Source organism: Medicago truncatula, chromosome 7 (genome assembly GCF_003473485.1).
Source record: "Medicago truncatula cultivar Jemalong A17 chromosome 7, MtrunA17r5.0-ANR, whole genome shotgun sequence".
In the NCBI taxonomy this organism is placed as follows: Eukaryota; Viridiplantae; Streptophyta; class Magnoliopsida; order Fabales; family Fabaceae; genus Medicago; species Medicago truncatula.
The window spans coordinates 54718190-54856529 of record NC_053048.1 but is presented as its reverse complement, the minus strand read 5'-3'; the positions used below and the strand labels follow the sequence as shown (position 1 = coordinate 54856529).

Sequence of the window (138340 nt, the reverse complement as noted above, 5' to 3'; positions counted from 1 at the left end):
AGAGCAATGGGACAATAGATAACTATGTCAAGATCAAACTTATCCTGATTCAAGACAAGACTAATTAACCATGATTTTTAAGTCAACCAACCAAGAATAATATACACTGGTAATAAATGTGGTGTATGATCTTATTTCCAAGAGTTAGCAGCTGTGCCATCAAACTGGTGACATGACACTGGCCTTTGATTTGTAAAGGTATTCAACACGTCATATTGATCCTTCAATTTTACATCATTAACATCAAATTCATCCTTAAAATGACAATAACTCAGTTTTTGAAGGATAAAATTGATGTCATTATGATTACTAATTTGACTTTGCTAATATATGGAAGACTGATATGATGTTGTATATATCTTAAGAGGACCAATAAGTTTACTCTACGGTTGAGAGAATATATAACACTAACGAAATATAATATTGCAAAGGACACATTGATAGGTGAATTGCAATATATATAAAAGATTTAAAAATACTGTAGTTAGTGCCTGTGCTGTTAAAATCAATCTTATGATAAATCTCAAATTCATATATACACATTAAGAAACTTCGGGTAGATTTTGTCAATCGAACATTGCAAAAAATAGGGGTTTACACAGACTCCACTACGCTACAGTGTTATAGCGCTGCTATAGCCACTAGTTGACAATTCCTTGTACTAAATCGCGAAAATATGGCATTTTGCTACACTATAGCCCCACTATAGCTGCTATTTGACTACAGAGTTAACTAGTTATCCTAGTGCAAAAGTATAGCGTACTTAAATGGCAACTAAACAGCTGCCCATGTATTAAAAATGTAATACTCATGAGTCATCAGTCATGTAACCAAGACATGGTTTTGAATCGTGAATCATGAACATAAATCGCAACTCTTCACCGCATAGGAAAATGAGGATTAAAATGGCATTTTATTATAAGAAAACTCACATAAAGAATGCATAGAAAAAAAAATCCAGTGTTCCTAAGAAAAATACACTGCATGACGCGCATCATATTATTCACATGGTTTCTGAACAATTGATTTAGCCAAGGGCTGAATTGATTTATACCTGACTGTTGTAAAGAAGAGATGGGATATAACCACTTGCAGACTCGACTATGTTCAAAGCGAATGTGTAAGCCTGCAAAAAATGTACCAGAAACTATTAATCTTTATCCGGAACATAAATAATTTTGAGGAGCAATAATATGTATGAGAATAATTTTGAGGAGCAATAATATGTATGAGAGAAATGCAACACTCTCTTTCAAGCACTCTCTCTAACACTCACTCTTCTATTGGGTGAAACCCATGTGGATCTCACCACTTTATGTGGGATCCATTTCCAATGTGTGGTACCCACATGGATTTCACCCAATATAAGAGTGAGTGTTAGAGAGAGTGCTAGAAAGAGAGTGTAACACATGGATTTCGTCCAATAAGAGAGTGGGTGTTAGAGAGTGTCCATAGCACTCCTCTATGCATGATAAGAAGAAAATACAAAACTTCAGGCGTATTAGACTAAATTGAATACTGAGAGACAAACAAAATAACTGAATAGCATACTGAAAAAACATTTTCAACTAAAAACTAAAAATGCATAATATAAATTAGTTTGTGCATCATTAATCTGATGATGTAGATCTACGAAGTCCAGTCTCTCCCAAATGCAATAACTTGACAAATTTGGTCCTACAATCCCAGTGGAAGTCCAGCACAGTACAAAAGTCTAATTTCTGTAAATCAGCCACCACAAATTTCTTCTTTAAAAATTGTCTTCAGATAATAGTTCCAAAAAGATTAAGAGAAAATTATCCAAATGCATCTTTGCGGAACATCACGATGAAAAATAATTTGGTTTCAACTAAAGTAAAACGTGAAAGCAAGATGAACTGTCGAACCGATCCACCTTTTTTTGTTTGTTTAAAAAGACAATCTCACACACACATACATACACTATATCAGCTTCCATGTTAATTATTGTAGATTACAGAGGCCCATAAACTGGGATATCAAAGAAGTGATCCTTGAATCACACCAAAAGATCAGATGAATCATCATACCAAGGATGAAACAGCTATACATCCAAAAACCAAGGCCAGTGACCGGAGCAGTCTCTTTCCCATGCGCAGTCCTTCTCCTGGATCTTCACCATCTTCCTGTAGCAACCATTATCATGATTAATGAACTATACAATTCTATTGATAATTCAACATGGTTAAAAAGCAGAAAATTCAAAGATTTTAATGAATAGGCCGTCTTAGAGTATGAAACTCACATTAATTGTGGAGCTTTTTGGAGATTCAAAGGATTTTAACTTCTCAAAAAGCCTATAAACGAAAGCAAAGGCTAAAAACTGCAAAGGTTTATATTCAGCACTTTGAGTGACTGCGATCCAAGCTGTCTGCAGAAAGACAATTCTGAGCATTAGCATATTCCAAAATAATTAAATAAAATCAACCACTCATTTACTACTCACAAAAACAGCAGATATTGCCAAGTTGATGCGCATATCATTTTCACTTGATTTAGCAAACCTGAAATTGCATCGAAGTACAAATAATGTCAAAAAATCCAACCCAAGTGGCTGATAATAGAATGACACTGCTTAGTGATATCAAGAAAAATTTTAACTAGAAGAAAATGTAGAACATGATAACTTGACAGTGGAAAGGAATGTCAGATATACATAACACACAGGAAAAATGAGATTTTCCTACCAAACTGTAGGTGAAAATAAATTAATCTAAATACAAATTACTCATGGCATGTCTATTTCATAAGGGAGAGATACTGTGATCTTCTCTAAGCAGTAATAAAAGAGTAATTGGATGTATAAAAGACATCCTAATTAACACAATTCATGGAGACAATTCCCAAGCACACTGCAGCAACGTAGAACAATATACAGCAACAAAACTATCATGTCATGAACTATGACAAGCAATAACAAACCTTGGTCCCCAAGGTATAACTGGCTGCTTGTCGGCATACTTTATGTCCTTTGAAACCTGCAAATTATGATAAAGTTTTGAGAAGCAAATAAACAAAATATTAGCGTGAAATATTGTGGGGATATAGGAAGAGGACACAATATAGCATAGATGATGTGGGTGAATTAATTTGACGCAAAAAATGCTATGTAGCTAGACTTTGTGTATAACAACAATTCTATGACTAAGAATAATGATAAATCATAATTTTGGAAGTTATTTCGTCGTAATGAAAAGTGTTAACTGTTAAGGATTCAAGATCATAAGACATTAATTCGTCCGAAATTCTTCATATGCATAATTTATAGGCAGCTTACATTCATTTTGAGCTGAAAAAAAAAAAAAAAAAAAAAGTCAAAAGAGACGTTCTGTAAAAATTATTGCTGCTTCATCAAAGGAAGTCCAATGAATGTAGAATACATACAGAATTAAATTAACAAAGCAGCTTCAATCTCCAAAACAAACTAAACAAGAAGCATCTCTGTGCCCTCATGTTCTGTGTGCAATTTCAAATGCTCACGAAAAAGAAAGACTCCCCTAGTTTACCTTAAAAGATCCAAAAGTCACACCCTTTTTCCGATTACTCAATTGAGCCATCATAACTTTGTCATATGCCTTTTCAAGCTGGATCATGCATTCACAATACACAAGATCCCATGTGTTAGTACATTAAATTTAAGAAAAACATATAACAATATGGATTACTAACAACCTCATAAAAAACGAAATAATTAAAAGCAGTATGGGACACATTTGTAGAAAGTCACTTAATTTGGTCTAGAGAGTATGCAATTCAAAATAGAGGATAATATTCATCGAGCGAAAAATAATTTGTAATTCTACCCTTTGTGGTTTTGTTTTTGTCTCTTGTACATGATGGTAATAATATTCATATATCATCATCAAGTTACACATCTCATACAATAAGAATAAATAAACCATCAAGTTAGTCCCTAAACTATGACTATCTCTTCTTCAATTTAGTCCCTAAACTATGTAAATATAATAAGTAGTCTCTAAGGTAAATAAAATCCATCAATCTAATCCTTGCTATTAAGATGTTAGAGACTAAATTGACCGATTTGATATACTTTAAGGACCGACTATTTATATAGTTTAGGGATTAAAGTGATAGTTTGTTCGTAAAATAAAAAATAACACTGGCAGTTTCCAAAATAATTTTTTTAGAGAAGAGTCAGTTAGTTAACATACTCTGGAAGCAGTTTGTTCATCACCCTTAATCTCAGCTTCCTTCCTTTTCTTAGTATATGCTGCTTTGATCGTGTCAAATTTCTCAATAGGGCTTACACCTAAAATCTATATAATAATAATAATAATAAGAACAATAATAAAGAATTTTATAAGATAAGATAATGAATATTGAGTAGCTACCTCATAAGGATTGAAGTCATCGTTAGGATTAGTGCTTCCTGCAGCAGATGCAGAAGAAGAAGCAGAGATAATTATTGGGTTAATCCATGATGTTTTCTTGGGAAACCTGAAAATTGAATAAAACCCAGTAAGAAAGCAGTGTTTTTTTAGAAGAAGAAGAAGAAGAAGAAGGAGTGAGTGTTACCTGAGAGAGGTTGAAAATTGGGAACGGAAATGGTTGGATGAATTATTGTTGTTGTTGAATTTAGGGCAATGAAGTATGTTTGAGATTGTCAAAGCCATTCAATTCAATTCAATTCAATTCAATGAGTTTAGGTTTAACTTCTTCTTCTATCTATCTATCTTCTTCACAAAAAAGAACTGCAATTTCCCACTCCAACCAAACACTTCTTCTTCGTAAATTCTCAAAATTTTAAACATACATTTTTCTTTATTCATTTTCTTATATTATTATATTTAATAAAATTAATTTAGTTCAATTTTATTTTTTCAATGGATAAACATTCAAAGGGTTCAGGGTATATCGGTATTGCGGCCCTGTTTAGGGTGGGAGACCTTAACAGGTCTCCTACCGTGAGCAAGCTAGTGAAACTTTTTATTTGTGAAAGAAATTAGTGAAACTTCTATTAGCCGTTGGATTATGATTCCCTATGAATCTTATTATATGTGTGTCTACACCTAATACTTTCTTTTTTTTCATTATCATTTTCTCTCTCCCATAACACTTTCGTGTTCTTTCTTTTTCTCTCAAACAACTCAGATATGCAGAACCAACAACAAAGGAGCTTGCATCATTGATGGTGCAGTGACAAGTTTAAGGTCCATAGAGATAAAAGGAAAACAAGTTATACTGATGAACCAAATAAACCCATAACCATTTCGATATCCTCGTGTTGGATGATAGAAACTCAAAGAGGTGCGGAGAGGGTCGCTCCTAACAGCGAAAGTTTGTACCATAAAGTGTGAGAAGAAGAATGAACCCTTTAATGGTTGAAAATTTTGATTTTTTGTTGTAATTTGTATGGGTTGTGTTCTTTGTTGCATATGTAATCTTTTCATTTGAATGTTATGAAAAGTGTGAATCCTGTTTCATTTATTCCTCAATATACATCAACGATTTGTTCTTTTACCTTTAATGATTAGTAAAGTGTCAATCTTATTATTTAATGGGTTTCTCTGAATTTATTTTCTCAATAGATATGAAAATTTGAAACCATTCTTTTTAAGTTCATGCAAAATTTGAGGATTAATTTATTGAGACATATAAACAATTATTTGAATATAGGAACATAGAGTGGTGAATGAACAAATAGGTTTCTACATGATTGAGAAATCTGCACATAATAGTGTTGAAAGCTTGCTATTGTAAAAGAAAGAAAGAAAAAAGTGCAGGGGAATGAGATTGAAGAGGGAAAGGATTGGAAGCTTAGCCGTGGGAGAATAAGACAAAAAGGAAATAATCAAGTGTGGTTGGTTTATAGTATGATCTAATGAGCTTGATCAATCTAGCAGTTCTAAAAGGTTATTTTGCTCCAAAAAAAAAAAAAAAAAAGAGGTTATGCACCGTAGGAGACCTATTAAGGTCTCCCACCCTAGACACCGCCTCGGTATTGCCCTATACATTGAGTATATTGTCGGTTTGTTCCTTTAAATTGTAAATGTCTAGTATTTACGGTACACTTTTGAAATTTGTAAATAAATAGATTTTGTTTAAATGCTAAAATTATATTAAATTAAACAATCAACTTTACCTTCTTTGTACAAGGAGTACTAGAAGGAAAAGTACCAATTCGAACATATAGAAGGGAAAAAAAGTTTCCAAGAAACCAAAAAAATTGAAATTATATTGCTCCTCCCAAGCACAAAATAAAATTGAACCGCTATATGTGATAATCAAAGGTGAAAATGACATGTTTCGTCTTCAATCATCTATGACTAATATTGTATTCAAAAGATAAAAATGACTAAATTATCCATAAATATGGGCTCTTTTGCGTATTTGTGTTTGAATTTTTAACGACCATTCACATTTTGTTTGTCTAAAAACAGTAAAAACCTAAAACTGTGGAAATTGATGAGTAGAGGTTAAATACGTAAAGGACGAAAATATGACAACAGATGTTCGCGTGGCCTAATGGATAAGGCGCTCGCCTCCGGAGCGGGAGATTGTGGGTTCGAGTCCCATCGTGAACGTTTTTTATCAATCTAAAATATTTCAGCTTTGTTTTCGGTTTTTATTTGATTAGTAGTATTTGCAACAATTATTTTTGGTGTCCGTTTTTTGCATTGACTTTTAGTTTCATCCCTCAATTTTATATATATTATATTTTTTAGTCAAAGTTTTCAAAATATATCACATTACAAATTAAATGGATTAGAGCGCTGACGATATATTTTTTAATACATAATTTTTAAAAATATATATTTTATCAATTAAAATTTATGAGATAGAACGATGAGTCTACGCTAAAACCATGAAGTTGTGATAAGAAATTGAAGATTTCTGGCTACAAATTGTCCTTGTTTTTTAAATTAACGTGAAGTGCATTGAACTCGCACCAAGTATGATAATCCTTGTGATCTAGAGAAGGAGAAACGAGAATCAAAACTGAACTTTCATTTAAACCTATTTGATATATTGATGCAGGCTTGGGACATGAGAATCTGATCTCTTAATATCTCAGGTTCGAATCGTTTCGATGCTAGCAATTTATATGTTAGACTAGTCTATAAGGTGTTTGCTCTATCTTCAATTGAGCTTCCCGGCAGTAAACAATATGGTTCATCCTCTCCAAATTAATCAGTCAATATTGAATTTTATAGTACAAAATAAATACTAGAAGCTTTCTTTTGAGTGATGCCATGCGGGTCCATTTATCCTTTAGCTAGTTTAAGCTTTTGTTTTCTTTCCTTGATTCTTTCATTGTCTGTTATGTTATGTTTTGTTTCCCTTGGCATCATTTATACCCAAAAACGTGATTATGTCAGAATGAAAGGGCATGCATGATTTTAGAAAACATTTTCTAAACACAAATTTACACGCATTATTCTCAAGAAAAAACAATTTCAACAATTATCCATATATCAAAAAGCACCTTAATATATCAATATTGTGTTTTTTAATGAGTTGATTTAATACTTTACATTAATAAATTGACAGTAGTGTCGACCCAATAATTTTTAATAGTAAATGAGACCTAAAACAAAATTGAATATATGAGGTCTTTTTTGTTGGAACATGAAAAAAAATTCTTAAAAAATCTAATGAAAATTATATTTTTGTTGGTATTTGGTGGGCTTAAAACGATAGCTTTAGTGGTCTTATTCTTAAACTGATCCTGACTAAAAAGGCTCCTTCTACCGTACACCCATATATTTGTATGTAACAATACTCCAAACTAAAATGGCCAATAGTTTTTTGACAACATGGAACAAATAAGTTTGACTGAATTATAGAATTAGCACCACCAAACCTATGAGTTTTACACTTTGGAGCTTTTATTTTATGATATAATTAATTTTACTTTGATTTAACAGAAAACAAATTTAAATCGTTACTTCTTCTTCTTCATGGCAGTTCTTCTTCTTCATCTCTTTCGCTACAACCCTTGCTTATACGTGGGAAACTACAAGAACTAATTTGACAGACTTTAATTAAACTTTACTGCTATTTTTTATAGCAAAAAAGGGGATAGCTATCAAAAACACTCACCACACTACAAAAAAGGGAACATCAAGAAAAACAACACAAAACAAGATAGATTGATAGCTAATTAGAAGTAATAGGTAGGTAATTGGATTGATAAGAAAGATGACATCTTTAGCAAAGGATTATGGATTATGTTTATGAAACAACATTTCAAATGTCAAGTATAAGAAAAAACATAAAATTGTACCAGTAAAATACAAGAAAAAAGGTCACGTATAAGAAAGCCATCATCAATTTTTTCAATTAAAATTCAGTAAGCAAAATTAATGGTGAGAAAGAAATGAAGGAACAGTATATAGATTATGTTTTTGTTCCCGGAAAGAAAAAGAGAAGGTTACGTTTGAGAAGATGAATGTTGGAGAGAAAATTGCGATGACAATTAATGATTTGGTTTTGTTTTGATTAAAAAATTAATTAATTAATTTTCTGAAATATGAAATAGTAATTTGTACAATTTTTGGGGGTTAAATTGAATAGAAAAGTGTACAAAAACTCTTTCCCTCAAGTCAATCTTTAATAATGTTAACATGGATCATTTAATTGAAATGACACTATTCTATTGGTTAAACATTTGAGAGTACCATAAAAATTGGGTGTGTGTTCACATGGGAAAGCTTAATCCTTTCCCACCATGGGAAAGTTGGATTCAATGATTAGATTAAGTGAAGAACATATTCTTAACATGCTCTCTCAACACTAGATTTTTCTTCACACTATTTTCCAACAATTTAAAAATTCTGAAAATTAATTTTCAGAAATTAAAAAAATATAAAAAAATTCAGATAATTTTTTAAAAAAATTTTGTAATTCATTTATTGAATGTTAGAATTTTTTTTTTTTGAAAAAACATATTTATTTCAATAAAATTAAAATTTTGGAAACTAAGATAAGTTTTTATTTTTCTAAAAAGAAGATATTTTTTTAATTTCATAATAAAATAAGATATTACGAAAAATAAAATAAAAATCCTAAAAAAAAAATTGAAATTAAAGTTTTTTATTTTTCTAAGAAAATAAAATTCTGGAAAATAAGGTTTTTGAAAATATTTTGAAATAAAATTCTGAACAATTTTTTTTTCATTTTTTCAAAAAAAAAAAAAACTAACATCCAATAAATAAATTACAGAATTTAAAAAAAAAATTATCTGAATTTTTTTATATTTTTTCGATTTTTTTAATTTCTGAAAATTAATTTTCAGAATTTTTAAATTGTTGGAAGATAGTGTGAAGAAAAATCTAGTGTTGAGAGAGCATGTTAAGAATATGTTCTTCACTTAATCTAATCATTGAATCCAACTTTTCCATGGTGGGAAAGGATTAACCTTTCCCACATGAAATGCCACCTAAAAATTGCCGACTGAAAAAAAATGCCATCCTTAATAAATTGACCGAAAAATATACCGAATGATTCACCTTTATTTTTATTATGCCAATTCGCACCACCAAAATGGATCTCAAATTCTGTACACAAACCTGAAACCAAGAATAATTAACTTATATAAAGAGAAATAGAAATCTCCTAAATTTCCACTTCCTCATGATGGTTGACCTGATTTAATGAATACATCGTACCAAAATTCAATTTCTTCACTAATCTGACTTGAACCATGATGGTCCATATTTTCTCCTAAAGTATCACAAGAGGTTGCATTGTAAAATCCTGACCCTACAGTGTTTGGATCCTTGCTTGAGACTAAACCATAATTGGAAATAACTCTTTTTTCACCGACACTACTATAACCATCACTTGCTTGTGCCTCATCCAAAGTATATGAATAAGAGGTATTGACATTGTACACTTCACTTTTTTGCACCTTTTTCTTCAAATGTGTATGCCAAAAGTTCTTCACTTCATTATCTGTTCGTCCTGGTAATCTTGCTGCAATTGCAGACCATCTGAGCATAAAGGATCGCTAATAAATTAATTTTCATCTTGTATCAATTAGAGGACTAAATTGATCAATCACATTTTATGGTATGCTACATGTAGATATATGATATTTAGTCCAAAAAAAGATGTAGAACTTATATATCTCTATAACTAGTTCTAAATTCTTCGGTATAAAATACCATTTAGAAGCCAAAACAGTCAATTTTGCATAATTAATCACAATCACGGTGTGCTAGTGTGATTTTAAAAAAGAATCACTTTGAAATTCAAACAAGTGCTACAATAATTTTGTCAAACCTGCCGTTAATGCTAAAAATACATACAAAAGACAAGTACGGAATTGGAAAAGATAATAGAGTCTATAACATCTACTCACTTATTACCAAGAACTTCATGTAGCTTTAGGATTGAATCTTCTTCTTCTTTGCTAAATTTACCTCGTTTGATATCTGGTCTCAAGTAGTTTATCCAACGAAGTCTACAACTCTTACCACACCTTAACAAACCTAAACAATCATATCATATACATTAACAAACCTAAAGAACCATTCCATATAATTTAACATACATTAGCTAAGAATGTTAATTCGTGCTCACCGGCTTGTTTAGGAAGAGCACGCCAATTTCCATGACCATATGTTTGAATATGAGAAATCAATATTTGATCTTCTTCAGCACTCCATGGTCCTTTCCTCATTCCCATCCTTTCACAACAAGGGTTTTTTGCCATAGTTTCCACTACACAATGATGTGTTTCTACTTCTCTTTGTACAAATTTGGTGGATCAAGCTCTTTCCATGTAGTTTCTGCTTCTTTATTACTTACGTACTATAGTGGTGAATATATATAGATCATGTGGTCCAATAAACAGTTCGCTTTTCATATCAAAACAAAAATATTATGAGACAATGATACTATTTTATTTTTGTGGGGTTTTCAATTTTTTATCGGATTTAATACATATACATCATCAATGTAATTATTTTTGAACCATTAAATTATGTCGATCAATCATAATCGTTAAATTATTAAAAATATTTCGACTTTAATTGTAATTATTTTTAAAGTCACACATATCATTAATTGTAATTTATCAATAGTGTAAAAATCTTGACAATCATTATGTAATTTATCAATAGTATTCATTTTTTACAAGTCCAAAGCACGCACAAACGCACAGTTGAAAATTTAATATAATGGTGATCACAAGATTCATATTATATGGAAATGGCCCACCTTAAGATACTGCTCCCATAATTTTTAAAACGTTTTGTCACAAAAGTACTAGCATTGCTTTGTGGACTTCAACTGACCTTCTAGGTTGCTTCTCTTGAAAACATAAAGTAATGATAATTTGAGTATAGAGTCAAAAGAAGTATGCGCCATGGAAGAAAAATGGACTGATTCATGTCTCAATTACTACACTGTTCTTGCCGCAACTTTCCATTACATTTATCCTCGTCAAATGCTAGAATCTTGTTCAATCTTTAATGGTTTTCCGCTGACCCATGGATTATACAATATACATATTTTATGGTACCGTTTGTGTCATGAGGAGAGTCTGAGGATTAATCCCCTTCAAACAGGATGTCACTATTTTCGTAAAGACTTTCATCAAATAGAGTCGATCTCTTTAGTAACTATCGACTCTCCTATCATTGTTGGGACATTAAAAGAGTTGGAAGCTATCATCACATTAAACTATCTAATAAGAGAACTTGACACTACCTCTATATTAAAAATCTCAAAATATTTATATGAATCTTGAGTCAACACTTATTTTCTCTCAAAAACATTTGTTTGTTTGTCAATTCAATATGAAAATAGTGAATGGATTTTAGTGGAAAAAAGAAAGAAACATCTCAAATTTTCTATTTTTGTTAATCATTTATTGAAATGATATTGCTATTTACGATGAAAGATTATCCTACAAATGATTTACGAACGACCGATATTTTAAAATAACATTTATTTTATGTGTATTTTTATAGTGTCCTATTAATTGTAAAATTTAAACTGTTCGAATATTAAACCTCAAAAACAAAGGCAAAAGGTCAATTTTCTTTATAAACATAAACAACCAAATGTTTATCGTATTGATGATATTCATTTCATTATATACTTCTCTTTGCCTTTGTTTTTTCTAATATCCTTTTCTTTTTTCTCTCTTAATCTCACCCAATCTCAAGTAGCCACGTTTTAGAGTGTGTCAGCATATTAATATGTCATAGTCATACAAATGAAAGTGATGCTTGCAATGCAATACATACATTTTTGTTTTTGTTTTGGATAGGCAAAATGCAATACTACTAGCTAGGTCAAACCATCATAACAAAGGTTGACTTTTATTTGCATATGCTTTTCTATGATCATGCCTTCAAAGGTTATATATACTATAATTGATTAATGAACTACTAACATACTTATGCATATCCCAATTTCTAAAACATTGAACTTAGACCAAAACTGGATTTTGCAGTGGTGAGATGGGTAGCAGCGCTGTCACCGTTTGTCTGTTTTGGCTGGATCGACGGTGGTTTGCTCGTTTGATCTAGGTTTTGCTTTTGGTTGCTTGATGTTTGTCTGTACTGTTTGGTTTTGTGTTTCAGATTGGAGACTGCGGCGGTGGTAGTTTTGGCCTTTTTGTGGTGATTCGTAAACCCGATAGCGTGTGGTTCTTTTAACCCGAAAGGGTTGTTTGGGTTCTTTGAAATCGGTTGAATTGGTGCTCATGTGCTTGACTCTCATGTTCCAGGTCTGTTGAGATCTGCAGGCCTCAAGTCTTCAGGGTTACCTTCTTCGGTACTGTCTCTAATCCATCTCAGTCATTGTGACTGTTATTGGACTGTTAAGCTCGAAAGAGTTATTATACCTGCTGCTTCAGGGGGTTGCTAATACGTGGATCTGGATAACATGTTGTCGGTCGATCCATTCGCCAATTCAAAACCTTTTTTGATCCTATGGTTGTCCACTCTTCACATTTTTTTGTAATGTTTTGTGCTCGTACGCGGGCATTGGGTTGCGTTCGTGAGGAGGGTTCTTTAGGGTAGGAAAAAAACTTAGACCAAAACTACATAACTCAAAAGAATTCACATAAATCAGGAAAATTTTTGCACTTGATAGGTACTTTTTTTTTTTTTTTAACAAATCAAAATAGAATAAAGGCTTAATACATGTTTTGGTCCCTTAACTTATTTTTGAATTACATTTTGGTCCCTTAACTTTAAACTGTCTCAATTTGATCCCATAACTTTACCTCCGTTTACCTAAGTTGTCCATTCTGTTAAAAAAACTAACCGAAGGGACCACTTAGGTAAACAGAGGTAAAATTATGGGACCAAATTGAGACGGTTTAAAGTTAAGGGATCAAAATAAAATTCAAAAATAAGTTGAGGGACCAAAGTATGTATTAAGCCTAATAAATTTTTTTAATATCTATACCTATAATTTTAATCTAAATCAAAATAATTTCAATTCAAAACAAAATTTAACATTAATAATAATAATAATAAAAATAATAATGAAATTAAGATATACAAAAGAAATATATTCCAAAATCTATATAACAAGAATCTAAATTAAATTATTGAGTAGAATAATTATTGATCAGACTTTCCTACCTATTAATCAAACTTCAAATTATCACTACTTCTTTCTCCCAAAATCGGATGGTATATTATATTATAACACTTTTTTTTCTAATGAGTCAAATGTATAAAAAAATATATTGGAAGGTATATTAACTTATTTTTGAATTTCATTTTGGTCCCTTAACTTTAAACTGTCTCAATTTGGTCCCATAACGTTACCTCCGTTTACCTAAGTGGTCCCTTCTGTTAAACGGAGGCAAAGTTATGGGACCAAATTGAGACGGTTTAAAGTTAAGGAACCAAAATGAAATTCAAAAATAAATTAAGGGACCAAAGCATGTATTAAGCCTAGAATAAATTGCTCAAAGGCAAGATGATTCACCCGCACAAGGTGTACTAAAAGTGATGAACCACCCAATGTCAGATACAAGCCACAAACATCTAATAAAGATGCCCCCTCCAAGGGGAAAAAACAAAAAAATTACATAACACCCATACAAAGAAATGGGTGTCTCCACCAATCACGAAATCCAAACGCAATAGGAACAAAACTCGAAGAGATCCATAAAAAGGAATTCAGCTTCACTTTGTCAACCATAATGAAAGGATCAATAACCGCATTTTTAAAAACACATTTGTTTTGCTCCTTCCAGATTACCCAAATACAAGCTAGCCAAATAACCTAAGATAAGAATAGGTAGATCGCGGTAAGCACGCCGAATGAGAAAACTGTAAGAAATGGTTGGTCTGTTACCGCACTGGGAAGCACACAAGGAACACCAATCCACTGACAAACTGAATACCAAACACTCCCAACCAAATCACATCCAACAAAGAGATGATCCGCCGTCTCAGAGGAGCCACAACCAATAACACAAAGATTGTCAATAGGTTGGAGAACATGTCGGCGCACCAAATTAGATTTAGTTGGAATTCTATCTTGAAGGAGACGCCAAGCAAACAGAGATACTTGATAATTACTAATTTGCACGAATGTATCTTTGACTAAGCTCCAACATAAAACGGTTGCTCTTTTGTTTGTGAAAATATTTTTCTATATTTAGTAATAAACATTTAAAAACAAATTTTTTTTTTTTAAAAAAAAGTGATTATTCATAACAATAAACAAGAAATAAAAAGAAAATATTTATCTAATGGCCTTGACGATTCCAAAATGTAAACCAAGTCTAAACAAACCACTGCAAAGTACACAGTTTCATCATCACTTGTTAGTGGATATGGTTTTGGCTTCCAACAGAGGAAAAACTATTTACACCATCAAAGCAAGAAGAATAGTCTTCTATACTAGGCTCCTAGCTATCGGTTTCATCACGGTCTTCATCAGAATGATCATATTTTACCTCCACATGCTCGGGAGAAACCGATGGAACACGCCTTAACAGTTGTTCTTGTTTCTCTGGTCGTTCAAGCTCTTCCCTTTCATCTAGTAATGCAATTTTTGTACTGCACAAATGGTCAAGGAGGCACTATAGTATAGTCTATACTCTATATATCATTATTCTTATAAAGTATTTACTATAGTCATATATATGATACTATTAATTCATATAATGATTTCTATATGACACAAGAAGGATATTCTTTATTTCGTCCTCTGAGACTTGCACGCTCGATTTGAATTTGCAAATAGACTAGGCGCTTCGCAATCCACTAGCAGGAAGACATAAGGCACATAATATGTCAGAAAATAAGATAGAATCACAAATGCCAAGAGTAACAAACATCGATAGTAAAATAAGTACAGAATAGCTAAAGTATGTGGCTTTATGAAACCTGAGTACTGCTAGAATCCACAAAAATAAATCGCAGTCAGTTATAAATAAGAAGCTGTTGAACAATAGTGGAAAAATAGATAGATATGAACAAGTAAAGAGCCAAGAATGAATACATGTTTTGTTATATCCTCGTGAAGACTTGTAGCCTTCTCTTGAAAATCCACCTGCCAATGCAGACAGGGAAACAAAGTAGTTCAAATTTTCCGCTATATATTTAAGTAAAAATAAAATAAAAACAATTCAACGTGTCACGATAGTCGCCGAATGACAACTTAAAACAATGACACGGTTTTACTGTCAAACTGCTACAAGAATAAGTAGTAAGAATGTTATTTTGGATCACACTAATTTTCACTATTTTCAATTGCTGTTTCAGATAAGCGTCCTTCGAAAGCTAAAACATTTTTTCTACATGTATCATACAACTTACAACAGTTATTTTCGGAAACAAGCCAGTATTCACTTTTTGCCGCAAATCCTCGCATTCTTGCTGTCAGTAAAACAAGACAATTAATATGTATTCCAGGAAAATATAGTTTCACTGCAAATTATTTAGATGTACCTCTGTGAAATCATCATCAGAGAGCTCAGAAATGGAAATAGCTTTAGGCATGAAGGAAACTTGCAAGAGTATTCCATTAGACATTTCATCATGTTGAACACCTAAAAGTTAAACAAGAGAAATGATCAATCATTTAAAGTACATACATAGAACCAAATATTGAGAAATATAAAGTAGCGTTAAAAAGCTAGCAAGATCTATATGCAATTTATTATACCTATGACTCTCACAAGATGGTATGAATTCCTTAGCTTATGATCATTGGAATCTACTCTGGCTCTAACAAAAGTTCCAATCACCCTACTCGCAAAGCTTTCAGGCTGTTTCGATAACTCGAATACCAAGCTTCGCTTTAGGTAGATAAGCTTGATATTTTTGGCATTAATCGATGCAAAACATCCAGGTTTTATACACGTATCACCTTTTTTCAACAGAGGTTTTTCTATTAAGCTTGACAATCTTCTACATGTTTCATCATCGATATGCTTGTTGTCTGTCGAACAATTTTTGTTTTGGTCGTGATTTTCCTTTCCAGCCGAATCAACAGATCTTTCCGCAATATGAAACTTGAGTAGGGGATATATCTTGTACTTTGACATGACTTTCTTTTTAAAGATTGGAAACAACTTATCGTCAGGGAAGAATTTTTTCTTGTCTTTATGATGATAAAGATTTTTCTCTGTAATGTATTCAAACATGAGAGATTTTACATCCCTTCGCATCATTGGTTCGGTTTCATATCTCCCTATGGATGCCAGGAAACTAGAGAGAGGTCCTGATGCCCATCCAACGAATTCCCCTGAACTATAGCGCTTCCGTTTGTTCGGCTTATGCATACCTGAATAACCTTCATTTCCATTGGAGTCATTTTGTTTTTCTTCTTCGCCTTCGCTGCGACTTGTATGACGCTCAAAATCTTTACCCTTTATTTTGCTGGGAAGTGCAGCAGAGACATCATCTTCAGTTAGTCCTTTTCTCACCTCAACATTTTCCTCAAATTCCTTAAAGAACATACAAAGTTTATTGGTTAACAAAAGACAATAAAGGACAAATGATTATTCAAAATGATATTTTTTGTTTGGATAAAATTGCATATCTGCATGAGCATGATTTTAAGATAAAATTACTGAAAAGTACATGTTTCAAAATCAATTGATTTTAAACATGTAAATACCAATAAAGTGAAGAAAAAAATCAATTGTTTTTATGCTCCTTTGAAGTAAAAAAAAAAAAAAGTTTTCAAGTTCAGCAAGAGCATAAAACAAGTCATAAAACAATTATGGATTTAACATTATCTCTAAGAAAAAATTTGGTAAATATTCTACAATCCAAGTAAATACACTAAACCCTAAATCCCATCCAAGTCATGGTCCAAATTTTGTTCTACAATCTATACCATCTTCAATTAAATAATACACTTACCTCATCCGAGTCATGGTCCTGGCTATCTGTTTCCCCACTTTCTTCATCAGAATCATTATGCATTACCTCCATAAGCTCGGGGGAAACTGATGGTACACGCCTTAACAACTGTTTTAGTTTCTGTGGTTGCTCAAGCTCTTCCCTTTCATTTAGTAATGCAATTTTTGTACAACACAAACAGTCAAGGAGGCACTACAATATACTAGTTCAGACTTAAGAAGAAGAAAAATGTGTATTTAATCTAAACGTGAACCAGATTCATGTACGTTTTACTATGCACGTGTATGGGTCGCGGACAAAGACATAATTTGTTGCGGGAAATGTGTACAATGCTAAAGTCATATGATACTAAGAATTCATTTTATCATTTCTATATGATACAAGAAGGATATTCTTTATTTACACGCTCGATTTGAATCTGCAAGTAAGCTAGGCGTGTCGCAATCCACTAGCAGGAACATATTCATAAAGCAAGGAAATATCAGAAAATGAGATAGATTAACAAATTCATAAAGTGGTAATCACAGAACCAAAAATAATCACAGATTACATGTAAGAACACGAATGTGTATCGTATGTAAGATTTCTGAAGATAAAGCTTGTGTTCAACTGAAATAAAGCTAAGTAATGAATTTTACTATATGTCTAAGGCTATTTTTTTTTACTCACTAGAGAATTGTGATTGACTATAATTGTTATTCTAATAAAAGGATTGGCTACAGAATTTGGTTTTATGAAATCTGAGTATTCAATTGCTAGAATCCAAAACATACATCTAACTTAAACTTGTTATAGATCAGAAAAATTTGAACATCAGTGGAAAAAATAAGATAGATATTAACATGCATAGAGTCAAGAATGAATACATGTTTCGTTATATCCTCGTGAAGACTTGTAGCCTTCTCTTGAAGATCCTCCTTCCAATGCCAGCAGGGAAAAAAGAAGTTAAAATCATCCGCTATATATTTGAGAAAAAAGAAATTCACCATATGTATCATACAACTTACAACAGTTAATTTTGGGAGCAATCCAGTTTTCACTTTTTTCCGTAAATCCTCACAATCTTGCTGTAAGTAAAACAACACAATTAATACGTATTCCAGGATAATAATATTTTCACTGCAAATTATTTACACGTACCTCTGTGAAATCTTCATCGGAGAGCTCAGAGATGGAAATAGCTTTAGGCATGAAGGAAACTTGCAAGAGTATTCCATTAGACATTTGATCATGTTGAACACCTAAAAGTTAAACAAGAGAAATGATCAATCATTTAAAGTACATACATAGAACCAAATATTGAGAAATATAAAGTAGCGTTAAAAAGCTAGCAAGATCTATATGCAATTTATTATACCTATGACTCTCACAAGATGGTATGAATTCCTTAGCTTATGATCATTGGAATCTACTCTGGCTCTAACAAAAGTTCCAACCACCCTACTCGCAAAGCTTTCAGGTTGTTTCGATAACTCGATCACCAAGCTTTGTTTTAGGTAGATAAGCTTGATATTATTGGCATTAATGGATGCAAAACATCCAGGTTTTAATGGATGCAAAACATCCAAGTTGGACAACCGGCTTTCCAGACATGTCTGATCATCGATATCCTTGTCTGCCGAACAATTTTTTTTTTCATCGTGATTTTCCTTTCTAGATGAATCATCTGAATTTTTCGCAATGTGAAACTCGAGTAGAGAATATATCTGAGACTTCAACACAGCTTTCTTTTTAAATATAGGAAACAACTTGTCATCAGGGAGGAATTTCCTCTTGTCTTTGGGATGGTAAAGATTTTTCTCCTTAATGTATTCATATATGAGAGATCTTATTCCCCATTGCATCATTGGTTCGGTTTTGTATCTCCCTATGGATGCAAGGAAGCTAGATAGAGGTCTTGATGCCCATCCGACAAATTCCATTGAACTATACCGATTCTGTTTCTTCAGCTTATGCACACCTGTATATTCTTCAATATTGTTGGTATCATTTTGTTTCTCTTCTTCACCTTCACAGTGAATTTTATGAAGCTCGAGATCTTTACCCTTTCGATAGTTGGGCAGTGCAGCTGAGACATCGTCGTCAGTGAGCCCTTCTCTTTCCTTAACAATGCCCCAGTATTCCTTGAATAGACATTCATATGTTTCTCTGTCATCCAAGGTTATTTTGTTCTGCGTAGAAGGGACAAATTTCCTTAAATATAAGTCGAATATCGTATAAAGTCCCCTCATTGGATGAGATGTGAACATAAAATGTGTTTATAAGTGGACAATTCCAACCTTACAAGCCGGTTTTGTAGGACTAATATGACACTTACTAGTACAACCAATACCAATTTGATTATATCAGTTTCGTTGTTTCAACCAAAAAAACATATGAACTTGACAATTTTGGTTCTAATCGTAGCAGAAAGATATGAACAAACACTTCTTTTGTTTTAAAAATAGTCTAACCTTTCACCATCTAGAATCCAAAATATTCAGATAAAATTGCATATTTACATGAACACGGTTATGAGATGAAATTACTGAAAAGTACATGTTTCAAAATCAATATGTAAATACTAGTGTCCTATGTAGGTAGCTCGGGCGGTGAGCTAAGTGACGTAAAATGAGTTTTAAAAAAAAAAAGGAGGTGAAACTAACATAACCACCACGTTACAAACATTCGCTTCAAAAAGTATGTAAAAACCAACAAAAGCAACAAAAAATTATTTTCATGATCTTGAAAAAGAAAAAATGTTGAAAGTGCACAAAGGATGTTTTAAAAGTCCTAAAACAATTATGGATTAAACAATCAATAAGAACAAATTTGGTAAATATTCTAAAATCAAAGTTATTATCACACCTACCCCCTCAGAATCATGGTCCAACTTTAGTTCTATAATCTTTACTATCTCTAAGCAGTCACAGCACAGTCCTTGAACACCTCTAACTAGAGTAAATTCTGAAGTAGAAACACACTTTTTGCATACAGCATTTGGACAACCAAGGCAACAAAACTTGGAGCGTTTACTGCAGTTGTAGCAACAATGCCTACCTGAAAATACAAATGCATGCAAAACATTACTTTTGATCTCTACCAGTTAACCTCATAAATAAACATTTTCATATATCAGATACATACATAATATAGAGAGAGAAAAATTAAAAACATAAAAACATGTGACAAATAGTACCATAATATAATGTTAAAAAGTAGTAATGTTTTGTTTCAACTTTCAAGTTTGCATGAGTAAATAAAATATTAATAATAAATCCAAAAATATGAAAAGGCTTACCACAAACCCAAGATTCTACAGTATCAAAAAAGGAATCATCCTTTCCAACACAATCAGAATGATAAGCTTTTCCACAGTTCCTGAAATAAATAAATACAACAACGTAGAGATTATGATCATCAAATGAGAAATAAAAAATAAAAAGATGGAGAAAGAAAATGAGTTACTCATGATCACAGATAACAAGTTGTCCACCATCTTTGCATTCAAAGCACCAATTTTCTTCTTGATCATCATCATCATCATCATCAACCGGTTCAGGTTGTTTTCTCTTGATTTTTTCTCTGTTTTGAGCCATTGTAAAATGTGCAGCAGCAAGATAGAGTGTCACGCTCACTCTAGATTCTACCGTTTTGTCTTCAAATTAATGATGATGCTATGTACTTATTATTATTTGTAGCGTGAACCCAAAAAAAATTATCTCTTTTCAATGTATGTACTAGTACTCCTTTCTTGTTTCTACCGATTTTAATCAAAAAAAATTATTTTCAACTTTACTCCTTTCTATCGATTTAATCAATTCGCACAAAAATAAATAGTTTTAAATACCCTTGTCAAATATTGGTACACTTCTTTCAATAAAATCCATCATACATGAAAAGTGAGAGATATCAAATTCAAAGTAATATTATAACCAAAAGATTCAAAGTGGTATAATTAACACTACCGATTAGAGTGTGAAGTTGAAAAAATATTACATTAAAAAGTGAGATAAGTTATTCATTTTCAAAAAAAAATAATTACAATTTGGTCATTTATTGGAAAACGAAGTAAGTAACAAAAGAGAATAAAATAAGAGCTCAAAAAATTGGGCCAAAGCGTTATTTTGCTACATTTAATAAAACTTTAATTTTTTTTTTAATGAAAAACTTTAATTTGTTTTGTTACTTAAATCAGATATCTAACCAAAGACCAGCTAATATAATGGGTTTAATTTAATCCCACCGTGCATTTATAAGAAAATCCATACAAAGATTTCTTAAACTAGCCCATTTAGTGACCCTTATTATTTAATCTAGGCACAACCTTTAAAAAAATACATATTCTAGAAATTATATATTTAAAAAAAAATAGATTACTACCTTTGAAATATCTTAATCATCACTAGTAATTGTTAACAATTTCATTATACATACTGTGAGATGGGGGGGGGGGGGGGGGGGGGGGGGGTAAAGGATGGGGTAGGCATGGTTCGTATTGGTGGCGGACGATTACTAGAGCTTATGAGGGAGTAGGGAGGGTGTGGGAAGGTGGTTAGAGGATAATATTCGGCGGGTGGTGGGTAATGGGAGGACTACTTTGTTTTGGTATGATTATTGGGTGGGGGAAGTACCTTTGAAATTAAAATTCCCCCGCTTATTTGATTTGGCAGTTTTTAAGGAGTGCTCGGTGGAGGAGATGTCGACTCTAGGGTGGATGGAAGGTGGAGGGGCGTGGGTGTGGAGACACCGTCTGTTAGCTTGGGAGGAGGAAAGTGTGAGGGAATGCTCTATTCTATTACATAACATTGTTTTGCAGGATAATGTCAGCGACACTTGGAGGTGGTTTTTAGATCATATTCATGGTTATTCAGTGTGGGAAGCCTACCGGTTTGTTACTCATTCAGGTGACATGGTGGATAGGACTCTTGTGGATGACGTATGGCATAAACATATCCCTTCAAAGGTGTCTCTCTTGGCTTGGCGACTCCTTCGCAATAGACTTCCGGCGAAAGATAATTTAGTGCGGCGGGGTGTTCTTCATGCTAATGATATCAAGTGTGGAGAGGCTGGGTGTGATAGTTCCGAAACAACATCACATTTGTTTCTTAGATGTGACACTTTATGTGAGCTTTGTTCCAAAGTTTGGAACTGGTTAAGTATCTCTTTCATTACTCTCGTTGATCTTCGACATCATTTTATGCATTTTATTGTGATGGCGGGCATGCCTAGAACTTCTCATTTATTTATGAGATAATTTGATTTGCTACGGTTTGGGTAATTTGGAAGGAAAGGAACACCCGTATATTCCAAAACACGGCCTCTACTTCTGTTACCCTTATCGAAAAAGTTAAACTAAATTTGTTACTTTGGTTAAAATCAAAGCAGACATCCTTCTGTTATAGCTATACTGATTAGTGGCAACATTTGTTACTCTGTATGGGAGTTTTGCTGTAATTTATTTACTGTTTTCTGCTGCTGCTTTTTCAATAAGGACATGTGGCTTTGTAAATATTTGCTGGTGGTCATCCTTTTGCATGCCTTGTGCAGGATATATCACCGTGTTTATTATGAAATCTCATTTTGATTTGTTAAAAAAAAAAAGATTAAAGATACATGTTATTTTATTTCATATTTAACGGCTAATTAAACCAAAATTTCTCCAAACATTTCATTTAGTATATTTGTTATCAGCTATAAATTCATCTAATATCTGTTGATTTTTTTATCAAACATAGCCTTTATCTAAAAAACTTTTCCCTACATAATAATAAAAAATTGCCAGATATATATACTTTTTTAAAATATGGCTTTATATGTACTTTTTTGAATTTAAAAGTTTCAAAAACTATCTTTTCAGGTGAGGTTTAGTATGGGAAAGGGAAGTAGTTCCCCATGATGGGAAAGTTGATCATAGTCATTTGATTAAATAAAGAGCACACTCTTATCATGTTCTCCCTACATTGAATTTTTTTCACATTATCTTCACTAACAATTCTCTCTCCTCCAACCACAACCAGCAACTCACCATCACAGTGGGGTCAATATCATCTCCATTTATAAATTTTTCCATTTGTTCTATTTAGAGAGATAAAGACACATAAAAAGTAAAAAATAATTAATGATGGTGGGACCCACTTAGTGATAGGACCCATCACTTATTTTTTGTGTCTATCTCTCTCCAAATTGCAACAAATGGAAAAATTTATAAATGGAGAGGATCTTGACCCATCACAGTGTATTCATCTTCCATTTCCAGATCTTGGACTTTGCTCAAATTAGCAGACTTGATTAATGTTTCAAAAATAGAAAACAAATCTTTAATCTTTAATAGCTTTTCTTTATTACTTCAAATTATTGCAAGAAACACACACGCAAGAAATCTTTTAATCTTTGACCTTTAACGAATCATTTAATCTTTAACAACTTTTCTTTAATGATTCACAAGAGATTTTGTAAGGAGAAAGACAAACTGAAGATAGAAAACAACACAAATGTGTTTTGAACAAATCGTTATGGGTTTAACAAGTTGTTGTTGTTGGTGTTTTATGTGTGTGATGTTCATGGTGATGATGGCTGGGTGAAACCAGAATGATGGAAGTAAATGCTTTTATTTGGTGGTGGTGGTGGTGCTGCTGGTGGTGGTGGGGGGGACATGGAAGAGATAGGGGAGGAAAATCATTTCATTCCCGTGTAGAATAGAATTCTAGATCTAAAGGATGAATAAAGTGCAGGTAGACCATGATAAGATCAATACACCTCTTTAATCTAATGGTAAAAATCAAACTTTCCCATGATGGGAAAAAACTTCACTTACCCAGGCTAAATGCCACAATCTTTTTAGGCTTTTCAATATAAAACTTATTTTTTAATTTCATTCTAAGTTCTTTAACTTGTACCTAAAGGCACAATTTAACATGACCTAAATATAAATTGCATTCAAATTTCAGTTAAATAATGTTGAAATTCAATGTGTTTAATGAGCACCTATTAAGAAATTAGACAATATATTATATATTTTTTTACAAATAAGTAAATAACATGTATTGTTCTTTGAACCCACTTGGGTTGGTATGGTAGTGTTTATTTGAGTCTGAGTGTGCTATTCTTCAAGGTTTCATGTTCGATTCTACACGGTGTCAATTTTGGCGGACTAATTTAACTTATTAAAAAAAAATACATGTATTATTGCCACTTCAAATTCAGATATCACTCAAAGGGCTTCACTAATTCATAATGAGCCCTCTAATTTGTTAAAAATACAATTGTTCATGTTCATTCATTTAATTCATAATTATTTTCGACTCACTCTCACCATATACCTGGTTTGATGCTCTTCAGCAATATAAGGGTTAAAAATAATTTTTGAAATAATATAAGATTGCTTAGCGACGATGTCGCATATTTAACGAAACATGATTGGTAAATTACACGGAGTACAAAAATTAGGGTTGAATAATTAATAAAATTATTATGAGCAACATAGAGCCAAAATTTAACATTCACTAACTTAGATTTTCTAAATAAAAAATCCATTAAATATATTTAACATAATAAAAATAACATACTTTTCTCAAAACAAATATCTCTTAATTTTTTTATATAAGATCCTATTCAAAATACCTTGTGGTGGAGAGAGGTGTTCTTCTGGATACTTCTCAACAATGTGTGGGGGTGTGGTAATCTAGAGGACAATGTTTATCTATTTCTTTTTCATTGAGATTTTTTCTGTCAACTTTGGTTTGTTGTGTACGATTGGTTAGGCTTCGTCTTGGTTATGTCGCTTAATATTTCAGTTCATTTAGCTCAGTTTGGTTCCTTCGAAGACTTTTTAAAACACAAGAAAGATATTATTCGTTTAGTGTGGTTTGCTTCACCTTGGGTTTTATGGAAAGAAAGAAATGCAAAAAGCTTCAAGAATTCACAAAATACTATTCATCAATTGCTTGACAATATTAAGGCTCAATCTAATAGTTGGTTGAAAACAAAGCACAAAAATCTTGCTTTTAACTATGATTTGTGGCGGACTAATCTTTTAAATTTATTGTAATGATATTTTATTTTTATTCTTACCGGTTTCTGTTTCTGATGTAACTTGATTATTCTTTTTACTTCTCTTTAAACGAGGTAAGTAAAGACTAAAGAGGTTTGATTATTAATATTCAATTTTAGCTTCTTAAAAAAATTACTATTAAAAAAAAATTATAGCCACCTATAGCCCAAAAAAACATTTATTTGAATCTTAAAAATCGACATGGATAAATCAAAATGATAAAAATGATTGCGAAAAAAATAACTACGAAATAGTGTTCGACAATCGGTGCGCAACTATCGAAGGTAATAAAGTAAAGTTTGACGGACGTGTCTTTGGTTATGCGGCAGTGAGAATTAATTTTGATTAAAATTGAGTTTAACTTAAAGTGATTTGCATGTAAGATAATGTTTGGATATTTTGTGTCAAAATTGATTTCGGAGGTGGAAATTACTAAAATGGGTTTGAAGATGTAGATCAACTTTCTCATTCATTTATTTTGGTAATATTTTCTCAATCATTTATTTTTTATTACTACCAAAAAGTCCATTATTTTCCTCGTCAATAACCTCTAAACAATGGCACTGTAGCATATAACAGATAGAAATCAGCGCATGATGAAAAGGGTAAAGCTGTAAAATATTATCATATGACTTCCATAAAATCGATTGTAGCCAGACGCAAAAGCTTCACCTGTAATCGATTTTGAAAGGAAGAATCACGTTTCTAACTGATTGCCAAACATCCTTTTTAAAATGCTATGAAATCCTGTTTGCAGTGAAAAACGCCGCAGAACCAAACAGGGGCGGAGTAGTTTTACCAAAAAGCTATAACCACCTATTTCCCAGAAATCCCAAAAAACATTTCACCATCGTGATTCTCTCGTTCGAACCACCCACGCCGCCGTTCACCTCCGGCGGCACACTTAATCTCCGACGTTCACACTTCTCCTCAGTTCCTGCGATTCAATTTCTTCACTGAAAAATCAAACACTGAAGAATCTCGAAAAATCGAAATCAAAATTTTAGCATCGAATTTTTTCCTTCATTGTTGCAATTGTTGAGAAGAAAATGGGAGCACCGAAGAAAAGCGCTGCTAGGGTTTCAGAGGATCACGACGAGCTTGTTCGTGTTCCGTTACAAGCGATTCTGTTAGCTGATAGTTTTACTACCAAGTTTAGACCTATCACTCTTGAACGCCCCAAAGTAATTTCTATTTTTTTTTTTGTTGATTCTTGCAATATTCGTTCATGGTTAACATGAATTCATTATTGTTTGCTTGAATTGTTGAATTTTGATGCGTTTATTCATTATTTTTGGTTGAATTTATGAATTCATTGTTTTTGTTTTGAGTTTTTGAAATGTGATATATCTATGAAGCACTGACACGAGACACTGACATTGATATGACACTGGCACGACACTGATGATAATTTGAAAAGAAAATTACATCATTCAATGTAATCATATGTGTCGGTGATCAAAAGTGTAGGTGCTACAGTGTATTTGTTAATTTAAGGTGCTATTTCCATTGGTGATTGTTGCGATGATAAATTTCACATTGGTTAATTTGAACATTTGTGTGGTAAGACTAGATGGGATAGGATTAGAAATGACAATATTAGATAGAGAGAGTTGGAGTACCAACTATAGTAGAAAAGGTGGTTGAAAATAGGCGTAGGTGGTTTGGGCATGTATAGATGTAGCTAGGAGAGTAGATCAGATGGAGGATTGTCAGATCACTAGGGGCAGATGAAGACCGAGAAAAATTATAAGAGAACCTATTAGGAAAGATTTAGAAATTAATAAGTTGGACTGAAATATGGTTTATGATAGAATATTATGGCGTAATTTGATCCATGCAGCCGATCCCGCTTAGTCGGAAAAGCCTTCTTTGTTGTTGTTGTTGTCGTTGTTCGTTTCAGCATTCATATTCATATATAAGAACAATTTCAACATTCATATATAAGAACATGGATTTACTTATTTGAGCTTATGTAATGACATAAATTTTGTGAGGCTTTATGGAAATAACTGATGACATGTTTAAAAACTGTTTTCAGCTTATTGTCATCAGTTCACCATATGAAAACAGTTTATAGCTTATATAAAAACAATTTAACTTAATTTACTTTTGATATAGAAATAGGTTATACATAAGTGGTTATCATGATAAGCGCTTATGCTATAAGCTGCAAATAAGCTGTTTATCTAAACAAGGCCTTATTTGTTTGTTAATTTAAGGTGCTTTTGCCATTGGTGAATGCTTCGATTATAAATTACTCATTAACATTAATTCATTATTTTTATTTGAATTTTGATATATTTATTTGTTTCTTGATTTAAGGTGCTTTTGCCATTGGCGAATGTTCCAATGATAAATTACACATTGACATGGCTTGAATCAGCTGGTGTAGAAGAGGTTTTTGTTTTCTGCTGTGCTCATGCGAAGCAGGTGATTAACTATTTGGAGAAATCTGAGTTTAATCAACCTAATTTTACTGTAACAACTATTGAGTCTCAAAATTGTGTCAGTGCTGGAGATGCACTGCGTGTTATATACGAGCGCAATGTGGTATGTATTTTCTTCATTTCGTTCTTCAATTTCAACTTATGTCTGAAAATTTCTAGCTATTGTAAATATGCTACATTGGTAATTCACATGTATTGTAAGACTTTAAAAGTTGATATTATAATTTGAAGTCTGTATTGAACAATGGTTGTTGTGTTCTTGGTTAGAATTGGTTTTCAGTTAAGAAACCAGGATACATAGTATGATATGGGTACAATATGACACTGATTTAAGGATTAAAGAATTTTTTTTGAAAATCAAGGAATGGCTAAGATATGCTAACAAAATACATTTGCATTACTTATTTGTTGCTCATTAATACTTTAATATTTTAATAGTTAATATATGATGATCACAAGTAATTGTGATCATCCAACAATAGGCTTAGTGACATATGTTTTTCACATCTGTATCAGAATATATTATTTCTACTATGAATGTGTTGGCTCCGCTGGGTAAAAAATCAGATTTTAGAGAGAAAGAATCAAAGAAACACATGCAGGGATTTTTCTGCAAGGGAGAATTTCCCTTTTCCAACTGAATACAGTTTTTATCATGATCAATCAAAATGAATGGATCCCAAACATGGGGGTAACAGTATTTGTAATCTCCCTTGCTGCTACTAACTACTAATTTCCAGCCTTTCCCTCTCTAACTACTAACTGCTGCATAAACTTAGTGGTCCCTATTCCTTCTAGAGAATTTTGGAATCTCTTGGCTCCTAACAGAATGTGTCACAAAAACATAATTTTTTGTCTTTAGTTAGTATTTAGTAAGATGCATTAAAGATGTATCTTATCTGGATGGCAATAATGTCTTTAGTTGATAATATGTTTCGAAGATGTACCTGAGGAGTATTGAGGGGAATATTTTTAGTAAGAATAAAAAATATTGGATACTTTCTGGGTACATATTCTAGGTACATATCAGACCCATATCGGTATTAAATGCATGTTAGGAAACAATACTTTCATTTTTGAAGTATTTGGGCTTCCAAGCTTTTAAGATGAGGTGTCTTCTTACATGTAAAGAACCCTAGCTACCTCCTAGTCTAGATAAGGTTATGGCTTTCTTAGAATTGAGTTCTCTTTTTTTGTTTTTGTAATAAACAGATTTTGGTCTTGTAAAAGATAATAAGTCATTCTCACCTCTTGTTTCATTAGTAGTAGCAGCATAGCTGTATGATGAGAATTTATGTATGCTCTGTTCTATTGGTTCTTTAGAGGAACAAGGAAGCAATCAGAACCTTACATGTGTCATAGTAAATTGTTTTTATAATTTGGTGAATTATTTAAAATAGTTAATACAGTTTACACATCATGCTGTTGTTGTTTGTGACTGTCTGAGTAGTGATTATTAATGTAGTTTCTTTTCACGTTTTTACTAATTTAGTTTTGTGTAGTAACACTATTGGATAATTTTCTATTTTGAAGATACAAGGAGACTTTGTCCTTATCAGTGGAGATACTGTAAGCAACATGTCGCTTACTCAGGCACTTTTAGAACATAAAGAAAGGAAGAAGAAAGATAGTAATGCTGTAATGACCATGGTTATTAAACGGTCCAAAACTCATCCAGCTATCCATCAGTCTCGACTTGGTACCGATGAAATTTTCATGGCTATTGATCCTAATTCCAAGCAACTTTTGTATTACGAGGATAAAGCAGACTTCTCAAAAGGCACTCTACATCTTGAAAATTCATTGCTTGCTGATAATCCTTCCCTCTCTCTGCACCATGACAAGCAGGTTGAGTCCCTTTTTTTCATATCTTTCTGCTTTGCTTTCAGGTTAACTTCATGCTAAAGAGTAATTGGTTTGCGGCTACGTACTCGTAAAAGAATTATTATTGGACCAAATGCATGTATTTATGTATTTTTAGATATTCATGACCATGAAAATAACATGCAGTTTAGTTCAGGCTCAGTTAACAATACCTGTGATGTTTTCTCCTAAAAAAAAATACCTGTGATGTTTATTGTCAGTTCAACCTCATGATTGGGCTATGCTAGGAAATAATTGTTTGATTCCCAAATGAGTCAATGATTTATTACTATCTGAAGTTTATTGTCAGTTGATTACAGAGCTAGTTACTGTTATTATTAATGCTACTTTGTTTGGTCATATCTCCCTCCTGAGAAGCTTTATGAAACTTTCTGAGGTCATTAAGTGAATGATTTCTTTTCTGCAGGATTGTTACATTGACATCTGCTCGCCGGAAGTCCTTAGCCTATTTACAGACAATTTTGACTACCAACATCTTCGGCGTCATTTTGTCAAGGGACTGCTTCTTGATGATGTAATTTCTCTTCCACATGTTGAACTGTCATGAATTATTGTTTCGTAAGTCCTTTTGAATCAGCTTATCCTTTTTAATAGATGGAAAAAGCTTATCCTTTTGCGTGAAAAAAGATCTACTTGTTTATCTCTTACAGGTAGACCTACATTTCGTCTGAGGTGCCTTGTTTGTTGAGAACATTTAAAAAATTGATTGCTCTTTCGTATTGATAAACTGTACATCAGTTTAAAAAATTGAATGCTCTTTCGTATTGATAAACTTTACATCAGTACTGAAACACTTCAACAGTTTATGGACTTGCATTGGACATTTAGATTTAGAAAATATCTTTTGTTTTTTGCACATGTCCTAAAGCTCATCATTTATTTTCCAATATATTCTTTTGTGGCACTTATTCTTGATTTTAGCATTCTGTATGCACCTCATCAACATTACCTTATATTTCTTTCAGATAATGGGATACAAAATTTTTGTTCATGAAATCCGCGCAGATTATGCTGCAAGGATTGATAATTTCCGAAGCTATGACACTGTCAGCAAGGATATAATTCATAGATGGACATATCCACTGGTACCAGATGTTATGAATTTTGGCAACACAGCTACTAAGCTTGAAAGACAGGGAATATACCGTGGCTCAGGTATGGATTAAAGTTTTGGTGTTGATTGGGTGTGTTGGTGAGAAGTTTATAACATTAAATGATAAAATGGCAAGCTTATATTGGCTCTAGTTTCCAGTTATATGTTTTCCTGTTTGCTTAATTCATGCTGTTCATTATATATAAACTTCATTTTTCTGAAAGATTTAGTCAGCAAGTAATTATTGTATTATTTCATAAAGAAAGTAATTATCGTATCACCCTTGTAGATTGCTGGGTCAAAACTAATTTTACCTATTGTGTTGTTTCCATTAATTGAAGGGTTAAATATGTTTTTGGTCCCTATAAAATTGGGAACTTCTAAGTTTAGTCCTTACTTAATTTTAATAGGTTTTTTAGTCCTTACAAAAAAAAAATTACTTCTAATTTTAGTACCTGTTACAACTTAAAACAAAGTTTGTTTAATTATCCTTAAACTCTTAAATTTTTGAACAATGTTTTTAAGACAAGTTTAGAACACTATGAAAGGTTCATCTACCAAAATTTAGATTTTTTTAACATGAAACGAATTAAATATGAATTTTTTAAAACGGCAAAAGTTAAAGATAAAATTAACAAAATCTGGACGTAGAAATCAAATTTTGCGACAATTTTTTGCAGAGGAACTTTTAGTAATGTTCTTAACACGTCTGCAAAAAATTGTTTAAAAACTCAAGAGTTTAAGCATAAATTAAACAAATTTGAATTGAGGAGGGACTAATACTGAGTGCAGATTTTTTTTTTTTTAAGGACTAAAAAAACTATTAAAATTAAGTAAGGACTGAACTTAAAAGGTCCCAATTTTATAGGGACCGAACATATTTAACCCTTAATTGAATGTATGAAGTTTTGACAAATTCTTTTCTCCCCTATCAGATATTTCGCAAGCACAATCAGCTGTTGTTGGCCCATTCTCTGTTATAGGATCTGGCACCAAAATTGGCAAGAACACGAAGATTTTAAATTCCGTCGTCGGAATAGGATGCAAAATCGGGTCAAATGTACACATAGAGGGATGCTATATATGGGACAATGTCACCATAGAAGATGGCTGTGAACTTAGGCATGCCATTGTATGTGAGGGGGTGATTATGAAATCAGGATCTGCTCTGGAACCTGGTGTTGTGCTGTCTTTTAAGGTTTGATACAATTTTAGTACGCATACTTTCCATCCTTCATGTTTCTCATATGTTTGGACTGCTTTGAAATTTTTCACACTTCACCACAATATTCAGGTGGTCACTAAATCTAAGTATCAATATCCTTTAAACTATATGCTTTAGTTGATGCTTGAGAATAATTGAAGCCTTTAATTTTTGGGTTTAGTATTTTAGTATTATTATAATATATTAACCATTATTAGTGGTCATAATTTTCTTTCTTATGCTGCTGTACATATAACAATCTAGTGATTTATTTCACGTTTGATGATCCTAAGTGTATGTAAGATGTTTGTGAAATTCTCCGTGCTTGTTTATTTCTGTTTTTTTTCTTCTCCTTAAATGGGAATATAGATACTTTTTTCCAGTTATTCTTCGTAAGATGGAAATATAGGGACTTAGTTGTCTTCCATGTTTCCAGGTTGTAGTTGGGCAGGAGTTTGTTGTTCCTCCTTATTCACAAGTATCTCTACTACAGCAGCCGGTTGAGGAAGATAGCGACGAAGAGCTTGAATATGCTGATAGTACTAGTGGTATTGCTGAATTTTCATAAAGCTTTTGACTGTGCCCTATTATTATTGAATTACATTATTAGCAATTGGAAATGAGATATTGCTGCTAGCATATGAAATATTGCCTGGCTGATAGTGAGGAAGATTTTCTTTCCTTAGAACTGAATGAATTGGTGGTATTTAATTCTTCAAACATGTATTTTGAGCTTGATTAGTTGTTTTGGTTTTAAAGAAGACTTGATTTGTTTAATTCTAATAAAATAAAAAGAGATACCCAGGTGCATACACTGAATCTTTTATAAATATTTTGGATTGGAATAAATTTATGTAATGCTTGTGAGAGAACCCTGAGTTCCTGTACATGTGTTGGCCCAATTACTGGGCCCAATCCACACAAGTACAGCTTCTAGAAGCCTGTAGAAGCTGTGGGAACACAAACATTTAGAATAATTATTGGAATCAAGGAAGAATTTCAGTTATTAAACAGAGGGAATCCTAGAGGGTGAAGCAGTCAGAAAGTTTCTTAAGAGTTGTTTAGGAGAGAAGTTCTCTCTGGTCTAGGAGCTTAACTCTGGTTTATCCTCTCAGTTTTCTGTTTTCATCTTTGTAAGAGCTTTGAGCTCATCATTTTCCAGTTAAATAATACAGAGTTACCTTCAAATTTATGGGTTCTATCAGCTTGCCTAAAGATTTTTTTCTTGCAAAGAATTGGATTATTGCATTAGTAAAAGTTCTGAAAAACAATTGCATTAGTGTTTTGGTCAAACTGTTGTTGAATGAGATGTAATTGTTTAGCTAATTCTGGTAAGTCAGCATGTTTTTGAAAGTGAAATAGTCACTATTGAAACATTTTCTAACTTTGTTGGCTTGAGTACATGGGTCAACCTCTCTTGTATGGTTTTCAAAATCCAATTTAGAGATGCTGTATAGATTCGAGTCCTTTTGAATGAACGGTCTCATACAATTTTTCTTAGTCTTCCTCTTTCTCTAGTTTTTCTGAGGAAAAAGTGTTCAGATCATCGATAAGTGCATAACATTTAAAAAATATTTATCATTTAAAAAAAGAATGGGAGTTGGAAGACATATATACCATGTATTTTGTTATTATAAACCATTTTCATTTATCAAGTTTGATATTTTTGCCTTTTCATCATTTAATTTATAAAAATATATTTTATATTTAATAAAGTCGAGGTCCTTAACTGTAACTGGTATTTGATAAAAATTTAGGTCCTAAAAAAACACATTACTTGATTTTCATGCTATCCTCCATTGAGTTGTAAGTAAATTTATTTTCATTATACTATGTGTGGATGTGGATATGTTTTTTGTATGTGGATAGGTTAAATGCATATATATAGCTTTCAGTTACCATTTTCATTTATGCAGCCATCACCAGCACAGTGGATAAGTCAGATGGAGAAACTGCTTCTGAATTATTGGATGGACATTTTACCCCTGCTTCAGAGGTTTGTTCCAGAAAGCTTCTTAATTTATGTTGTTGACCATTGTTTAGCTTTACTGCTGTCATTTTGTTTCTGTTGATATTTAATATAATTGTTACTGCCAAATAACATTTTAGAGATGTAAGTTTTCTGGTTCCGTCAACCAAATTGTAGAATTTAATTTCCTTTTACACTGGATACATGTTGTCTGTTCAAATGCAATTTTATTTTTTTTGTTGAAATCTATTCGGTTGAGTTGTCCAGCCTGAAGATACTAAGTAACTGTTTGTGTTAGAACTGTGTTCTATTCGGTCATTGTTTTCTTCATTGACGTGAGAGGGAGATGGGCTAGTTTATGACTGTTGCACTTAAACTAACAGATCTACACAGGATAGGAGTGCCTCTAGCTTTAATTTCACCTGTGCTTGTTGTAATTCAACTCTTTGTTGATTTTGTTATGTGATCCCTGTTTTTTTTCCTTTCATCATGAGTATATAGATTGAAGTTTTTTTTTTTGGTGGTGGCCTTGGTTTGAACCCCACCTTGCATATATTATGCGTTGTCCCTACCAACATAGCTAAGCTCACAAGGACATATTGATTGAAGTTTGAAGCTGATATATGGGAGATGTCTTTCTTCTGAGCACTGACAAACTTATTCGCAATATATTATCTTATCTGATTTTTCAAGTATCGTTGGTAGTGTATAAACAATATATCTGGAGATTGCTTAACTCCAACCTCATAATTTGCTGATACTTTGTGTTTCTTGGTGAACAATTCAGCTGGATCATGCAAATGATTGTAGTGGATACATGCTGTGATAGATATGTTCTGTTTAGTTACACTAAGATTTGATTGATAGAATTTTCATTTTAAAGGGAATTCATTGTTTCTTATTTTACTTTCTTTTATTAATCAGCTAGGTTTTGGTGGGGCTGGTTATGTTTGGCCAAAATGTGAAGGAGGCCATGAGGAAGAGTGGAGGCATTCAGTGGCGCCTATTACTGAAGATAAAATTTTGGAGGCAGTGAAAGCTATGGAAGATGAACTGGAGTTAATTCATGATGGCAGTATTCTTCCACCTTCTGGGGAGCTGATACCTAATCCTAATGATTCAGATGACGATGACAATGATGATTTAAGAGATGACTTTGACAAAGAGGTGAGTTTTTTGACATATAAACTTACATCGGTTGCATTTTGTGGATATTCATTTTTTAATATTCTGTCATTTGCAGGTTGAAGCAACTTTTCTGAGGGCTGTGCTTGAAAACATACAAGAAAACCATTTGACTTTAGAAGTCAATTCTTTGAAGTATGTAATATACTTATGTCTATTATTTGAAATTGAGTCTATTATTTTGATTTTCATGATCCCTCTGTATTTTGGATGTTAAACATATTTTTGAATGTGTTAAGCCTTTATAAAATACTTGAGTTTCCTTCAGTTTTCATGTCCGAACTAATAATAACATGATAAAGCTGGCAGTGCAAGCAGCTAACAGACTTATAATAACTGTCAAAGTTGACAGTTATTCTACTAACCGACTCAACGGAGTTAGGATATCCTATAGATACATATTAACTTTCTTAAAATAAACTAGATACAAACAACAGAACTATGGTACATAACAGAGCAGAAACCTAGTGCACAATAACTGTAACACAAGCACTAGTCAAAGCTTACTACATACAGTCACACATTACTCTAGTCATAGACCATCCAACCTCAACTGACCCTATCTAAATATATTAAAGAACCAGTGTTCAATTTTATCTAGAAGCTATGCCATCTTCATGGAGTGTGTTCATAACTGTTATCTTTCTGGAACTGCAATTCTTTGACTCTGGTGTTCTCGTCATATGTGTTGATTGTTTTTGTTTAATGACACTTTGAATCTGCATTCACTAGGAACTAATTTGTAGAAACATTGTTTTTATTTGTTAGGTTGTCATACAACAAGGTAGCTGCTGATTGTGCTGGAGCTTTATTTTATGCAATGATGAAGTATGCTGTAGACTTGCCCCATAGTTCAGCTGGTGAGCTTTCATCCATATTCCTGTTGTTAGAGTCTTTTTAATCTTTCCCATTTATTTTTTATCAGGCATAGAATATGGTTGGAAAACTTGGCATCTTGGGAAAAACCTATCAGATATATTTAGTAACAAATTATGCAGAATGTTCAGGTTACATGAATTAACTGGGAGTCTCCAGTGAGGAAAGTGTTGAATCAAATAGAAGATACTGGAATTGAAAGGGGTAGAGGGATACCTAATTAAATATAAAGAGAAACCACTATGAGAGTATAACTTGACTGTAACTACTGTATTATCTATAGTTTAGTCATTCAACTAAGTGCTGAACTGTGTGCCACTGGCATAAGTTTTTAGCTAAATCACTTACAGAATGCAAAAAGGTTCTTACATCCTACCTGTATCATATTCATTCGAGGATTGAGTGCAGAAATGCACTTCTAGTCTTTTCAAGTTTTATCTCATTCTTGAGTTCTCTGAAACCACTGCAATAGCGCTTGCTCTATATGGTTTTATTGAAATTTTGGTTTATGACAAGTACGTTGGTGTTAGTATCCATGGAGCTGACTCCTCCTAGTGGGGTAATGCTAAGTGGTTCATGCCCAATCTTACTTTCCAACATGTATATATGTTGGTCATATAGTTATATTTTGAACTCTCAGGGATTGCTTGATGATTTTATTATTGCCTTTGAGATTAATTTTTATTATTGCCTCTGGGATTAATTTTTCAGATGGCTTGGTTCAGAATGTTCATGTTGTACTTACTAAGTGGAAAAAGGTTCTTGCATCCTATCTGAATGATACGGACGAGCAGGTGCATTTGTTAATTCTTTCTCCTTGTTGAAGTTACTCATGTTCATTTGCGTAGTGTTCTTTAATTTGAAGAATTACCAATTGCATTATTTTTTAGTTTAATCTGGATCTTTTTTGAGATTATGCCACTCTTCTTTTATTGTGATTTCATCATCATGACATCATCCAATGTTCATTTATTAGGCTTCGGAAAAAAAAAAACTATCTTTTGCAAACAAACTCATACGTCCAATTTTTTTGCTCCAGATCGAAGTGATTCTAAAATTTGAAGAAATATGTTTGGAATCTGCGAAGGAGTTTGCTCCATTGTTCACAAAGGTATTCTTATCTTTTACTGGTTAGGTTATTGAGTTGTCCTTATTCAGTTGGTAGCATGTCAGAAAGGTTATCTAAGTATGAAGTTGCTGTATATCGTCTGTTACTATCAAAAATAATTTATATATTTCATGAATTAGGCTTCTTAATGCGTGATGTTTTTATGCACCTCAGAAAGAAAAACTATAACATGGACTCAACTTTAGACAGTGTTATATCCTCTGGTCATAGGAAAATACTTATAAGATGAATCACAACTGTTCTGTCTAAAGCCAGTGAGTTAATAATGTTGTGAAATGGATTTTAACACAATTGAAGGTCCAACAAATTTTCAAGCTCCCCTAACACAATTGAAGGTCCAACAAATTTTCACGCTCGCCTACTTGCTTTGCCGACGAAGTAGAGTTATTTTGTTATACTGAGATCTCCCATTTTCATGCTGTCTATATACAGTACTTGTAAAATGATTGGAGTCAATAGATTTATATTCTCGCACTACATTGGACTCTCTTTTCCCTCTTGTTTTGACTCCTTAACTGTTTTCAGATTTTGCACTACATGTATAACGAGGATATTATTGAAGAAGATGCTATTTTGAGTTGGGAAGATGAGAAGAAAGACGCGGATGAGGCGGATAAAGTATTTGTTAACCAAGCTCAACCATTAATTCAAGTGAGTATCTTCGTCTATTTTTACACACATACAAAACTAATATTATGTTACTTGCATCTTCTCAACTATCCCATGAGATGCATTACTTTCTTATGTGAGTCATTTATTTATTCTTGTCTGTAGTGGCTAAAAGAGGCTCCCGAAGAAGACGATGAAGACGAAGAGTAGAAAGAATTTTGAGGCTAGGACATCTATATATTTGTCGAGGTGCTGTCATCTTGGGAGCTCAAGAGGGATTCTTGTGCATTAATCTAACCTTTGAATTCAAGTGTGATTCTCTTTTCACACGGTATCCGTGTTCTTTTCAGTTAGGATTCAATTTAGGGAAACACCAGTTTTGGGTCATGTATTTTATTTAATAATTGCCTTAAATGAGAAAGGAAAAAAAGGCCAATATAAATAGGCTTTATTATTAGAAGAAAAAGAAAGATTAAGGTATGATTGTTTTCCACATCTTCGATAACCCAATCCCTTTTGCAATTCAATTTTAAGGTTAATTAAGTTTTTGGTCCCTATAAATATCTGCAGTTTTGTTTTTAGTCCCTACAAAATTTTCCGTTAGTGTTTTTAGTCCCTGTTAAATTAAAATTTGTTTAATTATGTTTAAAATTTTAAATTTTTTAATGATTTTTTACTACTTGTTTAAAACATTATAAAAGGTTCCGCCATAAAAAAAAAAGCTTAAAATTTTATTTTTAGGTCCAAATTTTCGTTAGTTTTATCTTGAATTTTCGGCATTTTAAAAAAATTATATTTAATTTATTACATGTTAAAAAATAATAATTTTTTATAAAAGAGATTATTATAATGTTCTTAACATGTCTGTTAAAAATTATTTAAAAATATAAAAGTTTAAGTATAATTAAATAAATTTCAATTTAACAGGGACTAACACATAGTTTTAGTCCTTGTAAAATTAAAATTTGCTTAATTGTTCTTAAACTTTTAAATTTGTAACATATTTTTCACATACTTACTTAGAATTATACAAAGTTCCTCCGCAAAAAAGTAACTTAAAATTATTAGGTCCAAATTTTCATTAATATATTCTCGAAAATTTGGCTTTAGAAAAATATATATTTAATTCATTACATGTTAAAAATTTTAAAAAATTTACAAAAAAGTGTCTTACAATGTTATGAACATGTATGTAAAAAATCTTTCAAAAATTTAGAAGTTTAAGCATAACTAAACAAATTTTAATTTAACAGGGACTAAAAACATTAACAGAAAATTTTGTAGGGATTAAAAAGTGTGTTTACTTTTATAGGGACTAAAAACAAAACTGCAGATATTTATAGGACCAAAAACTTAATTAACCCTCAATTTTATATGAGCCATTTTCTTGTTGCAAATCCTATATAGTGACTTGTAGCATTAGTTAAGTAGAAAATGTTATATTCACATCAAAATTTTGATATCAAATACGTCGTCATTTGATTTTTGAAATACGTATCAAATGTTTATTTTCCAAAGAAAAACGGGCCTAAACGAAACAACCTGATTTTGAAAGATGATTCAACTCCACGTATTGTGTATCTAGTCGACAAATTATTGGGCAACTATCTCTGGACTATATTTGATATCATTAATGCAAAACTTGTGTAAACAGTTTCGATCGACACAATTAAAATCTTAAAACACTTCCTCAAATCTTTTTTGCAAGAGTTACGAGTCTGTAAAAATTGATGTGTTTGATCAATAATATGTATAGAAAAACTTCGTTAACTATCACTGAAATTAAAAGAATATTTTAGCGTTTTCTAATTCTCTTCCTTAGCAATGCACATCCTAGAGTACACGTTCGACTCTGGTCATCCATCACCCCCTCCATAGGCTTTGCGCATGAACACAATGTGACTTTACTTCATTTACTTTGCTTTATTTGTTGTCCATTTATGATAGAGATAGACATAAGTGGTAGTTAGAAGGGTCTTTTTTTTAAGTGAACTCCACTAATGAGTCATACTGGTCTATCTCATGTGTCTATCGGTCATAAGTGATAACAAATTGAGCAAAAATGGAACAAAGCGAGACTCCATGACACCCCCTGACATACCTATATGGCAGTGTATGTTGTTAATTTTTCTTATAATAGAATATCATCCCCACGACTTGAAATTCTAGAGTCATCGTAGATATGAATAATTTTGCACACCACCTGGTTAAAAGGTGGAACATTGAATCATTAGCCTTATACGCAAAACCATGCATATAAATCTAAGTAGTATGAATATTTGGCCCTTCTTTTTCTGATAAAAAATATTTGACCCTTCTTGTAAAAAAGTAATGAACATTTGGCTCTTTGTGTGCACTTCATGAGAGTAGTGTCCGTCTATAGGTTCTCAACTCCTGAGATAGTCACTTCAGAATTCAGATGACTCAAATCCTATGAAAGTTGCTCTCTTTTTTACTTGGGAACTCCTTATAATACTACTATTAGTCTCTTCTTTTTACTTAGGAATTAATTTGCGCTATTAGAGAAGTTTTTTGGTGTGACTTTTCAACTTGTGATATGGTCACTTTAGATACTCAACATTTTTCTAGACAAATATTAGTGATTAATTTGTTAACGGGGGAGATAGTTTGTTAGCAATAGAAACCGATTTCCGAACCTATGTATAATTCTTCTTTATTATGGATTAACTGACCATTTCCGTTGTTTACTTTTATGTTGAGTTCTTATATACTTCCATTTCGAAAACATAATTCATCTCATTACTACAGGGATGATCCCAATTAGAAATTAAACTAGCTTTTCATTGTGAAGGCTATCTCGCATTTCATGCTTAACAAACTATGAAGTCGATGTAGGAAAATAAAAAAGGAAGTCATAGGAGAGAGACTATTAAGAGTTCCACATACTTTGGTGATAGGAAATGTATTCATTGTGGTGTCACCCTGAAATGGATTCTCTCAAGTATTTTTTTTCTATCAATAGTGAAGATAAAGTTCAAAGAGCTCACAGGTACATATAAATTGTGCACCAACGAAGTCATAAAGCTGTCATCAAAAATTGAACTCACACCTTTGTGGGGTCTGAGTTTGCTCCTTACCAACTAGACCAATCACAATTGGCGAGAAGATCATCTCTTTGCTCTCGCCCATACTGTACACATTCTTTCTTCATCTTACAAAAAGGGGAGCCTCTTCTTTAGAAGCAGCGACGGGATAGAAACACGAACCATGCCACATCATGGCGAATAAACTACTGTACAAAACTCTTCTCACTTCTCTGCTACATCATCATTTTACTGCTACTATGGTAACAGATAAATTGACTCACCAATGAATGGTAAGTTACTGCTACAATCCAATGCATTAAGCAACAACTCTTGTAAGGCTTCAAGAGACAAACTTGCTAAAGCAAATAAATTGATGGTGATGTTGATTGAGGAGGTGGAAGCAATTAAGGCTCAAACAAAGAAACTATGGTCCAACCTTTGTTTTCTACTGATCATCGCAGTTGTAAAATTGAGTTAGGGGCTTATGGGTTTACTTGACCACTATCATGTACAAGTTTCAAATTGAATTAATGAAATTATATTGTAAAATGGAGGTAGTCATTGAGCCATATTGCATCTGTTCAATTCACTGTATTTAATTAGTTTACTAAATTTTGAGCATTACAAATACTTAAGACAGTTTGCTCAAAAAAAAAAACTTAAGACAGTTAGACCGTCTTCAACTCTTGTAAATATACACAGTCACACACATATGGTATAGCAACGTAAAGCGCACACATGAAGTACAACGTTGGAATAAATGGTGTCAACTATGATATGATATTACCAAGTTCATAAAAAAGTCGCCAACCGTGAAGAAATTCATACGCATAAAGAAATTGTTACTGGCTTACCGTAGCAGATCACTAATATACCCCCAAAAGAACACTTTAGATCACTAACATACCCCAAAAAAACACTTCAGTAAATCAGTGTCCCAAAGAAGAAGTCCATCCAAAAAAATAAAAATAACATCTTTGTAGGTTGGTAAATGTTTTGACATCTTCAAGAAGATTTGATTACAGTTAATTTGGGGGTTTAGAGATTTCTTTTAATTATTTGTCTATTTGTTTCTCCGCCATTAGATTAATTCAGTGATTGAGATTATTACAGCAGAGAGTGCAGAAGGGAACACTGAATGAAGGGATCTGAATCTGATAGATAGGGAGGATATAGGGATTTAGATCCTCTCCTTCACTTTTTGTTTCCATTTCTCTCCTCACCCTCTATCTCTCTCTTAATCCCACCCTATCTCTTCGTTAAAAAATAATAAAACAATCGAGAGAGTAAGATTCAGGGAGAGATAGAGTAAAGAGAGATGTAGAGAAAAGTAAAGGAGAGTGCAATTTCAGGATATAGATGGTCCTCTCCTACCACCTCTCCATCTTTCTCATCATCTCTCTCACTCCATCTTTCATGCATTTTCACTCTACTCGTACCCTCATTATTGCTGCTGCAGGGTCTGCACAACAACAAAGGATACAGATTCCTTTCTTATATACGGTGTTGTTAAATAGTATCTATAGCGGCATTGTGCCGCTATTGTTCTACGATATGCTGTTTAGTAAAAAATGTGTGTCAAATAGCGGTTAAAATGGTGCTATAGACTATTGTGTAGTGGAATATTCACAATCATCTAATTTTCGCTATCCGCAATTGACAACATTGCTTATATACTGTACGACCCCATTATGATAATATTGGATTAATCATTTTATAACCACTCACCTCACAATGCAGCCCAAGAGTCTAATAATATGACTCAATAAGCCAAAACAACTCTCATTCGAGCAGCAATTTCATTCTTCGACTGTTATTATTATTCAACAAAAAAGAAAATAAACTGATCCAAACACGTTTAAACATCATGATACTCAAACATAATCCATATTGATATTCTATGCATCTCTTGTCCTTAGGTGGAAGATTTAACAGCTTTGACAGAAACAATTTTCTACAATTTCTAAAAAATTTGTAGAAAGCAGAAAGGCTACCTCAAAAAGAAATGTTACAATACGGAATGGAAATTCAAAACTTAGATGATTCTTCAATCTCAAACTCATTCAGCGTCTCTTCCCTCTTCATCCTCCTCTTCAATTCATCCTCATATTTTCTCAGCCTTTCATTCATTTTCTCCTGCAATCAACAACACAAAACAAACCCACATTTCAAATACTAAAAAGGTAAAATCTTTAACGTGAAAAAACAAAAGGGTTTCAGATTATTCAACTGAACCTTGTAACGAATCTCCATACGGTGCATAACATAGAAACCGAGGATGCCTCCGATGATAGTGCCAGACATGATTCGAATGTAGCCCCATCTCTGAGAAGGCGCCGTCATTGATTCAACCCTCCCACGGCGGCGGAAAAGGTTGTCCGGTGAAAGTTGACGGAAAAGGTATTGAAGAGAGGAGTGCAAAACTAATAAGGGTGGTTTGAGGGTGCCGTTTCCTGTACGCGACCCTTATGGGTCTTGCACCGTAGGAGAGCAATATTTTTTTTCTTTTTCTTTTTGGTCTCCAAATTAGTTTGTAGCCATTAGATATGTTTGGAAGGTAATGGATGGTTGTGATCTAAAGGTATCTTGACCTATCAAAATGTTATTTTTATTCTTTAATATTATTAATTTTAGAAATCTGTCAAACAAAAATAAAAAATGCAATTGAGCTTGGAGTTAAATTCTACAAGAATAATTCATATATCATAAATTAATAAATGGTCTTGTTAACAAGTGCACCAGGACACTCTTTAAGAATCCAAAATTTAGTAATTACTCCCTCCGTTCTAAATTACTATAAGCAAAAAAACAAAAATCACACTTATTAAGAAAACTAAAGCATAAGAATTTGTAGCATAGTTTTTTGTGTTTTCTTTAGAATAAGTTTCATGGGAAGATGTAAAAACAATTTTCATTGGCAACTGGTTATGGAAAAAATAAAAGAAAGAGAAAATTAAATGTAATTTGCATTTAATTTCATGAGAATAAGAAAAAGTTTGAGTTTTTCTACTTGCATCCTAGTTAATCATGGTTGCACCCCAAAATGACAAGATTACCCTTTCATAAAATTTGATTTTCAAAAAGCATATTCCTTCTTTCTTGGTTACACTCCAAAACCCCTCTTCCAAAACCATAATTCTACAATCGATCGATTGTGTTCTGCGAAGATTTTCAAAACCATACTTTCTCACGTCCATTCATGATTTCAAAGAAAATTCGAAGCAAATCAGGTTAGCAAGTGTTGTTCTTCAATCGATTGTGTTTTTTCTTCTTATGGGTTCTCAGTTCTGCGATTTTGTGTTTTCCTTGTTCTGTAAACTCAGTTTAAGTAGGTTCATGTAAACTTAGTTTAAGTAGGTTCATGTAAACTCAGTTTAAGTAGGTTCATGTAGTTTACATGAACCTACTTAAACTGAATTTAAGTTAACCTTACCAATGTAAATTAAAACCGTAATCGTACGGTGCATCAGTGCAGTTGAAGGAAAAAAATTGAAACTTGCAAATAGAAGAAAAAATTCAATTACTTATATCCAATTGAGTATGGATGAAAAATATTTTGATTCACTCTTTAATTTTCATGGAGATTGATATTGAACATCAAATTGTTTGTTCGTGAACGCTTGTGGGGTGAAAGAGGGTGAAACTCAGTGACAATGAATAAAATTAGGGTTTTAAGAAAATTTATATAAAAGGACAATTTTGGTATTATAAAAAACTTTTAAGAAAATTTGGGTGTAACCAGAAAAATATGGGGTGTAAATAGAAAAACTCAAAAAGTTTTTATTGGAAAAGATGATTTTTTTAAAAACAAGATTAAATAGAATAAAAATTTGTCTTTTTTGCTTATATTTTGGGACAAAGAAAATGAGTTTTTTTTGCTTATATTTCAAGACGGAGGGAGTATTATTTTAAAAAGTCAACTATTACAATTTCCAATGTAGTGAATACACAATTTTTTATAAAAACTTATTCCCTCCGTATTTAATAAGCAAATTTTGACTTTTAAATTCATTCAATTAATGATGTATGTAGTCGATAATATAAATCACATACATTATTAATTGAATGAACCTAAAAGTCAAAATTTGTTTATATTTAAAAGCAGAGGAAGTACTATTTAAAGTGTTTAAAAGAGTGTTTGGAGGCACGCGTTAACATTTCCCATCAATAAACTATAAATATTATTTCAGATTATTTGATGGATAGTTCAATTCACCGAAACTTAATTATAATACAAAACTTAACCCATTTTTCAAAATTATCATCTTTTTTTGTGGCCGAGGTTTGAATCCCGGATCTTGCATATATCAGCGTTGTCCATACCAACTGAGATAATCTCACATGGACTTTTAAAATTATCTAAGCTCATTAATAAGTACAAATTTCTTTAGCAATTTTTATTTTGTGAATTCAAACACAGAAAACCTATTACTATTAGTACAAATTTCCAAAAAAAAAAAATACTATATAAAAAATATTCATTGACAGTAAAGGAGAGTACAGTTGAATTTAATTAAAATGAAATTTAATTTTAAGGGTTTAATGGTAATTATGAAAAGTTCAATTTAGGACAATAGCGAAAACACTCTTTGTTAAATGCTATTCTAAATTCAATTTCGTTTTAAAAAATAATATATATGTTTAAATAATGATATATTAGTGGGTCACATATCTCCAAATCACAACCATTCAATACCTTTCAAATAGATCTTAATGGTTTACATCCATTTTACACAAAAAAAAAAAAAAAAAAATCCAAGTCTCCTACGGTAGGAGACCTAACAAGGTCATGCACCCTAGCCTAAGCCTGGTTTGAGAACTATATATACGATTCTAGGTTTCAGTTTTTTTATTTTTGTTTTAAGATAATTTATTTTTTTTGGTAGAGAAAGATAATTTATTTTACCACGCTACTAATCCTTCAAATGCGCCTAGATAATTTTGTTTGAGAATTGCTGTTGAGACATTTGGTTTATCTGAGACACACGAGTAATTTATCTAAATGCCACTTACGTTATCTGAATTATACCAAAGCGGCAACGCCACATGATTGACATAAGAGTGCAGCAAAGATAGGTATGTCGGCCCTCCAGGAAAGGGAGGGTCCACAAGTAACACCTTCGGGGCAGTAGTTGATGATGTCATCATCATCTGCTATATGCTACTGCTGTGGCATATGATCCTGGTCATACCCACCATCCGTAACATCGTGGTGTACCTGATCCTGATAATTCAGGTACTCCACCTGCTGGCTCGGGTCAACCACCTGCGACTCTTCAGGCTGTGTAGCCTGAGCAGCCTCCTGCGAACTCCCTGAACCATCCACCCTCCGACCTCTACCTCTCTTTGGGATGTGGCCGCTTTGCCTCTCGCTCCGGTAGCTTTGAGTCATTGCATGCCTACCACCAATCATCTTAGATGGATCAATAGGGTCCTGATCGGCCATATCTACACAAAAAATAATAAAATTAACATGATTTCCATAACCTAATCAAACACATTAAACATAAACTAAACATAAACATAATCAAACTCATTAAAAGTACAACAATAAACATCATTTCCATAACCTAAAATCATTCAATATAATCATCATTACAATAAAATTTATGTCCATCATTTCCATAATAACCTAAACATCATTCAATAATTAACATACACTTAATCATTTCTATACACTTAATCATTTGTGTTCATCATAATTCTCGTAACCTAAACTAACTAAAAAATCAATATACACTTAACCAGACTATAATTAACATCATTTCTATCATTTCCATAACCTAAACTAACTAAATAATCAATAAATTTGTCATTGAGACATTTTATCAAACACTTTGTGTGCAAAGTATAAAACATATTCAAATTGTGTTCATTTGTCACCATTCAAAGCCACATTATGATTTAAACAACATAGGCAACAACTACATTCATTTATCAATTCCTAAACTACACATGCAATCATCAAATTGTCAATTTTAAAATCAACCCTAACCACATGCAAACTACTCTAATTTTTTTTTAAAAAATAAACCTAAACAAACTAACATTATCATTAAAATGATTGATACACCTTACTTGTGATAATGTGCAGTTGATTTGCTTGCAATTTGTGAAAATGACTTTGGTGAAGATTGGAGAGAAATGGTGAATTTTGGAGAAGTTTTGGAAATGGTAATGTTTCTGTTTCTGCGTATGATTAAGTTCAGATTTCCTCGGCAGTTAATTACCGAGGTTTTCCTCGGCAGTTAACTGCAGCCAGATTTTTAATTTCTCGGCAGTTAACTGTCGAGGGGGCAAAATCGTATTTTACTCGTGTTTCTCAGCCTTATCAAATGTGGGAACATCAATTCTCATTTTGTTTTGGGTTAAACATGTACTTTAGTTTATACAAAATCACGAGTTTTTACCATTCGTCAAACTCATTCGGTTCTGAACTCATTTGGCTCTCTTGTGTTTAGACAATTTGGAAGAAAAGAAACAATGAGATTTTCAACAACAATGCCTTACCTTTACATCAGTTGCTCGATCAAGTTAAGTTACTTTCTTATAATTGGCTCAGGGTTAAATCGATTAACTTCGTCTACACTTACCATGAGTGATGGCAACATCCTTTATTGTGTATAGGCATCTTTACTTAATTTTCATTTTTTTTTTGTGCAACAACTTGCTTTTTTTTGGTTTTGGTGACACTCAAAAAACTCTAGTTGACCTCCTTTAACACACTTTGTGTCGGTGGTCACTTTCATTGTGTTAATATAATTTCATTTTGATTTATTAAAAAGAATTATATCATTATAAATATAAATATGTAGTCCTTATTTATAGTCATTATAAATAAAGACTACATATTTATAGTCTTTATTTATTGAATAAATCTAAAATTTAGTTTTTTATTTATGAGTGGGATTTTTTTTTGGAACAATGAGAGGGATTGGAGAGTGTATATTTTTATATATACATTTAATTCACATTAATTAATAAATATGATAATTTGTATTGTTAACACAGATCATTGAATGTATCTATAAAATTAATTAAATTAAAGAAAAGTGAAAATTGAGTGACATGCATAGACTAGCGAGGAAAAAGGAAGAAAAAATAGATACTGAGTGAGTCAAGAGCGAGTGGTGGTGTAGTAGTAGTAGTAGTCATCTTCTGTCAGCACTGAGCAGCAGCATTAATGGTCCACACCACCACCACCTTTAGATCTCATTTCATTTCAACCGTCCGATCAACAACAACCCTAACCAAGAACACAATAATCATCCATCTCTCTCTCTCACTTTGCTTTCTCCTTCTCACCAACCTCAGGTAAGCTCGGGTACTTCTTCTTTCATCACCGATCTTCAACTTATCTTTACTCATTTCAATTTTCTATTATCCCTTTTTTTCAATTTTCATTTTCAATAATCTAAATAGTTTTTTTTTTTTTTTTTTTTAATTTAATTTAGCTTTTACAATTATGTGTAAATCTTAGTGCTGTATGTGTAAATCTTTAAAGTTCAATCCTTTTCTGTTTGCAGATTTGATTTCACTGAAGCATTCATGAGTTTTAAGATTCATTTATCTACTTTCATTTTGGAATTTAGCTTCAAAATTTGGTAGAAGAATTTCGAATTCTCAAGTAATTTGGAGTAAAATCACTTCCCATTTTGTTGGTGTTGGGAAGATCTAGAAATTGCCCATTTTGAAAGGAAAGGGGAAACATTATGGGAGAGGCTTTTGCAATTTGTGTTTTGTAACTCAAGATTGACAAACCATGGAAGTAAATGGAGTTGTACATGATAACGGTGTAGGAGCTGCGAAAAGGGAAAAGAGAGAGGTAGGAGATAAATCCATGGAGGATTTGACTAAATACACACACAGTCCTGCTCACTTGGCAGTTGCAAGACGTGACCATGCTGCTCTTAGGCGCATTGTTACTGGTTTGCCTCAGCTTGCTAAGGCTGGTGAGGTTAAAAATGAAGCTGAGTCTCTTGCTGCTGAACTTCGAGCTGATGAGGTATCGTCTGTTATTGATCGTCGTGATGTTCCTGGTAGGGAGACACCACTTCACCTTGCGGTGCGTCTTAGGGATCATGTCTCTGCTGAGATATTGATGGCTGCTGGTGCGGATTGGAGTTTACAGAATGAGCATGGTTGGAGTGCTCTCCAAGAGGCGGTTTGCACTAGAGAGGAAGCTATTGCCATGATTATTGCACGCCACTATCAACCGCTAGCTTGGGCTAAATGGTGTCGTAGACTTCCCCGCATTGTTGCTTCGGCTACCCGTATTCGTGATTTTTATATGGAGATAACTTTTCATTTTGAAAGCTCTGTAATTCCATTTATTGGACGTATAGCCCCTTCTGATACTTATCGAATATGGAAGCGTGGTTCTAATCTCCGTGCTGATATGACCCTTGCTGGTTTTGATGGTTTGCGCATCCAACGGTCAGACCAAACATTTTTGTTCCTTGGAGAGGGTTATACTTCAGAGGACGGTAATTTAACTCTGCCACATGGTTCTTTGCTTGCTCTTTCTCATAAGGAGAAGGAAGTTACTAATGCCTTGGAAGGGGCTGGTACACAACCAACAGAAGCTGAAGTTGCCCATGAAGTCTCCTTGATGTCTCAGACAAATATGTACAGACCAGGTATTGATGTTACTCAGGCTGAGCTTATTCCTCATTTATCTTGGAGGCGTCAAGAGAAGACGGAGATGGTTGGGAATTGGAAAGCAAAAGTTTATGACATGCTTAATGTGATGGTGAGTGTGAAATCAAGACGAGTTCCAGGTGCTATGACAGATGAAGAGCTCTTTGCTGTGGAGGATGGAGAAAGTATGATAAATGGGGAAAACAATGAAGAGTACGATGATGTACTGACTGCCGAGGAAAGAATGCAATTAGATTCTGCACTAAGAATGGGGAACTCTGACGCTGCTTGTGAAGATGAAGAGCATGGGGTTGATGGTCAAGAAAATGGTTCATCAGCTTCCAATGAGAATTCTGAAGCCAATGGTGTGGTTAAAGAGAAGAAGAGCTGGTTTGGTTGGAACAAGAAAAGTTTGAAAAGCAACAGTGATGATCCTCCAGAGGATTTAAAAACATCAAAGAAAACTTCAAGGTTTGGCCCAGAAGGTAGCAACCAGAGATTGGCTGATCAAAAGATAGCATCCGAGTTTCTGAAGGATGATAGTGGAGACACCAAGAAGGGAAAGGATAAAAACATTAAAAAGAAGAAGAAGAAAGGAGCAGTTAGTGAGACTAAGACCGAGAGTGAGTATAAAAAGGGTTTAAGACCTGTCTTGTGGTTGACACCTGACTTCCCATTGAAAACCGACGAGCTTCTGCCTCTACTTGACATCTTAGCAAATAAGGTCAAAGCTATAAGAAGACTACGAGAGCTTTTGACAACTAAGCTTCCTCATGGAACTTTTCCTGTCAAGGTAATCCAAATACTATAACCAAAGTTCTGAACTTTTTATGCACTGTTGCTCTGCACTATATCAGCACAACAGAGTGATCATGTTACTTGTAGTTGCCTTCTATGGGCAGTGTGAGATAAATCTTTTATATTTCTTAGTAAAAATATACCTGATAAACATCTGAATTTGGCCAGTCGCTTAGGTTTCACAACTGTTATGAGATTCTGATCGCATGTCTGTTTCAATTATCTGGTCATTCTTGTATAAGTATTGACATTTGTGCATGAGTATATTTTGAATGTCTTGTATGACCGATAATCATCACATGATACTTCTGTTATTGTTGATGTTATTTTGATCATGTCATGCTGCAACGATACAAAAACTGTTTCATGTGCAAATCCAAGATTTACTGCTCTTCTTCAGATGACCTGATAAACTTGAGGGTTTTTCCAGTTTTCATCCCTACCCCCTGCCTTCTATTCATTTTGCCTAAGGAGAAATTCTGTCAGTTGACAAAGAAAATTGGGTGATTATTACACCTGGATTTGACTTATCATAGATTAGTTATGCCCCAGTTGTATGACTAAGATCATCAGTCTGGTTGGCTTATCTCAACATAAACTTCAGAGAAATCAAACTATATCTAAGTGTTGGCGCGATAATATTGAGCTTGATTACTGCATGTCTGTGTCACTCTTTGTGTTGTGGCATATTCATTATCCATTCTAGTTCTTTATAATGATCTTGATTTCTGCGTGTCTGTGTGTCACTCTTTGTGCTGTGGCATGTTCATCATCCATTCTTGTTCTTTATAAGGAGCTTGATTTCTGCATGTCTATGTGTCACTCTTTGTGCTGCGGCATGTTCATCATCCATTCTTGTTCTTTTATAACGAGCTTGATATCTACATGTTTGTGTGTCACTCTTTGTCCTCTGGAATGTTCATCATCCATTTTTGTTCTGTATAATGACATTTGATTTTGAATGGTAATAATAATCTCTTGTGCTGCACAGGTTGCTATCCCCATAGTTCCTACTATCAGGGTGCTTGTCACTTTTACAAAATTTGAGGAGCTTCAGCCAATAGAGGAGTTTTCAACACCACTTTCCAGCCCTGCACATTTTCAGGATGCCAAATCCAAGGAATCAGAGGGGTCCGCATCATGGATTTCGTGGATGAAAGGAGGCCGTGGGGGGCAGTCCAGCGACTCCGACAGTCACAGATATAAGGATGAAGCTGATCCTTTCAGCATACCTGCAGACTACAAATGGGTGGACGCCAATGAAAAGAAACGCCGAATGAAGGCAAAGAAAGCTAAAAGTAAGAAACATAAGAAGCCGCCAGTGGCTAAATCTGGAGATGGAGTGCATCGCAGCACCGAGGACATAGAAGAATAGTATTAATATTACAGTGTGGTATCTCTGGGTAAAACTGCAGCTCTGATTATTGTTGCCAGAGTCTTTTTCTTTGTGCACAGTGCCACAGCTGACTTTACATTTCAACGTTGGAGGGTTTTTCTAAGAATTTACTAGAAACTTATTGTGCAACCAATTGTTATTAGCTATTAAAAAGGTGCCTTCATTTTTTCCACTGTCATCTTGAAATTGTTGCATTGTCATGTGAAGTGAAACTGAAGAGCAAGAGTCTTGTTCATCATTTCAATTGCTTGGCGTCATTCTAATTTTCATTTGATACCAATATCTGTATCTACACCTATGTCGATGATCATCGATTTTACATTTCCTTGAGTGGTGTTCTCTTTAGTTACATTCCTTTCATTAGGATTTTGTATGTTGTTTTCAAAGGACCTGTCTGTGTTAGTAAAGTTTGTTAAAACGTGATATCCAATTATTTAATCACGAGATCTTTTTTTAAGAAGTTTAAAGGATTCAGTGTCAAAAGGATAGTTGCTTTGCATTTGCATGGTCTATAAGCTCTGAAGAAGTCAAAAGTTTAAGCTTTGGTTTTCGGTGATAAGTGGTATTCACAATGTGTGTGTGTGTGTGCGCGCGCGCGCGCGTGTTTAACCTGTAAAATTGCTTAGATTAGTAAGTTAAGGAAAAATGACTTTGTTAGGCACTCTCCTCAGGTTTTTCATGTTTTAAATCTCTTCCTGAAACTAAATTCCCTTGTTTTAGACTCCCATCGCTCATGTCCAAGACTGAACATTTAGAGCCTGACCTGATAGCAGCTGATCTTACAAACTTGACCTAACAAACTTGAAACAGGCTCTAATATCATCTTAAGATTTGGGTTCGGCCTACTCAACCCTTTTGTTTGAAACCCTTATGTTTGAAAGGTGAAAATTGTCTCCACTTATAAACCCATTCAGATCTTATCTCATTTAATGTGAAACTCTTAATAGAACCAAAGAAAAAATCAGGAAAGGGACAAGAACAAGTTGCAAATATGATGAATTTTTTACTGGCATGTACAACGGTTCTATAGATAAGAATAATTTACATCATTTTACAAAATAAGATTATAGAAATCTATTCTGTTATTATTGAAATAGTCAACATTTTCGTTGACAAAAAACCTAAGAGTGTGATAGATAATATGTGTCTGCCTACCAAAATCTGTCCTTATTGACGCTCAAGTAGCCGGACATGACCTTTCCACCAGTATTTCTCATTCCATCTATAAGGAAGCACCAAGTTGAACCCAAAGCTCCAACAAAAAAATCAGAGTCCGTAGCCATAAGAAAATTAACAAGTGGATAATTAGTGCTTCTCTCCCTTCCCAGGCTGGCTTCATACTCAGCCATCGAAACATTACTCCTATCTTGCCTTCTTACCTTTGTATAATGAAAGTTCCACCTAGAAGAATACTCTTCGGTTCTGTCTATCACTTCCTGAATCAAATGAACTCAATGATGATTAACACAGAAGAATAAGAAGGCTGAAAAATCCAAAACAAGTGCAGTAGTAGTAGCAGTACCTGCATCTCTGTAGACAACCAAATGTTATTGAGGTTTGGGAAATGACTCCTAATTCTATCAGCAAGCTGCATGTACTCTTCAAATTCAACCACTCTCATTTCACATGCTTTATCTCCCATCCTTACATGCATGCTTAGAAGAGGTCTTGGGACCCAGGGCTTGTGATTGGACCATACAAATTTATCAATATCAGACTTTGGCTTTCTACCATTCTCCTCCTGAGGCATCTCCAGAAGTCAAAATACGTGACAATATCAAAGCATGTAAAAATGGACCATAGGATTTGGATTCCTTGGTACTCATGCAATCATGGCCCGTGATTCACGGGGACACCAATCTAAACCAGATTGTGTGACCGTGTCAAATGCGTAATTGCTTGAGTGCAGGAAATCCGTATCCAACACATATATATGCTGGTGCTAATTTTGTGCTTTGATCAAGAATATTCAAGTGCACAAACATAAATAGGCCAAAAAGTGAACTTGGATTCTACGTAGCCATCTAGCTTCTCCAGCTAAATGTCGCACGTTGGATCGAGCTGCAACCTAGACCCAACAGCCAAGATTTAGTTGGACGAACCGGACAGATGCAGAGAATCCAAGCTCACAAAACATAAGTAATTTAATAAAAAATATCTAATGCTATTATCCATTTATAGATGTAAAGCACAGTCGTGTATTCTTGTCCACTTAGTCTTCTATACCAAATAGGAAAATTAGTGGAGAGTTAACCTTTGGCCATTCTCCAATAAGACTTTTCAGAACCATTTTCGCAGCCATTTTTCCAAAGGCAGCATGGCGCTCCTCATTCAATAAGTTGCATGTGTATTCAGTTGGGAACCTCATTAAGTAACGCACAGCCTGAAAATGATAATTATGGCAACATCATTAAATCACTATTCATGGATGATAGTTACAGATAAACTTGCAAACAGAAGTTATATAAATCTCTAATAAAAAAAAACATTGGTAGAATATGATGGTAAAAGTGACCAGCGAAAATCATACTCTTTTCCATCAATGATATCATGGATTAATAAACAGAAATAAGGAGTACCTGTGCTCGCCACCACCGTCGATCCATTTTTCTATGGGAAGCCACAAGACTTCCGTTTATATCGGTTGTTGGTTGCAAATAATTCCACGGATCGCCCCATATCCTGCATATCATGCATTGACACAAGAAGAAGAAGAATAGGTTTATGTTCAGGACCTTGTTAAGGAATCAATCATATATTTATGAAATGATTGTAGTTCTTGTGAAAGCTTGCCTAGGAGTTGGTCCTGCCCATATATGCTTCGACGTATAATTTTCTTTTGTCGTCAAAATTCCTTTACTCAATGCATCCTCAATTTTCACGAGTTCCAACGCACGTTGGCGACATTCTACAGAAGTTTCTGCAAAGAAGTAGCAATTCCAGCTAGATCGGGACGGCCCTGCATGAGCAACATTCCAAGTAGATGTTCACAATATTGTGTGAAATTCTGTTAAAATGGATATACAGATTCATAGAATGGCTCACAAATTTATACCACTGCAACCATCATGATCAGCCCTATTATAAAAATTAGTGACAAGGACTCTTCCTTCATTGATTGCAATAGCAAGAAGTCCACACATTCCAGCAATTTGAGCTCCAATGCCAAATCCAGGTAATCTCTCCCAGTCAGCTAAAAGGAACTTGACATTCGGGTCGCTACAGTTTGATGGATGCTGATGAACCCATATGTCGCGTTGAACTTTTCTGGTCAGAGGATAGTTTTCTTCATCAGACCCTGCAATCTGCAAATGCTTCTACAACTGTCAGTTTCTCCTCTAAATGCTGTTGTTCTCATAATAATTGTGTCAAATATGCACTTAGGTTCTCATAAATCCTTATTAAATAAAAAATCAAAATATGATAGTAGTTTCCTAAAACAAACAAGACATTAGAATAAAATGTTAAACAGTAAATTGAAATTACTAAAACAAAGATACCAAAATTACTAAATAACAAATTAAAATATTGTAATTTATCCAATCTAAGTGATATCAAAGACTCTATAATGTAGTAGATACTATCAAAAAATTATGACACATTAAATACAGTACCAATGATTAAGAAACATACCCAGGGTGGATGAGTACCCTCAGATACAGCAAGAGGGTGCATGTTCAACAATCCTTTCCTACTTGTCCATGGTGGAAAGGAATCATTTACTATACGTGTGTCGAGACGGTTATGCAGCAGTGATTTCGCTTTGCAATTTTCCAAATGTGGAGCATTAGGCAAGTTGGACTCACTAATACCAAGTTTCCATAAGCACTTACTTCTCTCAGTTGTAGGTTCAGTTAACACACAACTCCAAGCTGAGTAAAGCAAAGACACTCTTTCATCTTGATCACTCTTCAAATCAGTTAATCTTTCTATTTGTTTAGGTTTAAAGGAGCAGTGTGCTGTTGTCACAATGAAAAAAATGTCACTTGTGTTAATTTAATTACTACATTTTACACGTGTATCATAAAAAGTTGGAAAGTGGTAATTGCATGATTGTTTTTTCTACATGAAATAGTATTGATTGATTATGCAAAACAAAACAATGAGTATATAGTGTATTCAACTCTCCCTAATGTAATGCTATCTTGTAGCAAGTGCGGTCTGAGTCAAAAAGGCCAAAAATTAATTATAGTATGCTTAACGTAAAGTAAGCATTAGTGTAATTATAAGTTACTTCATGTACAAGCCTAAAATTTCATACTCATCAAGTTTGCTTCACAAATAAACATCCTTAAAGTTTCAACTGAATTTCATAATTCTTTTGAATAATTTTACAAAAACAGCAGGATTCATATTAATCAATAACAAAAGAAGAAAATAATAAAGGGGAACTGTTAACTTCTTGTTCTGTGTTGAGCAAAATTACTTTAACTACTTCACATAGCGGTTAAAAAGTTAATTGAATAGCTCATTTTCTACTACTCCATCCTTAAAGTTTATACTGAATTTGATACTCAATGTGTCTCATATTATTTATCATTTTAGAATATCAATAATGTATTGAATACTTTTTGAATAATTATTAATTGTACAACTTTTAGTTACTCATTAACTAGTATTAGTAAAAATATTTTAGTAAAAGATGTTCATTTGATCATAAACATTAGTACTATCAATAAGTAATTTTAGAAAAACAGTAGGATTCATATATATTAATAACAAAAGAAGAAATCATAAATGGGAAACTGTTAATTAAACTCTTATTATCTTCATAAATCATGCTAAAAAGTTCATTGAATTCCCAATTTTCTCATATTAACTAGGCTAGAAACTGTAACACTAAAAAAGACATTAAGTAAATGAAAATGATTAAGGAAAATAACTTACTGATGGTGGTATTGAGATCTGAGTTGAATGATAAATTAAGCATAGAAAAGTGAGCAAACTGGAAGTTACCAAGAATAGCCAAAATCAAAGAAACAATACAGAGTCCACAAAAAAGTGCAACAACACATATCTGACATGTAAAGGAATTGCTCATTTGCAGTGCTCTTTGAGAAACCACTCTCTCAAGAGGAGTAGTAGACCTTTGATTTAATGGCTCCATTTCACTCTACTTTTTCTTTATGCATGAACATGGATTAATTCATTTTAATGCTTCATTATTGCCAAAGAAAAAACTTCAAAAAATAAAATAAAAAAAAAGACATGAATATAGGATCTTGCCACCTCAAAGAAACTTGTGGGCCATGATCCCTATGATTTTTCCAACTGCAAAAAATAAATGCATCAAAGTGTGAAGTTTCTATCAGAATATACATAGAATGAGAAAAGGACATAAGACAGATGTTGATCAAACAAGAAAAGTGTGAGTGAGATGATAAAGTAACAGCCAACCAAACAAGAAAGAAAGAAATTCACGGACTTAATTTCTTCACTATTCAATATCATCAACAAACAAACAAAGAACAAGAAAAAGGCTAAACTGTTATTAGAAGCTAATCACCTCTACAAAAAATTCTTCAAAATTTGAGTCATTAATTAACCAGAAGCACTTTGTGTTAGAATAAGACACCGTTCCTTCTTGAAAAGCAACAACAAAGTGAACAGTGAGCCTTATTTTGAACCACAAAGCATTTTTGTCTCATGTAATTATTAATAGAATCTAACTTGGGTCTATAAAATCGACTTATAAGGTACTTACGTTTATGAATGGACATCTGAAACGAGATTTAAGTGGCCTGAATGGATAGACTTAAATACTATTTAAAAGTTATGTTGGGATTAATTGAACCATATTAAAATGATAATAATCTCACTTATAAACGCATATTCAAGCAATATCTAATAAAATGTTGTAGGACTCTTAACAATAATATAAATATAATTTAGTGTTATAAAAGAGGTTAAGTAGTACCTTTGAGTTAGATTTAAGGTGAGATGAAGTTATACGTAACAAAAAGAAGCAACCAATGGAGAAGAGAAAAGGATGATCACACCTACCTGCCTGCCTATGGTGGCGGTTTAATAAGTAATATGATTTCTCTTCTCTCTATCAAAATCAAAATGGTCCCCTATACTATACTATACTCTCTCTCACTCTACTTCTTCCTTCTCATAATATTAATAGCTGTCGTTCAACTTCAACTAAACTACACTCTCTCTTCCTTTTTTCCCTCAACTGTTTCTCAATTCCATTACATTAACTCAAACCCAAATTAATTACTTATTATTGTTCAATACAAACAAGACATGAATAGTCAAATATGCACGTAAATTTAATATCTCAACAATTTATTTATGATCAAAGACAATACATTAAGAATAACTAGACAAGTAAAGACAGACACTTTTTAGTTACCTTTCTTCCTCGACCGAGATTTTGATTTTAGGTCTTAGACATACATGTGTGTTGGTGATCATAAATATTAGGATGGTCATAAATTAAAACGGAAATGGACCATCAATCAAGCCCATATATCAATTACATTTTCTAATTGTTATCAATAATAATATAAAGATATTTTATTACTATAAATAAAAGGGACACGTACATTTTCCTTTTTAATTTCATCCTTTATACAAATTATTTAATTTACAACTTTATCATTTTTTATTTATTAAGTAATACTTTTTCAAATATATTTATATAAAAAGATACATTTAATTGTTTTTTCTGGCTTATCTCAAATAACTTAAAACTAAATTTCTTAAAATTATTGTATACCATTTTATAATTTCTACATAATAATAATCGATAAAAACAAAAGGACGGAATAATAATTAAATAAAATATTTGAACAATAAATGCCACATGGATGTTCTCCTTTTCTCTCGTGCTAAAAAAGTGGTAATTTACCATACCATATCTCATGTTTCCTAATTTATTTTTGTTTCCTGTTTTGAATTAATTTTTTTCTTTTCTTTCCAGAGGGAAACACGCGCAATAACCGCGAGTGAAAATAGATATACGAATCAATAGTTGACAGTTGGTGCCGACGCCAATGACAGAGCGAGTGCTAAGCTGAGAAGATATGGTTTGGTTAACTGGTTCCATATATTTATTTAGTTAGTTGTATTTAGGATTAATTAAGTTTTTAATCCCTATAAATATTCAGGTTTTTAGTCCTTACAAAATAAAATCACACTTTTTAGTCCCTATAAAATTTTCCATCAACATTTTTAGTCCTTATAAAATTTTTCATAAACATTTTTAGTCCCTATAAAATTTTTCCATCAGCATTTTTAGTCCCTAAAATGTTTAAGAAAAATGTCACAGGGACTAAAAAGTGTGATTTTATTTTGTAGGGACTAAAAATAAAATTGTAAATATTTATTGGGACTAAAAACTTAATTAACCATATATTATTCATTCAAGTGTATTACTAATTTGTTAACCGTATTGTTGGAGGTTTGGTTATCTTTGCTGTCAACAATGATATTTGTACACAACAACTCCAGTGACATCTTTGTTTTTCTTTTTTTTATTGGTCAAAAACAATAGAGAGAAAAAGGAAGAGAGAGTATAAAATTATCATGTAATTGTATAAGAGAGGAAATTATCAAAAATGTAAAAATATCATTTCTCTATCTTTATATTGGGAAATGAGTTAAAAAAGAGATAATTATAGATTTGTAGAATGAATTTGGAACAACTTTTGAGACAATTATCTTTCATATTTTATTTTAATTGTTCTTTTATTTTTTTCCCTTACATTGATAAAAATATATATATATATATATATATATGCATGGAGTTAGTCGGTCGAAAATTGGATCTCTACTGTTGAGATTTTTATGCATTCGCGCAATAAAGACATCAGTAGTTGTCTGATTTTGATTGAATGATCCAACAAAAATTGATTTTATTTTTTATTTTAAATCATGACAAATGTTAACGAATATTTCTGAGACAATTTTTAAGCACTTTAAATTGTGAATTTTTATGAAGAAATGTATGTAATGCATTGTAAATTAAAATATGACTTTTTAAAAGCCCCAAGGACACTCGTTAGTTAGACCCTGAAATTATTGAGAGCTTAAATTTGGATAATTCAATTACGATTGAATGACTACGTCAATGTGGGAAAATTCGGACCGCAAGGAATCATGATCCATGGAGTTGGAGGTGTTAAAGTTGTAAGTGGAACTTCCTTGATTCTTTTAGCGTAAATGGTCAACCGTCCCTCGAAATTCTTAAAACTTTCAAATACCCTTTGAAATTGAAAAATGGAACTCTAATTGGTGCTTGTCCAGATAAGTGGTGGCGTTGTCGTGGGTCCGGGTGTTGCCATCACATGAGTTTTTGTTAACATAAGCGATGGTGCTAACATGTATAAATTTACATATGATATAAAAACCTTTATTATATTTATCATTTCATTAGAAACTTTTTCATCCCTAACAATAACATTAAGGGAATCTAGATCCTCCATATTTTTTCATATACTTATTCAGTTATATAGTTACATCAATACTAGTTTTTTTTCTTTTTCTGTCAAACTTTTGCTAAAGGAATCATCAACAAACCCAATATTTATACATAATTGATTAAAATAAAAATAAGTGATTCCGTTTTTATTATAAAAAATAAATTGTATCTAACACTTAAACCACACTTAGTTTCGATATCGATTAAATCAATTCTAACTCTATAAAATTATGTTTGGTATTATTTAAAAAAAAAAAAATCAATTTTATTATACATATATTGTTTGTCCTCTTGAGCAGTTAGTATGGACAATGTATAAAATATGCGAGATCTGGGGTACAGTACGAATCTCGGCCACCACAAAAAAAAATACATATATTGTTTAAAAAAACAACTGCAAATACATAGTTTAATATAAATGCATAAATATTCAAAAATATAAAAAACTAAACACATAGCAAGTACAAAGACAAAAGCACACTAAAACTAGTACACATAATTCCCCACACACACTTACATTTAATCGAGCAAACATATGAATCAAATTAGTCAAATTATATATATTTTAAATTGTCATTTAACTAACAAACTTAATTTTTAACTTTAGTTCAACTCACTTGATTCATGAACCATAATCAATGGGTTAATTATCGAGTTGAATTCCAAATTTTATTCTATTTAGCTCTATTCATTGGTACCCCTATCTCAAACAATAACAATTCATTTGGATGTTCTTTGTTTTTTTTTTTCTTTCCCGTTGATAAGTGCATCGTACAACAACTTGTTCAATGTGTGCTCTACTATTATGTGTGTGATAGTAAAATAGGAAGAAATAACTCGTGGTGTTGCATCTACAACTGTTGGAACACTAGCTAAGTCTAGTGAAAAATTGAATAGAAAAACACAATGTAAGAACTAGTGTGTGACTTAAAAATGTTCCACATTAGTGAGCCACACCAACTAGTAAATGTTTATATAAAGGTGGGTGACCTCCAAGGATGTGCCCTTATAATGGATCAAATTGTAAAAGAGATAATTGTTGCTATTGTATTAATTTGAACAATCAATTCAACTCCCAATGTATAAACTAAGGAGAAATAACAACCATTTTGCAAGTAAAATAACAATAGAAAGAAAAACTTGAAGAAAGAGTACAAGGAATAAGAGAGAACTAGAGAATCAGAGAGAGAAGAAGAGTTTCATCACATATTTTCAATCCTTATTTCCTTGGCTTTTCTCATATTTATAAGGGTCCATATTCCTATTTTCCATAATGCCCCTTCTAACTCTAAGACTCATTACAGTACCCACTTTTACGAACGGGTGGGCTGACTTAATCCTTAAGTTACTCGTTTTTTGTTACGAACTCTGCCTATAAAATGAGAGCTCGCCCCACTCATTCTTTACACCGAAATTCACAATTGATGATTCATGTGCTTCTCCTCTCTTCTCCCTCCTTCGACTTGTGTTGACGAGTCTTTCTTCTGCTTCTACTCCTTTTTGTCCCTTCGGTTTCGATTAGAGATGTCAAAACGGGCCGACCCGTATGGACCGGCCCGTTTAGCCCGAATAAATATAGGGCTTGGGCCTAAAATATTGAGCCCGAATTTTAATAGGGCTTTTTAGCCCGGCCCTTAAAAGCCCGGTACCCGTTAGGGCTAGCCCGAATAGGCCGCGGGTAGCCCGCATAATAAAAAAAATCTATAAATTATATATATTTTTCAAATAATTATTTACTTAGTTGATTATCAAAGTAAAAAACAAAAGTGAAAATTCAATGAATTAACACAAATATAAATGTAATATAAAATTATATTTATTCATTTTGTTATTTATAGTTTTAAAGATCGAATATATAAATATCTATAACAATAACATATCTAATTTATTTAAAATCATTTTCCTCGTCGTTTTAGTTTACGACGTTTGTACGAAAATGATTACAATTTACTTTTGTGCTAGACATTATTTAAACATATTAAAAATATTATTTATAAAAAAATTATAGCAGTGTTTTATAGTACTTTTTTAAAATAAAAAAATATATATAATTTTTAATACGGGCCGGCCCGTGTAGGGCCGGGCTCGGGTAGTATATTTCAAGCCTGTTTTGTCAACCGGGCTTTTTGGCCCGGCCCGCTAAAGCCCGAAGCCCGCTAGGGCCGGGCCGCCCGTTTTGACAGCTCTAGTTTCGATAAGAGTGGTCTACATACCATATTGAGTAGTTTTAATCGAACAATTAAGCTATACTATGCATACTATGCAATACATAATTGATCAGTGAACCGGCGTGGTTGTTAGTCTACATTACACAAACTTGGGTAGTGCTGCGAGACGTACATCTTAAAGAGAGCGGCCTGATCGTGACTCAACTCGTTAATCTCTTCGACAATAGTTTCAGATTTTTAAATATGAAAATAACAATAGCCGATGTTGAGGCTCAATATAAGTTTTATTGAATGATAAACCCTCCGACTCGATGATATATGTATGACCTCTGATCCTATTATCCTAATGAGTTCGAAATTTAACCAAAAAAAATTGTTATAGAAAAAATTATCTCTCTCAATATTATAGGACTCGATGGGCCCAACCCCAACCAAAGTATCTGGAAATTAATATCAACGGTCAAAATTTCAAAAGTTTTGTATTTCCATAACCGTTTGGCTCTCCTCATATTCTTTCTGAATCTCATTCTAATACTTACGAGGAAGACAGACAGAGTTGTAAAACTTTACAGTTTACACAATCAATCAAATCATGAAGTGCTTTCTACTTTGTTTTTCTTCTTCCAAACGTCAAAACCACTTTTCTTCTAAACCTGCTTATGTTACCATTCAACCCACACACCATGAAACCGACCTTGAAGAATCCATCCATTGGATATCACAATCTAAGTATGTTGTTCATTTTTTCACTTCCTTATTCATTCTTTCATATTTCATTAATTATCATTTTATTTATTTAATTTCAGAATAGAAAATGAACAAGAGAAATCTCAATGTGTAAACAATACTACTGGTGATATTGAAACAAAGGAAAAAACATTGAAGGAAGAGAAAATAACAACACCTCAATGTTGTATAATTGATAACCATGTAGAAGAAGAAGAAGAGTGTTCAGATTCACTTTTTTCTGTTTCCATTACTTGTGGAAAACCAGTTTCAATAGAAGAAAATGAAGTTAACAGTAATCATGCAAAAGATGAATCAAAGAGTGAAGAGCAACCAAATGAAGCCAAAGATTTGGATGAAAAAACAAGACCGATGAATCAATCTAACCTTGATCTTTATAATGAGAAGACAGGGGAAAAAGAAGAAAGGTACTCAGAATCCTCTTTGTTTTCTCTATCAACTGATTATAATAATAATTGTAGAAAAAGAATTTCATTTTCTTCGAGTGAAGGAAACAATGATGATGATGCTTGCTCCTCAGTGTTGAATCCAATTGAGAATTTTAGCAGTCAAGGGAAGATAGCCATGAAAGTGGCCAAAGCAACAGTGTTGCATTCTGGAAAGAAAGATAAAGAAAACATGAATTGGAATCAAGCAGAGACTAGTTTGAAGGTGTTATCATCAATTTCTAGTTGGTTGGTTAAATCAGAAAATGATACACCAAAAAATGTATGTAGTAATGGTGAGGATAGGCAAATTTTAGGAGCATTGAAAGTTGAAGAGATGAAGAAGTATAGTTCTCCTCCTCCTAATAATGTGTCAATCAAATCTTCTACAAGTCTTCTTAGTCCTGAAGAAACACCTATCATTGGTAATCATTCAGAGCAGACAAGGTCTTCCAAATCCAACAAACATGGAAAGGTTGGTGAACTCAATTTTGTTACTTCCTCCATTTTACAATCCTAGTTAACTATTGGTATTAGAATATAATAATGACTTTGAAGTGATGCACACAGTATTCATGAATGAGGGTGAGCAAACTTCAACAACAATAATAAAGACCAGACTGAACCTGCATTTGAAGCCTATATGTGGTAGACAGGCACAATTTTTTTGATTCAATTGTATTATAATTTGATGCATAGATGATTCAAATAAATAATGAGTATATGTAAAAATGCCTTTTGCTTTAGTACGATAATGAAAGCTATGTCTCCATTTGTTCTATTTTTTGTTTGCAATGATAATTCACCGCTGAAGCAAAATGCAACCCACCAGCATCACTCACTAGTAGGTATGTAAATCAATTCCTTAATTATTTCCCTAAAAAAAGTTTAATGTATGTATCCAAGTTTCTGATAATTTTATAACTCAACCAAACTCCATTTTTAAGAAAACAAATGTCATAAAATAACACTGACGTAATAGTTTTCCTGTATTAAGTAAATTACAGTTATTATTAATTGTATTTATATAAAACAAAGGCAAGCCCTCTTGCCCAGTTTATCGCTTTCAAGTAGGTGCCGTCTCAAACATAGCTGCAGATTTTCGCTGACATTTCGGTTCAATTGGCAACGAATGCGGGGTTCTGTTGTAGCACAGGCCGGAGCAGCTGTGAGTAGTGGGACATTGCAAAATTGCACTAAACCAGCAGTAGGACAGATAAAATGTAACAGTGATGCGACGATCTTTTAAGAACAAGGTTGTATCAAAGTGGGGTTGTGTTTGAGAGGATCCAATGGTGAGTTTATTCGAGCCAAGATGACGTGGATACAAGGATTACCACCACCTTATGAGGCGTAAACTTGGAACTTAAGGGAAGCAATAATTTGGGTTCACAAATTAGGAATTCACGAGTGTCGATTGAACTTGATATTAATGGTGATCGTAATTCCCACTCTAAATTTGGTGCTATTTTGCTTGTAGAGATTCTTTGCAATTATACCCAAACTTTAGAATAAGTCAGAAACAAGCAAAATCCGTTGTTCATTTGCTAGCCATGGAGTCTCTCTTATAAGTTAGTTACCAAGTTTTTTACCATACCACATCTTGTGTTGAAAATTTTGAATGAAATAAGTTAAGTTAGTTTATCACTTAGTTGGATAGTCGATATTAACTTTTTGATTAACAATTGAAGTTATTTAGTTTATCCAAATTAGAGAAGTCAAATATAGATTACCGTTTTAGATAACATATACATTGGCTCAAAAAATTCATGACTCCATTATGATTCTTAACATAGCACTCAAATGGCTCACGCTGTTGAAGGGGGAAATTTTTTAATCGCGCAATATTTCATACAAAACATACATAAATACATTTGACATGTATAATTAGTGTTTTTTTTTGTCTATCATGAGAAGAATATTATGGAAAGTCTATAGGTGTGTCAGGACCATTCAACAATCAGGCATACTTATGCAAAGCTCAATCGACCAAAAAGTACATTAGGAAATTCAGAGTTGTTGATAGTTTACCCCATCTAAAAGGAGTTTTAAGAGGACATGGTGCAAGCAAATCTAATTAAGTGAATCCAACAGAGCTCATCACCAACATCCACTCCGAAAAGTAACAAGGGCAAAACTTGGCAAAATAAAACGTTCCAAACCTTTACTTATGATCATTCAATAAATAAAGACCCACTTTCCATGCAAATTCATTCGGATATCTGGGCTGAGCAACAACTCTTCAGTTTAATATCACAACAAACTCTAACATTAGAACTTGCTGATACAATCTCCAGCCTAATTTGCCTCATCTCCTTTACCATCAGCAACTTGCATGTCATCAAGCGGAGTTATGCTATTATCAGGTTGGTTTGAAGCTTCCATAATCTCATCTGGATTCCCAACATCTTGACCCTCCTCATTTCCCTCATTACTTTTTATTTCCACCGCAGCACTCATATCTACTGTAGTCTCACTATTTTCAATATAACTTTCAACGTTTTTGTCTTCTAGAACATTTGAATGCCCATCCTCTGCAACAGGTGCATCTGGCAATGTAACACCAGTACTGTCTGTCATTTGTGCTTCACTAGAATCCACATCCATGTCGATTTTGGAGCTAGAAGTAGCCTGATCTTGCATGGTAGCTATTTGCTGGTCCGCTGAGAGGGGCACCGCTTCACTATTTTCTGTACCCTGCACATTAATTTCATCAGCTGTGGCTTCAGTACTCTCAAGTACATGATTCTTAGCTTCAGTTTCTTCTTGCTGTTGTGCTTGTACCTCTTCTATTGCATGATTCTTGGCTTCGATTTCTTCCTTTTGCTGTGCTTGTACCTCTTCTTGTGCATGATTCTTGGCTTCAATTTCTTCCTTCTGTTGTGCTTGTACCCTGAAGTGCTCCATTACATTTTGGGTCCTTTCCAGCTCTGTCGTAAGATCCCCATACCTCTTCTGTAAAATTTTCTCAAGTTCCTTTTGCTTCTGAACTTCAGACCAAAGATTGTTTATCCTATGTGATGCTGCTGACTGCTCCTGCTTTTTTAAAGCTTGAAAACACTCAAATTCTGTTGCAGCCACGTCCATCTGCTTGAAAGTGGCCTCGATTTGTGGCCAAAGACCTTTTTTTGATCTCATCTGAAAATTCAATAGCCGAAGTTTAATATTCAGTCTCGATTACGGAAAAGCAATCAAATAATTATAAAGATAAGAAACAATATTTAATTTTTCAATCTGCTAAACCCATAGAAAAGGGTAACTTCATAGAATAAACCCATATAATCAAGAAAGAAGACAGAGATACAAAATAAATTTGAAGATCAAGCCTCCTTAAAAAGAAGTACTACTATTTGATAATACATACATGTGGCCACTTGCACTGTTGCAGATTTTAAGATGAGAGGGTTTGCTTAAACTTGAACAAATATTTCCTTTCTTAGTGTTACAAAGAACTGATAAAACCATTTCCTATGCCCTAACACTTTCATACTCCGTCATCACATTTCACAAAATACACCCCCTTTCTTTGTAGGATCATTGCATCATGTGAATCTCAGACAACCATCGTGAGAAATTGTAGATCTAATTTGATCATATGGTATATAGCTATCCAACATGTTATGCTAATTTTTGGGAGAAACAAAAGTTCCAGAGGCCTAATTTATTTTTTTTAAGCAGCAGAGGATTTTTATTTATATAAATATAATATGAAGGGTTCAAGGGCTGCCCCAACTCAAATACACACAAAATGCAGAGAGTCAAATCAGAATAGAAGAAACTAGATTACACCCACCAGCTTACACACTATAGAGACTACAACCTTAATAAACAATTGAGAGGATCCACCCACTATTATAAAGACCCCTTCCTCCTTTCGCCCTTGGTAGTAACCATTTCCATGAGTCCACCTTAATCTGCTCCACAAAAACTGGAGCCTCGACAACTGAGTTAGAAAAATACAATCATTCCTCGATCCAAGATAATCCATAGCACAATGCGCCAGATCAGCGTCAGTCCACTCCTTCTCTTAACTTCAGGAGTTAAAGAAACAAACACTAAAAATTGCTGAGACAATTCTCCCACAGCCTTAAGTAAACCCCATGACCACTACGACCTCAACTAAAAAATCAAGTCTGTTTTTTTTGGCAGGACATATTATTGTATAATTTTAACACTAGCCTGTGTTATACTGTACAACAATGGATACATTAAAAATTGATGTCTTTAACAAAAATAATCTTTATTAAAGAATATACTATAGATATATTACCCATATCCATGTAAGCTATAGCACTACGATGCCGCTATTTGACAACACTATTTCATGAGACTACACACCAAATTCTAATCAAGCTGATCCTCCATCCTTAAAACTTAAGCTATTGGATCAGATTAACACAAGACTACGCTTGCACCATACATTACATGAAGTCAACATATTATGTTAACTTTTTCTATCATCCATTATATGCCATGGGAATGCCAAACAAGGTCGAAAGAAACTACAATGTCAAACATCAATCTCAAAAAACAAAATGAACTGAAACCATACTTTCTGTGCATTTCTAAAATTACAAAGAAAATACATGTCACCGGTCACCCACGATAATGAAATGCAATTCCAACAGATCTCCATGATCTCCTACCCTACTGATTAGTTGAGGTCCAAAAATTATCAATTGCAACAGTTTTAAGTTAGGTGTATAGCATTTTATATTACAAAATCAACTTTGAAGAGCATTCAGACAACATTAACACTCTAGAATCTCAGTAAGATTGATGCAAACTAACTGCTCATGAAAGAAAATGAAAGCCGGTAACCAGCTGGCATGACAACTACAAAATGTGCCACCAACAATAATTGAAAAAAACACGGCAAGAAACAAAAATGTAGAAATTTGCATACAAGTTAGCAGTAGCATACCTCATACCCTTGCGTGAATGTTGTAACCTTCTTCTCAAGTCGAATCAACTTCTCCTTCCCGTCATCCAGCTTACTTCTCACATTCTCAAATTCATTCTGCAAAGCTGCTAGCTTCTCTGCATTTCCAGCAACACTTGATAGACCATAAGCGTTACGGGTATCAAAGTACATTAAATCATTAATGCAAGTTGTATGTGCTTCAACAAATTCCTCGAGGGAATCATTTTCATGCCCCATTGCCTCACGAAGATACTGGGCTTCATCTTTTATCAATTGATCAGCCTATTGAGAAAAACAGATAAATAAATAACATTCAACGCAGATATTATCATTCATCAACGTACAAGCTCATCTCCAATTATACCATAGTCATATTTAAGGAGTCAAATAATAATTAACAAGCAGTTTGGAAGTTTATATTACTATCATTTGGTGAATTAACATATGGGTCTTGTTAAAAAGTGCCCCCAGGGCACTCTTTAAGCATTCTAATTCAAGAAATTATCCACTAATAAGGTTAATTGTTTCATTTTCCAATGCATTAAATACAATAATTCTCATAAAAATTTACTATTTAAAGGTCTTAAAGAGTGCCCCAGGGGCACTCGTTAACATTTCCCTTAACATAAATAGGGAATAAATGTTGTAAAAGGTAATTGAAGAATCACTTGTGACAAAAATGAAAGTGGAAGGTGGAACTTGGGGAATCACGACTGAATCAGGAGGGGAATTATCTGAATTCACAAAAGAAGAAATGGAGAACAATTACGAGAAACTAAAACCAACTTCAACCTAATTAATCAAATGATTATAACTGGAAAAAAAAAAAAAAAAAAAACAAGGATGATACAATACATATTACATGCCACCACATTATGCAACTAGTTCAAAAAGGAGATGATACATAAATTAAAAAGATGTCCAAATTTTTTCTATTTAAATTTTACATAAGATTCCAGTGGTTTCGAAGGGGTGAAAAGGGGTTTCAGCATAAAATCGATAATGGCAAGTAATAATTGGACAAAGTACTAATAATTTCAAGGTCAAGATCATCAGAAAAAGCATGTGTATCATCTAAATGAAAAATCACATTGTGTACCAAAGGGTGAAAAGGTGAACAAGCTACTTAGTAGCAAATAAAGAAAAGCAAAGTAAAAGGCATAAAAACAAAATTAAAGGTGAGCAGAAAAATTAGTAAAAACATACAGATTTCATCTCGTCCTCCTGATAATCTTCTATGACAGGGATAGCAGGCCCATTTGCTGCTCGTTTGGATCCTTTCTTTCTCTCCTTATTTGCTATCTCTTCAAGCGGATACTTAGCATTGTCATGCTCAAGTAAGGCTAGAAGCTCCTTTCTTATCATCTCGTCGGCTTGCTCAATAGGGGTTGGTGGAACAAATGAACTTTTGTCTCCGTCAGCTCTTATCAAGGAGTTCCTAATAAGCTCCAGAGATGCTGGAGGAGGCCTAGGAAGTTCCCTTTGAAGGACTTTTGATCGTTTTCTAAGTAATGCCTGCTGCCGCGCCTCTTCTTCTGCCTTTTCTCTAGCCATTCTATCAGACATATCCTCTTCAATCTTCTCCTCGGGCTCTTCAACATCTTCTTGAATTGGTTGCATCACTATCTGGTACTCATTTTTAGGCTGTGGAAGGCTGCTTAAACCAGAGCGCAGACTTTTTTTCATATCAGCTTGTCTCCGTAGCTCGAGCTTAGCACTATCACGCATCTCCATATCTTCATTGATATGTAGCTCATCCCTGAGAGGAGTTCCCTTCGGAGTCATGCCAAAAGAAAAACCATCCCTTGCCGGTGTCATACCACTTCTGGGAGTAAGGCCTGCACTTCCCGGGGTTGCAGAGGGAGTCAGCAGCGGGTTTGGAGTGTGAATTTCCTTTTTCTTAGGAGTGACCCCAGAGAAATCTGAAGGATGCAACTCCGGGTTTTCTCCTCCTAAAAGTGGTGTCTGAGACTCCCTCAGCCTGGCCAAATTTTCAGCTTCCATCATGATAGCATCTCCTTTACTAGCTGGTGTTCTCTGAGGAGTTCTTAAAGGAGTCTTGGCTTGGTTGGGTGTCTGTGGATAATTAGGGAGAAGAGCACGGGTAGCACTGCTACCTTCGGTGAGTTCCTCGCTGCCCACAAGGTCACTGGCATAACCCAACTTGGCAATTTCATCCAATTCTTGATCGGAAATCTGAGGCGGTGGAAGCATCAGTTTTGATCTCTTTCTAACTGTTTCTGGGTCATTCAGCTTGTTGGCATGCAGAATAGCAGCTGGGGCATCTTGCCTCTCTGCAATTTTATTCCTTGCAACGTCTTGCTTTCTCAACTGTGCCTCAACATCAATCCTTCTTTTCCCCTCAAGTTCTTCAATAGTAGTAGGGAATGCAGGCTGCTCCACCTCCCTATCCTCATCAGCAACATCAAAATAACCCGGAGGAGGCCTCTTCTCAAACGGAATTTCTGCATTATAATCAATCCCTCTCCTTTTCCTCCTCCGCTGCCTTATATCAATCCCAGCAGCCTTCAGTTCTCTCTTTTTCTGTAAAGAAGCGAGCCTCCTTGCTTCCTCAAGCTGTTTCTCCCTAGCTTTCCTTTTTGCTTTTTTACCTTTCGTGTTAGCCAACCGAGCACGTGCTTCGGAAAGCATCTCCTTCTCGTCCTCATCCATATCAACAGGATCAGGTCGTGCAGGCTTCGATTCAGGATTCGGATCAATCTCCCCCGGACGCAATTTCCTAGGGTCATCACCAGGTTCATAGTTATCATCCTTAACACAAGCGGTGTCAAGGAGTTTCTCATACCGTTCAAGACACTGCGAAGGAGTACGACCAACAATGGGAGCAATGGTTCTCCACTGAGTAGGCATAAGCTTAGCAAGATGAAGTAGCTTCTCATCCTCTTCTCGAGTCCACTCAGTCTTCTTAATGGAAGGATCTAACCACTCATACCAACGAGCTTTACACTGTTTTGCAGATTTGCGAACAAGTAGGGACGAGATACGAGCCCACTGATTTTTACCATATTTCATAACAGCAGCTTTCAGGATTTCATCCTCGGTGTTTTTCCAAACACCTCCCTTAATCATAATCCTCATTTTGGCAACACTTTATTTGTATTCCTCTCACAAAACAGGTTGAACAGGAAAAACTCCGGTGGAGAAGACTCGTTTACTGCAACAGGAAGAAATATATAAACAGAAATCAATTATAATTGCTGAAAATCACGAAATTGGTAGAAAACACAAATTGAGAGAAGCGAGAAAATGATACCTGCGGTTTGGAGACGGTGGTGAATGCGTCAAAGAGCTGAAAAATTAACAAACATGATCCAATTAAGGGTTGGTTTGGAACAAGAAAAATGAATGGTATATAACTACCGCAACCAATCTGAAATTATCAACAATGACAATATGCAATTCCAAAAATCAAGTTCTGGGTCGGCCAAATTTAGGGTGAGCGGAAGAGAGGGAAGAGAAAACCCTAGAAAATCAATTGTAGTGGCTGAAAATCGCGTAATGTGCAGAAACAGGGAAATCAATGAATTATAAGAGGTTAAAATCGTAAAATACGTAGAAAACACAAATTGAGGGAAGCAAGGGATTGATACCTGCGGTTTGATGACAGCGGCGATAGATCTGAAGACGACGATGCGGCGGTGAATGAGAATGTGAGAGCGCGAGATAGAAAACTAGGGTTCTGATAAGAGAGTAAGGCCCTGTTTGGTTTGGTTTCACGGTGGAGAGTCCTATTTTTGTATTTTCATAAGAGTATTGTTGTTGACATATTTGGTTTAGCTGATAAACACGAGTAAATTACTCAAATACCCTTCGGCACTTAACTGCCGAAATTTAAAAAAACTGGCTGCATTTAATGTCGAGTAAAACTTCGTCAGTTAACTGCGGAGGAATTTCAAACCTGAAATTAAATAAGGAAATACACCTAAATTTTCCTTAATTCAATTTAATTCTTTAAACATTTTAAGGAATTAAACATAATTATTTTTATGATTTCATTCATATGATTTTGTTGTCATAAATGAAGAAATATGAGAGATGAATAATATCTACATTCGGTAATTAATGGACCTAATAAGTGTAAAAATTAAGCATTTGAATATTGTTTTGCAAATTACTTAAATAAAAAAAAAATCTTTGTGCACAATTATTTTAATGTAGAAAATATAACAATATATTATACCTTAAAAAAAATCGTTGTGCACAATTATTTTAACGATTTTTTATTATTATTTTTATTTAAGTAATGTGCAAAACAATATTTAAATGCTTAATTTTTACACTGATTTAAATGTTATTCTTAATAAGATATATACACATAAGTATAATACTGCAATTGTTTTAAACATACCAAAATAATGATTGAAACATTCAAAATCAATAAATATTATTAATGACAATTTATGGTTTTTGTCAAAAAAAAAAAACAGGTTTGAGGTTTCCTCGGCAGTTAACTGCTGAAGTTTTCATTTTTCCTCGGTGGTTTACTGCCGAAGTTTTCCTCGGGAGTTAACTGCAGCCGGTTCCATAATTCGGCAGTTAACTGCCGAGGGGCATTTGGATAAATTACCAGTGTTTCTCAGCCAATGGCGATGTGTCAACAACAATTCTCTTTTCATAATGTAACAAACTATATTATTTTTTTCAACGACGCAAATATTTTTTTTTTAAAGGAAAATAATATTTGTTTTATTAAGTAACACACAAACAATATAATAAATATTATATTCTTTAAAAAAAACAAATATTATATAAAATCTTCTTAAAAATAATATTATATAAAAAATTTATCTTTATGAATGATACCAACAAAATAGCATTCTTGTATACAAATTTGTTTAAAAGTATAATTAAAAATGAAAAGATCATCTGAGATTTTTTTTTTTTGACAAAATAAAAGATATTCATTCATTCATTCAAATTGATAGAGTACATCGATATAATGTAAATTCGCTAAAAACATCAAGGATGAATATGTGAACAGACTCACAACATCCATGTTAATAGCATAAAACGGCAAAGTACAAATGCCTACACATATGACTATATTTAAATCTTCGGAATAACCATGTCTCCAGATCTGCAACATGGATGCCGCCGAAGTCATCGATTGGATCTGCACTGGATCGAAACTGATCTGACAATCTGAACCGATCAAATACCTGAGAGAAACAAGAAAAACAAACAACGTCGCACAAAGACGACGAACAAACCAACGTCGCACGAAGACAACGAAATCACAAAATAAAAAACGAAATAGATGTGAAAATCACTTATTTCAATAAAAGGGAAAGAGAAAAACGAGATAGAGGGGTGATTTTGGGTCAAAAATTGACCATAAATCACCCCTCTTTGGTGGATGAAGGAGAAGAAATTAGGGTTTTCGTGACGGCTCACAGGAGATAAAGAGAAAAGAAGATCATCCAAAGAATTATTCTTCTTCTTTATATTAGTATAGAGGAAGCCCCTGATATGGTCCTTAATATTAGGGGTTCACCATGATCCTCTCAAAATTACCTTCAATAGCATGTTTCAATAAAAAATACCTTTTCTTGGTCCCACACAAAAAAACATCATTTTTTAACTGCAACAATTGATATTACTTTTGTGCCCTTCTTTTAACAACAAGAAACCATAAGTGCAAAACCTTTTCTCTTTCTTCATCGTCAGTATTCTCTCTTAATTCTCCATATTTTTCTTCTTCCCATTAACATCACAAAATCCAAGTATGAGAAAGTGATTCACAACAAATGCCTTAAAAACTAATAAATGAACAAAAACAAATTCTCCATTCTTTTTGTTGTCTTGATTTGAAGATGGGTCTGCACATTGTTGTTGTTGTTGATGGCTCCCAGGGTGAAAGGTTTATGAACCTAGAACACCGACATATGGCTCGGTGATGAAGGAATCATGTTTGTGAATCCTCATTATCATGGAATTGTTTCGATTCCTGTCAGGGCCGGCCCATAGCCCGTCGAGGCTGGGCGATGACACCGGGCCTCCAATTTTTTGCGGCCCAAAATATTTTTTTTTATATGTAAGACACGAAAATAATGATTATATATCTATTAAAAGCAAATTTAATCAATTTGTGCAGCTTGCCTTAGTGGCGTGGCTATTTTTTGTTGAGTGTGAGGTCATGTGTTCAAGATCCACCAAAGTGTGATTTTAAATTTATTTTTTTTAAATAACTTATTTATTTTTTTGGGCCCAGTTTTTTTTTTTTTTTGCATCTCTTATAAAATTAAAACCGGGCCTATGAATTTGTTAAGACGGCCCTGATTCCTGTAATATTCCACAAAAACAAATAAACAAACATCAAACACTAAACTTTCACAGTTATTAATCAAAGAAAAATAGCAAAACACAAGGTAAAATTAGAAGGGTATAAAATCAATTGAGAACATGGTCAATTCATGTATTTATCAAATAGAAGAAAACCGTGGAGTTATACAATTGATGAAGGTGAAAGAGAGGAGAGAAATTGTTCTACATTTCTGGATTTTTGGTGTTAAATGGAAGGACGCAAAAGTAATATCAATTGCTGTATTTTAAATCAATTTTTTTTCTGTGTGGGACCAAGAAATAATATCTTTTCTTAAAACATGCTATTAAAGGTAATTTTGAGAGGATCATGGGTGAACCCCTAATATTAAGGATCATTCTAGGGGGGCTCCCTAGTATAGATATTGTATTTTTTGATACAATTATTTATTAAAATTTAGCTTTCTTATAAACAAAATCCAAATTATAATAATCATATAAAAACAAAAAATTCACATTTCATCAATATTATAAGATCTTCTAAAAAATCAATATTATAAGATAGTTGCATAAAAACATATAGGATTCCTCTAAAATATGGGAAATTTTATGGTACACCTAAAAATTTGAATGTATTGGTATACCAAGTCCTTAAATTAATAGTTAAATGAGTTATTTTTTGAAGAAAAAAATAATATTCTCTATCACCTATAATTATAATAACTAAATCTTTTTTACCAAAAACATCGACGAAATAAATTTTAATTTTTCTGAATTGTGTGTGTGTTAAAAACAGTTCATGTAAAAAAGCAATAGAACACAAATTTATCCATGTAATTTTGCATTCTTCATATTTTGGTAATTTAGCATCGTAGTCGCACATAAAACAATGATGTGGACATAGAATCTTGCCACATGAATTTTCTTTCTTAACCTGCCAATTTTATTTTTTTGCCTAAAAAAATTGATCAACAAAAATACAAACTTTAGAAGTCAATAGATCATAAAAAAGTCTCTTAAACCTATTAGACCGGCCTACTAAAGTAAATATAAATAATATTTTATTGCTAATATTATTTTTATTATTAAACAAGTTTAACGTTACAAACCGGTTTATTTTTGAACTAGTTTTTAAAATTGATTTTAAAACACTCTCCGGCCCAAAATCCACTTTCCCACTTACTGTATCTCACAAACCAAAGAAGAAAAATAATCAAAGAGGGAGAAAGATAACTGAGCGAAAAGAAGAAAGAGGCCAAAGGAGATAAAGAGAAAGGCTGAAGGAGAGAGAGGTAGAGAGAAAGAAGAGGAAGAAAGAGATAAGGGAAAGAATGGGAACGGGCTGCATTCTCATCTACAAAGAAGAAAACAGAAAATCACCATTGAAAGGTTAGAGTCATCATGGAAATTCCTACATAAAACGAAACCCTCAAGCATGCTTGTCAGAAAAATAACCTTATAAAACGTAAATACCACATTAGTTGAAACATTCATGGATCCAATACTATATCTACAAGTTCCATGGGGTCTAAAACATGTCCAAGAATATAAAACAAATCTAGGGAGTGAAATTTATTTCATCCCAAAAAATGAAGTTTAAGTCATTGCTGGCTACTGTTAAAGTTGATTATATCATTATGATAAGCAGAAGGAGATATTCGAGCATGTTGTCTCTAGATGCCATCATTGAATCTTCGCTCGTTTTGTTGGAGGTACGTCAGAAAACTGATCATCTACCCTCTCATGTTCATTGGTAACTTCAGCTTCATCTGCCATTTGCTTTCTGCTTACATCATGGGAACTTTCTCCGGGTATGTCTTTAGGAATATCAGCGTTACATCCTGATTTATCGCATTCATCTTTTGAAGTTTTTAAATTGTCCACCGGAGAAGAAGGCAGCGTCGTGTCCAACACTGCAGCAGAAGGTGCATTTGAAGGGGAAGGGCCCTTGTTGTCACCAATCTGTTTCTGTTTCTCAAACATCATCTCAAGATGTTTCCCTTGGTTTTCAATTTGAATCTGCAACTTCCTTTGAATCTGTATAACAGTAACAATATCAGGACATGCCAAGACTTGAAGTTCCGGGTGATACTAACAATAATGTACCTCAAGTTGTTCGTGAAGCCGCTTCTGGAGTTCCATCTGCAACCGTAATGCTTCAGTGATTCCCTTACTCCTGTAACCATAATTCAAGGAAAGTTTATGAGCATTATTGTTCATTTCAATGAAGATTTTTTTTTCCCATGGAACAACCATCTACAATGGAATTGTGATTTGTGAACAACAGGTATCATGTCTAAAGCTAAAAGAAGTTAGAGAAATGACTCACGTTTTCAAGTCTAGAGATTTCATTTCCTCAATTGAACTCATCTTTTTCTCAGAAGTTTCTGCAGGTACAGAAGAAGATTTCAATCACCATTCACATTCTTACTCTTATATTTTGACAAAATTTGAAAGGAATTTTGTTAGGCCTACTGTTAGTAAACATTATTAGGCAGTTATTATTTTATTAGCCAGCCATTATTACATTAATATCTAACAGTTATGTATTAGGAAGCAGTTATGTTTCTAGGCAGTTACTAGATAAATAGGGAATCTGAAGGACAATGTCAATAGCAAGAGACCAAGCCCTCGAATTCTTGGAGGGAGAGACCAAGAATCTCGAATTCCTAAGCAGCCTATTGTGTAATCATATTCTATTATCAATAAAATTAAGTTATTTCTATTATATTTATGTGTTTGGTACCGGTTTCTATCAAGTTTCTGTGTGCATCAAATATTCTTCAAATGTAACAAGAATAGGGTGGAAAAAGCATTCTACACTTGCCTTTGAATGAGAGAAAGTAGATAAACTTTTGAAGTTTTAAATAAAGGAATAATTGGATTTTTACTTCTACACTTTTCTTTCTTCTCTACCTTTCCTTTTCACTTTAACAAATAAGAGATTGTTCCAAATTTTAAAATGATCTTTTGTGTTTCATCCATGTCTTCTTTTTATCAATCCCAACATAGGACATGAAGAAGAAGAAGAACACATACAAAAAAGACATTTGAAGTTGAAATAAAACATCTTTCTCAAAACTATAGGGGGATAAAGAAGCCACACATCCACAAAAAAAAATTGGTAGCAAAACCTGCTGTATAAAACAATAAGGATTACAAGTACACTCTTGTATACCTTCTGGTGACTCAGGTTTGTATCTGGCAGTTCTATACTTCTGAAATTAAAAGAACAATTAATTTATAAACAACATTAGATTATAAAAATCGACATACACACCAGTGACGACACCAACAAGCTCAATTTAAGAGGACGGAAAATCCATATATGTACCTGGAGGTGGCTTTTTACATGGTAGATAGTAAGGCCCTCAACATTCATTAGATTCAAGACACCTTTTGGAGTAGCCTCTGCATGTTAACATCATTAGATGATGAGAAGAAACGTTCATGAGAGAAGGTCAAACGAAGGATGAAATTAGGAAGAAGTAAACATACTCTCGCTACCACCAAGCTGGTTGACTGCTTCCACAAAAGCTTCGTGAAGTTCTGGACTCCAACGCATTCTAGGCTTAGTTTGAGATGCAGTTGATGCTGATGCTGAAGCTGAAGCAGGATTACAAAGATTGTTGACTTCTCCAGATGATGTATGCTGCTTCTGAGAAACATGCATCGCCTGCATCAGAAAAGTAGGATATACTGTTAACAGCCACATACAACATATAGGGGAACAGAGAATGAACTATATACACAAACTCACATACACATGGTGACAAATTCAATTAATAATAGAACTGATCATCCAAATGTGCGACGCAGAAAGTTAATAGAAGTGAAAACCTAGGTGAGAAGAACTGTATGTGTGTTTGTTTTGTTTCTTTGTCATAAACCTCCGGCTCATGAGGCAAATGGGCCCTAGTGAGTTCGGCTGGGAGGTAAGTAAAGTTTAGACTAGGATTGTTCTTGTTCGAGCCAAGATTAGAAATCAGATTGAGAAACAAACCTTTTGTGTTGGTTCAACAACATTGTCATCACCAAGAAGCTGACTCCAATTTGGATTAACAGAATCATCACTTGTCATTAGCTGTTCAACCCACTCCCCAAAATCAGTTTTTTTGACATTGTCTTCATTCATGTAACAAGCACTGTTTTCCACCTGATCATGCTGGACAGAAAAAATATCAGGAAAACCAAGAATATCCGGCAATGGATCTGGGCCCCACGATATATCATCATTTTCTTGAAGGTGAGAAGTGAATGTTGCTGAGTGGATTTCCGAAGACACATTGTCACCTAATGCCTGAGAAGTGAAGGGAGAATCTTGATATTGCCTATCATGTTGTGAAACGGGGGGGAAAGGGACACCACCAGGACATTCAGCATTGGTTGAAAACACCGGTCGAACACTTCTGATCGGATACGACGATGTAGCTTGCAATGAGGCAGGATTTGCTGTCAGACTCCTGACAGGTGAACAATTGAAAGAATCTGGGGGTTTCATATAATTGCTTTCCATAAGACTGGGAAGAACAGGTGAAGATGAAGAAGGCATGGCTCTCGAAGTTTATCTGTCCTGATTTCAAATTTTCAATATAAAAAGCATGTTTGTATGTCAGCTAATCACACTAATAACAAATTATCTTGACTGCCAACATAAATAACCCTGTTGCTCACAAGTTTAAACTTTTTTTCAACTAGAAAAAAAATTAAACTTGTTGTGTCATTAAAAGCACTAGAAAACATATAGAAGTCATTTGAGAAAGTATTCAACTACCCTAAGAATACATCACAATATTCACAAATATCCTTGAAAGAATGGGAAAATATTTAAAATTACAAGCTTAAGAAAATAATCTAACCAACACTAATTCATGAAAAATGTGATTAGAAGTTAGAACCACAGTTTCTACAATATGTATGTATGCAATACCAAATAACGTGATGCAACTACAAGCACAATGGAAATTTAAAACCTTGATCTGTACATAAAATAATTTATTGGGATATTTTGAAGTAAGCATGTTAAAATGATTCATGAACACGGAAGCTATATACTCATGAACTAACACATGTAATATCATACAAATTGATGTTGATATTGAAAATCAAGGGAATGAAAAAGAAAGAAAGAAAAAAACAAAGTTCCAGATTGAAAAAATAATCATAACCCAATAAATTAATAATCTTATCAAAAAATATACTAGTCAATTAAAAAAAAAAAAAGGTGTGATGTTGAGAAAGAATTAGAAAAAAGATGAAGTGGGAAAAGAGAAGAGAAGAGAAGAGAAGATACCTTGAAATTGGGAAAAAGCGGTAATGGAATCTAAAAAGAATGAAGATTGTTGGAGAAGAGGAGTTATAATAATGCACAAACACAAACACGATAACGTATTTGTGTTGTAGTTGTTGTCGTGTTTAACTAACTAAAAGTAAAACAAACAAAACCAGACTCTGTCCTTCTTCATCGCAGAGTCCTAGATTTTTGTTTTATGATGATATGATTATGATTAGGTTAGGGTGATTTTTTAGGATTACCAATTTTTCTCTCTCGTTCAACACAAATACGCTAACTTGCGGCGGCTCCCACGTGTGGTTATTGTCTACTTTGGGCCGTCTGATTCATTTCTTCATGTTACTAGTTGTCATCTCCAACTCGCAACTGGTTCATGACTTCATCTCAAAAACAAAAGACAACTTGTTGACTTTTGAGAATTGATGTTCCCACATTAGATAGGCTCTGGCACACGATAAATAACGTTTTTCCCCTCTCAGCAGTTAATTGTCGAGGAATTTGAGATTCGGCTGCAGTTAACTGTCGAGGAAAACTGATTATGCAGACAGTGGGTTCTGCATAATTCTAAACATTTCCAAGCCATTTTTTTGGCCAGTTTTTACCTGTAATTAAACCAGAGCATTTTCAAAGGCAAAATAATTCATACAACATTGAAACATGGACAAAAACAAGATAAATGCAATATCTTTTACAATTGTCCATAATTAAATTAAACCAACATTTGGTTCAAATTACACAAACGTTTGAAATTCATCAAAACGTTACAAAGTGTCCATAATTAAACAACTCATTACACATCATTAAATTAAATCCCTACTTACATTCAACGCAATTGCATATGGAACGAACATACATATATAATATATTATCTTCCACCATATTCCGAAACATAAATCCGACGTCGCCATCGTCGCGAATAAGCCAAGGCATATAGCTTGTCGTTTTCCATGCGTATTCATCTCTATCTTCTCCTAGGTCTATGTATGACATTTGACCAAACAAGTGACGTGTATATTGATTTTCACCAAGATGCTCAAAATAAGTGTTAAGTTGTGCCTTCAAATCGTCAAGAGAGTCTGTCGACGTTATCATAACCTTAATCGTCTTTTTAAATGTGGAGTACCTAACACGCCCTTCAATTTGTGCAACCTCAGACATGTCTCACTTGAAAAAAGCTTTAAAAAAAAATCATAGATTAGAACAAAATTAAATGGAATGTAATAACGAATAAATCAAATGCGTAAACATTAATAAGCTATAAATAAGTATTGCACTAGTTTCACCACATAAAAGTCATATATATATATATATATATATATATATATATATATATATATATATATATATATATATATAAATATAAATTACATAATGTTACTTATATATTGGCCACAAAAAATTGGCGTAGATACCCATAAAAAAACCAAAAAATGAACGGATTAAAATGCTCAATACCTGTTTTTTTACGTCAAAAGTGTCTTGATACCTCCTATGCTTGATGCTTGAATGATTTTGGATCAAGAATTGATGAAAAAAGTATTAGATTTTGGGATTGAATGGAGGTGGAAATGAAGTTGATGATGAAAATAGTATGTAGGGGGAGCAGGTGGCTGTTTCATCTGATGAAACATTTCCTCGACAGTTAACTGCAGCCGGAATTTAATTGTCGAGGGGGCAAAAACGTATTTTACTAGTGTGGCACAACCTTATGTAATGTGAGAACAACAATTCTCTTGACTTTTTTGTCTTCAAAATTTTTTATGGGTTAAATATACTATGGTTCAGTGGTGAAAAGGCGAATACCCGCGTGTCCATTTTCCGTTCTTTTTATTGCACTAACGTTTAAAAATTATAATTAATATTTATTTTTATGACATTTTGATTTTGATTAAAACTAAAAATATAAATATTTTTTACTTTCAAGTTATAACAAACAAAACTAATCAATGGTTATCAATTTTAATGACACCAACAATATAACAAAAAAATATAATCTAAATTCTTTTTTTAACACACCAACAACAATCTTTATTATATAAAAAGTTTGTTACACTTTTTAAATGATAAAGGAAAAAATTCAGATCGTGTTTGTTACATTTTAATATTTAAATTTATTCTTATCTATTTGTTACATGTGTTATTTGTATTGAAAATTAATGGTATTTTTGAAAAGGAAAATGTCAGCCCAAAAATGCCGAAATGAGTAATTTTCTTTATATATATATTATAGATTATAAATATATCAATTTTTTTTATTTAATCCTTCTAAAAACTTTCTTCGACTTTTAGGTCTCCCAACAATTCTCTATCATCATTTTTTATATTTAGTTTTAAGGTTAATTAAGTAAATGGTCCCCATAAATATACCAACATTTAATTTCAGTCCCCCAAAAATATTTCTTAGGCTTTTGCTCCTTCCAAAAAATTTAATTCATGAAATTAATTCATACATTTTAGTCAACTCTTGTCTAACCTTCACAGTAATTTTTAATAAAATTTATCAGAAATATGTGAATATTATGACAATCTCTCACAAAAAAAAAAATCAGAACTTTTTAACAAAATATGAATTTTTATATTATTTGTGCTAAAAAATTCAACATGAACATGAATTAAATATAATTTTTTTAACAAATTGTGAATTAAATATGAATTCTTAAGAATTTTAAGAGTCAATGCCAATATGCCATAATGACATGTGTACATCAATTAACATTTTTTTATTAAACCTGACGGAAATGACTAAAATGTTTAACGAATATGAGATTAAAGGATCGAAACAGACTCTTAATTATTACTTATGGTACCAAAGCGATACGAAAATAACTTAAGGGACTGAAACAACAATTAAGTCTAAAAAAAGACAAGAGTAATGATAATGGAAAACTTTTGAAGATTAAAATTGAAAAAAAGTAGTTCACCCATTAATAAAGGTTTTTTCTAGATTACCTTTGAAGAATGGTGGGTAATTTACCCACCAATCAATGAAAATGAGCAATTTGTTGGTGGGGTCAAGATAGTTCATGAATATCACTTAAAAATGTGCTTATGTGGCTAATGTGTATTGGTTGGGGTAAATTACCCACCATTCTTCCATGGATACCCTAGTTGTCACCATTAATAAAACTCGGGGTATTTTTTCAGCTTATCTAACGCATAGAATATAATTATTTAATTACAGATGATTAAAAAAAAAAACATAAATTGAAACTGTTTATTTCGTAAAGCAAGTAGTATTTTAAGGAATTATATAAAATTAATTGACTATTTATTTAATTTTTTTGTGGTTTTTGGTAATTTTAAAAAGGACAAATATTTATTTTTGTCTCTGAATGCGTAATAGGTAGTCATAATAGTGATTTAATGTATCAAAATTCTAAAATATGGCAAATATTCATTTTGGTTAAAATACTATGTTAATATTATCGTATTAATCCATCAATATATTTATTTACTGTCATATCAGATTCAATAAAAATAAAAATTTATTGTTAGCATTGAGAGAATATATCTTAGTTCAGTTGATAAGAACAATACATAAAATATACAAGGTTCAAGGTTTGAACCCTAATAAAAAAAAAAATATTAAGAGACTATTTTAACGTTATAGAAAGAATGCAACTCTAAGATTATGTTTGTCCAAACAGAAACCAAGTCATCCTTCTCACACGAATAAAAAAGATTGGATGATATCATTAATGTAAATATTACTTTTAAAAGTAATAAAGTGATATCATAGATTAGTGTAATTGGATATAATCATTGATCTTTATAAAGTAAAGTACATTTTGGCTGCTAGAGACTGTGAAAGGTTGCAAATGGAGAGAGGCAAGTGCCAAAGTAGTGAGAAAGTGAAAGTGGACGCATGTCAAAATGGTCCAAACAATGTCATTATCAAATTCCTTTTGGGCAGGTGAATTCATGGTGGCACTTCATTCCTTGCTACTTGCCGCTGCCCGGTGTCAATGTCAATTTTCGTCGAAAATGAACGGAAGATATTTTTCCATCTCAATTTCTAATTATTTTCAAGCTACGACAAAATAATTATTTTTCCACAAATGTATTACCACTAAGCAAAATAATGCACAAAGATTGCAACAGTTCATTGAAGCTTGAAAGTTGAATGTGTCCAACATATATTTATCACTTGATTAACGGTGTCAAGTGTTCTATATCAGTGCACATATATTTAGCTACAATAGTTGTATTTTTTTTGTTATGGGTTCTACTTGAAACTTTTGGTGATGATTCTCATTGTCACGTTTTTTTTTTTTTTTTTTTTTTTTTAAATTCTTCGGTTTGAAGAAGAAGATTCGAGTAATGTGAAGTTTGATCGGAAAATAAGTTAAAGGCTTAAATATGTGTCCAGTCCCTGCAAATAGGCCTCAGTTGAATTTTAGTCCCTGTAATTACTAATCCTCCCAATTTGCCCCTGCAAATATTAATCACTTAAAATTTGGTCCTAATTAAGAAATCTTCAGTACGTGGCAGGTGATTAGCGACGTGGCGCTGATGTGGCGTGTAGTGACTGGAATGTGTCAGGCTGACTCAGATTTTAGGAGGCGAACTTCCCATTTTGCCCTTAATGAATCCTGAGAACGGGAAAAGACCATTTTAACCCTGTCTTCCCACTTAAATCTTCCCTCTCTTCTTCTTCTTCTTTCACGGCTTCTTCTTCTTTCTTCTTCTTTCTTCTTCCTCCATTTTCACAAAAACCCTAATTTCACCAACCTATTATTGTTCGAATTTCTCACCAAATCCTTTTGCAATAATCAATTCGTCACCTCTAAATCCGCTTTGCTTTGTTTTTACCTCCAAAAAATGTCGTCAACTGCAACTTCCACCCAAGACTCTTACTAAATGGGCTGGGTAACTTGTTATCGTAAAGACCCACCTGAAGAGATGCAGACCTCGCGTGGAATGCTACCTGTGTGCTACTGTCATCAACCTATGGTGATCTACATTGCAAATACTGTAGAGAATCAGGGGCGTAGGTTTTGGAAGTGTCGCAATTGGCAGGTTAGTGTGTTCATAATGCTTATTATGTAGTTTTTGTAGAATGAAAATTAATGGGTTGTTGGAATGTTGTTCATGATGCACAGAAAGCAAGGAAATGTAACTTGTTGATTTGGGATGATGAACTTGGTCCTTCTACGAGACCTTTTGTTACAGTGTCAGCTACTCCATCAAATGCATCAATTGAGCAGCCAAGAAAAGAGTCGTCGAAAGCGGTGGTCGAAGAAGTTAAGCTGGGAATGTCAAATGTGGAGACTAGATCAGAGAAGTGTAACTGTGCAGAGACTTTGCAGGGAATGTGGGACGAGAAGAAAGAAAAAATGAAGATGAAATTGGTGCAACAAAAGAAGAAATTTGACTGGTTGAAGTTGTTTGTTATAGTTAGCTGGGTGTTCTTTGTGGTATGTTATGCAAAGAAGTAGTGAGTTAAGTGGAGAAGTTGGAATAGGATTAGTAATGTGTTTGTGGTAATGTAATGTGTTTGGGATTTAGAAAACAATGTGTTTGTGTTTGTGATGTTTATGTAATGTGTATGTGTTTATTTGAACTTGTAATGTGACAATGTGTAATATGTTGGTTTGGTTTAATGAAATGTGATCTTATGAATTAAATTTGTTTGTGATTGAACCTGTTGACATACATACATCATATGGAATTAGGAAAGCATAAATATTTTACATCAATAATAAATGATGTCAACATAGAACTTGTTCATAACTTGTGCATAAACAAGAATTACAACCAAAATACTTAACTAGAAGACTTAAAGGGTGTAACCCATAATCTGTCAACATTACTTGGACTTAGCCAAGAATTACAACCAAAATACTTGACCACAAAATACTTAACCACATAATACTTAACCAAAATGCTAGGCAAAATTCCATTCAAGTTGCATACACAGTTAAAACCAACAAATTAAAACACATTAAACATATTTTATGGTGTCAACTTTTCTAAGGAGGCCTAGACATGATCCAAGCTTTGCCTCTGGGACAACTTTGACAGGGGGATCAGTCTCCTTCTGAGCATCAGCATTACAATCTTCAGCTATATGAATTGGGTCATCCATATTCTTTCCTGGTCCCTTCTTGTTAGCATTAGTTCTCCAAACATTCCTACCACTTCTCCTCACTTTACCTAAGCCATGCTTCTTACCTTCTGACTTTGATTGTCTTGGTGCTTGTGTTGGTGCAACAGATGGTTTGGGTGGAACAGATTTTAGGACAGGTTCACAAATAGTTTTCACAATGGTATATGGTTTAACAAATGTTTTTGAGTGTGTTGATGTGTTTACTGTTGTACTCACATCAACAGATGGTTTCACAGTTGTTTGAGATGTGTTAGTAGTCTTAACATTGGTGTAGACCTTTGCACTAGGCTTACCAATGTTAACTGTGTTTGGGTGAGCTTGTACAGATGTGTTGACTTTTGCAGATGGTGCTACAATTGTTTTTGAGCTCCTACCAGTGTGAACTGTGGTGTGTATTGATGCACTTGGTTCAATGACAGTTTGTGTTTGTGTTGGTGCAAGTGGGTTTGTTCTCATAAATGCACTTGGAGGGTTTACCTGTTTTGATGGGTTGCATTTAGGAAGTCCCTTAACAAGTCTTCTCTTCTTCTTGACTGGTTCAACTTTCTCACCCATCATAGTACTTATAGATCCCTGACTACTTTCAACTTGAGTTGCCCGAGATACTTGTGCTTGCCTTTGAGAAACTTGTGCTTGACCAACTTCAACTTCTGGTTCACCTTGACTGACAACTTCACATTGGACCTGGCTTGTGCCCTCTGCTTGCCCATAACTCTGTACTGATTGCCCTTCATTCTCCTCTTGCCTTGTTGTTGGTTTAGGTGCTTTCCTCTGTCATTTAACATTAAACATAGTATGAATTAGTAAACAGTTAGAAGATAATGAATATAATTATTGTTAAAAGTTGAATCTAATGAACAAAGTTATATGGTACCTTCCTCTTTTGTGCTTCAGGGTCAACTGTCTGACTCTTGCATCCTCTTGCATTGTGCCCAAATTTGTTACAAGTTGTGCATCTGTAGCTTGTGTTTGCTCTGCTATACTTGCCTTGTGTTTGACTAGCCTCACCAGGCTCCCTCCTCCTAAGCTTCTTTGGTCTCCCAGGCCCTTTTTTATAAGTTGGTGGAAGCATCTCCTCACATTCCACCTCAGGCCACATATCTTGTCCATTAATGGCACTCACATTATGGCTGTAACATGCTTCATATGTCTTTCTAGAATAACACTCATGGACATAGTCTTCTGGCCTTCCATCTCTCTTACCTATGGCTGCAACTGCATGCCTACAAGGTATACCTACCAACTCCCAAAAATTACAACTACATGTCCTATTTGCAGTGTTTACAGTAAATCTATGTCCACCACCCACCATTTCAACCTCAAACTCATCACCTATTCCCCAAGTTGCTATCAAGTTTCCAGATCTTTGAATCTCAGTGTTCAATCTTTTCCTTGGCATAGGCATGATATCACCTTGCCAGTTACTTAACTTATTCCTAAGTTTTGACATCCTATTCATGAGGTATGTTCTAATCCACTCTGCCATTGTGAGGATTGGCTTATCTCTAGCTAATAATATAGTAGCATTAAAAGCCTCTGAAATGTTATTCATTAATACATCACACTTAGGATAATATGAAAATGCATGCTTACACCATAATTTAGGATCATGTCCCACTAGCCACTCCCATGCTTTCACATCCACCTTTTTCAGCTCTTCCATCTTAACATTCCAAGCTGTGCAGTAAAACACAAACATATACAGATTCAGTCAATCCCCTTATTAGTAAAACTCAAATAATGCAGTAAAACTTAGGATAATATCAGTTAAGCTTTTACCTTGTCTATATGTAGCCTTTGCTGCACCCATCATCAAATCCCTTATCAATGTTCCTCCTCCAAATTTTTTCTTGAAATTGGCATATAGATGCCTAAGACAGTACCTATGTTCAATTCTATCAGACCATTCATCAAACACACTCATCAATCCTTGAATCATACAAACAAATTAAGATAAGTTAATCATAAATAAATAAATAAAACACAGCTCCAAATTAAGTTAAGTTAATCATAATTACCTTTTGTTGATCTGAAATAAACACCCATCTTTTGTTTCCAATATCTTCAAGCAGTAAAGTTAAAAACCACCTCCATGTCTCTTTGGTTTCATTCTCAACAACTCCAAATGCTAATGGGAAATATTGGTCATTTGCATCTCTTCCAACAACAACTAATAATATACCTCCAAACTTAGTTTTCAAGTGACACCCATCCACTCCAATAAATGGCCTACAACCAGCCAAAAAACCTTGCTTGCAACCATCAAAACAAAAGTAAAACTTGCTGAATCTTGGTTGATTTGTTATCAAGGTTCTCTCAACATTAAGCTTGAGATTATTCCCATTACACACCCTCTTTAACTCAGCTGCATACCTCCACAGTAAACTGTATTGTTTCTTTGCATCACCATCTAATATTTCAGTGGCCCTCTTCCTTGCACTCCAAGATGTATGAAATGATACCCCAACAGAATACTGCCTCCTCAGATCTTTCATGATATCTTTGACCTTTTGTTCACCACTACCCCTCATTTTTTCCACAACAATTTTGGTTAACCAATTTGCATTGGCACTAGAGTTATCTAGTGACCTACCACATGTGTGGTCCACACCCAATGTCTTTATTTTATATGTATGGCTGTTAGCCACTTTGCTGCAGTGGGCCACATACTTGCACCCCTTGTGCTTATCCTTACACTCTACCCTACACCTTTCCTTGTCATTTTTCACAAACTTAATTTGATATCCATTTAATACATTCAACTCCCTCATGGCCATTCTGAACTCTGCAATTGACTTAAAGTCCATACCAACTTTGAATTTAAAGGCTGGTGTTAGTTGGCTCATCTTAAACACATCTACTCTTGGTCCCCTTTCAGATTCTGACTCATCAGGGTCATCTGAATAAAGCTCATCACTTTCATACTCTCTCTCCCACTCAAGATCATTATCATCTTCTTGTCTGTCAACCATTGATATTTCCTTGATTTTTGAACCTTTTTGAACAATTGGTTTCACATCCATTGTAGTTATATCATCTGGTTCAAACCCATCATCACCCCCCAATGCTCTATCATGCTCACTATCATCAAAATATTCACCATCTGACTCATCTTCACTGCTCCCTGACTTCTCATCATCAGAACACACCAACACACCTTTTCCTTTCTTATCTACCTTTTCCTTCTCTAGTCCATCTCCATTTACATCAACCTGAGAACTTTGTCCAACTTCCCTATTAATAACAGTAACACAGCTTGGAACATCCACCAACATACTAACTTCATCAACATCATGTTCTACAAACAAGTTAACTGGCTTGTTTTCTTTCAAAGCATATTCCTTCATCTCACTAACATCAGCATCTACCTTAACAACCCTAAAGTTTACTTCGTAATGAGGCATCCACCATAATCTATATGTACCCTTTTTAATACTCAAATCTTCTTCTACATACCCACTTAATTCAAAAAAACTAAACTTATCAGGGTCTAAACCTTCAAACCTTTTTACCTCCCCTCCTGTATAACTTATCAACCACTCCCTACTAAAACAACCTCCATAATGACAATCAACAGAAATAGTACCCATACCTGTACAAAACATTGCGATAACAACATTTAGGGTTTTGAAAATGCATAAACGGAACAGGGTTTTTAACATAAATACACAGGTTCAACATTTTGGGTTTTGTATGCATAAATGGAGCAGGGTTTTCAACAAATCAAACACGAGTTCATCATTTTTTACGGTTTTTATTTCAAAAATTTAGTTTTTAACACAAGCATCAACCTTTAGGGTTTAGAAATTCCAGAAATAAAACACAAACACACCTGCGATAAGCTTCCAACACCAGCGAAATCGTTTGCACCGCAACTCCTCGCGAAATCGTTTTCACCACCGTAGCGCGAATTCGTTTTCTCCAATCAACTTCGTTTGTGACCTTCTGATTCTTTGGTTTTCCTGGGTTTGTAAATCGTAATCCTAATTTTGCTAATTTTCCCCCCAAACCGTGTTTCAGATACAAATGAGAGGGAAGTGGGAAGACAGGGGCAAAATGGTCTTTTCCCGTTCTCAGGATTCATTAAGGGCAAAATGGGAAGTTCGCCTCCTAAAATCTGAGTCAGCCTGACACATTCCAATCACTACACGTCACATCAGCGCCACGTCGCTAATCACCTGCCACGTACTCAAGATTTCTTAATTAGGACCAAATTTTAAGTGATTAATATTTGCAGGGGTAAATTGGGAGGATTAGTAATTACAGGGACTAAAATTCAACTGAGGCCTATTTGCAGGGACTGGACACATATTTAAGCCTAAGTTAAATATACCAAAAAATTATTTTAATGAAAGTTAAATCAAATTCTTTATTTGTTATTTGTTGAAACTTATTAACAATTCGATCGATCTTTTGGTTATTGTTACGGTCTTTCAAACAGCGGTATATTTATGAATTACATTAGTATTATTTATCATTTCATCAAACAATGTATTTTTTTCTTCCTCCACCACTAAGTTGTTTGTCACATGGTGCTTTGGAATTGCTTTTTGGAACGCCTTGTTTTTGTTAAAAAGTATATATATAGAGAGAGAGGCCCTTGTAACTCTAATCTATCTAACTAAGATAAGATATAGAAAATAGGCGCAGCATTCAATTAAAAAAATAAAAGGCTGGATGAAATTAATAAAATTAGCATGGTGACCACTAGGTATTGACTTAGCAACATTACAATTGCGAGGTCTCCGTGAGCTTATTTTAAAGGGCAAATAACATCGCATAATATATATAGGGACGAGGTTTGAACTTTAGATACCTTATTTATTTATCTTCAATATAAATTTTTAGCTACTAGACTGTTTGATCAAAATAATTCTTACGATTTTGAGATTCATATAAAAAAGTTAATGACAAGTGTTAGTTGTTATGTTAATATTTTCTCAAAAAGATTCATACCTTGAACTTTAACTCATTTAATCCATTAGCTCAACCTAATAAGCTACTTGCCCCTAAGTGAGGTTCACATTCTACTTTCAACTTCCTTCTTTCAGAGTCCTATCTTGTAATACGTCCATGATCCATTTTTTATGAACGTGATTTGTTCATTTTTTTTATAAGCGGTGAATTGTTCATATGAATATTTCCATAAAAAAAAAAAAAAAAAAAAAAACTCACTCAGAAGGGGGACAAACTCATGGGTGAAGCAGCAAAGTTATTCACAAGATAGATGAGTGTAAATTATGAATCTTTAACAATTTGTAACAAAATATATCTAAAGTGATCACTCGTATAGAGAAGTTAGTTAAACAATAATTGTTTGTTGACTTAATTGCACTTTTGGACCCTTATCTTTTCAAAAGTTGCGGTTATGGACCCATAACTAATTTAAATACAAAACAGCCTCCTATGTTTTGATTCTTTGGCAGTTTTGGCCCCCCAAGGCAAAATAAAAATAAATTTTTTGACACGTGGCACCTCACTTAGGGTGCCACGTCAGCGTTGACCGAGTCAACACTGGACTAGGGGTTCAAAACTGCCAAATAATCAAAACATAGGAGGCTGTTTTGTATTTAAATTAGTTAGGGGTCCATAACCGCAATTTTTTAAAAGATAGGGGTCCAAAAGTGCAATTAAGCCTTGTTTGTTCTTATAGCGCTTCTCAAAAGTTATAGTTATAATTTAAATATGAAAATTGTAATGTGTGTGAAATGTGTGTATGCAACTATTAAATAGTATAAGAGAATAGAAGAAGCATATCACACATTAGTTATCCTACCCTTAACTTGAGTTACGTTTAGCCCTCACATCTTTGTGATATTATATCCATTATGAATTCGAGATATAACTGTCTTCAATACACTTTCTTCTCTCCGATCATTCATGAATCAATACAAAACGTATCATCACAGCCTCAAAGGCTTGCACCTTAGGCTTTACAAACAACAACTCAATCAAACTCGAAGAGTGACTTGAGGTGGTTACAAGTAATGAAGCAGTGTTTGTGGTATTTGCTTATGAAAACTCAAAGTTTGGTTTGAGAAGCAAATGATACTGACTTACTCTCTCTTATACTAACATTGTGTTCTTACTCTCCTTCATTCTCTCTACTGTTTTTGTCTCAAAAGAAGAAGGAAAGAATGAATAATTGTCCTAAAAGATATCCATACAAAATATCAAATTTGGATTTTGCCTTAACAGCAGCATATGTGTGTGTGGTGCTTAGGAAAAGTGACCAAACGAGGATAATAGAAGAGTGTATATCATGTTTGATCTGAAATTGATCTTTCATTTTATATTTATTACATATATGAGATTCTACATCTGAAAACTATAATGCGAACTGTGAAGTATCTACTTTCAATGATAAATCATCGCAATTCGCTTTCATAATTACCTATGAAAATATAATACAGTTTGCTTAAGTAAATATCTTAACAAAAATATATTGTAAATATCCTAACAAAAATATATTAAGAAAAAAATTATAAATTCACGATGAAAAGTTTATGTATTAGAAAAGGAGAAATATTTTTTGGATAAATATTAGTTACCCATCTTGTTTTTTTTTTCTTGTTAAAAAAAGATTTAGTTTTTTTTATTAATTTTCTTTTTCTCCTTAAAGCAAATGAATGTATTTCTCGTGTCCATAGTAAATTTTTAATCGTTTAAATAACATTTTTTTTAAGGAGTGTAGAACTACATTGGAAGTGTCAAGACAAAAACAAATAATAAGTGGATGGACTTTGTTACATGTACAAGGACATAGTTATTTGTCCATCTGCATCAATCCACATGTCCTTTTAGATGTGGAGGTGTGGGACCCAACCAAGCGAGTCATTTGGAATCTGTTACAGTCATCTCAAGCTTGTTGCTTCCTATTATTGAGCATCTTACATTGCTAAAATGTCTCACTAACTATCAATGCCACAAAAATTGAAAACATAAAGGATTCATTCATTATTATAACCAAATAGTAACTTCTTTATCAAATTGCTCTACTCTACTACCACAAGAAAGTGAGTGATGACATCAGTAAAAGCTGCATCCAACGAAGCTATGGCAACGGTGGCCCGCAAGGCACCTATAACTATTCAGAGGAAAGTTCCAGATGACTTGGATACCAAGCTTCCCAAAGCTTGTATGTAATCTATCTATTTTCTTATTCATTTGTATTCAAAATCATGCAGATATACATTACCTTTGTTATATATATAGGTTTTTTATTTTTTTTTATTTTTATAAAGATACTAAAAATTAAGAATATGATAAGGAACGCTGAAAAAAAGAATAGGACATTGGTAGTGACGGAGCCATAAATTTTATAGAGTTTGTGCAAAATTTTGACCGTAAATTCAAATGTGACATAATATATAAATAATCATAAATCGAAATAAAAGAGGCTCGTCATTTTGTCAATAAAAGCGACGGATTTAGCTATGAAAATTTGTCAGTGACAATCATTTGGCAACGACAAACGAATTTAGCTATGAAAATTTGCCCTATAGTGACAGATCTTGACCGTCACTACAAGTCAAATCAAATTTCTTGTAATGATACAAAGAAAGCATGGGTTAAGTCCGGGCATGTGCCCAGGCTCGCCGGGTGGTAAAACCGCCCTTAGACACCAGTGGAGTTTGATGAAATTTGATGTTTGCCATTATGGTTTTTGTGTACTTAATTTTGGGTCAGATATGCCAAGAGCCTTGGTTGCCCCTGATGCAGAGAATGTGAATGGCACATGGGGCCACAGGCATAATGACATGTCTGTGCTTCAACAACATGCAGCCTTCTTCGACATTGACAATGATGGTATTATCTACCCATGGGAGACATTCAAAGGTACCACTATTTATCTTCATTTTTTGCATAATTGGTGTGTGTAAAATAAACTTCATCTAAATGCTAAAAAAAAAATATACCTTAATTTCCTTCTTATTTTCATGATTTTGTAGGATTCCGCGCACTTGGTTTCAATGTTGTTTCTTCCTTCATATTTGCAATTATTCTTCATGCAGCTATGAGTTATTCAACTCTTCCTGTGAGACATAGCTACCTTCATCTATGTTACCATTATACTAGCCTATGCCATTATTACCATCTCTAATTACTTGTACTCAATTTTTTGTATTTCTTCCACAGACATGGCTACCTTCACCTCTATTACCAATCTACATACAAAATATACATAGAGCAAAACATGGAAGTGATTCGGGTAGCTATGACACAGAGGGAAGGTGAGAAACATGTCAACTTTTCTTATTGATATTTTGTACTATCAAGTACTGTTGCTAAAACAATATTTTTTAGGTTCATTCCGGCAAATTTGGAACTAATGTTCAGTAAGTATGCTCGTGAAGTGCCTGATAAATTAACAATGTGGGAGCTATGGCACATGACTCAAGCAAACAGTGTTGCATATGACTTCTTCGGCTGGTAATTTCTATCCGCAATCATGGACATCCGCTTTCTATACACTCGCCACGTTTGGTTAATTATGTTTAAAAAAATTCAGTTGAGTAGATGGTTAATTTAATTTATTGCTAAATTTTGATCAATTCAAATGCATAGACTAACCACAATTTTCAACCTAAATTGAATCAATCATTTACTCCGCTGAATTAACCATATATTTACAGATGATTAACTAGGTGTCGTGGGAGTACAAAAAATTAGTTGTCCATGAATCATTTTTCAATATCTCTACCCATATGTTTCATACACACACAATTATCTTATATGTAGATGTCAATCTTAATCAAATTGAACTTAGGTGAATGAATGAAATAATATCTTTAAGTTAACCATTTGCAGGGCTGCCAGCAAACTTGAATGGGGGGCTTTGTATATTCTAGCAAAAGATGAACAAGGTTTTCTGTCAAAAGAAGCTGTGAGACGTTGTTTTGATGGAAGCCTATTTGAGTACTGTGCTAAAATGCGTAATGGTCCAGTTGAAAAGATGGCTTGACAACTTCTTAAGTAATATTCAGTGTTAGGATAAGGCTAATGTATTAGCAGAATTGCTCATAACGTGGTACATTATTGCACTTCAATGCTTTTCTTCTACCTTTGCTAAGTTGAAGAAGCATTATGTTTACTCAACCTATTGCAAACTAATTTGGAATAACACGATATGATTATTTTCTTCTTTATATCATTGAATTGAGACAAAATAGTTTCCTATTTCTAAATTCTCATACATGTGTCATGTGTGGATGAACTTGATAGTCTAACGGCTATAATTCATCTTTAAGTATGATGAATAAATGAGTATATGATATTTGAACCCCAACCTCTATATGTTACGATGTATGGTCTCTATCAACTAAATTATATTCTGTTCATAGAGACGACTAAAGATCTTTATTTTTTAGAGAAATTGAGACTTCAATTACTATAACTTTTAAGTGTATAAATATTTAAACATGTTATACATTTTAGATCCGTGCGTATCTATATATCTAAAGTTATATTAATAATTTGCATAAAAAATTATATTAATAAAGCTCTATTTTTTAATAAATTGATAGACTAAAAAAATGGATAAAGAATTTTTTTTAAGAAGTTATAGAGATAATTAAATAAATACGGGAGTATCAAAATACAAAATGTTAAACAAAAAATAGATGTAGCCAAATTACTTCATCACAAGGTGGAGTAATATAGACAAACTAACGGTTTAATTCATCAAACACGAAAATTGAAAATGAGGCTTATAAACCTTAAGCAACCACTATGAATGGAAGTTCACCCTATCAACAATTTCAATGATAGCAAATTCTTTGTTTTAAAAGATCCTAAAGTTGTGTCCTTCCTTCTAAATAATCCAATTACTTGCTAACCAAATAATTTGAAGAGAGGTGCGGATGTCCTTCCGAAAAAGATAGTATATATAGAATAACATCTTATTTTACAAGTAGGCCGGTTTATAAAGAGTAATATCTCTTATCTTACAAATCGGTTTATATATCAAGGTCTTTTCCTTCCCATATACATTGAAGTTTTATAACCGAACAAATGGTTGTACAAATATCGTTTATCTTTTATATGTTTTGAACACTTTCGAATTTTAAAATTAGGTTGCGTAAATTTTATTTTTTTTTACAAAAAAAAGTTGCTTAGTTAAGTTTTTTTTAGGGAGGTGCTTATAGTTAAGTTGATAATAACGTTTTTTTTTTATTGAAAGGGATATTATTGTGATATTATTTTTAGGCTATGTTTAGATTGAGGAGATGTGGTGGAATGGACCGACATATAATTAAATTCCGTTGTAAAATAAAACAATTTCATATTCAATTTTGATAAGGATCAATAAAATGTAATTTACTGAATAAAAAAGTGTAATTTATATGTATTGTGTGATTACATTCATGTCATATTTATAATTTATATTTTAGAAAATAAAAAATGTCATATTTATATGATTAAAATATGATGCAAGCATTAGGTTTATAGTAGTAGTACTTGGTTTTGGTATGATGGATACATGTCTGATACATTAGTCGTTTATTTAATGTAGGTTTAAAAACTTATATCATATGATCATTAATTTTAAAAAAGTTATTTTAAAAAAGATAGAATTGGAATAAAAAGTTATAATTCATTTTATTCCGCCCATTTTCCAAATAAATTGGTTTTGCTCCACGATAAAATAACCAAGCAATAGAGTGAAATCACTATTTCCTTTCGCTTTGTTTTACTCCATTCCACACTGCCCCGTTCCGCATCATAAGAGTTTATTTGACATACAATATCTACGTAAAATCGACAAGCCCCCTCCTACAATTATTATCATTGATTTCAAACTACCATTACAAAAGTGTGAGTGTGGATATTTATACCGACCTTGCCTATCTTATATCATTGTTTTTTAAATACGCATCAAATCCCATTTGATTTGGCAATTGAACACCTTTTTTAGATATTATTTTAATTTCAGATTAAATTTTAATTCAATTTTTTGTGCCAAAAGAAATCTTATTCAATTTTACACATCTTAGCACTAAATTTCAAACATAATTAGATGCACCAAACAGAACTAGCCGTGTGTTCATTTGTTTATGGTTAATACAGTTGGATTTCTGCATGTCATAGAAGTTGGCCAATAAGAAAGACTATTATTTTTAAAGAATGGAAAAACGAGTATATTTTTTAAGTTTCCTCAACAAAACAAAAAAACTATATTTTTTAAGTTTGTTTTTTCCAACACATGAAAGAGCAGAGACTCTGTTATTATTGTTATAAACTTTTTATTTGACGCAATATTGTTAAAAAAATTTAAGACACGCGACAACATTAACAAATCTTGACTGGATAGGTCGCTATAACAATGACCCAAAAATAAAACGTGAAATTTCAATTGCCATTCATTATGGTTACTTTCCAACTTCAATCCAATACTATAATAGATAATAATTGAAATCATTTACAACAATGGTTGATAATAGAAAAATATAAATCAAAGAGATTCATCGAGAAATTTGACGTTCATTTTCGGCGGAGGGTTAGTGGTCAACGTACCACCATACCCCACAAACATCCGCAAATACGGACGTCAAAACGTTAATTATTTTCATAATCATCATCATCGTCAAATCAATGTCGTATTTATCATCCTCTTCACCATATCAACTCTTAGAAATCAATATCATATCTGCACAAGATTTATCCGGTGTTGCAAAATCCGTCAAGGCCTATGCAGTTGCATGGTTACATCCAGAACGAAAATTAGCCACACAAATTGATCAAGTTGGCCATACCAATCCAACATGGAATGAGAAATTTGTTTTCCGCGTCGATAATGAATTTCTCAATTCAGAAAGTTCTGTTATCATGATTGAAATCTACAATTCTGCTTGGCTCCGTGATATTCTCATTGGAACCGTGGTTGTTCTTGTTAACAACCTTCTCCCAACGGTAACACTCTCAGGTAATCGGAAACCTAAACTTCGATTTGTTGGACTTCAAATACGAAGACCCTCAGGTCGTCCACAAGGGATTCTTAACATCGGTGTTACGTTGCTCGATAGCACGATGAGAAGCATGCCACTTTATTCGGAGCTAAGCACATCTGCTGTTGGTTATTGGGATATGATGGATTCAAATTCAAACAAAAGGAAAGTTAATAATAACTACAATGACAACAATTCGATCGTCACTGATGATTCGAAGATGATGTTAACTCTTCAACGATGTCAGAGCGAGAAAAATGATTCAACTATTAATGATTACACCTATCACGGTGCTGGAAAAAACAATTATAATGGTTATGAGGAATCTGAAGCGAGCATGCCGTTACCAAGAAAAAGGGGGAATGAGGAGTCATTATGTTCTGATGTAGGACCATCACCGTCTGTTGTTGCAGCAGCAATAGCGAAGGGATTGTATCTGATGCCTCCACCGTCGAGAAAGGTGAAGAGCTCAGCGGTTGGTGGATGGTCAGAGAGTAACTATACGGAAGGGATGGATACAAAGATTGAGAGGTGGAGGAATGAGTTGACACCGGCCTATGACGAAGAATTTGAAGAATTGGATGAAGAGATTAAGAAGAGAATGGTGGTGGCAAAGAAAACGCCCAAGCGTAGTGGGAAAACGCCGGGACGACCTATGAGTAAGAAAGGGAAGTTATGTTCGTGTTTTGGAACGATGTTTGGGTGTGAGTTTTCGATAACTTGTGGTGGTGGTGGTAATAATAAAAAGAAACGTGGAAATGACAAGGCTCATCTCACCTCTGCATCTGAACTCACTTATGATGAATCACGAATTTAACAAATAAAAAAATGTATTTAATGTAAAATTTGGATGAAATTCACCAACCTTTTAACGAAACTTTCTCCTCTTATATTTTGAATTGGAGTGAGTATGATGTTGTTTTTTGTTGATGGGGTTCCTCCTTTATTTGCATTGGAGCCTTGTCTTTGTTCTGATATGCTAAATGTAAAATTTAACTAACGTTTTTGTCATGTTCAAGAATCATTATGCATATATAAGCATAAGGCGGAAGAAGGGAAGGATACATGCTATGGTAGGAATGTCTTCTCGGATCGAGTAGTATTGAGAGTAGATTTCCTCTCATCCTCTTTTTTCATTTTTATCTTTTTATCTTGAGAAAGTGTACATTGGTATTCAATCAATTGAATGAGTTACACCAAACTGCTCTTGTTTTTGGTTTACCTGTACATAATGTAATTCTTTTCAATTCATTTCACTTTTTTCTTCTTTCTATTTTTACACGTTGTTCTTCATACAGTAATACATAAACACTCTGTATGTATTCCCTAACACTTATTATTATTAAACACCTTTTTATCTCTATATCTCTTTTCTTAAAACATCATCAACTAATCACATTTTTCATATTACTCTCTTGTATTTTTCTCTCTCAAAGTGTATACACATATTTTTGAACAAAAAAAAGCATACATCCATATGAAGTATTCACCAAACGTTTTTCTTTAAGGTATTGCCTAAGGAAAGGAGTAAGTTAAAATAAGGTAGCCCATTAAAATAAAATTTACAAATTTATTCTTTGCTTATACACACACGCATGTAAATTACATGGGAATAAAGAAAAAAGTTATTGTAAATATTGATTAACAGTTAGAAAATAGTTTTGCAAAATTTTTGAACAAAGAATTTTTGATACAAAACATTCGATAAATATTATTTTTTTCAGCAGAAAAAGCATAAAAAAATCATATTTAATATATGTTTTTTTTAGATAGATTCTTGTAATATTCTAAATGTTTTTGCAAAATTACATTAAAAAAATATGAAGTTTATACGTAAGTTGACTTAAAAGAAAGGCTTAAATATGATTTTCGTCCCTATAATTTGGACCAGTTTTGATTTTCGTCCTGTAAAAAAAAAAAAACTTTAAAAAACATCCATGTAAATTTTTTTTTATTTGAAAAAGGTCCCTGACCCCACTTCCAATCTGATTTGGCATTGTTTTTGCCACGTGGCGCGCCACATAATTAAATTTTTTTTTTCAAAATTCTTTTTTTAAACTAAAAAAATTTAAAAATCATATAAAATTCCGAAAAAAATATTTTTACAGGACAAAAATTATATTTAAGCTAAAAGAAAAATTAATAGTGGTGATGAAAAACTTTTTGGAACTATAAACCTTCTCCAATGGGGGGTCTCAAAATTTGAAGACTTGTACCTATTAGGTACTCATAGACCATAGTCATATCAATAATCAGATTCCGAAGGAGAGTAAGTGAATAACCTTCGTTAATTTCTTCTTCTCTTCGATTGGATCTGTATTAGGCGCGATGGATTGGGGTTTTGTGCATAAGACATGGGATAAGTGGGCTTCAACCAACATTGGTCCTCGTGAGTTAGTTATTTAGCTTAACCTTTCGTAGATGATTCATTGATCACATTTATTTATTTGATTCATTCATTGATTTAGGTCTTCCTTTAAAAGCTGCTTTGCTCGTTAATTTTGATCCAACTGCACCTTCTCGCTTGTTATCTACCCTGTAAGAACCTTTAACAACAACAACCATTATTCTTTTTCTTATTTCTCCAAATACTGTACTTATGAATGAATAATGTATGCTGACAGTGCTGAACAAGAAGGAATTAAAGTCAATATCATTGAATTACGACATTTTGTCGACTTTATCAGAAACAATCAACTCCAGACTGAGAGCTTCTATATTGGATCCCATCAGTGTAAGCTTCAACTTCAACTTACCTGCATTTTCTACTTTTTCACTCAATAATCACTTACAGTACTGCTTAGTAAACTGTATTCGACCTCGACGCTTGTATTATGCGAATTAAATGCCTACCTAACTGTTGGAAATTTCAATTAAAACATTTGGGGAGTGTGCTGCCTGCCGATGCATCTTGTAATACAAATCACTATGAATATGATTAGTTGAGGTCAATTTCGTTGGCCAATACTTAATTCTAGGTCGTTCTGGTAGCCTAATTGAGTTCATAATGAAGAACTAAAAAAAATGCCAGCTGTATGTGTATGTAAATTTTATTTTTCTGATTAACTTCTCTTTGGAATTCTACTTTTAGCGAACTTCTCTTTGGAATTCTACTTTTAGAGTTCTGCTTATGAATTTTATGGTCACTATTGTTTTTTAAAACTGAAGTGTTCTAAATATATATTAGCATCAAGTTTCAAGGTCTATCTTAGAAATGGTGGTTGGGCCTAACACAACCCCACAAAACTGGCTTGTGAGGTGAGGATTGCCCCCACTTATAAACACATTGTAAGGCCATCACCTATCCGATGTGAGACTCTTAACAGTCTATAATATTGTGGACTTCAGATAGATAGGTAGATGCATGTTGTTCTATGCATGATATATTGATATGCATGTCAATAGACTCGCCACACTTTTTGTGCATTTCTGTAACTCTTCCCCCTGCTGTGGTGCATCGTACTTCTCTAATCTTACATTACTGATGTAAATTTTGGATGGCAGACTTGGTCACAACAATTCATGAGAACTGGTTTAGTGCAAGGTGCATAAACACATCAAAACCTGCTGGGGAAGGTGCAATTGTTATGCAAACAGCCGCATATATCTTGGTGGCTCTGTAAGTATATAATTCTAATTCAGCATGTTTATCATGAACTGCAAATGCACTTCACTCTCTAGTTTCCTCTCACTTTTCACTGTATACTTATCTTTAATTTCACAGGTATGAAGGTTCCATTGGTCCAGCATCCTGTGCTATGGCCGCTGCTGATCAGTTAACGGCTCAGTTAGGGCGAAAAAATCTTTAGTATGATCCTCCTCCGTATGGCTTTACTTTTTAGCTCGTCCAGCTGGTGTGCATTGTTAGGCAAGACACTAATGACCCAGTATAAAGGACTCTGCAAATCTATCATAGAAAGATGTTTAGAAATAGGAATTAGTTTATGCTTTTATGTAGGTTGTTTAGGTTTGTCTTTATGGTAGTTGTTGTTGGTAGTTAGATAGGGGTGAATAATCCCCTTTCTGCCTACTACTGGTCAAAGAAACGTAACATGTAGACCATTGCAGCCTAGCGCATTGGTGAAATTCTGATGAAGCAAAGCTATTGAAAAACCATTCTAGTTGCAGTATGACTGGGATCCTATCATTTTGTATGATCTACATTTTGAATTAGACATTTTGTGAGATCTTCCAATTTTTGTTAGATTTTATGCAAATAATCTGTTTAAATTGTTTCTAACACAGCCTTCTGGTGAAAGATCAGCCGCTCCATGATGAAAGGCAAATTGGAAGGGGTGGGGTTGGTAGAAATATATTAGTCATGCTTCATTTGGTCGTTTATCTGTTTACTTGTTGCTTTTCCACTTATGAAGTGAAAATAATTTGAAGTCACCAGGTGTAATATCAGTCCTTCTGCTCCACTTGACCATCTATAATTTATTCCTGTGTTTGGTGTTGCTTTTCCACTTAACATAGCCTTAGGCAATTGAAGTAACTTACATCTTTCTTTCTAACTTTAGTTTTGTTGTATATCATTTCTCTAATTGTTACAATTTTCTTTAAAAGCTATCAGCTCTAAAATCAAATCTATATCCAAGTAATCATTATCTATTTTATATAATTTGTAGTAGTATGAGTATGAACCAAGCAATGGTCATACACTCATACTTCATTCTCTAGAAGAAAAAAATAACAATATAGTTACAATATGCTAGGCTGGCTAATGATAATAAACAAGTTTTTTGTTTGCTTTTTGGCCTAAAGCAAGGGTTGGGTGGCCTTCTGCATTGGAACTGATCATACCATGGTGGTAAATAGATTGACAGATATCCGCGTATCGAAATTACACACTGTTACATTGTTCCTTTTCCGACACAATGTGCCTGCAAATTATCTTCCCATAATATTTTTAAATGCAACAAAGAACAACTAGAAATTTGTCAAAAAAAAAAAAAAAAAAAACTAGATAAAAAAAGCATGTCAGTATCTTTGTCATCGTTATTTATTTAAGCATTAAGATTTGTCTGGGCGAGCCCACAATATCAAAGTCACATAAATTTTCTTATGTTTCTTAAAAAAAAATAAAAAAAATTCTTATGTGTATATTATCACGTGAAGCCCCGATACTTCAACAAAATGGATGACGAATCGTATCCCTCTTGCACCGATTACTTCCCGATACGTATCCGGAGAGTATCCGAATATTAAATTTTATTTTTTTAAAAAATAATTATCCGATACGTCCCGGATACGCGAAGGATACTTCTATTTGTTCTGATACGCACGGATAAGTGTGTTTTTTTTATAGTTAGTAGAGTTGTCTTTGGATGAGCCAGATTTGGAAGCTGGTTTGTATCTTGTTGATGGAAATGGAGGAGAGGAGATTGAGACGATTAATGTTAACTAAAATAACTTAACTCTTGAGTACTGATGTGTTCCTTTATATCACCGATGGTGCTCTTTTTGGTATATATTATGTATGTAATTGACTAATCATCACTCTCTTAATCGTCAATATTATTTATATTTATGTTTTTTTTTTGAAGAAACTAAGCAAAATATTATTTATATTTATGTTGATGTGTTACGAGCCTATGACTGATTTCTTGTGTTTGTTGATATATTTGCATGAGATAGGATCCATTGACACCAGGTGTCAACGGATTCGTTGACACCAAATCTTAAACGTTCATTTAATTTAATCTAAAGGTCAATAATCATTTATCAAAATCTTAATGTGGACATTCAGTATTTCATATCTCCTTTCCTAAAAATCCTCTTATTTCCTAAACGAACTTAAGCATATACCTGACACTCGAGAAAACTGAGAAAACTCAACGAAGACTATGAAGTTATGCGTTTTATTTCTTTAATTCCCATCTTGTTGAGATTCTTGAGAAAACAATTGTAGGATTCAAATTTTGATTGTCGACTTCCATTCATTCACAAGCTTTTTGTTTCTTTCGTTAGTTATTGGAGTGCAACTTATATCTTATATATTATTATATTTGGGAGAAAGAACAAATTGTTTTCCCCTCAAAATAAAACAAAAAGTGAATTGTTTCGGAATTTCTAAGGAACGATGGCAGAGATAAAAAAATGGATTTGTAAAATGATATTAGGTTAAACATATGTATTTCAATATATTTTTCAATTCAACTCCATCACTAATTGAAAGAGGACTTTTAATTTCTAAAAGCATCAAATTAGATTGATGAAACATCTCAGCAAGTGTACCTAGTGGTGAAAGAGATAAATGAAAACCATAGATAGCATAATAACGAAAGAATGAAGACAGGAGAAGCATCAGGTGTATGTTTAGGATCATTTAGGAAACAGGAGGATTTTTAGGAAATGAGATATGGAATATTAAATGCCCACATTAAGATTTTGATAAATGATTATTGATCTTTAGATTAAAAGAAATGAACATTTAAGATTTGGTGTCAACGAATCCGTTGACACCATATATTAAAAAAATGGTTATAATACGACACCTAGTCTAGTATTCCTTGTGCTGGTTAGGATTCATTGTGATTTTAATAAATTTCATTTTAGCTTCTTAAAAAAAAAAATAGTTATAATTATATTGTACATTTAATTATATAATTTTTTTTTATCAACGTATCCCAACCGTATTGTATCTTGATTTTTGAATTTTTTCCGCATCGGCGTATCGGTGCAGTATCGTATCCTTATCGTATCTCGTATTCGGGCTTCACAAATATTATCTCGGGTCATTATTATAAGTAAAAAACAATTTTTTAGTTTATTGAATAACTAATGCATTTGATCTATATATACTCTATATTATAAATCAAATACATCAGTTATTCAATGAATCTAAGAAAATTGTTTTTTGTTTATAATAGTGCTGGGAGAGATTATTAAAAAATATAAACAACTAAAAACCACTTGCAAAGAAAATAAAATAGTCTATGCCAATAAGACGTTTTTTGCTTATTCTGATTTTTCTAAAACTCGGTATCCGGTCCAAGAAATGACTAATTTGAGTGATCCAATTCCACTATCAACTTGTGGGGGCTCCATTTAAAGCTATAACATATTTTTGTATGGCACGTGTGAGAATCAAACTCGAGACCTTCATTGAAGCACACTCTAAGGTCCTAAGTCAACATGATTAACCCAAACGAGTTACAAAATTTCTGATTAACATCGGTTTTAAAATGTTATTATCATTTGGCTAGTGTATATATTTGAACACAATTTGTACTTAATAAATATAATGTATATTTATCATTGAAGTTGACTTAGTTGATAAGGAAGTGTCTCACGTGTAAGATTGTGGGTTCAACTCCTACTACAAGCACGATAGCGTTTTTGATATGTCACATGTACATTTGATATCGCTCGCCGGACATTGAGGTTTGCTATCACCTCGGTTCACCTAACCAAAATTATGTATATTTAAATTCAATTTGAATGGTTAATTAATATATCACAGATTACGTAGATGATTAATGAATCACAACTATCGTAAAATTTTGATGTGAAATTCCTTTCATTTAAAAATATAATTTCTTACCTTAAAAAAGGAAAGAAAAAAAAAAATAAAAAATGCAAAATATATGTGTGTCATGTAAAGCAACGTGAGAGTAACCTGTAGGATGGTGCACGCAGCGCAGCCAGAGAGGACCAGCAGAGACGAGTGAACACGAAAGAGAACATTTAAATTCAACTTTAACCTTCTTCAATTCAGAATCAAGCTGCTACAATGAAACCAAACAGTACAAGTAGTAGTTACCGTTGGTTATTATGCTTGCTTATTTCTCTACTCTCTATTCAATTCCAAACCTGTTTAGGATCTAACGATGAAGAAGCATACGTTACTCTTTTATACGGAGATGAATTCTTATTGGGCGTTCGAGTTCTCGGTAAATCCATACGCGACACCAGATCCAATAAAGACATGGTTGTTTTGGTCTCTGATGGTGTTTCCAATTTCGCCAAAAACCTTCTTCGTGTTAGTATTCTTTTTTAATCTCTTTTTTTTTTTTTAATTCAAGTTTTTTTTTTTTAGCTGTTTGATTTATTTATGGTTTTTGTGTTGTAGGCTGATGGTTGGATAGTTGAGCAGATTACTTTACTTGCCAATCCTAATCGTGTTCGTCCCAAGAGATTTTGGGGTGTTTACACTAAGTTGAAAATATTCAACATGACCAACTACAAAAAAGGTAACATTTTTTTGTTTTGTTATGGAAATTGAAATTTAAAATTAATGGATGATTATTGGTTTGATATGAATTTGCAGTTGTTTACCTCGATGCGGACACTATTGTGGTTAAAAATATTGATGATCTTTTCAAATGTCGGAAATTCTGTGCTAATTTGAAGCATTCTGAGAGGTTGAATTCCGGAGTTATGGTGGTCGAGCCATCTGAAACTCTTTTTAACGACATGGTCAACAAAATAAAAACTACTAAATCTTACACCGGAGGTAAAACAATTTTTTCTGTGTCAATTTCAGATTGTTAGTTTGGGTGAAGTGCCTTGTCTTCAACTGTGTTTCCTCCTTTGGCAGGAGATCAGGGATTTCTCAATTCCTATTACTCTGACTTTCCCAATGCACGTGTTTTTGATCCAAACTTGTCCCCAGAAGAGTTGAAATCCAGACCTGTTCCGGAAATGGAGAGACTATCAACATTATATAATGCAGATGTTGGTCTTTACATGCTCGCTAACAAGGTACGGAGTATAGGTACTGAGAGGATGGTTCTTTCCTCGTGTCGTAACTTAAGTAATTAGAGTCACTGAGGCAAAATTGATATATAAAGGGCAACCCGGTGCACCAAAGCTCCCGCATATGCGGGGTCCGGGAAGGGGTCCCACCATTATTGGTGTATTGTACGCAGCCTTACCCTGTTTTTTACACAAGAGGCTGTTTCCAGGACTTGAACCCGTGACCTTCCAGTCACATGGCAACAACTTTTCCAGTTGTGCCAAGGTTACCCCTCGCAAAATTGATATATGACTCTGTTTAAACTTCATTATGATTTATATGCTTATTTGAGTTCAGTTTAGATAGAATGTATGCTAGGTTGATTGCTTTATCTGATATATGCCTAACTTGTTTGAGAGAATCCCACAGTTACATTTGCCTAATGGCTAAAAATGGTATTGTTCAATTCATATGAATTTATTTGTTTTTATATGTAGTGTCCTATGTCCTATGTCCTATTGACTGGTATTGTCTGTAATAGTTGGAATAAAGTATTAAGTATGGGATTCAAGTTATCTATATCAGTATTCTCAAAGGATTTATCGGTGGCACTGTGAATAGCACAGATTCTTGTGGAGATTTTATCTTAGTGTCTTATTTTTAGGGCACCAAGTCGGAATTGCTGTCAAGTAACCCCTCATGCATTCTTATTTCATTATTAAATCTTGAATAATGAATGTATTATGTAGAATAGTTTACACACACTAGCTTGCATACAAAATATATGCACATGTCTCTCGGCATTCCTTTTCAATTCAGATTATCTAACTTTCTTCTAACTGTTCATTCTGATCTATCCAGTGGATGGTAGATGAGAAAGAGCTCCGTGTGATTCACTATACACTGGGACCCCTTAAGCCTTGGGACTGGTGGACATCTTGGCTTTTGAAACCTGTTGATGTCTGGCAGGTAATTATCCTCTTTTGATCTGTTATTAATGTTGTAAAAGAGGCTACATTGCCGAAGCAATCATGTCTACCCAGTTAAAGCTTGTGACAAAAGTTTGCTGACATATTTCTACTTACCTTGGTGGGGTTCTTCAGGATGTAAGGGAACAGCTTGGGGAGTCCCTTCCTGGAACAAGAGGCGGCCAAAATCCTAATGACTATTTTCTTGTGAAATTTCTCTTTTTCCTACCATTCTGTGCTTTATTATTCTTCTGCTATAATTCACTTATGAAGGTAAGTTATCATGAATGAGTTTATGTTCTCATCCAATTCAAGCATTAAGCACATAGGGCTTCGAATAAGTCTCGGAATACTGTATTTTTTGCAGAATCGAGAGTACTTTGGTTCATTTTGTAGAGGCTCCCCATGTGATCAAGTCAGGCACCTTTATTATAAGATTAGATCAAGTGGACCACTTCCTTATACAACTATCTCAACATCAGGAATCAATTCAATCCATCAGGTTGGTTTTCTCTCGGTCTTCTTGGTTTTAGATTTGGATCATCTCATTTGAGGCCTTCATATGATCTAGTCATTTGATTTTGACGAGGTAGACACAAACAATGGCTTGTATAAGGCCTCCCGAAATGACTTGTACAGGGCCCCATGTTCTTTTCCTGTACAGGAAGTTATATGTGTCTGTCTACTGCTATCGTCAAATGACCTGGTCAATGCGGTCATGTCATGGATTCAAATAACAGGATGATAACCTCTAGTTGGACTTGCATGCTTATATTTATAATTTTCAACATATTAAGATTTGTTTTGATGGTGTCAAGCAGCTCTCGAATGGTTCTCAGTGCAAGGTTCCTACCTATTTGGGCGGTGTTTCTGTATGTTTCTGTTTAACGGCTGCTGTGGTGTCTCTTGGACTAGCTCTCTTGATTGTTCCCCGGCAAGTGATGCCGTGGACTGGTTTGCTTTTGATGTATGAATGGACATTCACAATGTTTATTGTATTATTTGGAGGTTATCTTCATTTGGTTTATCGGTGGGGAAAACATGTGGCATCACGAGCAGCATCCTCGTCACTTCCTGAGTCTTTGGATTATGATTCTGGAAAACGTATGTTATCAAGAGTAAAGCTTATTCTGTGGTTTTGTCAATTTTGAATTTGAGATACATTTTTTCATAATTTTTTTTCTTCAGTAAAATAATTTATACTGTATTTACAGGTCATCAAAGACAGATATCATCGTGTGATGCTGCTACATGGTACTATGGAGTAGGAATGGCCTTGTTGGCCATTGGTGCTCCATCTTTGCCTTGTCTTTTTGGAATAACTGCCTTGTTTTTAAGGTAATTCGCATTCCAATGTATTAGGAAAGAGCTCTTGTTACAGCATGCATAAGCTGTCTATAGTGAAAATACTTTAAACCTTTTATGAGGGTGAAAATTTCATCTTTATGGTTCCAAAAGTGGCTCTTTGTTGCCAGTGGCATGTCTGTTATCGCTGAGTAATGACTACTTGTCAAATTTCTTTTGTGATTCAACATTTAAAGAGGCAGAAAAATAATAAAATTTTAACATGGACCAACTTTTATAATTTCGACATATTACCGTTAATTTTGGTGGCCTCTTGTGTACACAGTACATGTACTGTTTTCGGTCAGCTATATGAATTAAGTGTCATATTTGTTCTCTTTTTTAGTAAGTTGTGACTTGCATGTTGTAGTTATGTAATCCACTCATATGAATTAAGAGATGTAATGTGAAAGGTTTTAAGCTTGCATTGGAAAGGCTAAAAATCAGTTTGAGTGGCAAATCCTTTCCTTTTTCTCTCAATTCTCAGTATAATCTTTCCTAGAATCACATCAGAGTGGACTGATTGCAATTGCATTTTGTATGAAAACAGCTTTGTACTCCCTCCGTCCCTAAATAAGTGACCTAGTTGACTCTGACACACATACCAATGCATATGTTTTATCTTTGATATCTTCAATTCTCTACTAAAAAAAATTATAAAAATTTAATATTTTAAAAATACCCATCGAGACGAATCCAACAACATCTTACATGATATTATTTATCTTTGTGAATTAGTAGAAAAATATGGTCAAAGTATGTCAAGTCAATAATGTATATTGTCAACTGGGTCATTTATTAAGGGACAGAGGGAGTATCAGATAATCCCTCTGTCCCATAATAGATGACCCATTTGAAAATGTGCAATTTTGACCTAACTTACTTTGACCGTATTTTTTTGCTAATATACAAAGATAAATAATATCATATAAGATATCGTTAGATTCGTCTGAATGAGTATTTTCAAAATATCAAATTGTCATAATTTTTTATAATATATTATTCACGATATTTAAGCTCAAAGTTATGCATTGACATGCGTAATAAGGTCAATTGTGTCAAATATTATGGGACGGAGGGAGTATTTCTTAGGAAGTTACACATAACGTTTATTTTTGTAATTTTAACAGGTTAGGTTTGATGGTTTTTGGGGGAATCATATTGGCATCTTTTATGACGTATGCTTCTGAACATCTGGCTATCCGGTCATTCCTAAAAGGACTTGATGAGTGGGATACTGCTCCAAATAGGAGCCTGTGTTTCGTATGTTGATTTTTGTAATAATAAGAAGCGGTGATGTAAACTATGGTCGATATTTGTTTCATTTTTACATCTTACAGCCTATATTTGTATTGTTGTTCTAGTTGAAGATGTAAATAAAGGAATTTTTGTATATGTATCATTGTATTTGCTTAGGTTTTGTTGTAATATTATTGTTCTTATTCTTTCAAAATCTAGTTGGCCTTACCCGACAGAATTGTGCCTATGCACCTTCTCAGATTCTCTTTTTATTCAACCAGTTAGTTCTACTGTCATTTGCACGTTATTATAGCGTTTAATCATATTAGTTTGTTCCCTACAGCAAGTTGTCATTTAATTACAACTTTAAATGACAACACTTCTTAAGTCTTGGTTGACGATGGGCTGTGTTAGTTGGCTACAACTTACCTTGATCTCCTTCATACTCCCTTCGGTTATAATGGGTCATTATTATAAGTAAAAAAAATAAATTTTTAGATTCATTTAATAAATGATGTATGTGGTTTATATTAATGACAAGATATATCACTCATTCAATGAACTTCAAAAATAGTTTTTTGCTTATAATAGTGGCCGGAGGAAGTAATTATTTGTTCTCTTAACCAAAATTATGAGTTATTTTATCAATTTATTGCATTTTCACTAGAGTATTATTTAGTGTAGCTTCTCAAACCCACTTCTTCTTAACATGTGAAAATTTTACACATAATAAAAAAATGACTTACTTTTCTGTAGGTTTATCCATCATGTACAATTCAGAAAAACTCTAACGAAATTTTATAATCGATACATAAAAAATTGTGGGACAAATATTTGACAATGACCAATATATGAAGTCTATATTTTTATTCATGTAATAATAAGAGTGTCATTTTTTCTTTAATTTATACATGCCACACTTTCACTCATTTTGTTATAAATGCGACCTATTTTAAAACTTGAATTAACATCTAAAAATCCTAAGAGTGTCATTTTTTCTTTAATTTATACATGCCACACTTTCACTCATTTTGTTATAAATGCGACCTATTTTAAAACTTGAATTAACATCTAAAAATCCGAGTCCCCATGAGCATAGCTCAGTTGACAGAAACAAACATCTAAAAACCCAAATTTGAATTGACATCGATCAAACTGCATATTAAAAACTATCCGACAAATCTTGATCGGACGATCTAGACGTGATGGACTGCAATGCAATCATATCCTCCTAACCGCACACAAACCCAATCCATAGAAACACTGAAACAAAAAAACTCACTCAGTAGCTCAGTAGTGAAGTGAAGCAGCTCCATCAAATCAAAAAGCAAAATGCAAACGACACCGTTTTCTCCATCGCACTGATCTCAACTCGCCGGAAAACTCGACCGGACTTTCTCTTCGGCTGTCACAATCAGTGAGAAACTCCATCTTTTCCTTTTTTTTTAATTTTCTTTTTACTTTTTTTTTTCGGATTTTCCTTCCCCTCTCCTGCATGCGCGATGATTCGATTTCACCGCGATTTTCTGCGAATATAGAGTGAAATTAGCTTAATTTTGTTGAACTATAGATTTTAGATTTGTCTGATTTTTTTTTCAGCTTTTCTGAAGACGATGATGAATTTTGCATAAACTTAACCTAGCTGACGAAAAACCAATAGTGGTGATAGAATAACTTTTTGGGACTATAAACCTTCTCCAATAGGGGGGTCTAGTCACATCAATAAGTGAATAACCTTCGTTAATTTCTTCTTCTCTTCGATTGGATCTGTATTAGGCGCGATGGATTGGGGTTTTGTGCATAAGACATGGGATAAGTGGGCTTCAACCAACATTGGTCCTCGTGAGTTAGTTATTTAGCTTAACCTTTCGTAGATGATTCATTGATCACATTTATTTATTTGATTCATTCATTGATTTAGGTCTTCCTTTAAAAGCTGCTTTGCTCGTTAATTTTGATCCAACTGCACCTTCTCGCTTGTTATCTACCCTGTAAGAACCTTTAACAACAACAACCATTATTCTTTTTCTTATTTCTCCAAATACTGTACTTATGAATGAATAATGTATGCTGACAGTGCTGAACAAGAAGGAATTAAAGTCAATATCATTGAATTACGACATTTTGTCGACTTTATCAGAAACAATCAACTCCAGACTGAGAGCTTCTATATTGGATCCCATCAGTGTAAGCTTCAACTTCAACTTACCTGCATTTTCTACTTTTTCACTCAATAATCACTTACAGTACTGCTTAGTAAACTGTATTCGACCTCGACGCTTGTATTATGCGAATTAAATGCCTACCTAACTGTTGGAAATTTCAATTAAAACATTTGGGGAGTGTGCTGCCTGCCGATGCATCTTGTAATACAAATCACTATGAATATGATTAGTTGAGGTCAATTTCGTTGGCCAATACTTAATTCTAGGTCGTTCTGGTAGCCTAATTGAGTTCATAATGAAGAACTAAAAAAAATGCCAGCTGTATGTGTATGTAAATTTTATTTTTCTGATTAACTTCTCTTTGGAATTCTACTTTTAGCGAACTTCTCTTTGGAATTCTACTTTTAGAGTTCTGCTTATGAATTTTATGGTCACTATTGTTTTTTAAAACTGAAGTGTTCTAAATATATATTAGCATCAAGTTTCAAGGTCTATCTTAGAAATGGTGGTTGGGCCTAACACAACCCCACAAAACTGGCTTGTGAGGTGAGGATTGCCCCCACTTATAAACACATTGTAAGGCCATCACCTATCCGATGTGAGACTCTTAACAGTCTATAATATTGTGGACTTCAGATAGATAGGTAGATGCATGTTGTTCTATGCATGATATATTGATATGCATGTCAATAGACTCGCCACACTTTTTGTGCATTTCTGTAACTCTTCCCCCTGCTGTGGTGCATCGTACTTCTCTAATCTTACATTACTGATGTAAATTTTGGATGGCAGACTTGGTCACAACAATTCATGAGAACTGGTTTAGTGCAAGGTGCATAAACACATCAAAACCTGCTGGGGAAGGTGCAATTGTTATGCAAACAGCCGCATATATCTTGGTGGCTCTGTAAGTATATAATTCTAATTCAGCATGTTTATCATGAACTGCAAATGCACTTCACTCTCTAGTTTCCTCTCACTTTTCACTGTATACTTATCTTTAATTTCACAGGTATGAAGGTTCCATTGGTCCAGCATCCTGTGCTATGGCCGCTGCTGATCAGTTAACGGCTCAGTTAGGGCGAAAAAATCTTTAGTATGATCCTCCTCCGTATGGCTTTACTTTTTAGCTCGTCCAGCTGGTGTGCATTGTTAGGCAAGACACTAATGACCCAGTATAAAGGACTCTGCAAATCTATCATAGAAAGATGTTTAGAAATAGGAATTAGTTTATGCTTTTATGTAGGTTGTTTAGGTTTGTCTTTATGGTAGTTGTTGTTGGTAGTTAGATAGGGGTGAATAATCCCCTTTCTGCCTACTACTGGTCAAAGAAACGTAACATGTAGACCATTGCAGCCTAGCGCATTGGTGAAATTCTGATGAAGCAAAGCTATTGAAAAACCATTCTAGTTGCAGTATGACTGGGATCCTATCATTTTGTATGATCTACATTTTGAATTAGACATTTTGTGAGATCTTCCAATTTTTGTTAGATTTTATGCAAATAATCTGTTTAAATTGTTTCTAACACAGCCTTCTGGTGAAAGATCAGCCGCTCCATGATGAAAGGCAAATTGGAAGGGGTGGGGTTGGTAGAAATATATTAGTCATGCTTCATTTGGTCGTTTATCTGTTTACTTGTTGCTTTTCCACTTATGAAGTGAAAATAATTTGAAGTCACCAGGTGTAATATCAGTCCTTCTGCTCCACTTGACCATCTATAATTTATTCCTGTGTTTGGTGTTGCTTTTCCACTTAACATAGCCTTAGGCAATTGAAGTAACTTACATCTTTCTTTCTAACTTTAGTTTTGTTGTATATCATTTCTCTAATTGTTACAATTTTCTTTAAAAGCTATCAGCTCTAAAATCAAATCTATATCCAAGTAATCATTATCTATTTTATATAATTTGTAGTAGTATGAGTATGAACCAAGCAATGGTCATACACTCATACTTCATTCTCTAGAAGAAAAAAAATAACAATATAGTTACAATATGCTAGGCTGGCTAATGATAATAAACAAGTTTTTTGTTTGCTTTTTGGCCTAAAGCAAGGGTTGGGTGGCCTTCTGCATTGGAACTGATCATACCATGGTGGTAAATAGATTGACAGATATCCGCGTATCGAAATTACACACTGTTACATTGTTCCTTTTCCGACACAATGTGCCTGCAAATTATCTTCCCATAATATTTTTAAATGCAACAAAGAACAACTAGAAATTTGTCAAAAAAAAAAAAAAAAAAAACTAGATAAAAAAAGCATGTCAGTATCTTTGTCATCGTTATTTATTTAAGCATTAAGATTTGTCTGGGCGAGCCCACAATATCAAAGTCACATAAATTTTCTTATGTGTATATTATCTTTCGTCGTAAGTAAAAAACAATTTTTTAGTTTATTGAATAACTAAGGCATTTGATCTATATATATTCTATATTATAAATCAAATATATCAGTTATTCAATAAATCTAAGAAAATTATATTTTGTTTATAATAGTAATGGGAGAAAGTAAGGTTCATTTAATAAATGATGTATGTGGTCTATATTAATGACAACATACATCACTCATTCAATGAACTTAAAAAGTAGTTTTTTGCTTATAATAGTGATCGGATGGAGTAATTCTTTGTTCTCTTAACCAAAATTATGAGTTATTTTTATCAATTTATTGCTTTTTCACTGGACTATTATTTAGTCTAGCTTCTCGAACACATTTCTTTAATTTAATTTAATCGTAATTTCACCAAAAGTACTGTTTAATTTAGTTTTTCAAATACATTTAATTTAAATTACTTTCTAGATTTTGTACTATTCACATGTAATTTTTATCACTTATTCACAATCCACTCATTCCCCCTCCCTTGATAAAAATGACATGCGAATAGTACAAAATCTAAAATGTACATTTAAAACTAAACTAAACTACTTTGATGAAAATAAGTTTAAATTGGGTTTGTCTATCATATGCAATGTTACACATGTTAAAACAACTACTAAAAGTAACAAGATTTTATGGAAAAACAACAATTATTTATTAAAAAGTTATATATTTAATACAAAATGTATAAGTTTCAATTCAAAATTACTATTTTAAACTTCTTAACATATGAAAATTTTGCACATAATAAAAAAATAACTTAGTTTTCTGTAGGTTTATCCATCATGTACAATTCAAAAAAACTCTAACAAAATTTTATCATCGATACATAAAAAATTGCGGGACAAATAGTTGACAATGACCAATATATGAAGTCTATATTTTTATTCATGTAATAATAAGAGTGTCATTTTTTCTTTAATTTACACATGCCACACTTTCACTCATTTTGTTATAAATGTGACCTATTTTAAAACTTGAATTAACATTTAAAAACCCGAGTCCCCATATAGCTCAGTTGACAGAAACAAACATCTAAAAACCCAAATTTGAATTGACATCGATCAAACTGCATATTAAAAACTATCCGACAAATCTTGATCGGACGATCTAGACGTGATGGACTGCAATGCAATCATATCCTCCTAACCGCACACAAACCCAATCCATAGAAACACTGAAACAAAAAAACTCACTCAGTAGCTCAGTAGTGAAGTGAAGCAGCTCCATCAAATCAAAAAGCAAAATGCAAACGACACCGTTTTCTCCATCGCACTGATCTCAACTCGCCGGAAAACTCTACCGGACTTTCTCTTCGGCTGTCACAATCAGTGAGAAACTCCATCTATTCCTTTTTTTTTATTTTCTTTTTACTTTTTTTCGGATTTTCCTTCCCCTCTCCTGCATGCGCGATGATTCGATTTCACCGCGATTTTCTGCGATTATAGATTGAAATTAGCTTAATTTTGTTGAACTATAGATTTTAGATTTGTCTGATTTTTTTTTCAGCTTTTCTGAAGATGATGATGAATTTTGCATAAACTTAACCTAGCTGACGAAAATGGCGAAATGGAAGAAGAAGAAGAAGAAGAGAGCGAAAACGAGTAATGATAATAATATTGATATTATTAGTAGTGTTTATGATGTACTTAATTGTGATGATATCATGCATGAGATTCTACTTCGTGTACCACCATCAACTGTCTTCAAATCAATCCTTGTGTCCAAAAGATGGCTCCATTTTATATGCACTTCTTCCTTTCATCGTCGTTATTTGACTCAATGGGGCCAAAATTATCGTCAATTAGGGTTTTTTGTATGCAACTTTCTGTATCTTGGAAGGCCTCGTGATGGTTATCGTCGTCCTTCTTGGGAGCCTGCACTTCCGTTTTTGTCCACTTGTAAAGAGGGTGATGATTTGGTGCGTTCTGGAATTCTCAAAAAACTTGGTTACTTTATGGATTCTTGTAATGGTGTTATACTCTCTGGTGTACACCCGAAGACTTACTATGTTTATGATAAGATGAGCAAGCAACGGTTTCAGCTCCCGGAGCCTCAGCAGTTTTATAAAACTCTCTGTATGGCGTTGATTGTTGAGGAATATCTTGAGGGTGATATTTGTTACAAGGTGATCCGTGCGAAATGTGAATCTAAGCTTAAGGAACGCAACACTGCATCGGTTGAGACTTACTCGTCGAAAACTGGGAAATGGAAGCAGTCTACTCTGATGTGTTCTTCACCTTTTTCGTTGCGCCCAAGGACTGTAGGTATGGTGGTTGCAGGAGTTGTGCACTGGCTTGCAATTTGGGGAAAACTTGCTATTTATGATCCGCGTTTAGGGGATAGGAATGTAGCTTTGGTTAAATTACCGGCTGGTGTGTTATCACAGGAGCACGAGGAATCTGTTCTTGGGGAATCGTCAGATGGGCTATTGCAGTATGGTCAGAGCAATAATTTGGGTTTGGAGATATGGGTTCTTGAGAAGGAGCCAGCAGTTAACCCATCCACTTACTGCAACTGTACTCATTTGAAGTACAATTGGATTCCGAGGTGGAGATTGAATTTCAAAGCAATATGGAAGCAGATACCAACCTTTAGCTTGTATTTTAAAGAGACTCAGATACTATCATTTCTTCCTAAGAATTCTGCATCTGTGTTTATTAGACTGGGCTGGAACATTTTCCTGTGTGATTTGGAGACCAAGACAGCAGAAGTAGTTAATTATCAGGGTCGAGGAGCGTCCATTTCATGGGAATCTAGTAAAGTGGTTCCTTACTTTCTGCCTGCTTGGCCACGCTCTTCATCCGTGTCATGATAGAATGGAACATGATTTCCGTCGAGTTGAAGGCTCGTCTTTTCTATTTCTAGATGTAATCTTTCTTTTCCAGTTTGTTTTTAATCAGGATTGATAAATGGAAGTGAAACTAAGCTTTAAGCATCTTTGTTCTGTTTTAAAGTCTAGTGGTCCCGCGAGCCTTCATTTTGCTTTATATGATCAATGGTGTGTACTGTATATGCTGATAATCTTCTGGTTAATCAAGTACTAAAAAATATTGCTCTTCTGATCATTGTGTAATCTTCTGATCATGGAACTCTCTTTTCACCGATTGTTGTTTGGTTTTACGTTATTAATTCTAACTTCACATCATACATTAGAAACCGATGTCCCTCACACTAAGCACGTTCATAGTGTTCGAGGTGGTAGTTTCGCTTATACTACCATCCAAGTAGAAGGCTTTCAACACTAATTTAAAATTTTCAGATTGTGTACTTTTCATTTTGGTAGATACATTGTTTATTCTCTGGAACTAGATAAAGAGAACTTGAAACCTTGATTCTCTTCGATTTAATATTCAATTAACAAACACGGCACCAATATAACATAATAATCTGAAATATAGATGTTCATCAAAACAAAAACAAAACAATGAACTATAGTTGAAGCTTCAGATATGTTCATAGCATGCTTATAATGCTATCTAAAGGGCCTAATTTCATGCAGGGACAAACAAGGTATCGTGGCAACCGGTAGAATATCAGACCTAGGTAAATTATTGGATTAATTTTAAATCCTAAAAAACCCAAGAAAATATTAATTTTGTTATGATTTTAAGATATTGATATATATACTTGGTGTATTCAATATATAATATTTTGGGTACGGTATTTAATATTTTCTTTATTTAACCTTTACGAGATTACAAGATTATATATATTTTCTGTAACACTAAGATTATTAAGAGAATATATCAAAACTCATTTCATTGTCTGAGGTTAAAATTGGCATCTGGAAAGTAATGGAAAAAAAATGCAAATGTGAATAGCTAAATCTAAAAAGCCCAGCTAAACATGTTCTTTGCTGACAGAAATTGTGTTCATTTCGGTATTTTTTTTTTTTAAATTCCTAGGTACAAAATCTTGTATCAAAAACAAAACAAGGTTGTTGAGAGGGCAATATTCGTTCCCGCCTCAAATGCTAGATTGCGCACCGTAAAATCTGCACTATGTCATCCCTTTTCAAGCTATTGAGAAATAAATATGTTAAATACAATCTTCTTTCTGATGTCAAAATTTTTTATTTCACATAATAACATGTAACTGAATGTGAGCTGATATCTGGACAAAGGTAAGAGTACTAGTGGATCAATTCTGCAACGAAAGCTGTCAATCTGGGCGTGGCAACAAGAAACTAAACCCAGAGTTCTCGCGAATTAATGGCGGAGGCTCTATATCAGAGATATCTATCTGTTCATTTGACTTTGATATGTCATCAACAGAAAATGGAATGCTGCAAAGTAGGTGCCACCAAATGGTCAATGACAAATAAATATTCAAATATACATTCAGTTATTAACAACTAGAAGCATGTGTAACAAAGAGGAAAAAATTAATTAAATGTGAGTGTATAAAACAAAGAAAACCTGAATAATTAGTATTCACATAGCTCAAGGCTTACCTTGAATCATCATCCAACAGGAAAGAATTACTAACTGCATTATTTGAATCTTCAGTCATCAGCACTCGCATATTGGATATTACCTACATGAAAACATTTATACGGCAAAGCTCAACATAGTTTTTTCTTTCTTTCTTTTTTTCTTTTTTGAACGAATTCGATATGAAGTTATCCTACTGCCTTTTGGCATAGATGGCTTTAAACTTAAGTTTGAATAATGAATAAGTGTGAAAACTTACATCAGGGGCCACACTATGTGTGCCATACTTGTCATCCCAGTACATGGTACTAATTCGATATAGCTGCTGGATACTGAGGACCTGTGAACAAGAAACCAACAATGGTAGGTATTTGGGAAAGTGAAAGTTAGATAGAAAGTCGGATATCTTTTACTTACCGGACACAGGTCATGACTTATTTCGTCCAACGTTTTCTTTGGTTTTTGATGTATGACCTAAAATAAATGTAGGAAATATCATTGTTTAATATTTTACTCTTTCCATTTGAACAAGTACCGTGAAGATTGCAGATAGATAGATAGATAGATACCAGAAATCCAATAGCTTGCCTAATATGTTTGAGCTCATCCCAGGCTGGACCTGCATACTGCAATTTTTTTTCCGGAAGAGGGGGGATGGAGTGGGGGTTAGTATGCATTTAAACTTTATTGAAAGAATTGAAGGAACTGGAAAATTAGCAGCAGCTTAGTATTGCACCTCATCGGTTGCTTTATAACACCAATGCTCCAATTCAGCCAGACCAGCTTTCACATATTCTCCATTACTAAATGAGCAGCACTCCCGTCTTAAGAGAAGACTATAAGAAAAATGAGCATTGACATGAGACGATAATTCTGATTTGAAAAACAGTAAACAATCCCAAAACATCGAAAGTGGAATAAGACCAACCTATTGAAGAGTTGGACATTGATGAAAGAAAAAATTTGAGTAAACACCTTCCTAACCAAAAATGGGGGGACCTGCCAAAATGAAACAGAATGGGAAGAACGCAAATATTTATTTAACTCAACCAAGAAGAAGTAAATGTAAACATAACAAGCTGCCAAAGGAAAATGGAAATAAAACAATGAAAGAAGATGAGACATATAAACCTCCCTAAGGTATAACAAAATTATAGAGACTTCCCTTGTTGCTCTCAAATTCACTTAAGCCTCCTTGATTAATGATTAACATAAATCACCTTCATTCATACAGTTTAATGCCTATGGACAGAAAGTGTATTAAATTTTTACTCAAACGTCCAATCATATCTCACCTTGTAATATTAGTTCTTAAAACATCTCCAAAAAGTCTAAATGGTGAGATACAATTAGATGTATGCAAGGTTGTCAAAATCTCGTGTTAACAATTACGTTTCTTCTCTCCTAAGTGTAAAATTTGTGATAAATCGGATGTAAAATTGGTTTTCGGTGAAATTGGAATTCAAAGCGATTTCACAGCAAGTTAACTCGTGCAAAATTGGTTAAAATCGAGTAGAGTTGAGTCTGACAACCTTGGATGTATGTATCAAATTATTTTACACTATCTGGGGCATAGGAAATAAATTTAATTAGAAATAAAACCTGTTTAAATTTAAGGAAAAAAGAGGTAATCTATTTTCAGTCAACTATGAGAGCAGCCTGTGATTTTGTTATAAGGAGTATTTTTCGTTAGGAGCTAGAAACACTGCTGGAAAAAGTAGTTATGAGAAAGCACGAGAGAGAGAGAGAGAGAGAGAGAGAGAGAGAGAGAGGGAGAGAGAGAGAGAGAGAGAGAGAGAGAGAGAGAGAGATTAAGAGGTTCCACTAACATTATTTGCTTTCAAAGTATTTAAGAAGTTTCCAAGGCTCTTGACTATTCCCTGCCAGTGAGCAATCAAGGCTTTTTGCGCTTCAGTGTTTGCAACTGAACGTGATGATCCCTTAACTAAGCTCGCTCTGGATGTTCTTGGTGCCTATCTCATTACATTCAAACAGTTACGTGTTAAATCATTGAATTTGAATGGCAATTTAAGAAATGAAAAGCTTTAGAAATGTAAGAAAGCATGCACAGTATATCAGTAGATAGAAGTTTACTAAGCATAATCACGAAATTGTTGTACCTGGATGCATAGTCCAAGCAAGGGAGAAATTTCTTTCTTCAAGTTATCTCGAATCATTCCATATATCTTTTCCACATAAGCTGTAAGCTGCTGTTTGAAAAGCAGAGCTGGATACTTGGCCTCAACCTGTCTTAATGTATCTCCTCCCCCATTCATGCTACCATTGATTAGGGAAATATTGACTCCTGCTGGAGCTCCACGGAAACTCTGTAATAAGGGTAAATGAACGACTGTACTTTCCTAAAGAAGGAAAATTTCTCAATGGGAATCAACCCGTTTCAAATTAGAAAGTTATATTTACTTGTGTCATCCTCCCAAACAGGGTTGCTGAGGAAGAACGGCGGCGTTGAGGAGCCATTCCAGCAGCACCACTCGCTTTAAGTGTGCGCTGGAGCAACAAGAGAAGTGTAGAAGCATTGGATAACCAATAAGCCAAGATGTCGTTGTTCTCCTGGGTCTGAAGTCCGAAAAATATATTTTAGTGAAAATAAATTTGTTGAGAAAGGAGTGTGAGAAGGAAAGAGAACTATCACGTGAAAGTTGAGCATTTTAAACCTCAATTGCATGGCCTATAGTTTGGATTATACGATCAAACACACTTGTACGCTCAACTTCAAATGATCTCCAATGCAAGAGGCATTTGTATATGATACAGGCAGCAATTGGTCTATTCCCAGCAAAGCCTAGATGTTGTGCAATACATCTAATGAGCAACTCTTGATTCTCCTGTTGTTTCTCATTCAATGACCTCTGTGGTTTATCCTCCACCTCTGTGGATTCCCTGTGGTTCATTGATGGGCTATGCATATCCTGAAAAGTTGATCAAGTGAAAAAAAGAGAGTCAAGTCCACATATACATATCAAGTAAGAGTAATAGTAACCAGGATAATCTTTGTTACCAAATGTGGCGGCTTTCCTTCCACTCCAATATGTCCACTGTCAACTCTCTATCGACAGAGATAAGAAAATATCATCAACAAACTTGAAGATTAATTTTATTATCAAGTATATAAGATTCATCCCAAGGAGTACCTGAATAATTGATCGAGAGCGTCCCGAGAGGAACTTATTAGGTGCCATAGAAACAGCTTGTTGGCGTAGAACCTGATTCTCTGATTCTAAATTATTAATCTTCTCTTCTAGCCTAATCAACATAATGTGAAATTTTGGTCATACACCTCGTGTAGATATGAGTGATATATATTATTTTTAAAGTAGAGAATTAGATATAAATTCATTTGTTGTGGATGTCATCATTTTTGCTACTTAGTGAAGAAGAGAAAGAAAGAAAAGTAATATTTGATCAGTTAGCCAATAACATTGTCATACTTTCCACGAGTAAGCAAATATCTGGAAAAAGATTTCTGGTACTCGAGAAGTTTGAAAGATTCCAAATCATGAATCAGTTACACTCCAATCCATCATTTTTAGTATTGATTGCCATTGGTAACCACATGAGAACAGAAATAGTTAGGTTGTTCATTTTTTATATTACCTGGTCAGTGATTCTTGGAGCTGACGAGCCTTCTTTTCTGTGTCTTCTAATTTTTTAGACCTTTCTTCACTATAAGCCTGGGCTTCATTGTATTTCTTTTCAAAATCATCAGATTTCTGTTTCTCCGACTCTAGTGACGTCTGTACAAAGATAAACCCAAGGAAACATCATATAGACGAGATGACCACTATACACCTCACAAGAACTTGAGTGTACCACTATAATCTTAAGAAGAGATCATACTACTCGGTGAGTTTGTGCTAAACCAATCAAAAGATTTATGCTTAAACATTTCATAATTTTTAATCCCTTGGTACTGTAATTTGTCTAATAAATTTTTTATCGTGCCTCTTCCTAACAACTTAGGCTTTTAGGATGATCAGTTACAGTCATTAGCTATGCTGTTCTCAATTTTTTTATTAATTGTGAACCTTATGGCGTAATTTGATCCATGTAGCCGACCCACTTGGTGGGAAAAGGCTTGGTTGTTGTTGTTGTGAATATCTTGACTGAACTGCCAAGTATTAATTCAAGGAATATGTACAATAATGTGATTTACTATACTGCTTCTCATATCAATTGGTGGGAAACGAATCATGTAACATGCCTTTTGATTAGGGTTCCATTGAAACTGCTTCTAATTCTAATATGAATACTATGAAATCTGAAGTGTTCTTCTAAGGTTTCATTCGGTTCTGAAAGCATCTTACACGAAATGCATAATTTATCTCTGTTTACAAGCTAGGCTGTGTCATTGGATATATCATGTCCAGAACCTGGAAAAAACTGTCGTAATGCCATCTTCACATTGATTTTTTTCTTCCAGCCCTCACCCAAACATTCCTAATTCCATACATGTTATCCAACTTGTTTCAGCTAACCAATGAAAAGTAGTCGAATAAGCATACGAATCAATGAATCACACTCTAAGAATGATAAAGTTGTATATGATTTAAGTATATATTGTCTACAAAATTTCACAGTTAACAGGCATTATACATGGAAGTAGAAGCATTCTAATACTGAGCTTTCTTACCTTTAAACTCTCAACTTCTGCTGTTAGTGATTCAACCTTCTGTGTGTCTTCAACAATAACCTGGGTCTCTTGAATAACAGGAGGTGCTTCTTCAATGGATTTTTTTGCATTCTCTCGCTCCTTTGCAAGCACGGAAGTGGTTTCATCAACTTTGCTCTGCATATCCTGCAGGGAGTTCTGCAGTTTTGCTATCTCTTGTGCTTTGGATTCTTCTAGATTGGTCTGCAGGATTCCATATAGTTTCTTTAGGGATTACAAAATAAGAGGATACTTGGTCACTTGCATAGATTGATCTTTTATTCTGCCTTGTTTTTATTCCCCATTTGTGCAATTTTACAAAACGCATGATTGTGAAAAATATCAGGATAAAAACGTCCTCCATATTTTATCTAACTAACAAACGTATATCTCACCCTTAAACTTTTTTCTAGTTGGAGGCGCCATGTGAGTTCCTCCACTCGTTTTTCAAGCTTATCCTTTGCTTCTTTAAGTGCACCAGTTTCTCTTGAAGCCTAAAGCACATGGAAACAGATATCAACTTAGAGTAAAGAGAACGACAAACACAAAAATCAATAATAAGAAAAATTGAGAATATTGATGCGTAAATGTTAAACAATGAATCGTAAAGGATCAGCATAATTGGTACAATTTGATCAACCATAGAGCCACAAACAAAATAATATATATTGTGGTACGAGAAGAAACGATGCCTTTCATTTCAAGTTCCTGTGAACGAGATATGCTTTTCTGTTGTTTACATCGAAGATTTAATGTGCATCTACTTTACATGTTTTACAATAAAGCTATGAGAAGAAAAAAAATTAAAGTAAGACATATAAAGAAAGCAAAGCTTTTGGATCCAATTATTGACAGGTTAAATCCAATTTCAGATTAGTCATTAGAGGATGACTTATATTTTCTTCTGTTGTTTTTCCTTGAATGACTTGAGTTATGTTGGCTGGATGCATTACTTACCATTTTCAGGCTCCTAAGCTCTTTTCTAGCTACACGCCCCCTCCATCGGCATTGTGTCACAATTGAACCTTTCTTCAGCCTTTTATAATATGAGGAAGCGTTGTGGCACCGCCAGCGAGCCTGAAATTTTTCAGAGAGAATTTTAATATTGAATACTTATGTCTTTAACTGACGGTCCTAATTACAAGAGTCAACTATAACCTGAATAATGGTGGAAGCTTTAGTCCGTTTCCTATAATTGAACTCCTTACGGGCAGCGATTGCCCTCAAAGCTGTTTGCAAAGTAAGCACTGATGCATGGAGTTTATTGTAGGATTTCCTCGATTCATATCTGCGTACGTGCTTCTGAATTTTCACAGCAGCAGCCTCCCTTCTCAGGTTCTGATAAAGTTTGCATGCAAGTCTTCCTACAGATCATATTACACATGTGAAATTGGAAAATAAGTAAAAGGAAAGGAGGCTGATCAAGCAGCAAGATGTCCTGCAGTGCTGAGAGACACTGTTCTATTTAGGGAAGTCCATACACTATTGCACCTATATCCAAACAAATGATTTATGCTATTTCGTTTTTCATTTTTAAAATACTTCACCTCTCCATAGAGACTGTACGTATATGGTTTTCTTTCGTAACGCAAGATAATGTCTACGAGCCTGATAGGTTCGTACACGCCGTTGGATAGTTTTTGCTGCTACACTTAGTACTTGAGCTCTTCGGGCATCCAGTTCAGCCATCTGACCTGCTCTTAGAAATACCTTTGTTTTCCCAATCTACAAAATGGCAGCCAATCAAATGAATTTGGTCATGAATGTCAATGAAGCATATGGATGTTAAATAATCATAAACTATCCTTATTAGCATAAAACGGTTAAGGCAAATAAAATCTATATAAATGATGTAAGATCCATGAGTTGTGGTTGTTGCTAACTCTAGAGATATTAATATAGTTAAAACAAGAACACGAGAAAATGATTATTCAAAGTACCTGATATCCTTTAAGCCCCATCTTTTCTAGAATCTTATGGCAACCAGCCTTCTCATCAAGGCTGTCCATAAGTGAAAAAACACATTAGCTGGGTGGAAAATGTTTGATATCATAAAGACAAAACTTTCTACATGGCTTAAAAGTTTACTAGAAGAGTTCTTACTTTCCTTCCGTGGCCTCTGGGGCAAGGAGGGAAAATCGGTTTATAAACTCAAAGAAAGCACGGCGAGTTGGGTACCCAGCACAACTAATCCTGATTGCCTCTAAAACACCCTGTATGATAAAGCATTAGACAAAGCTAGGTTGAAAACATGAAGAAACCATGACCATGCTTTTGTACATGCTATCACCCTAAGAGTGGAACAAAGGGGGAACATCAAAGTATACTCACACCACATCGAAGTTGTTGCATAATGTTGACATTCTCAAAAACTGCAGGCTTGAGAAGGTTGTTTGGTTTCACACATCTAACGTAATGAGGCTCAGTTGAGTTTAATGTCTCCATTAGTTGCTGTAGTTGCAGCTGCACCATTCATATATAAAAACATGGTTTGTTAGCTTCCTGATAGTACGGGTACAGTTTAGCTTTGTAAGTAAGAGTACAGTTTAGTTTTGTAAGCTATAACATGGGTACATGTTGATGCAAGAAGTTTATTGTTATTTGGGACAAAGTCCACATGCTTAAAAATAAAGATTAGAAAAAGAATGATACCTTAAAACGAGAACCAATCGAAGAAAACTTTGAAGATTTTGATGTCTCTTCTGGAGGTGGAGGAAAAAGGCCCGCTACGAAAGAACATTTGGAAGAACTCAATAAATCTTGATGTTCAGGAACCACGTAATCCTTGTTTTTATCTAAAAATTGGTCAGACTGGTACTGCACCTGCACATTTACAACAGTAGAAATGGATAGACATAAGACGTCTTATTTTTTATGAAGCTAGTGCTATGAAAATAAGTCATACCTCGCCTGCATAATGAGCAATAGTAAAATCTGTTCGAGACAATTTTGGTTTAATAAAGCGCTTGTGATTCTTAAATGTTTGATAAAGCTTGTTCGAAAATGTTTCATGTGTTGACTTCGGAAACATGCTGAAAGACAAGTGGAGGAAAAGTTAGAATGAAGGGGTAAATTTTGTATGGTATATAACAAGGAGATTAAGATTTCAAACAATAAAAAAATTATCATGTAACCAAAATGAGAGAGCTAAACATCATCTAGCAAGCTTGATTAAGGAGAACAATATTTTACCAAGCTTCATCAAGGAGAGCAACGATTCCTCCAGGTTTCTGCAAAAGGAAAAAGCAATGTATAAGACTAGTAAGGAAAGTAGAGGAGGACAAAGTTACAGAAAAGGATGAAAAACTGATTGAATTTTGGCAAAACTGTAAAAATGAACAAAGTTACAACCTAGGGAAAGATCGCTTAATAACAGTAGTATCTGAACTGTAAACTTTTGTTTGTCTGAAATCCAGAGATGAAATATTTGTGTAATATACTCAACAGGGCTCTTTTGGTTCATTTCAAAGAAGCAACTATAGAACCAATTAACCAAGTTCACTCCCATCCCTTCTCCTGCTTCTCCTCTTTCTGTGCAGTTGCTTTATAATTATTTAGTTGATTTTTTTAGATTGAATTAATAAATTTTCCATTATTTTTAGTCACATAAGATAGATTATGGGATGATATTTAAACAATAAGATAGTTAGATAAATAATCAAAATTTAAATCACCAATAAGCATACTAGAATTAAATTCCATTTCATTTCGGAAGATCCAAATTGACTGCTTTTAAACTCAAATTGAACTACTAGAATCCTCAGCCCCTTAAAGAAAGTGACAAAATGAGAAATAAAACCTTTTCAATAAGGTCCAAAACATCTTGATTGTCAACAAATTCAATGTAGCTCCAATTGATCTGTTCCTTTGTATATTCTTCTTGTTCCATTTTAAACACGTGCTGAAAGTCATCATGAAAAACGTATTAAACATGGAAATAATGGTCATAACAAAATGAAGCTTCTTATCTGGTCTGAGATTTTGCCTGATTGAAATGCTGTTGCAACTTCTCATTTGTAAAATTAATGCAGAACTGCTCAAAACTGCAGAGCATGAAAACTGAAAATAAGTTGCACTGGATTGAAAACAAGCAGACACTGCTGCTTTCACATCTTTAGTAATACAATATTGTGGTATCAAGAGGCATGCTTGTTCTTATAAACTACATATTACCTGTTAGATTTAAAGCTTTCGAAACCATAGATATCAAGGACCCCGATCAAAGATTTAGAATTGGCATCTTGTCCAATTGAATTGTTAATCTTGTCCACCAACCTGTTAACAACCATGTTAATGCACCAAGGATCAAAACCATAGTCCAAGATCCCTGCCTTATGAATTTGTAGTCCGAACTAGAATTACGAAGGACGGCACTATAGATTGGTTTCCATTTTCAGCATCTTACCAGTCAAAGAGCCTAGAATACATTGTTTTTGCGAAGCCATCTCTGCTGATTTGTGCACTTTGGGGATCAAGGCTCCGTTTTATAATTTCCTCAGGGGTGACCATGACACGCTTACATAATGCATCTTCCAAGGCACCTACATCACACCTGATAACATGCAAAATCCAATAATGGTAATTATCTAAGAGGCAATTGAAAGTCATATGGGCATTGAACAACAATACACTTTGATCCATACATGAGGAGCTCAGCAGTTGTGTTCAAGTGGAATTTGGCTTTATCATCTTTTGGAACCGATGAGTCGACTTCCTTTCCTTTGGTAAAATCAATATTGCCAATATGAAGAATTGCAGCAACAACTCTGAAAATTGCTTCCTGACAAAAGAGACAGCAGAGAAAAGTAAAGAGGTAAGAATCTAATAATTCCATATTATAACAGAAGAAAAAAAAAATCTGAATTCACACTCATGACAAGAAAAACCTGCTCTTTTTGGCTTATTCCAACGATATCCATAGCTCTCCTGGTGGCAAGATACTCACGAGCATCGCTTATATCAGCCAATTCATAGCATTTCGACTGGTTAAGGTAGTGATATGTTTTAGGATGTCCTAATTTGTATTTCTCGATTTCCTGTCAACATAAATTCTAATGAGTTTATATAATTAAAAGAATAAATAGAAAGTAAGCTATGAAGAAGTTAACCTCTTGTGGTGCAGCACAAAGAAGATAGAAGCAGTGGTAGTTACGTTCTGGGTCATTAACTTGGCAAACCCGTGATCTCTCAAGAAGGTACGTACGAATGGCTGCGCCTGAGATTCTTCCACTCTTATCAAATTGGATCTCAACAAACTTACCAAAACGACTGCACCATTAAGAGAATGATATTTTTTAAACTAATAATTGATAAAAGAATGAAGGTTAAGTAGGCTTCATGTAGTTGTTTATATTCCATTTCTGGAGAGCAAAATTGATTAATGGCAATCAATTTAAATGCTGTCTCATTGAATCTTGGCATTATGGTAGAGAATTAGGGAATGTAGGGAGACAAATTGGATATAGATTTAATTTATATATCGAACTATCAGGGAGAATGAAACACAATGAATCACTTTTCCCGTATTTAACAAAGACTTGCAACAAAGTTAATTTATATATCAGCATATCATAGAGAAATAAACACAAGAATATTTACTGCTCACATGTAAGGAAGACTTGCCTGGAATTGTTATTCCTGACAGTTTTAGCATTACCAAATGCTTCCAAAACTGGATTTGACTGCACTCAAATAAGTTAATACAAAAGTCTCAAATGAGTGGCAGTTCAAGAAGAGAAAAATTGAATTTTGCGCTGTAGGGGAAGATAAAAAAAGAAATCATACTTCAAGAACTTGTTGTTCAACGGTTCGTCCTTCAGTGGCTGCCCTACCACCTAAGTAAGCAAGGTATTGCATAAGCATTTTCGTAGTTTCAGTTTTACCAGCTCCACTTTCCCCACTGACCAGAATTGAATTGCTTTTCTTTTCATTAATCATTGCCCTGGTGTTAATGAAATCGCTGATTAGAAATTTGGTTCAATGATAGAAATGGAATTTGGACAATCAGAAAAAAAATGTATAATACCTATATGCAACATCAGCAACTGCAAATACATGAGGGCTCAACTCTCCAAATGGCGCTCCCTTGTACTGTTGCATCATGTGTGCATCATAAAGATGAGGTAATCTTTGGAATGGATTTATTGCAATCAATATGTTTCCGGTATAAGTCTGTAAAAGGAATTAAGAAGATGGTTAAGTGCTTTTAGGGCTGATAAAAACAAGTTGCAAACTTATCATAGTAAAGGGAAATGAGCCTTACATATATTTCATTCAATTCATATCTAATTTTTAAATTCTCCAGGACTCCAGGCTCATGCAAATAGGACAATTTAGTCATATCATCCACTCCCCCAGCTGGAGCTTCCATATCTTTGGGTAATATTTTTGATAACTTTGCAACAACCTAGAAATATCCAAAATAGAATCACATGTATTCAGAAATCAGAAGTAGCTTTTTCCTTGTATAACATTTTGTAACATTTCCATAAAGTAAGCGTGATGATTTATGAAGGTGAAGATTAGAAGAACATATAGTACCTTCTTTCCATTTGTCGTTTCAATTTCTGCATCCTGTCCAGTGATTTTGGAAACCTGTCCATCAACCCAAGATATATCTGGATCTTCGATCCAGACATGAGAACCCACAATAATATTCACAGGAGTCCCCTGCAGATAGAAATAACAACTTGTTAATTTATCTATCAAAAAGATCAATCTCTCTAGCACTGACACTTTTGATCGAAAGTGTATCTGGTGTCTACTGTCGGATAGGAGACCAACACATGTGATTACACTGAAGGATGTCATTTTTTCAAATGATCATCGGTGTCCTTCTGCGAGTGTCCAATGTTTGTGTCTGTGTAAGTGCGTCACAAATAAAGACAAACATAACTTCTAAGGGATCAAATTTCTTCTAACTAGAAATTTAAAAATAATGTCATATACATATATAATTTTGTTCCATGCATGCATGGCATGGAAATGAGGAACAATGTGTGTGTATACATGTGTATAAATTATAAACAAAGATACATGTTGAATTGAATTGATACAAATTTGTTGCGTGTAGTGCATGTTATTATGATCCAGTTGATATTTCTCAGGGACATTGGTTAACATTTTCCATTAATTAATGAAAGATAGCAGTTTGAATATAAATTTTGATAAATTAATTTAGAAAATGAAACAACAACAAGAAGAACAGAATTCGTAGATTGATGAAATAGAAAGTAGTAGACACGTACCATTATAGAGGTGTGAAGAGTAAATTAGAAATGGCGGATTTGAGCATAGAGAGAAACAAAAAGTGTGATGGTAGCGTGAATTGAGAAAGTGAAAAAAAGGAAAGAAAGAAAGAAAGAAGAAAGAAGAGATAGAAAGAGGAAGTGAAAGTGGGATCGATGGAGTGTGATGATGGATCGAGTGGTTCTTGGAAGAGACAGACATTCTTCAACACGCCCTGTAACTTCGCTTCTTCCCTTTTCTTTCGCGCCAACTCGTGGTTACTACTAATCCTCTCTCTCTCCAACGGAAATTCCACTTCTTCTAACATTTTATTTTCACTATTTGTTTATTTATTTTTCAACTAAAATAATATACTATTGTATACTAATAACCTAAAATACAATAGTGTTAAATTTCTTGATGGATAGTTTTGTCAACAATATTCGACTTAAAAAAACTACAATGATAATGGATTAGAATATAATTTGTACTGATTTGACATGTACCTATTTAAAGCTCATGGACACATCAAAAATTAGCCTAAAGTTGACTAAATATTCTAGGGCACCGCACATTATGATGTGATGTAAATTTATTAAGCATGTGGTACGAAACATATTAAAAAGTGCAAAAGAAAATATGTATTTTCTCATATTTGCGTTTGAACTCTTTTAGAAATATTTCATGTTTTAGTCTCATTAAAGCTCATGATCTTCCTTCAAAAAAAAAGCTCATGATCAAACTCTAATCATGAGCAACAAAAAAAAATTGGCGTAAACATTTTTTTTTGTCATTTATGTTTATTTTCGTGTTCATCTATCTACCGTTTCATTTTCTATCAGGGATAGTCAATGCTCTAACAAGAGAAATAACTAAGCCACCATCCATGATAATTGAAAGCTAAATTAACGTATTTTGCCTTCATCCATCAATGGGATAACAACTTGACTTTATCCAATAGATGATGAATAGAGTCTTCCTTTTGGCTAAATATTATATTATTCTACTCTTTCCAAATTACTCATACACAAGAAAACCAAATAACATACACAATAGATCGTCGAACTTTTGAACCGCCAATTACAAGACCAAACTGCATAAAATGGATCGAAATATTTGAAGAATCAACCGAAGAGAAACCAATCCAATTAATGTCGAACAAGGTGTCAAATGTTGCTAAAGAAATTACAATCCAAAAACAAGTGATTAGCTCATTCTGCAATACCACACCCACTCATGCAAAGCGAAGGTCTTGATTAAGGACGTCTCACCTAAATATGTTGTCTTTGGTATGAAGCCAATTTCTAAGAAGATGCCAAGCAAGCACGGATACCTTCAAAGGAATAAACTTATGCAAAGAAGGTCTGAAACAGGTGAAGGAAAATAGGGACAAATTATTAGCTGAACTGATAAGTACCACTGACATAGTAACCACCAATTGGATCTAGTTTTCATTGCCAATGAATACCACTGCTAACCTGTAAAGTAACATTGTTAAATAACGTCTTACACTCCTCTACCAAATCATCCTCCCATGCAAAGAATCGACGCGTCCAATTCCAAGCATCTCCTCCCTTTTCCTACCCCAAATAAAATATGTCTCATACCGACGGGTCAACTAGTTCACAGACAACTCAAACAACCTCCTAAACCGATCCTTGAGAGAAATACCCCCAATCAGGGATCAAATCAAAAGTAAGTATAAACACCATCACTCACCACCCTTATTAAATTCTCTTCAAACCAACTTCCCTCTGCATACCCAATGCCTTTACGGATCTGCACCAAAATAATGCATGTAAATTTTGAATAGTGTTTTTATAAAATTTTGGCTTAGATTAAGATTATTGATTAGATGTTTGTGATTTTCAAATTGTAACAAACATATTTATTTTTTTCAATAACACCAACGATATAACAAACATAATATAATTTTTTTTAATGAAATTAATAATATATATTTATTGGAAGATGAAAAAACTAGTCCAAAATTGCATATTCATTAAATATGTATAAACTTTTAAATTCAATTTTAAACATGTTGAACTGACAATTAGAAATATAAATATATATGAAATTTATAATTGAAATTGTGTTCAAAGTAGAAATTATATATTTATATTGGAGTTTGAAAAAAATTCAAAATAACAATCAAGTCAAAACTACATGATAAAAGTAACATTTGAATATGATTGAGATGACAGCACACTTAATATTTTTCGTCTATTTTATGATGTTGGATCTAACAAAAAGAACTAAACTTCTATAATATGAGGAATCAGTTTTATTTTATTTTTTACAAAAGGGTTAGGCAAGTTAATTTATTCATAATCATACCAAGTTTTTTCATCCACAGTGATTAAATGATAGTCGAACCCAATTATTTTCAAAAGTATGAGTTCAAGTTTTAACTTAAACACTTTGTTAATTTGACTTTACTTATATTTTAATCGAACTCTAAATTATTAAAGTCTTATTCGAAAAGGTGGGAGATTAAGACGAAAAAACCATGACATTATTGAGAATTACATACAAAATAATGAAAAACCAAAATGATCCATTAACTCCATCAATCAGACCACATATGAATTAAACTAATAACCGAAAGAAATACCTAAATGTAACAGTACTCACTCTAAAGATAATAGAAGGGTGATATTACAATTGTATATAAAATAGTCTGCTAAGCAAGACTAGGGAGTTCTAAAACGACTGAAAAGTAAAACAATGACAAAAAAGTTAGGCGGTAATTCTAGAATTGATGAAGCAGCCACCAAATGAAAGTCCCACATACATATTTTTATATTTGTAACTGTAATAATATTATTAATATATGTAGTAGAAAATTAGTAACTATAATGAATGCGTAATGTCTCATTTGGTTGTGACAACAATTTTCAAGTCAATGATCCTCCCAATTTTTCCAAATTTGTCATTTTCCCAAGTGACCTTCCTTTTCGGAAGCTCTCCTTCTTTACCATGATTGTGAAATTCATTTTTTAAGCTCATTCATGTATCTATAAATAGAGTGTTGTCCATTCTTTAGCGATATTACAAACCCTTTAATATGTGCCAAAAAACCTCATTAGACAATACATTATACATAGTTTATAGTTGAAGTGTTTTACTTGTTTATACGCCTTTGTTGCAAAAATGGGAAAACTCTCTAGCAATGATTCTAAACATCACCAAAAGGCAATACATAAAACACTAAAGAAAACAGTTAAGGTAACCTATATATCTAATCCTATACTGTTAAGGGATTGCCATGCTTCTGAGTTCAGATCATTAGTTCAACACCTCACAGGTAAAAACTCCAACAATTTCACTCATCAAAGCATTCCTCTGCATATGCACAATGATCATTTGGACCACCCACCACTCACAATTGCAGCTACATCGGCTGAAGATGTGAGCACCACATATTACAACAGATCAATGGATTCTGTCAAGTTCGATGTAATAGATTACTTTTGGAAAGAAGTTGCTATTTGCTTTCCACTGACATATGCAATTACATGAACAATTTGTTGGAGGTGGTTAAAAGTTTGTTGAGTTAATTACCGCTACTAAGTTCATTTAATAATATGATTTCATTGAGTACTCAATTGTATTCCTTCACTCAGTATATCATTGAATAAATATGATTTCATTTTCAAATTCTCTCAATTACTCAACATGGTTTCAGAGCGGGATTTTCCCGCGTTGCTTCCTCAACAATATGAATCCGTATGGAGAGAGGCATAGATTAGGCAAAGCAAAAGCTAACATTCATTTGATGCAAGTTAATTCAAATCTCACCAAATAGTTTACCTTAATTAAGCACAAGATAAACAAGGATTATCTAATTAAGAAGCAGAATTAAGTTTTTCACCTAGCTAGCTAATTGATCTTGATTAATAGTTCTCCTAGCTAACTAATTAACTAATTGATCATAAAAGTTAAAATGCATCCGAATTGGATCAAGATAACTAATTAAACCAAATTCGATCTGAACAGCTAATTGAGTACTAGTTCCCATCATCAGAAGATTTGAGGTAAAGGTTTTCGCCGCCATCACCACCGCCGCCTCGACCTTGATCAGATGAAGAACTCATCCCAATCTCTTGTTGCTTGCCACTACCTCCAATAAGACTTCTGTGCAAACCCTCTCCTCCACCGCGGATGAAGTCAGGAAACCCACCACCAGAACCCAATGTTGAGCTACTACTTCCTCCCACGTTCATATTGCTACAGGCTTCGCTTTGCATCATGTGTAGTCCTGAAGTTCCACCGCCTCCAAGTTGGTGCTGTTGAAGGGCTGAGTAAGGTTGCTGCTGCTGTTGCTGTGCAAATAAAAGGGAGGAACGTGCAGCCATTAGTTGTTGTTGTTGTGTCATCTGCTGAGCCTGCATGTAGTGTGCTCCTCCCTGCTGCTGCTGACCCTGCATCATTCCACCACCAGAAGGGTACTGCTACACCATCAATCATCAATGATTAAACACTCATTAGTATTGATAATACATACATAATTAACCAAACCAAACAAATTATATCAGAATGTGCGTGTGTTTGTACCTGACCGGCCATGGTTGGAGGTTGAGGTTGAGAATCAGCTATTGCAGCTAGGTACATGAGATTTCTCTGTAGCCTTGCTTGATTCCTGATATATATATTATCACATATATGACAATGATTATAAATGACAACATACCTAATAAGCACACACGTTGACAAGTCGATATTGGTAACAATTAAAACAAGTGAACTAACTGAATGTCATGTAATGTGTCGGCCACGCCTTATATATGAAGTTTCAGTTCTATGTGGGACCCTTCACTTCACAATTTCAACCGTTAAATAAAATTAGGTTCATAAAAGAAATCAACGTGTTAGGGACAAAATCCATTAATCCTTTATCCCAAAAGGAATACAAGCATAATTTATGTATACTGTAGTGTAGCAGCAGCATCAGAAGATGGTCTGAACAAAACCATCTCTAACCTTTTTCTATTTCTTCAATATTGGGCCTCATGCTTAATGAAAAGAAACTAAATTGAATTCAACTAATATATAGGAGAATTAGACAAATACTTACTCGGCACACTCGCTAAGCTTGCCCGAATTCTGACTCTCTACAATCTTCAGAATCAAAGACTTGTTCTCATCCAAGTACTGCTTGTGTAAAATAAGTAAAAGGTTAGAAGAATGACATGATAATATCATATAAATATGCAAACGAATAAACCAGCGGGAAGGCTTAGTAACAAAACATATATTTTTAGTAACACTTACTCAAATATTCTCTAAATGGTTTCCACTTAAAGAACCAAGACATGCATGTTTTAACACAATAAGAAAATGGATGTTTATAAGAGAATATTGGAGTAAGTGTCACTCGCACTTCTCTTGCATAAAGTAAGAGAAAAGGTTTCATCATCATTTGTAATGGTTGCCTTGGGAAACTAACGTCTTATATCCTAAATGGAGTTTGCTTACTTTAAAAATCCGAATATTTTTACCAAATCTAGTCGACTTGCACTTGGATAAACCCTTTTCTCTTATTTTATGCAAGAGAAATGCTAGTCACACTTACTTCAATATTCTCTTTCAAACATTCATTCTCTTATTGTGTTAAAACATGTGTGTCTCGATTCTTTAAGTGGAAATTAGAAAATGGTGAGGATCACGTGAATTTTACCCAATTAGAGTGGGTGTCGAAAAGGGTTTATCCAAGTGCAAGTTGACTAGATCTGGTAAAAATATTCGGACTTTTAAAGTAAGCAAACTCCATTTAGTATATAAGACGTTAGTTTGCCAAGGCAACCATTTCTAATTACAAATGATGATGTCTAATATAATTTTTTTGGTCTATCAAACAAGAGTAATATATTTGTAGAACCATTTCGTGACTATTTTTGGGACAGCCTTCTCCTTCCCTCTAATTTTGGGACACAATGAGAGTACGGGAGAGAGCGTTGTCTCAAAATTATTATCTAAATATCATTTTTCATCAAACAACAGAGTTGTTAGCTGTTTAATTAAAATTCCAAAATTAGGTCACGAGTAAAGAATAGTCTATGGCAAAAAAGGGAGCACTAACGGTCCGGTTAGAGTCCCACATTAAATGATAATGAACCTGTTTGATGACATACAAGGTGAGACCTACCACTACTTATAAACATATTTTCAGTTTTCATTTCATTTCATTTCATGTATAACTCTTTTAACACTAGTTGTGGCAATTTATTTTAAGTTGTCAAAAAATCTACTAAACTAGGATTAAGACACTAGAAACATAAAGAGTTTCATATTCAACGCAAATTTATTATTGAAGACAAGAGTGGATACCAAGTCTCAAAGTGGGAAGCAACTAATAAGGTCAAACAATGTGGTTGAAAATCTAGACCAAGCAAAAAAAGAGTGAGTCACTGAGAAAAAGTGTTAATCAAAAGAAACAAGTATTAGTGTTTGTTTGATAAAGACAAAGAAGGACAGTGATTAAATTTTCAGATTCAGATAAGATATGTGTACACAGAGAGGCACACGTCATATACATTCTCAGGTAGGAGCAGCAGCAGTTTTGAAAGTAAAAACAAAAACAAAAATGAATCCATCCAAAGGCAGGGATGGGTGAGTTATAGAGTGGGCACAGTGCAACTGGAAGAAATAGATGATGAATGAGAATATTTAGCAGACATAAGGCAGCCACTAAGGATTAGCTAGAGCATCTACCTAGCAAGTGCAGGTATATAGCAGAAACTGACAAGTAAAGTGAAGAGAAGAGAGTAAAGCAGGTAGGTATATAATATAATAGTAATAAATAAAGGAGTACACTTCACTTCACTTGAATGAATGAATGAAGACCCACAAACAAAGCTGTGCTGTTCTACTGCTGAGCACAAAAGGGCCCCCAGGAAGCAGAGAAAGATGCCAGCAAGTTGTATGTAAACTATGTTGACTAAAGCTTTGCTTTGAATACAATACAAGACACCATATACAAGTGATGTGTAACATACATTGAACACATATAGATATGAAGACAGAAGCAATGAAGTTAAAGAAGGAGATAGATGAATGATGAATGAAATGAACCTGTTGAATGTGATCAGTGGTGACGTTGTTTGGATAGTAAGCTGCCATCATGGGCTGCATCTGCATCAGGTGCTGCTGCATTTCTCTACTCTTCTCAGCTATATATATATATATATATATATCTCTTATGATTATTATTAGATATTAAAATAATATAATGAAGGCTCTCTATCAAGTT

At 33.6% G+C, this 138340-nt stretch overlaps 20 protein-coding genes and 1 non-coding gene across 32 annotated transcripts in view; 11 read left to right on the top strand and 10 right to left on the bottom strand.

Moving 5' to 3' along the window:
* Nucleotides 1–4785, bottom strand: part of LOC25499715 (uncharacterized) — a 5152-nt gene extending 367 nt beyond the window's left edge. The window contains exons 1-9 of the mRNA XM_013595115.3: nt 4555–4785; nt 4371–4476; nt 4191–4295; nt 3525–3602; nt 2941–2996; nt 2465–2522; nt 2264–2389; nt 2049–2144; nt 1055–1126 (exon numbers count right to left, since the gene is read on the bottom strand). Coding sequence (XP_013450569.2) covers nt 1055–1126; nt 2049–2144; nt 2264–2389; nt 2465–2522; nt 2941–2996; nt 3525–3602; nt 4191–4295; nt 4371–4476; nt 4555–4652 — 795 coding nt within the window. The 5' untranslated portion in view covers nt 4653–4785. The remainder of the gene's footprint in view (nt 1–1054; nt 1127–2048; nt 2145–2263; nt 2390–2464; nt 2523–2940; nt 2997–3524; nt 3603–4190; nt 4296–4370; nt 4477–4554) is intronic.
* Nucleotides 4786–6490: 1705 nt separating this feature from the next.
* TRNAR-CCG (transfer RNA arginine (anticodon CCG)) lies at nt 6491–6563 on the top strand. Its single transcript has one exon. It is a non-coding gene; the product is annotated as a tRNA-Arg (tRNA).
* A 2911-nt stretch (nt 6564–9474) lies between these two features.
* LOC25499713 (transcription factor MYB4) lies at nt 9475–10795 on the bottom strand. Of its 2 annotated transcripts, none has more exons than XM_024770154.2 (3): nt 10567–10795; nt 10353–10475; nt 9475–9974 (listed from the first exon to the last, which is right to left on the bottom strand). In XM_024770154.2, the coding sequence occupies exons 1-3, from the start codon at nt 10697–10699 to the stop codon at nt 9925–9927; spliced, it is 306 nt and encodes a 101-aa protein (XP_024625922.1). In that variant the 5' UTR covers nt 10700–10795; the 3' UTR covers nt 9475–9924. The 2 variants fall into 2 exon arrangements, with proteins under 2 accessions (XP_024625922.1, XP_013450568.1); XM_013595114.3 differs by having other exon boundaries at nt 10346–10475; nt 10567–10794.
* Nucleotides 10796–14712: 3917 nt separating this feature from the next.
* LOC112416463 (uncharacterized protein At5g08430) lies at nt 14713–17499 on the bottom strand. The gene is made up of 7 exons (XM_024770301.2): nt 17340–17499; nt 16135–16918; nt 15918–16018; nt 15786–15845; nt 15469–15519; nt 15160–15230; nt 14713–15020 (listed from the first exon to the last, which is right to left on the bottom strand). Exons 1-7 carry the CDS (start codon nt 17409–17411, stop codon nt 14873–14875), a joined length of 1287 nt encoding a protein of 428 aa, XP_024626069.1. The 5' UTR covers nt 17412–17499; the 3' UTR covers nt 14713–14872.
* Nucleotides 17500–17602: 103 nt separating this feature from the next.
* Nucleotides 17603–20986, bottom strand: LOC112416462 (zinc finger CCCH domain-containing protein 44). Its single transcript, XM_024770300.2, has 8 exons — nt 20787–20986; nt 20620–20699; nt 20191–20378; nt 18697–19510; nt 18480–18580; nt 18347–18406; nt 18206–18256; nt 17603–17787 (listed from the first exon to the last, which is right to left on the bottom strand). Exons 1-8 carry the CDS (start codon nt 20915–20917, stop codon nt 17710–17712), a joined length of 1503 nt encoding a protein of 500 aa, XP_024626068.1. The 5' UTR covers nt 20918–20986; the 3' UTR covers nt 17603–17709.
* A 5001-nt stretch (nt 20987–25987) lies between these two features.
* Nucleotides 25988–38297, top strand: LOC25499712 (translation initiation factor eIF-2B subunit epsilon). 2 transcript variants are annotated; one of them, XM_013595113.3, is made up of 15 exons: nt 25988–26555; nt 27697–27924; nt 29355–29669; nt 30112–30219; nt 30671–30860; nt 31734–31996; nt 32439–32550; nt 33919–33998; nt 34896–35138; nt 35215–35291; nt 35925–36016; nt 36744–36826; nt 37072–37143; nt 37687–37812; nt 37936–38297. In XM_013595113.3, the coding sequence occupies exons 1-15, from the start codon at nt 26421–26423 to the stop codon at nt 37978–37980; spliced, it is 2169 nt and encodes a 722-aa protein (XP_013450567.1). In that variant the 5' UTR covers nt 25988–26420; the 3' UTR covers nt 37981–38297. The 2 variants fall into 2 exon arrangements, with proteins under 2 accessions (XP_013450567.1, XP_024626310.1); XM_024770542.2 differs by having other exon boundaries at nt 27697–27804; nt 37936–38230.
* Nucleotides 38298–47911: 9614 nt separating this feature from the next.
* Nucleotides 47912–51996, top strand: LOC25499710 (ankyrin repeat domain-containing protein 13C). 2 transcript variants are annotated; one of them, XM_024770046.2, is made up of 3 exons: nt 47912–48131; nt 48344–50250; nt 51247–51996. In XM_024770046.2, the coding sequence occupies exons 2-3, from the start codon at nt 48580–48582 to the stop codon at nt 51628–51630; spliced, it is 2055 nt and encodes a 684-aa protein (XP_024625814.1). In that variant the 5' UTR covers nt 47912–48131; nt 48344–48579; the 3' UTR covers nt 51631–51996. The 2 variants fall into 2 exon arrangements, with proteins under 2 accessions (XP_024625814.1, XP_013450565.1); XM_013595111.3 differs by having other exon boundaries at nt 47912–48141.
* Nucleotides 51997–52634: 638 nt separating this feature from the next.
* LOC25499709 (uncharacterized) lies at nt 52635–57688 on the bottom strand. Of its 4 annotated transcripts, none has more exons than XM_013595108.2 (10): nt 57356–57501; nt 56881–56922; nt 56539–56773; nt 55285–55610; nt 54707–54956; nt 54445–54610; nt 54231–54333; nt 53906–54034; nt 53174–53392; nt 52635–53087 (listed from the first exon to the last, which is right to left on the bottom strand). In XM_013595108.2, the coding sequence occupies exons 3-10, from the start codon at nt 56756–56758 to the stop codon at nt 52803–52805; spliced, it is 1698 nt and encodes a 565-aa protein (XP_013450562.1). In that variant the 5' UTR covers nt 56759–56773; nt 56881–56922; nt 57356–57501; the 3' UTR covers nt 52635–52802. The 4 variants fall into 4 exon arrangements, with proteins under 4 accessions (XP_013450562.1, XP_024627186.1, XP_013450563.2 ...); XM_024771418.2 differs by lacking the exon at nt 57356–57501 and adding an exon at nt 57158–57296; XM_013595109.3 differs by lacking the exon at nt 57356–57501 and adding an exon at nt 57569–57688 and having other exon boundaries at nt 56539–56922.
* A 5016-nt stretch (nt 57689–62704) lies between these two features.
* LOC25499708 (uncharacterized) lies at nt 62705–64203 on the top strand. 3 transcript variants are annotated; one of them, XM_013595107.3, is made up of 3 exons: nt 62705–62979; nt 63057–63897; nt 63993–64203. In XM_013595107.3, the coding sequence occupies exons 1-3, from the start codon at nt 62843–62845 to the stop codon at nt 63999–64001; spliced, it is 987 nt and encodes a 328-aa protein (XP_013450561.1). In that variant the 5' UTR covers nt 62705–62842; the 3' UTR covers nt 64002–64203. The 3 variants fall into 3 exon arrangements, with proteins under 3 accessions (XP_013450561.1, XP_039683396.1, XP_024627208.1); XM_039827462.1 differs by having other exon boundaries at nt 63057–63952; nt 63986–64203; XM_024771440.2 differs by having other exon boundaries at nt 63057–64203.
* Nucleotides 64204–65251: 1048 nt separating this feature from the next.
* Nucleotides 65252–72106, bottom strand: LOC25499707 (cell division cycle 5-like protein). Its single transcript, XM_013595105.3, has 5 exons — nt 71958–72106; nt 71621–71656; nt 69553–71521; nt 68347–68628; nt 65252–66560 (listed from the first exon to the last, which is right to left on the bottom strand). Exons 3-5 carry the CDS (start codon nt 71443–71445, stop codon nt 65721–65723), a joined length of 3015 nt encoding a protein of 1004 aa, XP_013450559.1. The 5' UTR covers nt 71446–71521; nt 71621–71656; nt 71958–72106; the 3' UTR covers nt 65252–65720.
* A 3938-nt stretch (nt 72107–76044) lies between these two features.
* Nucleotides 76045–80316, bottom strand: LOC25499705 (protein PHR1-LIKE 1). 2 transcript variants are annotated; one of them, XM_024770607.2, is made up of 8 exons: nt 79922–80316; nt 78632–79201; nt 78127–78304; nt 77963–78039; nt 77807–77846; nt 76958–77015; nt 76735–76804; nt 76045–76665 (listed from the first exon to the last, which is right to left on the bottom strand). In XM_024770607.2, the coding sequence occupies exons 2-8, from the start codon at nt 79178–79180 to the stop codon at nt 76312–76314; spliced, it is 1326 nt and encodes a 441-aa protein (XP_024626375.1). In that variant the 5' UTR covers nt 79181–79201; nt 79922–80316; the 3' UTR covers nt 76045–76311. The 2 variants fall into 2 exon arrangements, with proteins under 2 accessions (XP_024626375.1, XP_013450552.1); XM_013595098.3 differs by having other exon boundaries at nt 78632–79196.
* Nucleotides 80317–84822: 4506 nt separating this feature from the next.
* Nucleotides 84823–85530, top strand: LOC120576831 (uncharacterized). Its single transcript, XM_039827357.1, has 2 exons — nt 84823–84940; nt 85024–85530. Exons 1-2 carry the CDS (start codon nt 84824–84826, stop codon nt 85357–85359), a joined length of 453 nt encoding a protein of 150 aa, XP_039683291.1. The 5' UTR covers nt 84823; the 3' UTR covers nt 85360–85530.
* Nucleotides 85531–85627: 97 nt separating this feature from the next.
* On the bottom strand, nt 85628–88724 carry LOC112416481 (uncharacterized). Its single transcript, XM_039827432.1, has 4 exons — nt 88049–88724; nt 87810–87960; nt 86905–87707; nt 85628–86801 (listed from the first exon to the last, which is right to left on the bottom strand). Exons 1-4 carry the CDS (start codon nt 88559–88561, stop codon nt 85866–85868), a joined length of 2403 nt encoding a protein of 800 aa, XP_039683366.1. The 5' UTR covers nt 88562–88724; the 3' UTR covers nt 85628–85865.
* Nucleotides 88725–92907: 4183 nt separating this feature from the next.
* LOC25499703 (peroxygenase 2) lies at nt 92908–95181 on the top strand. The gene is made up of 7 exons (XM_039828091.1): nt 92908–93168; nt 93720–93869; nt 93983–94068; nt 94170–94264; nt 94338–94463; nt 94842–95018; nt 95062–95181. Exons 1-6 carry the CDS (start codon nt 93054–93056, stop codon nt 94993–94995), a joined length of 726 nt encoding a protein of 241 aa, XP_039684025.1. The 5' UTR covers nt 92908–93053; the 3' UTR covers nt 94996–95018; nt 95062–95181.
* A 2444-nt stretch (nt 95182–97625) lies between these two features.
* LOC25499702 (uncharacterized) lies at nt 97626–98795 on the top strand. The gene has a single exon (XM_013595095.1). It carries the CDS (start codon nt 97626–97628, stop codon nt 98793–98795), a length of 1170 nt encoding a protein of 389 aa, XP_013450549.1.
* Nucleotides 98796–100172: 1377 nt separating this feature from the next.
* LOC25499701 (uncharacterized) lies at nt 100173–102218 on the top strand. The gene is made up of 5 exons (XM_013595094.3): nt 100173–100367; nt 100447–100516; nt 100603–100712; nt 101483–101597; nt 101703–102218. Exons 1-5 carry the CDS (start codon nt 100307–100309, stop codon nt 101785–101787), a joined length of 441 nt encoding a protein of 146 aa, XP_013450548.1. The 5' UTR covers nt 100173–100306; the 3' UTR covers nt 101788–102218.
* A 3370-nt stretch (nt 102219–105588) lies between these two features.
* LOC25499700 (inositol phosphorylceramide glucuronosyltransferase 1) lies at nt 105589–110505 on the top strand. Its single transcript, XM_013595093.2, has 10 exons — nt 105589–105962; nt 106053–106173; nt 106251–106436; nt 106521–106684; nt 107520–107627; nt 107762–107899; nt 107994–108128; nt 108448–108730; nt 108841–108964; nt 110101–110505. The coding sequence occupies exons 1-10, from the start codon at nt 105714–105716 to the stop codon at nt 110240–110242; spliced, it is 1650 nt and encodes a 549-aa protein (XP_013450547.1). The 5' UTR covers nt 105589–105713; the 3' UTR covers nt 110243–110505.
* A 941-nt stretch (nt 110506–111446) lies between these two features.
* On the top strand, nt 111447–113902 carry LOC25499699 (uncharacterized). Of its 2 annotated transcripts, none has more exons than XM_039827241.1 (6): nt 111447–111626; nt 111809–112051; nt 112131–112200; nt 112287–112396; nt 113167–113281; nt 113387–113902. In XM_039827241.1, the coding sequence occupies exons 2-6, from the start codon at nt 111991–111993 to the stop codon at nt 113469–113471; spliced, it is 441 nt and encodes a 146-aa protein (XP_039683175.1). In that variant the 5' UTR covers nt 111447–111626; nt 111809–111990; the 3' UTR covers nt 113472–113902. The 2 variants fall into 2 exon arrangements, with proteins under 2 accessions (XP_039683175.1, XP_013450546.1); XM_013595092.3 differs by having other exon boundaries at nt 111448–111626; nt 111986–112051.
* Nucleotides 113903–115907: 2005 nt separating this feature from the next.
* LOC25499698 (F-box protein At5g03970) lies at nt 115908–117824 on the top strand. Its single transcript, XM_024771265.2, has 2 exons — nt 115908–116087; nt 116266–117824. Exon 2 carries the CDS (start codon nt 116318–116320, stop codon nt 117569–117571), a length of 1254 nt encoding a protein of 417 aa, XP_024627033.1. The 5' UTR covers nt 115908–116087; nt 116266–116317; the 3' UTR covers nt 117572–117824.
* A 942-nt stretch (nt 117825–118766) lies between these two features.
* Nucleotides 118767–131356, bottom strand: LOC25499697 (myosin-11). The gene is made up of 38 exons (XM_013595090.3): nt 131109–131356; nt 130402–130530; nt 130124–130267; nt 129887–130032; nt 129646–129802; nt 129484–129542; nt 128970–129129; nt 128748–128897; nt 128505–128641; nt 128267–128413; nt 128035–128136; nt 127847–127904; nt 127661–127762; nt 127054–127091; nt 126767–126893; nt 126514–126684; nt 126193–126324; nt 125965–126074; nt 125802–125862; nt 125409–125586; nt 125020–125225; nt 124819–124938; nt 124257–124355; nt 123844–124065; nt 122808–122947; nt 122345–122456; nt 122212–122259; nt 121868–122122; nt 121614–121769; nt 121313–121519; nt 121022–121165; nt 120121–120191; nt 119929–120028; nt 119762–119818; nt 119610–119666; nt 119452–119532; nt 119213–119295; nt 118767–119044 (listed from the first exon to the last, which is right to left on the bottom strand). The coding sequence occupies exons 1-38, from the start codon at nt 131109–131111 to the stop codon at nt 118921–118923; spliced, it is 4593 nt and encodes a 1530-aa protein (XP_013450544.1). The 5' UTR covers nt 131112–131356; the 3' UTR covers nt 118767–118920.
* Nucleotides 131357–134836: 3480 nt separating this feature from the next.
* Nucleotides 134837–138340, bottom strand: part of LOC25499695 (GRF1-interacting factor 1) — a 3818-nt gene continuing 314 nt past the window's right edge. Inside the window, exons 1-4 of one of the 2 annotated variants that reach the window (XM_039827272.1) lie at nt 138163–138340; nt 136166–136242; nt 135646–135730; nt 134837–135542 (exon numbers count right to left, since the gene is read on the bottom strand). The exon at nt 138163–138340 is cut by the window's right edge and continues 314 nt beyond it. In XM_039827272.1, the coding sequence (XP_039683206.1) occupies nt 135099–135542; nt 135646–135730; nt 136166–136242; nt 138163–138243 (687 nt within the window). In that variant the 5' untranslated portion in view covers nt 138244–138340 and the 3' untranslated portion in view covers nt 134837–135098. The remainder of the gene's footprint in view (nt 135543–135645; nt 135731–136165; nt 136243–138162) is intronic. The other variant, XM_039827273.1, reaches the window with a different exon arrangement.

Bases quoted from the DNA above. Each gene is read 5' to 3' on its own strand.
- LOC25499700 (XM_013595093.2), top strand. From the start codon at position 105,714: ATGAAACCAAACAGTACAAGTAGTAGTTACCGTTGGTTATTATGCTTG. The intron at 106,174-106,250 runs GTAACATTTTTT...ATGAATTTGCAG, and splicing joins CATGACCAACTACAAAAAAG to TTGTTTACCTCGATGCGGAC. The intron at 106,437-106,520 runs GTAAAACAATTT...CTCCTTTGGCAG, and splicing joins TACTAAATCTTACACCGGAG to GAGATCAGGGATTTCTCAAT.
- LOC25499708 (XM_039827462.1), top strand. From the start codon at position 62,843: ATGAAGTGCTTTCTACTTTGTTTTTCTTCTTCCAAACGTCAAAACCAC. The intron at 62,980-63,056 runs GTATGTTGTTCA...ATTTAATTTCAG, and splicing joins CATTGGATATCACAATCTAA to AATAGAAAATGAACAAGAGA.
- LOC112416462 (XM_024770300.2), bottom strand. From the start codon at position 20,917: ATGGCTCAAAACAGAGAAAAAATCAAGAGAAAACAACCTGAACCGGTT. The intron at 19,511-20,190 runs GTAGGTGTGATA...CCTTCTACGCAG, and splicing joins TGGACCATGATTCTGAGGGG to AACAAAATAACCTTGGATGA. The intron at 17,788-18,205 runs GTATTCATTCTT...TGTTCCTGCTAG, and splicing joins ACGAGGATATAACGAAACAT to TGGATTGCGACACGCCTAGC.
- LOC120576831 (XM_039827357.1), top strand. From the start codon at position 84,824: ATGCAGACCTCGCGTGGAATGCTACCTGTGTGCTACTGTCATCAACCT. The intron at 84,941-85,023 runs GTTAGTGTGTTC...CATGATGCACAG, and splicing joins GGAAGTGTCGCAATTGGCAG to AAAGCAAGGAAATGTAACTT.
- LOC25499698 (XM_024771265.2), top strand. From the start codon at position 116,318: ATGGCGAAATGGAAGAAGAAGAAGAAGAAGAGAGCGAAAACGAGTAAT.
- LOC25499701 (XM_013595094.3), top strand. From the start codon at position 100,307: ATGGATTGGGGTTTTGTGCATAAGACATGGGATAAGTGGGCTTCAACC. The intron at 100,517-100,602 runs GTAAGAACCTTT...GTATGCTGACAG, and splicing joins TCTCGCTTGTTATCTACCCT to TGCTGAACAAGAAGGAATTA. The intron at 101,598-101,702 runs GTAAGTATATAA...TTAATTTCACAG, and splicing joins GCATATATCTTGGTGGCTCT to GTATGAAGGTTCCATTGGTC.
- LOC25499710 (XM_024770046.2), top strand. From the start codon at position 48,580: ATGGAAGTAAATGGAGTTGTACATGATAACGGTGTAGGAGCTGCGAAA. The intron at 50,251-51,246 runs GTAATCCAAATA...TGTGCTGCACAG, and splicing joins ATGGAACTTTTCCTGTCAAG to GTTGCTATCCCCATAGTTCC.
- LOC112416463 (XM_024770301.2), bottom strand. From the start codon at position 17,411: ATGGAGGTAATGCATAATGATTCTGATGAAGAAAGTGGGGAAACAGAT. The intron at 16,019-16,134 runs GTATAATAAATT...TTTAACTTTTAG, and splicing joins CCATCTTGTGAGAGTCATAG to GTGTTCAACATGATGAAATG. The intron at 15,520-15,785 runs GTAAGTTGTATG...CTGCATTGGCAG, and splicing joins TGTTTCCGAAAATAACTGTT to GTGGATTTTCAAGAGAAGGC.
- LOC25499702 (XM_013595095.1), top strand. From the start codon at position 97,626: ATGTCGTATTTATCATCCTCTTCACCATATCAACTCTTAGAAATCAAT.
- LOC25499709 (XM_013595109.3), bottom strand. From the start codon at position 56,758: ATGGAGCCATTAAATCAAAGGTCTACTACTCCTCTTGAGAGAGTGGTT. The intron at 55,611-56,538 runs GTAAGTTATTTT...TTGTGACAACAG, and splicing joins AGATCTCAATACCACCATCA to CACACTGCTCCTTTAAACCT. The intron at 54,957-55,284 runs GTATGTTTCTTA...AAGCATTTGCAG, and splicing joins AGGGTACTCATCCACCCTGG to ATTGCAGGGTCTGATGAAGA.
- LOC25499713 (XM_013595114.3), bottom strand. From the start codon at position 10,699: ATGGCAAAAAACCCTTGTTGTGAAAGGATGGGAATGAGGAAAGGACCA. The intron at 10,476-10,566 runs GTGAGCACGAAT...ATGATTGTTTAG, and splicing joins TGCTCTTCCTAAACAAGCCG to GTTTGTTAAGGTGTGGTAAG. The intron at 9,975-10,345 runs GTGAGTAGATGT...CTTTATGCTCAG, and splicing joins CATGAAGTTCTTGGTAATAA to ATGGTCTGCAATTGCAGCAA.
- LOC25499697 (XM_013595090.3), bottom strand. The intron at 124,066-124,256 runs GTGAGATATACG...GGAATCCTGCAG, and splicing joins AACTAGAAAAAAGTTTAAGG to ACCAATCTAGAAGAATCCAA. The intron at 122,457-122,807 runs GTAATATAAAAA...TATGTTGATTAG, and splicing joins CTCCAAGAATCACTGACCAG to GCTAGAAGAGAAGATTAATA.
- LOC25499705 (XM_024770607.2), bottom strand. From the start codon at position 79,180: ATGCCTTCTTCATCTTCACCTGTTCTTCCCAGTCTTATGGAAAGCAAT. The intron at 78,040-78,126 runs GTATGTTTACTT...GTTAACATGCAG, and splicing joins CCAGCTTGGTGGTAGCGAGA to AGGCTACTCCAAAAGGTGTC. The intron at 77,016-77,806 runs GTATACAAGAGT...CTGTACCTGCAG, and splicing joins CAAACCTGAGTCACCAGAAG to AAACTTCTGAGAAAAAGATG.
- LOC25499699 (XM_039827241.1), top strand. From the start codon at position 111,991: ATGGATTGGGGTTTTGTGCATAAGACATGGGATAAGTGGGCTTCAACC. The intron at 112,201-112,286 runs GTAAGAACCTTT...GTATGCTGACAG, and splicing joins TCTCGCTTGTTATCTACCCT to TGCTGAACAAGAAGGAATTA. The intron at 113,282-113,386 runs GTAAGTATATAA...TTAATTTCACAG, and splicing joins GCATATATCTTGGTGGCTCT to GTATGAAGGTTCCATTGGTC.
- LOC25499712 (XM_013595113.3), top strand. From the start codon at position 26,421: ATGGGAGCACCGAAGAAAAGCGCTGCTAGGGTTTCAGAGGATCACGAC. The intron at 26,556-27,696 runs GTAATTTCTATT...TCTTGATTTAAG, and splicing joins TCACTCTTGAACGCCCCAAA to GTGCTTTTGCCATTGGCGAA. The intron at 33,999-34,895 runs GTTTGTTCCAGA...TTTATTAATCAG, and splicing joins ATTTTACCCCTGCTTCAGAG to CTAGGTTTTGGTGGGGCTGG.
- LOC25499707 (XM_013595105.3), bottom strand. From the start codon at position 71,445: ATGAGGATTATGATTAAGGGAGGTGTTTGGAAAAACACCGAGGATGAA. The intron at 68,629-69,552 runs GTATGTTTTTAC...TTTTCTCAATAG, and splicing joins AGGAGGACGAGATGAAATCT to GCTGATCAATTGATAAAAGA. The intron at 66,561-68,346 runs GTATGCTACTGC...TTGAATTTTCAG, and splicing joins CATTCACGCAAGGGTATGAG to ATGAGATCAAAAAAAGGTCT.
- LOC25499703 (XM_039828091.1), top strand. From the start codon at position 93,054: ATGACATCAGTAAAAGCTGCATCCAACGAAGCTATGGCAACGGTGGCC. The intron at 94,265-94,337 runs GTGAGAAACATG...AATATTTTTTAG, and splicing joins AGCTATGACACAGAGGGAAG to GTTCATTCCGGCAAATTTGG. The intron at 94,464-94,841 runs GTAATTTCTATC...AACCATTTGCAG, and splicing joins GCATATGACTTCTTCGGCTG to GGCTGCCAGCAAACTTGAAT.
- LOC112416481 (XM_039827432.1), bottom strand. From the start codon at position 88,561: ATGAGGGGTAGTGGTGAACAAAAGGTCAAAGATATCATGAAAGATCTG. The intron at 87,708-87,809 runs GTAAAAGCTTAA...TTTACTGCACAG, and splicing joins AAAGGCTACATATAGACAAG to CTTGGAATGTTAAGATGGAA. The intron at 86,802-86,904 runs GTACCATATAAC...GTTAAATGACAG, and splicing joins CTGAAGCACAAAAGAGGAAG to AGGAAAGCACCTAAACCAAC.